Below are 144,179 nucleotides of genomic sequence, written 5' to 3'. Positions count from 1 at the left end.
CAGAAAACAATGCCTCAGATTTCAGTAATCATTCACATTGAGAAGTGATCTATATAAACTGTAAGAAATGATTTCCTCCATTTACACTACTTAAGTATTGTAATTTAAGCAGCTTATCTGATGATACACAAATATTTAAGGTTTCCAACCAATTTTGATATACTGATAATGAGACACATATATATATATATATATATATATATATATATATATATATATATATATATATATATATATATATATATATATATATATATATATATATTTCTCTCCATTTATTGTTTTCCTTTTCAGGTTAGTGTTCCAATGCAACACTATCTGTCACAATATAAATGTAAACAGAAACATATATTCAAATTAAGCATAGCACAAAATATTTTTAGTAAAAAAATTATTATATAAATTGCGATATTTGCTGAGGGCAAGAATAATTTTTCACAGTGTCAATTATGAAACTGATCTGAAGTGCCCTCTGATTTCACATTACATAACTTGCACAAGCACTATTTATGTTTCTTATTTTATTTCAAATCTGGACTTTGTTAACCTAGCCAAATTTAATTATTGTGTGCACAGATTTTTTTATTATTATTATTATTTTATTTTTACCTGAATTAAAGAGAATTAACATTAATTAAAAAAGAAAATCTACATTAACAAAATCATGAGTCTGAAAATATATATTTTACAATTACAACATGAATATATACTGGTTTGACTAATGATAATCATCAGAAACTCATAAACACTGTTCTTCTGATGCTTCATTAACGTGAACTCAGTGAAGCCTTTCATAACATCTCATAGTTGTTGTATAATACACTTTGTATGTCATTGAATAAAATACATCTTGTCGAAAGCCTGAATTTAATACAGGCAGTTGCCAGAGTGCTAAGAAAGTAGGGAAACATGTTAGTAATTTGTCCGAACAATGCAAAAGTAGACTAGAGCATGTACCAGCAAATTACACACCCACAAACCAACAAACACACCAATTAACTGAATGACACTCGTTCTTATAAAAATGCACAGCAAGTCCCACAGATATTTCTTTGTAGAAGGAAAAAAAGGTCTGTTAATGTGTTTTGGTGTCATTAGTAAAAAAAAAAAAAGTGTACTATTTAAAAAAAAAGAAAAACAATCCAGATGTGTATTTCAGCACTGTGCATGGGATTAAGGTTCTGCTGGAGAGGTTACTGTTGTCAGTCAACCCTGTGAATTCCTGTGAGAGGACAGCCCTGACTCAGCTCAGCTCTTTCTGCTCCCATGCTGCTAAAGACAGCTCTGACCTGCCAATCAAAATGAATTGCCCTCAGAGACGAGAATATCAGTGACTTTCAAAGATCACATTGTTCATGTACGGTGCAGCCTGGTTGCCATATAAGAAAAAGAGATAGAATAAAACAGGGGCCATGGTTTACTCAAAAGTTTGTGTATAAAAAAAAAACTGATAGCAAGGACAACAATCTACAAATATAATCTACTAATTCTACTAATCAGAAGAGCAACACAACACACACCTTGTCAGTTTCTTTTAATGAATCCAATATTTTGGGCATCCATACAGCAGCATGCATATAATAAATGTGCATTATATTTACACACAGGCCTGCATATATTCATACCTCATAAAACAATATTAATAATGCAAAAGCTTCAGTTAAAAATTATTATGCCTAACATATTTGTACCTATTCCCCTATAAGTATTAATAAAGTAAATGAATTGAGAAATGCCACTATATGTAATTTGTTATATTGCACAAGCAAATTAGTACCTCTTATTTGCGATCTTAGAAAATCAGAGCCAGAGACACTTAACGAACGGGGAGGGCTAGTGACATTGACTCAGAGAGGGCTGAGTCACCAAAAGTTCAAAATCGATCGCTTGAATGTGCTCTCAAAATCCTCCAGTAGCTCAGAATTATCACTTCACAGTATTTGATGTTCAGCTGCATTTTTTGTTTTTTATGAGAGTTCTAATTGTAACACAAAGCCTGTCAACTAAATCATCTTTCTCTAGGTTTTCCTTAGGAGGACTCTAAAAGAGATCTTAAACTGATTAGTTAATTTAGAATCTGTCATCTACTCTAGACTGGTATACCTGTTCCTACTGAGACTGCAAATATGTTTCAAACTTTTAATCTGCAATTATTGCCAGAGGCACTGACTCACTAAGAACCACCATGTTTATCTGACCCAGAATGGTAATTCTACAAATGGCTGGACATCATTCACACAACAGCCAGCAGCATTCAGAGATCTATACGCTGATGCGTTGAATTTACACCAGACTTTTGACTCCAGAATTGCTGAGTAACAGCATAAACAGGAAGCAGATGCACAAGGGTTCTTCATAATGCTGCCAAACACCATCAGTGCTGGATCATGGAGAGGTTAGTTTTGTAAAATGCACATTTTCTCCTCTCAGCTGCAAATTCAATTTATTATAACTGTGTTTATGTTTTTCAAACATGCAATTTCAAAATAAATAGAGGGAAATGTCAAGGCGTTTACATTCCTACAGAATTTAACAAAAGACAGCAAGCGTTTCAGCAGTGACACACATTTATTGAGTTAATAGCTGTTATTGTATCCCTACAATACCATATGACCCACACATCACCAACTGATGACAATATGGCAATTGAACAAAATTTAAGTGTCAAAGCATTTTCAAAGTTACCCGAACAACAGAACTACAGAGCAAACAGAAACTGTCAAAATAAATAAATAAAATAAAATAAAATGTACCTGCCTCCCATGCAGCCTGTATTTCCTAATTGCAACTGGCCAATATAAGCAACCAAGAAAGTCCAACAGAAAAAAAAGAATGCTTTAACAGAGCATGAACTTGACAGTATAGATGGTATTCAAATTTATGGTCTACATGCATACCTTTTTATAGAGAATGTAAACTGACCTGAATACAATCAAATATTCTTGAACTTTAAAATATAGATTGGTAGTTTCCAGTTATGGTTACTTATAGACCATGCTAGTTCTCAAGCCTATGTTTTCAGCATGCATACAACAGAAGAGAATGGGTCTAATCAGTAAACATTATTTCAGGGCCTTTCACACTTGAAATAGTTAAAGGGACAGTTCACCCAAAAATGAAAACTGTTATTAATTACCTTAATTTCATTCCAACCTCGTTAGACCTTTGTTTATCTTTGGAACACAAATTAAGATATTTTTTATGAAATCGCAGAGCTTTCTATCCCTGCATAGCAACTGACACATTCAAGGCCCAGAATGGTAGTAAAGACATTGTTAAAATAGTCCATTAGATATCAGTGATTCAACCATGTTATGAAGCTATGAAAATACTTTTTGTGTGCAAAGAAAACAAAAATAATGACTTAATTAAAAAATTGATTATCTTGCTTCACGTTTCATGCTGCTCATAATTTACCAAGGGTTAACAATTAATCCTGGGTATTCCTAATATGAAATACTAATCCGCCGACTATACTATCAAGTTTTCCTGAATGCACTTTTTGGACTATAAAGGTAAAAAGGAGTCTCTTCTTTACTCCAATTTATGCATTTTTCTATCATCATTTGATATTTTTCTGCTCAAACTTTAATGTGCTGTGTTTCTATAATTGTCCAAAGCATGTGAATGCAAGGCATTCCATTGGGTGTCTATTGCTACATGTAGGTAGCAAGCTATAACATTTATAATAACACTTGCATGTTATATTTAATTATAATAACAGTTTAATGTTTCCCACTGTACACATTTGACACCGCAATGTGGGATTAACACCCCAAAATCTGTGCTACTGTAACCAAGGGTTTCATAACCTCAGGTTAAAAGCAGGTAGGCTCTATTATGATGTACAGTGTGAAAAGCCCTTTTGTTTCAAAAGTACAGATGCTAGAAAACTTGAGTGTTAACATACCAACACTTACTATCCTTTTCTGTATAAAGTTACATAAAATTTGATGTTGCCCCATGGACAATGCAAAATCTAAAACCTTAAAATTGCTGTAAAACTATTTAAATATCTTTACAGCTTAAATACTCATAAGTAATGTCATTATAACTTTCACAATTATGTTTTTAAATCCTCCACAAATTGTTTCCGTTTACTGGCATTTTAAGCTTATGGACACTAATGGTATTCATCGTTATGCCACAGATGCTGTTGATTGAGCTGAACTTTACTGAACCCAGAATATTCCTTTACAATAGGTTTGAAAAACTTTTCAGATAGGTCTGATTTACATAAACACCTTACTGGACATTAGCTTGTTTTGTGTGAAGGTACTTTACAGTGTTGTATAAGAGAAATGGTTTATAAAGACTCAACTGCTTTAGACCGAGAATAGGAGCTGAATCTGAATCAACCCAAAGGGCACAAGAGAGATCTGCAGCAGCTCTGGCGAGACCCAGAAAAGCCATAATGGAGGACAAATTGAGCATGTAAGTAGCAGTGAGCTCTTTAGTCAACTAAGGATCAGAGCAGCCAACTCTTAAACCCTGCACTTTCAGTATCTGCTCAGAATCTGTGCTCTTTCCCACTGATAAACTATTTAGCTGCTCTGTGGTTTCAACCCGCTGTTTCTGATTGTAGCGAGAGAGTGCTGTGTTTTTACCAGGTGTTTTGAATGAACTGCAACCATTAGGTTGGACACAGGCACCTTATGATGGAGGGCAAGAGGTTGGGAACTACAACCCACTATCTATCTAACACACACTTCAACAGCAGCACAACAATACCACTATTCCAGTTGCCTAGCAACAAGTGCCTAGCAATAATAAACATACCTGGTTTGTCATTTTGACTGTTTGTGGGATCTTGCATAAGCCTCAGCATGAGTCTCATTAAGTGTAAGTCAATAGCGGTTTGAGAAGGGAAAGCTGAACAGTTTGACATCTGTGTGTTTATACCTGCTTTGAAACACTGTAGTCTGCCCTGCAGGAAACTCAGCAGGCCGGGAGAAGGCAAGACAGCTAGAGCAACACTCCATCTCTGCCTACAGATTATATGCACGCTGTGTTCGCCCAGAAAAAAACCTGCTTGGCTCCTTGTAGAGATCACCTACAAAGCCAAATCAGATCAGAAATTGTTAATAAACACACACCTAAAAAGTTAGAAAAAAAAAAGATTGCAAAAAGCTGGATGTAATCCAAAAACAGAAGAATCAGATGCAACTGCTCTTGAAACCTTTTCAACCTTCATTTGCAGCACTGTCAGGATCAAACTAGCAAGGCCAAACTTACCAGTGCTTCGAAGGTTTGGTGGAAGTGTCAAAATAAACTCACTTGAACATAGACTATTGGGAAATTTTTAAACAGCCTTTATGTCAAAAAAATAAAAAATAAAAAATAAATAAAATAACTGTGACTGCAGCTGCTGAGCAAACAAAACACTTAAAACAAAACCATTTTATTCACACATCTTACTTCATACGTAAATCCCTAAGCTTTGACCTGACAAGTGTCAAAGTGGTGTCTAAAATCACATCTGTATTTAATTACAAAGCTTTTCTTCAGAGAGATCGGTTTCTTGTTTTTTAAATATGACCTCTTTTGCTCGCTTCATTTAAAACAAACAACAAAAAAAAGAAAGAAAAAACATTCACTTAAAACAGCCAAACGCTTCGTAAGTGTGCGTCAGAAATATTCATGAGTGCAATTAAAAGTCTCCATAGGGGAAAAAAAGCACAAGTACAAATCGAGCGTATTTTTAAACCGTGCAAATCCCCTGCATAATTGCACCAATAGATGAATTTAACCATAGCCATCTGAATCCAGGGCAGACTTCTATGAAGAAGATGAGAGATGCAGGACTTGGATGCTGCACCCTCGACAACTGAGGATATTATGGGATTGGAGCCAGATTGTTACATATTGTAACAACAATATGGCATTTTGTAGGGTTGTCGTGTTAGTAAGCTCATCTGGAAGCCGGCGGCAATAATTCTGGTGCGTCTCTAAGCGTGCCCTTGCACGGTACATTGCCCCCTCATGAAAGTAATATGGTTTTGCAAACTCTCAGCAGGTTCCGTTGTAGAGGAGCTTGAGCCAAGCGCATTGTTTTGTGATGACAAAAGAAGAAGAACATGGAGCAGGGAGGGTATTTACATTCTTCATTTTCTCTCCACAGACGGCGAGATTATTGCCTGCCATTATGAGTGCGTTCCAACTGGGAGCAATTTATTTAGATTAAACTTCGCTGTTGTTTCCTTAATGCATTTCAGAAAATATTAAATTGTGTGAGGAAGGGCATGAGCACAAACAGAAGAGAGAGAGAGAAAGAGAGAGATAGAGAGAGCTGTAATAAGCAAAAAGGTGTGGAGCGACAGAGATGGAAAAGAATTATCAGCGCAAATTTATTTTATGGACTCGCAGAGAAATGAAACAATTCTGTTATGATTTTGTCAAACTGAGAGATACAGTCAGTTTAAGATGGAGGGGCCTCGTGTGCACTCCTTCCACGGCGAAAATCATAATGATCTCAATTACATGGTCATCTGTCAACACAAACAAGTTTGTTTTCTCCAGGTGTCACCGTCTCTGAAGGAAATGTCAACCACGCCAGCGTAGATTTAAAGAAAACCTTTGCATTGAAATGACAGATGCACACTGTTAGGGAACAAACAGGAAAATGATAGAGCTGGTCGGGTGCTGTTGTTTCCAGTGTGAATACTTTCACAAATGAGAGTCCATTACTTTGCTCACTTGTTGGGACATCATGGATCCAATATCTTAAAGCGCTTGACATAATGAAATTCATGAAACAGACATCATATTGTAAATTACATCAGATGTGTTATGGCTATAATGGTTCCCATATTAACTATCTGAACTCTCAGGCTGAACTCATTAGTATTCACATGTCAAGTTTACACATGCACTGAACAAAAATGTACTGACAGCATGTGAACCATACAACATCTATAGCAGTTACACAGAATCATATAGATATTATAAAGATATCTATAATAAATAAACTCTTAACCCAACCCTACATTAGCCACTTTTCAATAAAATAAATCTATATTTAGGCAGAAAATTATACTGACTTTTGTTACATTAAACTCTTGTCCATATTCATGTAGAAAATCAACTTAGTTAAGCCCATAAATTCAACATTTATTAACATTTTTACATTTGAAAGTTTTTCATATGTGTAAATGTTTACATTTTAGTTGCCATTTGTAAAACAAATAATATAACAGTGTAATTATTTTAGAACCGTTTGAATTATTTATTTATTTTTCCTAATTTTAGAACCTTTTCAAAGGTCTGATGTCTCTTCGGCTCATCAAGGCTGCATTTATTTGATCAAAAACAGTAATATTGTGGAAAACAACTTTTAAACAACTTATAAAAACAACACTATAAAATGTGATTTATTTCGGTGATGTCAATGCATCATTATTCCAGTGTCACATGATCCTTCAGAAATCATTTTAATATGCAGATTTGGTGCTCGAGAAACATTTCTTATTGTTATTAATAAGAAAACTGTGCTGCTTAGCATTTTGAAAAGGTTTTTTTTTTTTTAGGTTTCTTGGATTAATTGAATTTAAAAGTAATCATGCATTTGAACTAACTCCCTATGGACACACAAAAACTGAAAGTTACACAGCCAGTGTGTTGCTCTAAATGTTCAGAGATTGAACCTCCTGCATACACACTTAGTTAAAATCTTAGCACTGTCAAGGGGAATATTATTTTACTACATCTCAGTGCAACCTCATTAAAGCACATTGCTGAAACCACCTCATGCCTGCCGCTGCCCCTGCGCCTGCGGCTCAGCTTATGCCAGTCTGCCCCCTGTGCCCAAGGCATGCAGAGAGTAAAGGGCTCTGCGTCATACTGCATATCGACATCATTCATCTATAGCATGGAACTGAAAACCTCATAACAAAGAATTATAGAGTAGCTAGTCGCCTGTTTACAAGAATTAAAGCATTAAATCTTTGTTTCATTACTTTTAGCACACTAATCTAGATTTAAATCTGGAACTGGACAGTCATGTGAACTGAGAAATTCTCTCACTTCAGAGCCTACAGCTCTGAAGCTTCCTATATTCTGTAAACAGCAAAAGCCAAATTTGTTGGTCTAAACTTGAAAAATGACGTTTTTAAAAATATTAATACAAAAATACTATAATATAAAATAAATAAATAAATAAAAGAAGTCATAACAACTCAGGCTCTAGGCATATAATATGTGTGGGGAATTTAGTTTCCAAGGCAACAGAGCATTCCAGGAGAGCTGAAGGGAGGGGTATGAGTTTAAATATATATTTTTATGAGATTATATAAATGAAAGGTGGATGAAGAACAGGGGTGTCAGGATGATTATGTAAAAACTAGCAGGGAGGGTGGTGGGTCATGCTTTTGGAAACATTTGAATTTCCTCACTGCATTGCAATGAGCACGTTTCTGAGCTTCAGGAAGTACTCTTCTATGATTGTTATATCAGAGCTGAAATACTCTTTCAGCACTAAAAAGCACAGCAGCATTATTAAAGAATTAATTAATTTCAGGCATCAATGTGACTTGTCTATTGTTCATCGTTCAATTATTATTATTTTTTTCATAACATTTATGAATAACTAATAGCATGTTTTTCTATATAACTCGCTTCACTGGTATAAATCACATGAGAAAAAAAGCAACTGGAATAATCCATGATTAGGGTTGTATGTATCTTTGGAACAGTTAAATCACCATCTGTCAGTTATGTTTGATAAACAAATCAACAGATATGTTTTGCTTATAATCACATCTTTTGCAGTACTTCTTAACTTCTTTAAATTATTTAAAGCACTGTGTATTATTAAATATTTCTTTGCAATCAATTTTGTTTCTGTCAACCATACATAATGCTTAAACGCTGGAAATGAAATGGCACTTGCTTCACATGTACAGTTTGCTGAACATTATGTATATAGGGTGAAATAATGTTTATGTTCGCTTTGTTTCAGAAGAGTGCTAATTTACATAATATGTCTTTCATCTATTTCATGCTGTGAGAACCAAAGTTGATACCAGTATCCCAAGAAAAGAAAGAAAAAAAAACAGAAAGACACATTAACATCAGAGACAAAGCAAAAAGACTTTTGATCCTATGTTAAGTGGCAGGAACAAACACGACTGCATGACTTGATTTAAATGGCCTTCCATTCCAATAAAATGCAAATGACCCACAATTCATGATCACATCAAAACATGTCACTTTCCTTCATCCACTGTGCTATCTGCCTCTACATTTTCTAAATGCTAGTTTACTGAATCAATTGAGGTTAGCTATAGGTATAACTGCTATAGTATTGGTCTGCTCTTAATGATCTGTATTGAAGACTCCATATGGTGCTCTAGGTCTTCTCCCAGTGGTGAATCCATCTTGTTTGTCTACCTGTACTAGATATATTTTAGGGCATTTATGTTACAATGTCTATGCATGGTCATTAGTATCCATCAGAGCCTATGTTACTGTGTAAAACAGTTCTGCCAGAAAAAGAGCTAGTAAATGGACCCAGCCTGGGACTTACACAGATTCTACCAGACCGAGCTGAGAGTTTAATCTCATGAAGGCCCTGGTAGTGATGTATTAGCTGAACGTGGCAGATACTATGAGTATAGTACAAACAACAGCTCCTGTAAGGTCAAACTCAGGTTTTGAAAGCACTTTCCTGTTCTCTAGAGGTATATAATGAGATAATATCAACATTCCACATCCTGGACATGAGTTCCTCGTCTTGGCCTCTCACTGGACCATCTGCTCTACATCTCCAGGCTTGAATGTCACTTGCTTTTCATTGCTTTCATTTGAGCCAGCTGAGAATGACTGAGCTGTCGGACGAGCCAGAAGCCCCCTGCTCTCTCTCTGGACTTCCTCCTTTTCAGGCAACAGTGCTAATTAAATACACAGGGTTTGGCACAGATGCCCACTTTCCTCTCTTCATTGTGGGTTTCATAGCAGTCCTCCTGCCACTGACCTAAATATTCATCCCACTGCAAGGACTGGGTTGAAAGTATTGATTCTCATTAGTAAACATGAATGAACATAAGAAGGTATGTTGAAAGATACGCTACAACTTAAATGTAAAATGTATAAAGATGCCAATAATGTAGCTTGTAAACAATGTCATGTAACATTTCATATATCTTAGAGAGGCCATTCAATCACCATAGCACATTTGCAGACTCTTAAAAAAAAGAAGAAGGGATGTTTACACACAGTGGTAAAACATGGCCTTGTACCAACTTTTTTGAGATGTGTTGATGCCATGAAATTTAAAATCAACTTATTTTTCCCTTAAAATGATACATTTTCCCAGTTTAAACATTTTATATGTCATCTACAGTATGTTGTAATCTGAATAAAATATTGAAATGTAAAACTTCCACATCATTGAATTCTGTTTTTATTCACAATTTACACAGTGTCCCAACTTTTTTGGAATTGGGTTTGTACATTATAATACATATTAAATGTATTTCTGTCATGATAACTCTCTTGAGAGTTTAGCATGGTAATGTACATGGCAATGTTAAGGTGTTTGATCTTGGCAGAAAAGATCTGCTAGCCTGTTGCTGCTGCAGAGCAAGTTTCAAGACGTGATACTGCCAATACATCCATAAACATGCTGCTGTGAGCATGTAGGAAATACTGCTGCTGCACACATTACATATAAAATAACCCTGTCTACAAAATACATACAATTACCCTGTAGCAGATCTATTCAAGTGAATGAATGAATGAATGAATGAATGAATGAATGAATGAATGAATGAGGCATTTATATAGTGCTTTATTGTGTAATGCTGTACACCTGAAGCGCTTTACAATCATATGGGAGGGGGGTCTCTCCACAACCACCACCAGTGTGTAGCATCCACCTAGGTTATGTAATAGCAGCTACAGTACAACGGCGCCAATGCGCTCACCACACACCAGCTACAGGTGGAGAAGGGAGAGAGTATTTGAATGTTGAGCAGCAATCTCATTTGCTGCAAATGTGAAAAGAAACCAATCAGCTGCACCATGTTAAAAATGATGCGATTATATCAGATCAATTAGAGCCTATCGCTTGTGCCATCTAGAGCTTTATGACAGAACTTTTTTTATTTAACCTGTTCTTCAATATTTAATGTGTTATGGAAAGCCACTATTTAGAGTAGAAGCCACTAAAATGTTATTACAAAATTTAAATGTTTGTATACAAATTTGTTACATTTTAACCATTAATACTAATGTACAGTACCACATGAGAGGGTTCACTGTATAGTTTACATCATTAGCTAGTTTTCCCTGAGATAAATTTATATAACGCTACTGATATAAATCTAGAGGAATCAAACACCAAACGTGTGAATCGAATTGTAAGATTTGTCAAAACCCATCCCTACTCACTACACAATGACTGTGGGATTCTCATGCTTAACTTTCATCCTCATTTTCTCTTTTAACGTAGAGTCTTCTCGTTGAATCTATTCCACACAGGGCACAAAACTCAGGTGGAAATTCTGAGGCGAAAATCACATTCAATTAGAGATAGGATTCAACACAAGAACAATGGTGCGCAGTGTAAAAGTACAGTGCAGCTGACATGAGAGCTGAACTACATGGATAGAAGAATTCTAATGGATCCTCTCACCAACCCTGTTATGGCACTTTAGTGCACTCTTGACAGCATGCTCTCCATTCCTGTCTGCCTCTCTCTCTCTTTTTCTCTCTCTCTCTCTCTCTTTCTCTCTCTCTCTATTCTCTCAGGCCTGTGCAGTTTAATTGAGGTCTGTGCAATTAAATTGTGCCCTGGAAGCCATATTCAGCTTACTCGATAGATAGTGGCAGCACATCCTGAGGAAATAAGGGCTCTAACCTGTTCAGTCCCTACCCCTCCCTCTCCCCGAGGAAATTTTGATGTGTAATAAAAATGTAAGCTCTTTCAGTCTGTACCAACAACACCCCTCCACTGCCACCAGACCCTGTTGTTGTGACATCACTTCTTTATCTTAGACTTATCTGGAGATCTATAGCGGTCTCTCACATGGCTGCAGCACCTCGCTACTAGCCCGTAATTAGCAAGCAATTCCATTAAGGTAAATGAAAGGGTCTATGTGGCTTAATGGCTTCGAAATCAGTGGCTGGAATACATTTCATCCATCAAAAGCCGCCTTAAGTTTAACAAGCCAATGAACTCAACATCACCTTTGTGGTAAGCGAAAGCCCTTGGGTAAAACACACAGTCTAAAGGTCTTGGTCTATATGGGCAGAATGCAAATTACATTCTAAATTTATTGTAATTATTTACTCCCCCTCATGTCATTGTAATACTGTAAAAGAAAGAATGTTTTTTTTTTTTTTTTTTTACAAACAATGAAAGTTAATTGGGTAATTATTCAAAATATCTTCACAGAAGAAAGTCATAGGTTTGGAATGACTTGGGGATAAGGAAATAAACTTCCATTTTTCGGGTGAGCTATTCCTTTAACATGTGATACATACAGTATAGCACAAAGCAATACAGCTTATCTATCTCTCACCATAACCACTGAGATGTCAGCTTGAATCTACAGTCTTTCATGAAGAATGATGTCTGTTTTCCATTAAAGACGTGTTGACATGTTCAGTTTCATCTTTCTCCTGCTTTTGAAGTCACTCTTTTTCACCATTAAGATGATTCACTGCACTCTAAAGAAGCACACATAATATTTCAGTCTAGCTAATGTGTATGAAACACAAAACACCTGATCTGAGGAAAGAAAGGATGGTGGATTAGGTGGTCCATACAATGATGTATCTTTTAGACCATAAATGCTGCAGACACAGTTCAAAAGTTTTGGCTCATTAAGATAAAAAAAAAAAAATGTTTAATATAATATTTAATGTTGAAAACAGGAAAGAAATAAGAAAAGAAAAGCATTTCAATGAAATATTTTTTGTAACATTGAAACATCTTGATTTAGATAAAATAATAAAACAAAGGATATTAGGGCTTTATATTTTATATATATATTTTTTAAATAACTTCACTTTTCTGAGGCCTTTTTGCAACGACTTTTAACCAGCTTGTGTCAAGGTTTAGAAGAATAGAGTACAGCATCTCTGATAGTCTCTGCAAGTAATACAGATTTAAACGGTCACGCAGTAATTGTTATTCTTCCACTGTTTTCCATGGTAGTCAATGCCCTCTAGACTATAACTCAGCTCAGCTCTTGGCGCTTCATGCTTCCTTCCACATTTTTACTGCCACTTCAAATAAGAGTCAATATTACACCCACACCCTTTATGAGGTTCTGTCTGCACTGAGAAAAAATGTGCCCTATTAAGACCAAACAAGACCTGGTTGTTTAGACTTAAATCACTTCCTTTGGGCAAAACACTGGTGCCCATAGAATAGCCAGAGTTGTCCTCTGAAACAAGTTTTTTCTCTATTATAAGTTTCCTAAATCGTAATGCTACAATGTTTTTGAGGTCTCCAAGATCATTAAACCTTTTTAACAATACAGTCAAAAGATATGTGCCTAGGTTTACCCCAAGAGAACGAACCAAAGGGATTGATGAAACCTGTTCTGGTCTGAAAACAGCCCTTCACCAATGCTTAATCATCCTGACATGGACAAAGACCCACACCTGACCTCACACAACTTTCTTGCAAACTGATGAACAAACTGGTTACATGACTCCTTGCTGATAACACTTTCCAGGAAAGGTCAATTCAATTATTCCATATTTAACAGTATTGGCTGTGTGACGCGAGGTATTAAAGTCACTGAACTCGCTGTATAATCATTTTCACCTCCACACTCCCCACCACTTCAAACCTTTTATCCACATATATTTGAGATAATAATAAAAAAATTAAAAAAAAAATATATATATATATATATATATTCTGCAATGCAGAATGTTTCCTCAAAGCTGAATTTGTATGTTCCTTACAACTATTCTGTGTCACTGTGAGAAGAGACGAAAAACAGAGAGGGGTGAAATGGAACCACAATGATTTTTAAGCTGAGTACCCGAATAATAACCAAACAACTAATCCAGCTGAACTTAATGTGAATTCACTCCTCTGCATTTAGCATATCTCAAACAGAGATGGGACTCATTGTAAGAGGATTTTGAGATTAATCTAAAGGTTTACTATCTTGGGAAATTGTTTTGACTTTGAACCATCTGTTTCCATGCAATTTCCTTTTGTTCTCTGCATATAAATCTAAAGTTTAAAAAGGTGAGTAGAAGAATTTCCAACATAAAATAAGGTAGATTAAGTTAGGAACATCTTGTTAGATGTTCTTTGCTGTTCTTCTTGCTCCTTTCATTTCATCTCTTTTTTTCTACCTCACATCACATCATTGAAAGATTAGTTTTTTCGTTGTTTGTTTTTTACTTTTTTTATGTTGAAAATAATTTAGTATGACATGCTGTTAAATTAAGCAATGACTGCTACAGGGTTCTTGTTAGAGAACTCATGAGTCATGCATGTTATGTTGAACTTTCAATGGCTGCTAATCAAAGGGTTAATAGTAGGCAAGTGTAAGGTTTACAAACATTACAAATAATTAGCCTAGTCATTATAATTACTTTATGAACAATAAATCAACAGTAATGATTAATTAAATGTGAAAAATACAAAAATATTAAATAATAGTCATAAATAAATGTCATAGTTAAATGAAACCAATAAGCGAAGTCACAAAATCATTTGCCTTGTACAGATTCAACAACGCACAGGACTCAAAATTAACATATCGTCATTAGCTTTTTATACCACTGCAAAAAAACAAAGGCTGCATCCATACTCACATTACATGCAAACATCAGCATTAATGTAAACAGCAGTGAGTTATCTACTACCTTAAAATCAGAACATGGCATGTTCTTGCAAATGTGTAAAGTACAAATTAATCTTTTTAAATGTATACCATCCACATAAAAATTGTCTCTTAAATTCTAAATATTTTCAATTGACTGCCAATGTTCAAGCTATACCACAGTTTTTAACATCAGCACCTAGCTACTAGTTTTACAGAGCATATTGTGAAATGCTTCACAATTGATCCATTCTTAATGAACTCAGAACAAAGAGTTCAGACTTTTTGTTCAATGCACTTCAAATGAAACGTATATACAGTACCACTGCCTCGTCTCACTGCTTCCAACCATCTATTACCTATCGTCCTCTCTCTCTCTCTCTCTCTCTCTCACAAACACACACATACACAAACAAACACACATACACACACATTCTATATGTAAAATGAGGTAGAGTGAGGGGAAAGTAGCATTGCTAAATACAAGCCTTTGATCAAGAGGGCGAGACAGAATCCGAAATGGCACTACAGGGCAGCATGTAAGGCACAGGCAGGCGGCTCTGTACCCAGATAGGCTATGTGTTTCAAATCTATTACAATTATGTTTTGAATAATTTGTGTACAAAATTCCTATAGTGTTTTTAAAACACTGTCTATAATAGATAAAAGGGTGCAGACTTTGTAACCTAAGTGAAAAAAAAGAAAAGAAGATTTACACTTTTATGTTTAATTATTGGCCTATATATCTAAAAAAAGAAATACTCCTGGCTCTAAAACTAATGGGCCATGGCAAATCCAGCAAACTTCTAAATGTTAAGTGCAAAAACACACACACACACACAAAAAAAACTATATATATATATATATATATATATATATATATATATTAAAATTAGCTTAAAACAAAATAAAACACTCCCAGTTTCCATGTCAATAAAAAAGTTTCAAAACAAGTAGCATAGTCATAATTACCAAAGATATACAATAAGAATTAGGACAGATCAGACATTGCATGTTTAAGTTAGTGTAAAACAAAACAATTTCCTGTTGTCAGCAGGGTGCGGTAAGATTATAACTTAAAATTGGCCATAAAATATGTTCAGGCCAGGACTCGGGCAGATTGGGGCAGATTGGGCATTGTTTGCATGAGTTACAACAACTTCCTGTTTGATTGTATTTAATAGTAAGTGTTGCAAGCATATTTAAACATATTTCTAGCATATTTAGCACACAATGGCATATAGTTGCTAAAAGTGTGTCACATTATTAAACATGTCAATTCCCTTTTGCCAGTAGGGTTCCGATACTCCTTATCGATTCCTAGTTTCGATTTCAATAAGATAAAAAATCCAATATAAACCATTAAGTCAAACTTATATATGTCAAACATTTATTCTGTGTCTTTTTACAAAGCATTCTGTTGCAGCTGAATAACATGAGCAAAAATCATCTGCAGAACACTGCTTTTAAAATAAATATCACAGCAAAAACAACTAGATTAATATAATTTTTTAATATTAAAGTATTAAAGACAAGTAAACAGTTAGTAATAAAATAGGAACAAACAAATCAATAGCATAAATAAATACAACTGAACCAAATTTAAGGTACAGAAACCCAATTAAATTTATTTTATTTATTTTTAAATTAAATTAGAAAAACTTTTCTTTTCATAAATACAAAATAGATTCATTAAAGTTATTAAATATATTCATTCAAGATAAGTGAATGTTTTTCTTTTGTTCTTTGATTAACATTAATGACAGGCAGTGCGTTTATAGGCGGCTGTCTCTTTAACACCGAACGCACACAGCACTTAAAATACTATACATGTCTTTTCTTTCTCATCTGTTTACGTTCACTTAATACAAAAACGCCTGTGTTTATGATGATATACTCCACATAGTTTTCTGCATACTGGTCGATAAATATGAAAGAAGTTGGTTTTGGCCAGGAACAAGCTTTTCTACAGTAGAAATACACTGAACGAGAATTAATGTTCCAATGGTTAAGGGTGAAGCCAAATCCATAATCAAATCAGTAATTGTACAAAAATGGCAAAGGTAATGGGAGGCAGAATTTAATGCAAGACATTACCATAAATCTCAGAAGAATGTGACAGGCAAAAGGGTTACTTCATGGAGTCTAAACAGAAGGGAAGAAGTGGTCTATACCAGACTTAGACTAGGACAAACAGGACTAAACTCCACTTTGCATATAGTAGGAAATGGTAATGGTTTATGCATAGTGTGCCTAGACAGAGAAGATGTTAATCATGTACTTTTTTCTTGTGAGAAGTATAATGATAGTAGAATAATCTGGCAGGAAATGCAAGGGGAGAACTCTATTCATGAAAGTCTAGAAGAAAAGGGCATGCCAAGGGAGAGACTTAAAGCTGTATTTATTTATCTTAATAACACTGGTTTAATGAAAAGAGTATAAAGAAGCCTAGACTTTATGACATTCATGGTATTACACACTCCTGTACAGTTGGTGGTGGTATACTACAAAATAGTAATCTGCCAAGAATCAGAAGTAGAAGTAATACACGGAATGGTCCGAGAATGGACAAGAATCAGAAACCCACACACAGGAGTCTAATCAAACATGTGAGGTTTAAGACAGATTAGATATCTGAAAGTGAAAAAAAAACAAACAAAAAAAAAACAGCGTGCATAGGAAAGCAATTGTAGGCTTTCGCAACTGTCAGCTCAACATGATTTTCTATGCATCTTCTCCAGTAGCTGTGAATCTGCTCAAATGTCAATGAGACAGCTTGTCTCTTTGGAGCTCCAGGTCGAACCATGACTCATTTTTCAATGGTTAGCAAATGTAGTGAACTCTTCAGCCGGGTCTCGGTTTGGTTGTTTGGTGTGCACCAGAGTGCGATTGCTGTATTCACACCTGCCAAAAAAATCTGCACCAAAGGGGGAAAACGCACCAGAGTTTGTTTCAGTCAAACCAAACAAGACAGGTGTGAACACACCCTTTGAATACTGTGATAATCTGAACTTCAAGTAAAAATGTTGAGAACCATTACTCTAGTAGATATTTGTATATAGAACTTGCAAGAACACATAATTATTCACATAATGAATACTTCAGTCTAACACGTGAAGCCTTAATAGTTTGTCATGCAGTGAAAATATATTTTGTATAGTTTCATATATATTGTTACTGACAGCACAATGACACTCTATTGAATCACTTTGTCATGTGCTTATTCAAACTAGAAATAATCATTTGTTCTTCTTTGATTGCACATGATTGAATCAGCTCTGAATCACACAGGTGATGATGAGGTGTGTTCCGCAGACAGAGGCCGAAACTTCAAAGGCCTTTCAGAAAGCTACGGTTCCTTCACTGGGGTGTGTGATCTGACTTTGATGGTTATTCTTACGCCTGTTTGAATCACCAGCTACTGCCTCTAATGTCCCGAGAACCTAATGGTTTCTTTGGTTATCATCCATTCGGCTCCGGCTGCCATTTCCGCCCCAAAACTCAGGAACATCTCGGAGCAAAAAACAGCCCGGTTTAGTTCATATAATTATCTCCTCAAAACAAACTCGCTGTCAGTCATCCTAATGTTTATTTATACATTCATTGTTATTTGTGCCTAATTCTGTTTTATGTTTATCTGTAAGCTTTTTTCCCTGCCCTATTTTTCTAAACAGTTGCTATAGAAACATACCAGAAGGAAAGACTTATTGAAGTATTTTCTGCAATGCCAGAGTGTTCCTGTAAACCCCATCCTGGAGAACAGAAACAAGCTGGTTCTGGCAGGCAGGTTTAATAAGCTGTCCCAAGACACTCCACAACAACCCTTCACCTAAAGCCCCAGCAGTCCTGCATCACGGCATCTTCAGCACACCCCTCTCCAAAACACATGTCCTCCACTTCTGAGCAGCTCTGTGAACAGTGAGCAGTATTGTATGATAATACAGAAGGTGCATTCAGTGCTGGGATGGTGCCGTTCCCACTTGTTTTATTGAAAATGGTACACGGGCCACAAAAGAGACAGATTGCTCAGCCTGGTGGCTCCTGTTGCTGTATCATTAGCTGGCCCTAATTGGATATTAATGACTGTGCTTTTCCATTACAGCAAACAGCACACCTGACAACATTAATATTGTGGGGAGATAAGAGGAAACAGCCAAACCACCTCTGTGATTCCAAAAAGAGATGTGCTTAATGAACTAAAGGACTGAAAGGGAAAAGGACTTCCTTTCTGTCAAAAGGAGAATATCTGAACTAACAAACACACAAACATGTTTTTAAGCTTTTTTTATCAGCTTTTTTTTCTTAAAGGTCCCGTTTTTCGCGCTTTTTTGAAGCTTTGATTGTGTTTACAGTGTGCAATATAACGTGTTCATGTTTCGCGTGTAAAAAAACACAGTATTTTTCACACAATTCACATATCTGTATACCGCTGTTTTCACTGTCACAAAAACGGGCTGATGACTTCCTTGTTCTATGAAGTCCCTCCTTCAGAAAGACGTAACGAGTTCTGAGTGGGCCAGCGGTTCCTGTGTTGTGATTCGACAGCAGCTTACAGCACGCTGCCCTCCTGCAAACGCGATTGTTGGACTAGTTTTGAGAAGCAAGTGGGCAGGAGCATGTGCTGGAGATGTACTTATAATCACAGGAGCGTTTTTACTGACGAGATGCGCATGAAAATCGCATTCGTTTTTTTGCACAGCCCTAACATCTAGTTAACAAAGCTAAACAGCGTTGCCCTTTGTGTAGTAAGTTACAGAAACTGTTAAACGCACCAACTTAAATAATAAAATACACTTACCGGTTGTGGTCCATAAACAACGCCTTCTCCAGACAAAGAGGGAACTGCTCCATCTTTCAAGAATAATCTTTTTGCGAATCCTGCATTAAACTGATTGAGATTGAGGAAGTTGTCCTCAGCAAAATGTGCTGCACATAGTGTTACATGTGGATTATAATTTTCGGGAACCGAGTTAAACATAAATTGTAACCATTAATCTCCAAGTACAGCGTCCCTGGGAAGCTCAAACAAAGATGATTGGAGATGAAAATAACAGTGTTTCAATGACATGGCAAACACAAATGCAGCTCTTCCTCTTCTCCGTCGGAGCGCAACAAGACCACGCCCCCTGTTTGTGAATTTATGTGGGCAGAGGCTCTGAGCGGAGGTTAGTCAAAAAACTGTTTTAGTGACGTCATTATTGCAGGAACTGTAGTCCAAACGGGTCGTTTTTTGTAGGCGAATTCTGTTAAATAAAATATCTTGCTTGGCATTGAACTTTGAGCTTTAGAATTTTACAGATATTATTTATACTCTAACAACAACATTACACACTAACTAAAGTTTAAAACATGGGATCACGTAGAAGGGGACCTTTAATAAAATTTAAACAAACATAGAAAATATAAAATAAAATGAAAAACCTAATTCAGGCAGCTATGTGAGATGCTTTTCAAGTCCTTAACCAAAAATAGTTAAATACATTTTGAAAAATCATTAACTGTGGCATTTAGCCCCAGACTACAGTTAAACGCTTCTCCAACATGACTCACGAGACAGACATCTCATAATCGATTTATATTATGAAGCTTATTGAATTACAAACATTTATTTTAAACCTTCATTTATCTAAAACTGCTGGGGTAAAGTAAATCATAAACAACTGGTTTCATATTAATTATTAAAAAATTGGAGTTTTCTTAAAAGCACTTTGTCTTTAGAATGCTTTCTTATACTTAGTACATTATTTTCAAAACCTGCAGCCGAAATCCTGGACAATTCAAATGCCCTCACACTGACATACTCTTTGCTCAGCAAGGTATACATAATTGCCAATTAATGAAAGCCAGGTGCAAAGGGGAAAGGAGAAAAAGGAGAGATGTTAAAAGCGATTCCAGCACATTAGCCAGTCCCTCTTAGATCTGTAGTAAACAAATTTCCTTTAAATGAAAGCCAACCACTCTGAGGCCAATCATACCAAAGAATGAAGAGAATAACTTCAGTGAGGTTTAGAAAACTCACTAATTGCATTTTTAAATCAAGCTGAATGTTATTTTTTTTGCTAAAAGGTGAAACCAATAAATCGGTCTTGAGATCACAGAATAGTTAAAGCAGCATTTGGCTGCAAGAAAAATATACGCTGGCATGTTAGTCGTGAGTCAGTTTTGCCGATAAGATGGATTGCTCACATGTGCTCAGGGTGTGAAAGCGACTAGATCACTTCAGCAGCGTGATCATTCTGGAAGGTGGTCATACAGAAGGACGGTTGGTGTCAATGCTTGACAGAGGACATGGCTGCGATCCACTCCACTATTCGCAAAGTTCCCTAAGCACTTCCCTTGGGGGAATCCCCGCTGTAATTCTGAAGTGCATTCCACTTGTGAAGTGAACGAGGGATAGACCCTCAAAGATAGACCCTCAAACCCTCGATTTTGACAGAGGGAGTGAATCTGCTTCATATGCACACTTCAAGCCACTTCAAAGACCACAATGCAACACTATTGTGACGTCATCGCAGATCGCATTTATTTAATCCCCAGCCCAAAAAACCCTATAATATATATATATATTTACTGTATATATATATTCAGTTCGGTCCTTTCCAATGGATCCGTCAGAAGTGGGCACTTCTGGTCATTCAATCAATCAATCAATCAATCACCTTTATTTATATAGTGCTTTAAACAAAATACATTGCGTCAAAGCACTGAACAACATTCATTTGGAAAACAGTGTCTCAATAATGCAAAATGATAGTTAAAGGCAGTTCATCATTAAACGAGACGAAGGGAAGTTTGCTTGTGAAAGGTAAAAAAGTGAACTGGAACACAGCCCTTGTCTAAAGCTTGGTGCTGACACAATAGTCATTATGACAACAGCCAATCACATTACTTTTCTAGTGTAGCATGAATGCAATTGGCTAGCCTATGTGCTAGATTATTTGCATAAGGCAATTTGATTTGCTGACACTTGCACTGATGCTTGAAAAGTTTAAAGTTTTTCAACTTCTGCCGTGAGTAACGTCAGTCATCCAAAGTGAATGAAAAACATAAACGCGACGCCGTCAAGCTAAGTTCACACTACAGGACTTTAAACATTGGCAGATCACTGTGCTGTTCAGACTATATGACTTGATTGTCTGTCTTGAAGTCGTTGCAGTGTTCACACTACATGACACTACATAAATGATCCACAACAGGGAGTCACACACTACATGAGACTGACAACAACTCGTCACCCAATTCCCAAACCACATTTTATAACAAAAACACATGTGGGAAGTTGAACAGAAAGGACACAAAACAAGTGAAGCAGGAGTTCTTTATTTTTCAAAATGAACACTGGGAAGAAATTAGTGCTGCAAGCTGTTTGTGTGATAAAAATTCACTCCATTTCTTTTGTCGAAACTTTTCTTAAAGCCATGTTGCTGCTGTTGTTTTTCATCTGCTGACCTCAACCCATGCCTTGCTCTCTCATTGGCTGTCAAATGAAGGTATAAAACATTAATTTATCTTTTCAGAGATTTCCAGTCATGAACATTCAGAGCCCCAAACAAAGATTAAACAGATGTGTTAGGTAAGATTCACCAGATCCACTTGGATCGTTTCTTAACAGTCTCATGCCATAGGATATGCCAGCAATTATATTACAGAACTCTAATGAGTCAAGGCAATAATTTGTTATGAATCACTTTGTAAACTAAACAGATGGTTAATAGAGTGTTTTAGAGTGCATGGATCCACACTGTCATTACAGCCGTGCCAGTTCTCTCCCCATCACTATTTGTCATCCAAGGACTTATCTCATCAAAATGATTTTCGATGCACGTTCACAGCGCTTAACTGTAAGATAAGATGATTATGATAACCTTGGTCAAAGACGTTTTTACTTAAGATGAATTTGAAAGAGCTTGAGAATATTGTGTTTATTATTCATTAAAGAAATACTGTATATAATAATGCCCCGATTGTGTATCAACTGTGACAGTGAAATGTTGCTTTTACTGAAAAAATGTCATGTTTGTATCACTTCAGGACACTGTAATACACTTTGCATCCTCAGGGACTCAGCCAGTGAGGTCAAGATTCTCAGAGTGGGTCACTTATTTTCCAAAATAAATATGCCATTCATGCATTATAAATAGCTTTTATAAATCAGATAACAGTGTGAAGCACAAGGCTCCCTCCTTCTCTGAGCATTATTATTAATGTTCATCTATTAAAATGCAAATTATGACAACGAGTCTGGATATTGTTAGCTTGTATATACCAGGTGTTGTTATCATTTACAGTTTGCACTTTGCACAGTGTAGATTACCATCTTAAGGAAAACACAATACGAATCTAAGGTTTGAGATGGTAAAACATATTAATGTTTTGTTTTTTAAAAAGAGACATCTCTTAAACTCCCCGAAACTGATTAAAATGTACAGTAAAACTGTAAATTTTGAAATTACATTAAAGGTTAAAATAACAGTTATGTTTTTTAACATTTTAAAATGTTATTTCTTCTTGTAAATGCCAAGCTAAATTTCAGCATCAATACTTGAGTCGTCCGTTTCACATGATCCTACAGAAATTATTCTAATATGCTGATTTGGTGCTTAAGTGGCATTTCTTACTATTTTCAATGCAAAAAACAAAGGTTGCGCTGCCCAGTATTTTTGTAGAAACTGTGATTATATATGAAGAGTTTGGTTCCAAAATGCAATAAATACATTTTGTTTAATTTGAGTAAAAATGTGTCTTCTTTACCAAGAATGTGGCAAGATGAAAACCGCTATTTTCTTTTTCAAACTTGCACATAGCATATTTACGTTATAATAACATTACAAACATTATTATATATAAAAAACAAACTTTTTTCTCAAAATGCAATAAATCCATTGAATCAAAAATCAATGTAGTATATTGTGTATTTTCATCAGTTTCAATATGAAAAATAACTTTATGAAAGTATGTTGATCCACGTATGACAGCCTCTGAACTTGGTCAATATTAATCTTATATACAGGCACTGGACTAAAAATACATTCATCAGTCATCGCTTCCAAAATTAATTCAACTGGTCATCTTGTTAATACTATAAATTAATTACAGAAATAAAATACAATTTCTTCATGAACAAGAACATGAACAATGTCACATTAGATCACAGAAATTCCACAATTACATTTCCCTTACATTCAACTTCCAAAAGTGCATTAATCTTTGTTACATTCCTTTAGTTGAACTAGTGCTATGTGCAGTATTAACAAAAACATAAATGGAATTAATAAAAACACTAAAACTGACAAGCTATGCAATATCATATTCAAATCAAATGTGCTTCATTTAATGAACGTGATATATCTTAGATTCTCACTTATCTACAGCACTGTTTAGTAAATGCATCTGAATAATTTCCTAATAATTCCTAATAATTATTCTGAATATTAATGATTTAGATTTACTGGTAATATTAATCAAAGAACCAGCTTTAATGATGAGATGCACATGACAATCACTTGCGATTTACCGTGCAGCCCTTGTTTGTTAATCACAAAGTACAAAGTAGATGAGGAAAACTAGGATGTCAGGTCATTTTATATATATATATATATATATACATATATATATATATATATATATATATATATATATATATGTATTTATGTATAACCACTGTTATTATTGTCTAAAGTGCGTGGAATGGTGCACTGTGATTGGTTGTTAATGTTTGTGTGTTGAATGGTGTGCTGTGATTGATTGAGCAGATATATTGCATTCTGCAAACAAGGGAGACTGGGTTTGTCACGGTTTGGAAAAATAAAAAAGGAGAAAACATGACCTAATAACTTTGCGAATATAACATTTTGAATAACATTACAAATTCACTTTTCAATAACGACCAGATACAATACTGATTTTGGCGGAAACTCATTATTATTTTTTAAATATCGTTTTTTATCGCGTTTTGGAACCAAACTCATACACACACACACACACACATAAATATATACTGTATACATATACAGTATATGCGCACACACACACACACACACACACACACACACACACATACATATATATATATATATATATATATATATATTTATTTATATATAATGTCTTTATGTCTGATGGTCAAAAGACAGAAAAAATTACATAGAAAATTTAGTAATTCCTGTCACCAGTGTCAATATCACAAAAAAATAAAATAAAATACATATATACTACAACCAGAGTCAGGTGCTTCTACACACTTGTTAATCAGCTATCTTTTCCCACTAATTTTAGGAATATATTATGGGTAGGGTTAGGTTTAGGGTTAGGGATTGGGTTAAGTCTGTATTTTTGGACAATAATGTTGATCCAGAATCATCAATAGATGTTGATCCAGGAACATGTGTTACTTGGCAAAATCACAGTGACCCTACTTGTATATTAAAAGTATTAACTTCTTTAAAAAAAAAAAAATCATGACCCCAAACTTTTGAACGAAAGTGTATAACAAGACAAAACTTGAACAGTATGCTAACAAGAGTCAGTGTTGTCAGAGAAGATGGGGTGGGGAACACTCTTAAAAGAAAAGTTCAGTAAAAGGTTCTTTAAAAAACACCTATTTCTTACCTTTTTATAACCTGAAGAAAATTATTTCGCCACAAAGAACCTTTTGTGACACAGAAATGTTCTTCAGATGTTAAAGGTTCTTTACAGAACCATTTAGACAAAAGTCTATGGCATTGTGAAGCACCTTTATTTTTAAGAGTGAAGACGAAGAGTGAATTGTGAATTGTGTTTGAAGTGTTAGTTGTATACAGCGGGTATTACTCGGCCCGGCTGTCAATAGTTTGAGGAATGAGGCTTTCTCCAGCAGGAAAGCGGACAGATTCAGACACTCTCAGTGGAGCTCGAGCACTATTTATTCAACTGTGACATAAATTTTTTATGGGTACGTTTGCTGTTCGATCTTTTGCCAGAGTCTGATCTGTATGCATGGCGCTGAAAACGGCTGATGCTTTTATTGTGTTCCGTGCGTGAAGACTTTGAGACTAAGCTGAGGAGCTTTGTGGACTCCACTATACCCCATCATTTAGTACAAGGAGCCGTCCTGTGTCAACACATTCTGTCACAGTGAGGATTTGTAGCAGTTACAGCTCACGCTGGGTTCCCCACAGAGTTGTTGTTCTTTAGTCCTGATTGAATGCACCAGACAGATACGCCACTACAACCCTAGATGGGAATCTGGTCATTACAATAACCGTGCAAATTTCAATTATTAGATCTGTCGTTTCAGCTGTGTTTTATTCTTATTTAATCAAAGATTATTAACATGATTTGATCTCAAATGGGGGTGACCCTGAAAGTGAAGTTATATAGACACCAGGGTGTCCTTAATCAAGGCTCCAAACCCCAAGTTGTGTTTAGAACCACAATTGCTTTGGAAGGAAAGCATATGCTGAATAGCAACTAAGAACATGTTAACACTAGAGTGATCCAAACACAAGAGGTCGGTGAAAAATGCAAGTGTAAACAGGGTTCAAAATCAAACTAGGGTTGCACAATTTGGGACATAATGCAATAGTAATCTATTTTTGTATCATTAAAATTGTGGCAGGGAGATAAAATGAGTTTTTTGTTGTTGTTGTTGTTATTGTTGTTGTTGTTTCAGGTTTGCTGTGTGTGGATTATAGGGCTACACAGTTTGGCAATCATTCAATCAATCATATCAAATATTTTGCATTATTCAAATTAATATGATTAACATTAAAATGATGATTAGCATGTTATTATTATTATTATTACTATTAATATTACTACTACTACTGTTACATTCCTTAAATACTTAAAGGAAAACGCCACCATATTTCCATATTCCACTATGTTCTTCCCTCAACTTAGACGAGTTGATACGTACCTCAGTGTGTGCACCCAATCGCTGTAGCGCACGGCACCCCTATGTTAGCATTTAGCTTAGCACCATTCATTCCTTAGGATCCAAACAGGGATGAATTTTGAAGCTATCGAACAATTTCACGTTTCCCCTATTTAAAGAGGGTTACATGAGTAGTTACACGAGTAAGTATGGTGACACAAAACAAACAGTGGCGATTTCCTAAGCGGATAATAATGAGGACTATAATGTATGGCGGAAGAGCACTTCACAGAACTTAGACCTCAGTGCAGTAATATCATCACACCCCCTCTCCCTCTAACTTCTGTCAGTATAACCAACGTAAGAAGTGCTGCGTAGTGCTGCGAATGAATGGTGCTAAGCTAAATGCTAACATAGTGGTGCCACACACACTACAGCGATTGAGTGCACGAGAGACAGGAGAGGTACGTATCAACTTGTCTGGGTAGAACACAGTGGAATATGAAAAAACTATGGCATTTTCCTTTAAAAATGAATTTATTGTACAGGGAAATAGTAATAATAGTACTTTAACTAGTAGTTCTGGGGCATCCTGGACAATAATAAAGAACAGTCTATTGACCTATAAATCAACCATTTTGCTTAAACAAGTGTGTTTAACTTTGCAAGCTTTGGGGCTTAAAAATAACCATCTGATCTCAACATTTGAAAAAGCACAAAGATATGCAAGTGAAAGACATATGGTCACAAATGTCCACAGGACACACATTTGAGATGCTGCCAGGCGTAAACAGCAATGTGTCTCTGTTGACTACTTGTGATCGGATCACCTGAGACAGATCTTTAAACCAGGAGTAAACAGCCTAAATCTGGACTTATTCACAATTGTAAATGAAATGTTTCTGAATGTTTTGGTCAAAGACGGTAATTCAACTGAGCTAATTTTCACTCCAACAAAAGCTTGCACCCCAGGATATGCCGATGACAAATACAAATCAGAATCTTTTCTTCTTCTTTGATAACAAGCAATTACTCCCTTTCCACTATGAAGAACTCTCCTGCTGAATCGAATGTGCTCCAAAAACTCTTCAATATAGAAACTTTCTCATCCCAGATTCTCAGGAGATGTAATTATTGTTGAGCTTACTTGTAAGACTTCCAGAGCTAGAGGAAAAAAACCTCCCCAACCGACGATGCCCCATGTTTATTTTTAACTGCCCAGAGAGCACTAGAGTTCAGGCTCTTTGGACAGTGTTTAACTCACAATGACCAGCACATGTGTGGGAGTTTGAAGCTGAAGCATTCAGGCTAATTTTGATCACATAACATCTGCAGGCATCAAGAACAGATTAGATATATGTCACAGGTCGGAGCGGACCACAGATCCCTCCCTAGTTTCCACCTCGAGGAGGTCCCAAGAACACCCCAATGACCAGACGCACGAGAGAGAGTGGGTATAATTAAAACAACTTTATTTAAATTATTTAAAAGGTGTGAGGGGAAGGGAAAAGGGAATCTAAAATCCACTCTCGAGGCCAGAGAGTATAGGTCCGAGTCGCTTCTGACTCTAGGTGAATTGGTGTCCTTTCCTTCACGTGACTCAACAGGGTTTTTCTCAGTAGTGCCTTTGTGTTTCTCCTGCAGGAGAACCGTCAGTGGGCCCTTCCAGTCCCTGTATGCCCATTTGTATGCTTAAAGCTAAGAGCCAGCGTATTGCCCTTGTATGCATACTTGAATGCCCAAAGTCAAGCTCCAGTTGCCCCTGTATACCCCTCTGTACGCCTAAAGCTAAGAGCCAGCGTATTGCCCTTGTATACTTACCTGTATACCCCTCTGTACGCCTAAAGCTAAGAGCCAGCGTATTGCCCTTGTATACATACTTGTATGCCCAAAGTCAAGCACCAGTTGCCCCTGTATACCCCTCTGTACGTCTAAAGCTAAGAGCCAGCATATTGTCCTTGTATACTCATCTGTACGCCCAAAGCTAAGAGCCAGCGTATTGTCCTTGTATACTTGTATGCCCAGAGTCAAGCTCTAGTTGCCCTTGTATACTCACCTGTACGTCCAAAGTAAAGACCCAGTTGTCCTTCTGCACACTTACCTGTACGCCCCGAGTGAAATACCAGTGCATCGTCCTTGCATACTCACCTGCAAACTCCACCCGTAGGGTTTACCTGGACGAAAATCGGAGTTAAGGATTGTGTATCTTTCTTGCATACTTACCTATACACTGAAGGCCAAGACCCCAATATATTCACCTGCATACTTACCTGTGGACCTTTTAGGCATTTCCAACCGCGGACCCAGAATCTCGTGGCGAACGGCGTCAGGTACGCACCCCACCCAATTAATCAGAATTACTTACCTTCTTTGCTCTGCGTGCAGGGACTGGAAGGGCCCCACCGACGGTTCTCCTGCAGGAGAAACACAAAGGCACTACTGAGAAAAACCCTGTTGAGTCACGTGAAGGAAAGGACACCAATTCACCTACAGGCTTACCTGAGAGTCCCCGTGACAGAGTCAGAAGCGACTCGGACCTATACTCTCTGGCCTCGAGAGTGGATTTTAGATTCCCTTTTTCCTTCCCCTCACACCTTTTAAATAATTTAAATAAAGTTGTTTTAGTTATACCCACTCTCTCTCGTGCGTCTGGTCATTGGGGTGTTCCTGGGACCTCCTCGAGGTGGAAACTAGGGAGGGGCGAGACTCACAACATCTGTGGTCCGCTCCGACCTGTGACATATAGATAGATTACTTTAGATTTGCTTATCTTCTAGAAGTCGACGGAGCATGACTACAGTATTTGTACTGTAAACGCCGTTAGTCAAATGAAGTGCCTGCTGAACTTTAATATGCTTTGCAGTCCTAACTTCTGTGTAAATTCAACTTCATTAACAATTCATAGAAGATAGACATGTAATAATACCACATATTTATAATTACCAATAAATGGTTTTCTAAAAAGATTGAATTTAAAATGCAATTTGAACATGATTGACAACTTCATCTAAATATTTAATATAGGCAGGCTGTGTGGTATTTGAAGTATTGGCTTGTTTACTCTGCCATCTAAACTTGCAGCCAGATGACCACAGATGAACTTTAACTTTTTCTTTCTTTCTGTTGTGATGCAAATGAGTTTGTATTCATAATTAAAGTGATCAATATTGTTTTATGCTGTTCAGAGTTCGATTCGATCTCCCCAAGTTCCCGCCAGTCACCTATAAAATCAGCACCCTCAAACCAGACGGCTCTGTTTACCAGACTTCAATCACAGACTCTCCCTAAACACTGACAATATGATCTGAGTCTAGTGATTTAAGACTGTGTTTGGGCCTAGAGGACAAAAAAAGGTTTGTTGGCTTTTAAAACATTTAGATATTGCTTAAATACTTCTACAGAGTGTGTTGTGTATAGATGTGTTTTGAAAGTTGGAAATTCAGAAGTTGTTTTTTTTATTAGATCGGCACCTAGTAATGGTTTATGGTTTATCAGATGTCTCCAAGGGAGTTGTTATTTGGCTAAGGTGTCTTAGCTGGATGGGTAATTGATTACTGATCAAAAGTCTCTATGATACACCCAGTATAGCTGTAATTTATTCACGTTTTATGTTTATTCATTGTATCACTTCCACTAAACTTATTTCAGTGCATTGCCAAGGCAACATTTCTAGTTTTCATTGAATATTTAGTTATATTTCATTATCATATATTTTTATATTTAGTGTTTATATTTCAGCTATTTCATAGCTTTATTTCAATTAACAAGAATGGTTTAATATATTTCCATTTTAGTTAGCAATAACAACACTAACTTGGGGTCAATCTGATAACAGAAAAAAAATATATATCAGAAAGCATAATTGAGACAAGCTCAAGTTTGTACAGCATTCATATAATAATATGATCAAATGTATTGCATAAATTAACTTTATCTGAGACCCTAAATGACTCAACCTGATACTTCAATGATAAAAATATATTGAATCACATTTCAATGTCCTTGGGGATTCTCAGACCTCAAACAGAACACAAGGGCTGATAACGCTTATGGCAGGCCTATAATATTTTATTTACTGGATGGAATGACCCTTAATACAGATACTGTCAGATCAAGGCATAAATGCCAAGTTGTGTATAGAGCTTATAGAGCCAAGATATCAGATTTCTGGGAGATCTGATTCAACTTAACACGGAGTATTGAGCAAGCGATTTAGCAGTTCCCAGATCCTTGATTCTTGTAAGCTGCCCTGTAGATCTCGGGTTTGATGGGAGACTGACACATGCTCATCTGGAGGTAGAAATACACAAAGGCAGCAGAGGCAGAATGAATAAAGCAAGTTAGCGTTCATGATGTAGGGCTGAGAACGAGAGCTTCGAAATCCCCCACACAAAGTGATGTGCTCCAGAGGACACTCTCAATACGCTTCCTTGATCTTTTGGCTTATATAATATAATTAAAGACTTTAAGCAGGCTTTACAGAGACAGGCAGAGCTCGCACAGTCAGGGGAAGGAAAAGAAAAATCCCTTAAGACGGCCCATATGTGGCTGCAGACCCGTACTGCTTCCTCTGAGTCTTTCTCTCTGCGGAAATCACTTCGTTCTGGTGCTTCTGTGCCCGAACGTAGGCATGTGATGATACATACGCATGCACGCTCTCACCCACACTCACACACACTCCATAAGCTGGAAAACTGTGACAGCAGAGAGGAAATCAAAGCACAATTTAGTTTTGAAACTTGCAATAATTGACTGTGTTTTTGACATCTAACATTTCAACTTCAGTTGTTATCTCACTGATATATGTGTGTCGTACACACAATATCAAACTGTTTTTATTTAAGAGATACAGCTTTGGCATGGCATCCCTTGTGGAACAGTAGTAAATGGCTGGGACTTTTGTGTGCAGTGATTGGAAAACTTGGCAGGCAAAGACGCAGATGTGATAATCAAGTCTTACGTAACACTGACACACAGTAATGCAACCTCCGAGTCTCCATTTCCCTCAGCTTAACTCAGAGCTTACAGCACTATATTCCATCTCCACAGGCTGTCAGCCATCAAACGCTGAATCAGTATCCATAGCATTTTGAGAGTGTGGACTCACTTGTGATAACACAAGTCCTTCTCACACACACTGATTGACATGAAATTGACAATCGGAAGAGGAAAGTGCAAGCGTTCTCTAATTTTAACTGTGAATCACATGCCGTCATTTACAGGCTTTTCTGCCATGGATAATTTGGTCCCCACAGCTTTATTAAATAGGTTGGGACTGGGATCTATGCAATAAAAAGAATTAAAATTCTTGGGCATTGGTTTTTATTTTATTAGAGGGGATTTACAATGAGATGTGGTGGTGCTAGAATTTGGTAATTTAGTTTTTATTAAGTTCACTTTGGCACTTACTATAAACAGCAGATAGGAAATACTTTTAAAAGCATCCCAAAAATGTATCTGGTAAAACATCTGCATCAGTATAATTAAATAGGGTGTTTTCAAACTGCTGGGTGTTTCTAAATCATGCAATCTAAATGATCCCCCTTACCCAACCCCACCCCTAAACCTAACGTCACTATGACATCAACCAATCAGGTATCATGGTGTAAAAACACCCTGATCTGGTAACTCCCATTACTTCCCTGCAGAGACCTATACTTGAAAACACTGGCTCTGATTGGCTACCATGAAACACATGACTCTGCCTTAGCCAATCTTAATCGCTTATCTCGTTATTAACCCACCTGCTGCTCACTCGCTGTGTGACAGTGAGCCAGGGATGCATTTGGATTGCATAGTTTATTAAAAATCAATGCATAGTAACGCACCGCATTTAACGTTCAGTAACGTTAATGGCGTTGTAACGACGGGAAAAGTAATTAGTTAGATTACCCCGTTACTGAAAAAATAACGTCGTTACCTAACGCCGTTCTTTTAAACACCGTTATTCCAAACACTGATGACCACACATGACCACACTTAAGTGGCCGAGACCACAAGTGTAAATATTGCGAGTGTGATTTCACCAAATACAACATGTTCCTGGATCAACATCCTTGTTGATCCTGGAACAACATTCCAATCAACCAACCAGAATTGAGCTATAACTTTTCAGTAGATATCTGTTTTAGGCTTACAACCAGATTTAGGTGCTTCTCCCTTGTTAATCAGCTATCATTTCCCACTGATTTTTGGAATAAATTATGGATAGTGTTGGTTTAGGGGTAAGGGCTGGGTAAAATCTATATTTTTGGACAATAATGTTGATCCAGGATCATCAATATATGTTGATCCAGGAACATGTCTTACTTGGCAAAATTTCTATGCTAGACAAGTTCTATGCTAAGCACAGCTGCCTATAATTGATCATGTACTGCTGATTTATGTAGTAATGACTTAAATAAATAAAATGTCCTTTATAAAATACATAAAATAAATGAACAAAGTCTCTACTACAGACGAGATCTCCAGATCAATGCATTACTATATATATATATATATATATATATATATATATATTACATATTTGCACATTACCTAATTAATTTTTTGAGAGCTAATCCAAGTTATGATGTCCCAACACGCTTTCTCCACCCAACACTCTTCGAAACTTGTTTACACACCACAAAGTGATGGTCACACCTCGAACGAAACAGCTTTAAAGTTAAAATGTCAACATCTGTTTCCATTTTTTACTGACAAACAAGACTTAAATAATTCAGCTATGTTCCATTGTAAACTTTTAAATGCCTTGAGAGGCCAGAAAGTAGGCACCCTTTCCAAACCCTGTGAGGCTGAGGCGAGCACAAGCTACTGTATCTTGCGCCTGACACGGCTGTGTAGATTAATGTTTAGTGCAGTGAGAAAGGAAGAGGCTGGCTTTGTCCCAGTTCATGCCAGAGGGAACTGGAGATTATTTTCGTCACTGTAGTTATGCAGAAATAGGAAAGAGGCCTGTGACATGCGAGCAAGCTGAAAGCAATGTTCACAGGCTAGCTGCAGCACTGCGGGCACAAATTTGCATTGCGTACATGTAAGTGCACCTCCATGTTATTGCAAGTCTGTATGATTTTCTTTCTTCTATGGAACACAAAAGACAATATTTTGAAGAATATTTGTCCTTAAAACAAAAAAAGAGTCCAAAACAAACTGTACAGGAGAACATTTTGTGTTCCAACCAAACAGGCTGGTAAATTAATGTTGAGTGAACTTTCAGTTTATGGTGCCATCAGTTTCACTTCAACATTGTAATCTGCAGCAACCATTTCAATGTATCAGATAATTATTAAACTTACTGATATAACAATGGTTTATAAGGTAATTATTTTCTTTCATACTTACTTTGTCTTATTAACTGTAGCAACTGTCTCAGACATTCCACAGTAACTGTGCTTCATTAGTGTTGAACTTAATTTTTAAAGGTTTACTGGTATGAGGAATTCCATCAAGAGGTCTCTTTGGTAACGCCACATCCACTGCGATTGTGAACCTAAGTGCTCTTGGTGACAACCCACACCAACTACAGCACATACTACTCTCTGTGTTGTTGTAGCATCTGTGATAAAAATGAATTAAATATGAAACACTCACAGTGCATTTATCTGAAGCCTTTCCTTTTAAATTAGGAACTACTAAAATGGATTAGTCTGGTTTGGTCTTCTTAGCGCTTCCCATCAAAAGCAGGCTTTCCGTGTGAGGCCTGGGGTCTATCACTCACGGCCCACATGTATCAGTTGAGCTCAAGCTCACTTTGGTTATCAATTTAGTCATATTGTGTTCATTCAAATTATATTTGATGACGGCTCTGTATTGGCAAGAACACAAAGGTCAACTACTACTATAATTCTTTAGCTAATTACCAGCAAAGTCCTGGAATGACCGTTACCATTCCTCTCATCTCCTTCACGCTGCATGTCAATTTAGATGGTCAAGACATTTTTAAGGAAATAAAAGCAGGGCAAAAGAAATTAGGAGTATCGTGGGAGGCAACTAGGATCTGTGCGAATGATTTATGGCATTTTGCTCTTTAAGTTAAGGATGGCAGAGGCTGTTCCGTCAGCAAACAATTAAATCACAGAGGCCTTCAGTCCGGACCCTTTGCAGAAGTAATTACCAACCCACCCTGAAGCACACATCCATCTTAAGGCTTTAAAAAGCCGCTCATTCTTCATTCATGGAAATCAGCGGCTGCTTCCTTCTCAGTCACATGGTCGACGTCTAAAAATACTTCAGGGGTCATTTGCCACGCTTATTGCAATCGATAAGGATCCATTCAAACACGGACACATTTTTTGCTTCATTTTTTGGTGCTACGGAGAGATATGTTGAGGTAATAAAGGCACATATGAGATTGCATATCACTTTTAAACATGTACTTTTATTGTTTTCAAAGTGCTTGCCTGTTCATTATCATCCACAGCCTGGTTAATGTCTGACAGAAGCCACAAATCAGTTCTTATATTATTTTATTAACTGAGCAAATAGTGGTAACATGCTTAATATGGTTTAATGTTTACAATGTTATGACAATTACGTTATTCAGAAAAAATCTAAGACAAAATTGGTTAAAAAAAAATATCTACAGTACAGTATTTGCTCAATACCACAATAAAACTGAAAAATATATATATATTTTTTTTTTTTTTCATCATTAATAACATCTGAACTACAAACCATTAATGTCTGATCACATCTCATTGTAGCACACTCTAATGAAATGAAAACTCTAAGACAATTGAATATCCATCCTCTGCAATAAATACACACCTGCCACAAGGGACAAATTCAGCCATGCAAAAATTCCCCAACATCAACACCATAAATGGCACCTATGCCTCAGCTTAACTCAGAACTAACCTCAGCCTGTCCCAATCCCCTTGTGCAAGAAACAAATGCCTTAGTACTGTTCTGCTTTCGGACAGTGTGTATTGGGCTCCCTGCAGGAGTGTCTGATCTCTTGGGAATTTGTTTCTAAACACCGTTCTCTGTCCAGAGTCCCCAGGGAAGAGACTGCTAAGCCCAGCTGTGTGGAAAGAGCTGTGTTTAGCATACAGTATTGCATCACATCTCACAATACTGAACAACACCGACTTTCAGCTGATTCTTAAAATGTTATACTTGAAATATACTAAATTTGCATCTGATATTCACTTTTAAGAAAAAAAATATTAATTATTCATTATAGGATATATGAATATTGAAATGATGTATATATTGATTTAGCTGAAGAAAAAAAAAACTAATGAAACCATTTCAAAGACATTATTGTAGAAGATGAGTAAAGCTGTTAATAGAGATTTTTAAAAAGTAGTAGTAGTAGCAGCATATGGGTAGAGAAAAACATATTTCAAATGCATTCTTGATTTTTTTAATTAATATTAATATTATGCATTAAAATATGTATTAAAATAAAATATAACCTTGAAATATTCAATTACCAGACCGGATTATTAACTAGACTACATCAACAAAGAAAATCACTCACTGCTTTTGACCCTGAATCACTTTTGTATTTTTAAAGAATAATTTCAAGACTATTCAGTGTTTTAGTTATATTCTAGATTTTTCCATTTCTGTAGTACAGTATGTCTTACTACATGTTAAGTTTATTTAATTCACATTTTTATGAGTGAGACAAAAACAGCTATATAGAAAATTCTTCATACAGTGAAATAAAAAGACTTTATGTCGCCCAACCCAGCTCTGATGTTCGTGAATAACCCATGTATCCTTATATCATACTAACACTTTAAAATTGGGACTCTGAAGAAGTTCAGAGCAACTGGAGTAATCCCAGATACATAGGAGGTCGGGTTGTGGAAGCCATATTTATCTATTCAGCAAGAGGGAACACTGCCTTTAAAAGGGCCTTTAAAAGGGGAATTGCCATTTGAATTCCCAAATGCCTGCTACTCTCCTCCCTGTTAAACATCAATAACTCAGTGGCTGATGTGTCTTTTAATACGTGTTGGTGTTCTAGAAGCTGTCAGAATCTATGTGGCACTGCAGCCCTGATCAGAAACTCAGGGGTGGTGTGGTCTCCAGCAGAGATGAATATTTGATATTTCTCTTGATTAAAGGCCTAACAATTTAAATTATACATTAGACAAGTTCCCCCAGAGCATGCCCAAGACCAATGGCATGTTGCATGAATTATTTACCTGTCATTTAACTCCAAAATGCCATATCTACTTACAGGGGAGCTGACCTTTGACCTCACTGTGCTTAAGCAAAATTAAGAGGAGCCTGGTCAGGTAGAAGCACTTATGCATTGAAATAGAACAAAAAGCATATGTTGCTGGATCTAAACATTGTGTGCTGGTGTCCCCATGAGGGTGTAGTAGAACTAATGTAGCTTAACCAGCAAGATGACTTTGGTCGACTAGCTTAAAAACAGAAAAGCTATGCAGATCCCCCAGCTGGATAAGTTTGAAATTAACACAAACCAACTTAAACCTGTAAACTGTAAAAGAGAATTTACATTTGTAAGGGACTAACAGCTGAAATGACTAATGTCTGAGAATAAAAAAGGTTAACAGATGCCATTTAGTGTCAAGAAATTTAAAAAAAGCAATGTTGTCATTTGTAAGCACTTGAAATGATCTCCAGCTCATACATGCACAAACACACATTGCTCCACTTACAGGCTATTTCGGTTTCCTGCAGCAATGCTTTTCTACTTTATCCAATTTCACATCTTTGTCATAACTCCCCATAAGAAGCAGTGCCATAGAGAAAAAAGTCAGTGCCCTTACCCCTGATGGTAGGCTGTGGTTCCTGCAGCAGGTGTTTGAACAGGAGTAGGTCTGACAGGTGTTTTGTCGAGTGTTTCCATGGCTGCATTGGGCCTTAGAGCACTGTAGATGTTTGGAATCCTGATTTAGAAACACAAGGTCAGAGTCCTCCAGCTTACAAATCTAAATTGGGGGGCGTGTTTGAGTTCAAAAGCCTGCTGAAACTAGAATCGTGAAAGTACTAACATACCTAGAGGGGCATGTCCAGAAGGGAAAGAAATGTGTTGAACCTTTGAGCTCTGTGGCACTACTGACTAAAGTGCAAAGCTTGGCAATCAAGTGAGAAACATTGTTTTTCTGAACAATGCTAGACATTTGTCTTCCTTTCTGGGCATTGTGTTGTTGCGCATGCACGTTGTTACTTGTTTGATGTTTTCTTTCAGCACTTGAACGAAACCACAATTTGCAAGCTTGCAGTCAAAATTGAATGGCATAGAATAAAAGAGTGTGTTGCACAACAGTCATTGTGTTCCCATTCACAAACAAAAAACTTTTATAAATCAGATCTCTTTTAATTTTTGTAGGTTTCGTCCTCCATACAAAAATAATTACAAGGTTAAAACTCAGTCTGAAGATTCCTTCACTGAATTAATATTGTTTAATACTAATGTTTAATACTTCATAAAGTCCCTAAAGGTTTAGTTAAAAGTAAAAAAAAAAAAAAAAAACACATTAAAAGAAAAATGCCATCAATGATGCACATTAACCAAAACCCTCCAAAGGGTATTTTAGAAAATATCAATTTTTGTTGTTTCTTATTTGATAGGACATTTTCCTGCCTGTGACTGAAATTAGGCCACTCTATCATAATACTTCTGGTATAAATTAAAATATCCTCGTAGATTTTTTTTTAAACAAAACTCTTTATAACTAGGTTAATTAAATTCATTAGTTTATGTAACTCTCTATGCTAATGTGTGGCTGTATAATCTGAAAACATTAGAAATGTGTGTTCCTTTTCTCTCATATTTGAAGAACAAATTATAGATGGATTGAGTGACATATATTAGAAACATTACAATATTAGAATATAAAATATTACACATTTTTGTGTATTAGTACCAGAGCACAAGGCAAGCTGATGGACATTTTTATTGATTGTCACAGATTTTTCACACCTTTTTTTTTTTTTTTTTTTTACTTGTCTGGGAAAATTACCAGGAAAAAAATGACTGACATTTAAACAAGAACTGAAATGTAAAACAGATAAAAACTAAAGGAAGTACCATAATTAATAAGGCTTTGTTCAGTTATAATTCCTGTATCTTTCGTCTACACAGTTATTGAAATATACAGTAATTCATTCGCTTTGTTCAATTAATATGCCACACGTAGCAGTTTCAGAATAAATGATGTTCCAGTGCAAAACGTGTTGAGTGAGCTCTATGTTTTGGCCCTAAAGCAGGGGACGTCTCTGCTGATGATGCATGTTTAATCTTTTCTGCTAATTTGTAACAAATGCATTCTATGGTTTTTTTTTCTTAAACTCTCTCTCTTAAAGGGGTTCTGTCAGTAAACAGATTCATAAATTACCAGCATTATTAATATGAAGTCCATAATGTGAACTGTCAGCAGTTTTGGTAGGCCAGAGTTTGCCGGCAAGTATGGCATATTCAGACTGATTTCCAATGTATAATGTATATTCCTAATGTATAATTGTGGACCTAATCGTAGGTGAACTGCTCCACTCAATCGCACCAGAAGTTTGACCTAAGTAATACCCTTGGACAATTTAAATAATGTGTGAACTAAAACATTCTGCCTACGTCTGTGGTGTGTAGATATAGGCCTACAGAATGTGCGCCTGAATGTGTAATACTCCTCCTTTATGTCCAGTTTAGGAATGACTGATGGCTTTATGGCTGTGGTAATTACCCAGCTGGTTAGAGTAATTAATGAGGCTGTGTATATCCTGCGTCTGCACTTGGCCACCCCTGAATGCTGAACAAGATTAGCTTAAGCATATATTCATTGGAATCTATAGCATTCATTTCTAAGAACAAAAGCAAATTCACATACATGCTTTAAATTGACCTTGGAGCAGGCAGATTTTCTCAGCCCTGGGGTTTAATAGTAAATAAAGATTCTCGACCTTGACATATATCCACACCCCTGCACCCCAAGAGGATTTACGGTTTGTCACAAAAGGTATATATGCAAAAGTGGCAGTGAGCACCCTGAAACTGCTGATTTGCTGACACTTATTTCTGCAAAGCAGGATTCTCTGCTTGTTTTTACATAATCCAAGTTTTAGTTAACCCAAAAAATTTAATTCTGTCATTAATTACTCACCCTCATGTCTTTCCAAACCAGTAAGACCTTCAGAACCTTCAGAACATAAATTAAGACATTTTTTATGAAAAGACATGCATCTTGGTACTCTTGTAAACACATGTGTAGGACTAACACTGAAGGGAAGAAATTATTGATTAAAGTTGTTTTTGCAAACAAAAAGTATCCTTGTAGCGTCATAATATTATAATATACTGTTGAACCGCTGACTGCTGACTATTTTAATGATATCCTTAACTATATATTTCTGGGGCTTGAACTTGAAGGGTCAGAAAACTCTCGGATTTCATCAAAAACATCTTAATTTGTGTTTCTAAGATTAACAAAGGTCTTAGGAGTTTGGAATGACATGAGGGGAGCAATTAAAGGCAGAATTTTTTTTTTTGGGGGGGGGGTGAACTATCACATTGAATTTATTTTTACTAAATAGCAAAATAAAATGATTCAAAAAAGGTTGAGGATCCATGCATAAAGAACACTTCAATAAAACATCCTATAAAATAAGGATTTCATGTACTGTATATGAGTATATGAGAAAATGTTATTCTGGTCTGTTCTTATTGCTGTTGAGTTTAGGAGAAATTATGTGCGTTCTTCGAAAGAAGAACCACATTAATTCTGTGCATTATTCAACTTTATTGGCTATATAGTGTTTAACAGTACAGGTTGTCTAAATCATTTCCAGTGGCTATGAATTATGTTTCAAGTGCAAACAAAGAGACCTCACAAATAACCAAAATTCAAATGGGGGAGACCCATCCTCTTCTGGCTGACCTGGTGGAATAAATAGCCTATTCAAAAGATAGAGTGCTATTGTAGTTCCCTACAAAAAGGGCACTTCTTCCACAGCTCAGTCCATTTGTCTGTAGTCCATTCTGTCCACTTCTGAATAAGTGGGTAGTGCGGATAGTGATATGGAGTCACGTCACTAGATTTCCAGCACAGACAGCTCCTATTCACTTCAATCCGACGAGGTTAAGAAGGTTAAGCTTTATTTAAGACCCCAAATTAACATTCTGTCATCATTTACTCCCTTGGGTCCATCCAAACCTCTGTGAATTTCTTTCTTCAGTAGAACACAAAAAAAGATTTTTCATTCTATACAGTGAAAGCACAAATATCAGAATATGTACTATAAAATAAATGGCTTTTTGCACCATATTCAACCTCTTTAGAATCATTATGATTGCTATACTGTATAATAGGGTAGATTTTTACTGTACAGTTAGTGACTTTTAATAAAAGCATTTTTCACATGCATAAACAGCTCTGCCCGATAGAGTTAAGGCTGTATAAGTGCACCGTCCTGTGATGTTATCAGTCTTCTCATACATAAAACATCTGTAAAGAGTGATGGTCCATTTATGTGAGTGACATGAAATTATGAAACACATAACAGGGGACAGAAGGAGCGAGAGGATGTAGAGAAGGGGAGGAGGAAAAGACTGTAAAGTGTTGCTGTCTGAATGTTTAAGGGCAGAAGGGTGCCACTGGTTAAAGTCTGACACTTCAAAGCAGCAAGAGCTGCGTTTGATGTAATGCAAGCCTAAAAGCAAACAACTGTCTGTCTGCTTTTGTGCAACATGCATCTCACATGACCCTGTAGACATTTCATCTAACACGCACAAACATTTGCACACGATTGCCAGTTTCCCATGTGTTTACTTTACCATTACCACTGCAATGCTTTTTATGGTGGTGTCACATTTCCTGTTCCTTTCGGCAATTTGGATTCGCTTTAACAAGTTGGAACCTGACAAGCTTGTAATTTGTGACATTACATCTGTAGGTGATTTAATGAAATTCTTCAAATGAAAAAAAAAAAGCAACAATTTTCCATTTTTGAAATGTCATTTCTATGGAAACCCTGCAGACAGACATACACCAGAATGGCTCACTTTTCTTCATATAAACAAATAAAAGGTTAATGACCACAGCATGGGGTGACAGTAAATCTATGCACAATAAAAACGTGTCTTCCAGCCACAGTTTACATTTTGCAGCATAACATTTAGAAATATTATATCATTAATGTGCAGAGAGAGAATGTAATCGCAAGGGTTATTAAAAATTACGAGAAAGAAGATTAATGCAAATCTCCAGAGTCTAAGTCTGGTCAAGTGGATGCTCAGTCATGCTCTAAATAAAATGTGGCTGTGAGAGAGAATGGATGATCACAGTGAAACTGATTGATAACAGGGACATACATGTAGACTAGATCACTTGAAGCTGAAGTGTGTCATTTCTGTGCCACTAACATCACAGAATTACTTTGCTCTCAAGAGTGAACTTAAATTTCATTCTTCAGTTACAGGTCAAAAAACCTCTTTAAACTCAATCCCCGGTGGATAAACTCCCATCTTATACTTTGTATTGTTGAATATTTTAGCTTACTCATAAATTTGTCACATTAAGGAAGTAAATTGCTTTGGAATGTCATTTTATGTTGTCATTTTCAAACTAATTCAAACATTTTCTAAATAATCAGTCTCTCACAGTGTAAAAACAAGTAGATTTAATTGAGGCTAAATTGTGTTTTTACCTACATTGTCATTTCTTTCTATGACAGGCACTAATTAATTTCAGACATTCATACTTCAGCTTTTAAAACAGATTGTCTCCTAATCTAAGCATTTTCTTCTCCTCTTTATTTCCATCATTTTCTCTCTCCTATGATATGCACAGAGTGCTCAAAATTGATCAGGCTTCTACTCAAGCCGCTTTAAGCTAAAGATCAACAGGGTTCAGTGAGACATACACACACACACATACATGCACAACGGTGGACAGAAGATCACACATGTCCCGCAGGGAAATGCCAGCTTGATAGAGACATATGAGAATCATTAAAGACACAAAATAGAAAAAGGCCTGCTATCAGCTCATAGAATCAATCTGCTGCTAGTGGATACCACAGACAAACCTGCGGAAGAGAAACAAGGAGATATAGTCAGAAATTCCTTCTTACTGACTTACTAAAACAAGCATGAAAAAAATCCCATAAAACAATAAATCAATAAAATCCAATAAGAAGTCAATAAGAAGTAAAAGAAGAATAAATATTAGTTTTATTAATGCTGCTTCCAGTATTACAATTTTTACTGTAGTATCATTGTCAGTGATGTATGATAAAATAATTTTCTGTATCCCTAAACCATTAATATTATTTCAAGTTATTGATCATGTCCCTAAAATGGCACATTCACTGTAGACTGTATGAATCTGTAAAGAATTTAATGTTTCTGCCATTGTGAAAGTTCTCACTGTTTTATCAACATGATGTTTTTCATATCGGGTTAAACTTACAAATTTAGAGCTTTGGTTTCTTTCTCTTTTTTCCCTCTTCCTCCTGAGGTCTTGATAATCACTACAATTAGAGCGGAGTTAATTAAGGTCTTCAGCTCTGTCTCCTGTTCACGCTTAACAATATAGATGCAGTCAGCAGCGAGAGAAAGTGATAACCTTACAGCCAAACAAGAATCATTAACCTACAAGCCAAGATTTAAAAAAACAAACTGGAATCTGTTCAATCTTTTCTTGAGCATGAAAAAGACATTTAATGAGGATTAGCTATGTAAGTTCTCATTTATGTTCCTTTAAACCGTGTTGTCTATCAGCAAATGTTTACAAAATCTGTAGTTCAACAACCATTTCAGCACAGAAAAAAAGATTATATCCTCAAATAACAAAAGCAAAATACATATCTCACAGACCGAACATGTAAGGAAAAGCTAGTAAATTTATCAAACAATTACAAAGAAATGTAAAGTGACACTGAATGAAACTGAAATAGTATGAAACTTACTCCAATAATCTTTGGAAAATAACCTCTAAAATCTTTTTTACGGTATTCATTATCTTAAAGTTTACGGTAAGGAAGTATTTAAAAAAATTACGTTTTTTCAATGAGACTATGAAATGTCTATTATAGGCCAAAAAACAATGATTTCTACATGGCTAGATTTTGTATGATTAATCAGCCTGGCTTGTATCACTATCACTGCTCCGCAGTAAAGACATGGTAATATTACAGAGTGAAGATGGGTTGAACTTTCCATGCCCTCTTCTAACCCTATTTCAAACACTCGAATTGGTCTCCAAAGTCTATACACCCTGTCTGCCTCTGTCTTTGAGTACCTGCAGGAGGAGGGCGACTACAATCATAAAGTCACTCTACTGCCAATGAGGCCACAATTATGTTAATTTACTTGAATAAGCGTTATGGAATTTTTTGCTTTACAGCAATGCTAAATTTATTAGAACTGGTCAGGTCATGTCAGGTGACTGAGTACTTAGTTCAACCTGTCCTCCAACCAATACGCTCGTATAGGTCGTTTTTCCAAATCCCTGAAATACGACCCATTTTTACAATTGCGCCCCTATCTGCAAAAGGTTGTTTTCATATTAATATGGATTTGTATTCTTTTATTTGCACTCTGGTTTGTGTTTCGTGTAGCTCAGTTGGTAGATTATTGCGTTATACATTGATATGTAATCATGCTATCATGGGTTCGATCCCAAGGAATGGACATGCACGAAAATGTATATGCTCAATAAATCATAATTTAGCATGAATTCTGTGAGGGTTAGGTTTAGGGGTGGGGTTAGGTGTGGTCATTCGAACGAATAAGCAACCTAGTAAAATATGTAGGAAATACTATGAGATCAGTGTAAAAAGCCCGCGCATTTCATTTAAATAAACGTGCGTTTTGATTGGTAATGACATGATACGTCATTTCATGACGACAGATGCAACGCGGTTCTGTCATTATTTTTACGTCCGCCAGAGGGCGCTTAACTTTAAAACGTAATTATAGGTCATAATAAGGTGCTTGCACAAACTACCTATATGGTCGTTTTTTGTTGGAAGACAGGCTCTACGGCTCTTATATACTTATAAATCACCCTCTCATTTTAGCCCCCCCCCCCCCACTCTCTCTCTCTCTCTCTCTCTCTCTCTCTCTTTAAAAAGAAGGTCAGGCAGAAAGTATAAACAACTCCCACAATGAACTGCCAAACACACAATTAACACCAAATAATGCACATATGCATCTATTTTAGAAACTAATATCTTCTCAAAATCCCTCTAAATGTGAAAATGATTTGTGAACAATCAATAGAAACATCTAAACTCAGTTCCAAAGTTGTGCTTTACAGACCTTGATGTGCCTTTCACCTGTTACTATGACAACATTGTGTAAAATTCACAAACACCCTAAGAGGTTAAATGCACTATAAAAAGCAAAAATACTGTTTTCTATTGTGTAAGTCGCCAAATGGACTTCAAACCATGAGGTCACGAGTTAGTAAGCAGCGAGTTTGTGAATGCATAAAGAATCATATTCATGTAATTTCTTACCCATAATAAGACATTGTAAGGAATAAAATCTTACATTTAATTAGCTTACACACAGCTCTTCTTTTATTAATAACCCTGAAAATCCACGGCGAGCAGAAAGTGTGAATGCAGCATATTTTTTCTATACAAAACAAACTCATTTGCATGATGGTCCACTAATTAGATCATCCATATAAGCTCTGAATAAAAGGTTAAAGCAGTATAATACAAGTCATTCTTGAGAATTAAGTAATGAAAAAAGAGCTTTATGAAGAGCTGCTTCTCCATTCACTTTGACACAGGAGTTCCTTTAAATCACTGAATGCGGCACACAGAAAAGTAGCTGTTAACTTTAATACTTGTAGAGAATTAAAACTGGTCTACCAAGACAAAGTGTTGTATGTCAGTTATTGTTGAGTATATTACTGTATGAATAAAGTATATTGTGTGTACTTTTATAAAACTACATGGACTGTGTATGTATTTTAAATAGTATTTAATTGTTTACCATTAACCAACGCAAGATCTGTTTCTGTACGCAGGAAAACAAAACACGAAGATGAACAGTCATTTACTCATCCTCATACCATTTCATACCCATAGTTTTCTTTTGTTTTGTTTTTCAGTTAAACACAAAAACAGACATTTTAAGAATGTACTGTTATTTTTTTCCCTATGCAATTACAGTGAATGGGAACTGGAATGTTAAAGTGTTTTTTTTTTGTTTGTTTTTTTAAAGGGGGGGTGAAATGCTCGTTTTCACTCAATATCCTGTTAATCTTGAGTACCTATAGAGTAGTACTGCATCCTTCATAACTCCAAAAAGTCTTTAGTTTTATTATATTCATAAGAGAAAGATAGTCTGTACCGATTTTTCCCGGAAAAACACGACCTGCTGGAGGCGTGACGTGTGGGCGGAGCTAAAGAATCACGAGCGGTTTACTCACCGCCTGCGGTTCCAAAACACGATCGTGACCCTTTTTCGTTGGGATTGCATCATCCTTAAGAAATAAACGATACGCAAAAACTGTCGTCAAACTGGGCCTTGTTTGTAAAACAAGCATCTTCGAAATGCAGGGAACAAACAAAAACACTTGCACAACTCCGTTGATGCTCTTTAAAAATAAACTCCGTCCACTGGTCCCTTAATGCTGTTTTTTTTTTTTTTTGGTAATCTGTGCAGGGTTGTCTTGCCCTGGCAACCAAAAACACACTTTTGTGACTTTTCGCGACGCTCTCGCTCTGATCAGTGAATGAATGTCTGTGCTCAGCCTCTCAGTGCTCTGCTATAAGGGAGCGCGCGCTCTTCCGGCAGACGTGCCCTTAGGACCCATATAAGGAAATTCCGCTCCATCTAACGTCACACAGAGCCATACTCGAAAAAAACTTTCCGAAACTTGTGACAAACCGGAAGGAGTATTTTGGGAACAAAAATACTCCTTCAAACGTACAACTTAATTTTTGAAACTTTGTCCATGTTTAGCATGGGAATCCAACTCTTTAACAGTGTAAAAAAACTCAGTATGCATGAAATAGCATTTCACCCCCCCCCCCCCCCCCCCTTTAAGAAGTATCATAAAAGTAGGTATAAAAGCAGGCAGAGTATTACAAAGGTATTATTAAATAAAAAGTTTGTTTGAGAAACAAGCAAAAATATCAGAAGACAGAAAGTCAAATGGGTTTGAAATGACTGAGTAAACAATGACAGGATCTTCATTTTTGGGAGAACTATCTCTTTAAAATGAGGACAAGCCAAATGTGGAGTTCATTATTTCAACCCAAAGAGGCAGGCAACACTCGCACACAGTTTTTAATGATTCAGTCAATCAGAGGGATGTTTGTCAGCACTTTGCATCCACCCACAGAGTTTGCACTCAAGTCTTACAAAACAGAATGAAATTGTTGCTTGATGAGGTCAGTCCTCAAAAACTGTCAGAATAGCAGTTGTTTATCACATTCCTTTCTCCGTGTATGTGAGCGGGAGAAAGAAAGAATGAGAAATAACTATAGCCTCAAGGTCAGAATGTAATTATATAAGCTCTGACAGACAGAAGCTATGTGGTCTCCATTTTCACAATATAAACTATGAGCAGAAAGGCATTGAGAGCTGATAAACAGAGAAAAGCAGAGGTCTGTGTTTACTCTTACTGGATGCAAACAAATGCTGTCTGGTTCTTCCAGCTTTTAGGACTAAATGAGAGGACATACTGAAACATACTGTTGTAATGCATGGACTTAAGGCTGTTTCACAGTGCACACACAAACACCGCATTAGCAAAACAACAGGGCACAAGAATTGACCCTGACAGGATTTATGCTGCATAATGAAAATACATTGAGCATTTATATGAATAATGTCCATTTATTCAATTGTTTTAGAGGGTAACTGTGTACTGTGTACAAACTATATAATATCTAATTAAACTATCTATCTATCTATCTATCTTTTAAGGATGCCTATACGTGGAAAAAAATGTGTTAAACACCAAAACTCTGCTTCAACCAAAGTTTATACTATGCTACTGAATCCCATTAATATTAGTATCAAAATAAATACATTCTGGTTTCATGTATAGTGTGAATCAAGCCTAATACTGTCATGTTATTAATGTTAATGCGTGTGTTTTTAAAGCATGCATATGAGTTTCCACATCTGGGACAAATTAGAGAGAATGTCATACATCAACAGTTCTCATTCTCATCAGCACCATGGACAGCACCGTCACCCCACAACACTGCACAAAGCCTGCTGCTCACTTCAGGACCATGGACAGCTCTGCTGCTCGGATCTAAGATTGGTACCATTGCCATTTCACCATTCATCCTGATTTCAGTACCCTGGAGAGCTCTTACATTGCTTATTGTGTAACTCAAGCAATGGTTTTTATTTTGTGTTTTCATGCACACTGAAGACATCTTAATGCACCTTAGATTAAAGCTTTTAGAAGTTTAAAAACATTATAAACCACAAATATCGTAGAAGACAGTGGCTTAAAGTTAGTTTTACAACCTGAAGATTTCATTTTAGTAACTTGATTAAACATGGGTACAGACTGAAAATGGGATTACAGATATGAATACTAATGCAATTGAGAGCCTTTAAATCTAGCACTAATGGTCAGTCTGGAACTGCAGGCACTCCTTGTTGAATTAAACCACAGGAGAGACATTGAGAAGGAAATTAAAGTCACACTTTAAAATGGTGATACTCAAAACTACCGTACCGCAACACTTTTCTTTCAGATCCTTCTTCCAGGGAATTGAGGCTTGTTATACTTATAGGGGTATTTTTTCATTTCGGTCAATCTGTATTGATTACATTTAGGTGTAAAGCAACATTTGAATAATAATCTGGCGGAGAGAAAACTGGTATTACACGCTTGAGAACACTGAGCTGTGATGGGAATGATGATTATTAGTTTGTAGCTCTTTCTAAGGCAATCATCGCTATTATTATTGCTCATACTTAGGGTTAAGGGATTTGAAAGTCACACCTGCATGCACATGAATGATACCTCAAATCATGCGGCTTATTGAGGAGAGGTGTGCTATTATTCTCTAAGCAACCAGACTAAAGATGTTCACCTTCTGGATGTAAAAACAATATTCACAATAAATAAGAGACTTGATTCATATATAAAAATGAAATGCATCCTAGAGATTTGGAGGTGAACATCCCAGCAACCACAGAGAAATACCCTGGCAACCACCCTGAACAGTATCAGTTTACAGCGTTAAATACATCTATTTAAAGTCACAATATAAAGGAATTAGTAACAAATCTTTGCTTCCATATTTGACATATTATACATATGAGTGAAACAGAATTGGTTTTTGTTTGTGTTTTTTTTTTTTTTTTTATGTAGGGGCAGAGTCTTGGTTCTGTATCTCGATTGTTTACTGGATGGAGACAGATCTTAATGCAAACTTGCAAAAATCAGGGTTTAAGTAAACTAAATAATTGAAGAAGTTGGGCTTTTTCCACAGCCAAAAGTCATTCACTGGAAGATTGAGTTATCATTTTAATAAAAAAAAAAATTCAAAGGCCAAAACTATGTAAAAATGATGAATTGTACATGGATTAACTGATTAACTTAGATCAACATTTCATGCTTTCACATGCATTAAAAATTATTTTAGCATTACATCACTTGCTCAAGAATGGACTCTGTGTAGTGTATGGGTGTAGAGCTGTAGTCAAGTCCGGCTTTGTCGAGTCCAAGTCAAGTCCAAGTCCAGGACTAGTCGAGACCGAGTCAAGACCGAGTCCAAAGAGGTTCGAGTCCAAGTCAAGTCCAAGTCCAAAAGTTTCGAGTCCAAGTCCAAGACCGAGTCCAAATGAAAGAAAAAAGGGTCCTCTTCAAGACCACATACTTAACTACTGATAATGTTTGTGATGCGAGAGAAAGCATATCTCCTATTCTAAGAAAATCATTTTACATTATTATTTGTAATGATCAAAAAGCATGTGCAAAGTAACAACTCTGTAGGACAGGGGTCTCCAAACTACATCCTGGATGGCCAATGTCCTGAAAAGTTTAGCTCCAACTGGCCTTAAAACACCTGGAAGATTAGTGTGTCTAGTAAGAGCTTGATTAGGTTCAAGTGTGTATAATTAGGGTTAAAGCTAACAGGGGCGTTAAACAAGATCCTGGGCCCTATGCATAGGCAGTCCTGATGGGCCCCCATGCCCCCCACCCATGAAAATATCCAGGTAAAAAATATATATTTCAGATTCATACTTTTCAAGGGCCCTCTCTTCCTTTGGGGCCTTGCTAATGAGTACTGGTTTTACCCCCAGTCCGACCCTGGGAGCTAAACTTGGATAAAAGAACAAAGTTTGGAACTGTAAGGTCAAATAATTTTTATGTACTTTATTTTTTGTTGACATTATATCTGTGGTCAAAAATGTATATGACTATGCCTAATTGGCACAGTGCACAGACACACGCAAAGCTCGGGATATGACAAATGCGCGCAGCAAGGCTAGAATGGATACGTTTGGCTCTACTGGGCATGCGCACATAAATACAGTGAAATTTTTGTCATACTGTACTAGTGCTTGCATAGACTACTCGGCGCTGTTGGAAACAATCGACTACTCCAGCATGCATTAACCATAATGAATACAAAGTGTTTGCAAGTGCGACGTGAATTTTAGAATTACAATATTGCGTGGAGCTGTTACTATATGACCTTATCTATGTTGCATGTAAAAATAAAATATGTAATGTAATAATTAGGGTTGTGCCTGAAGCCGAATATGGCACGGATAATGGCTTAAAAAACGAATAACGCTCAAGGAATAATTCTGCCTGAATACTTGGCTAAAGCTGACACAGTCTGGTGTTTGCTAGATGTAACCCAGGTCTCATGTAGTTAGAAAATAAAGCTAGAGTGGTTAATACAATGAGACTGGGCCTGGGCTCGTTGTAGGAAAATACAACTTGTTTTATATGTTACTTAATAAATGTATATTTGTAATACTCTTGGCTATTCTTATAAAGACCACCACAACTGTATTTTGATTGCAAAAAATATTAACAAGTATTTATTTACAACATTAAATAAAAGATAAATGTATCTTAGAATAAAATAAAATAAATCACATAGGCATCAAAAGAGATAGAAAAAAAACTAAAACAAAAAAGAAAAAACTTAACTTTCTCAAAAGGAAAAAAACCCTTTCTGTGGTTATATTTAAATTAAACAATTATTCATTCCCTCTGAAAAAAATGTCCAACCCCGTTGCAGGCCTGTTCGATGACACTTTGTGTGCGGTGAGGCCTAAAAACTGGAATGGCCGCTTCACTCAGAAACTGAGCATAAACAAAAAAGCACGTGCATGTGAATGTTAGTACTCACGAATCCAGGTTAAGTTAGTACAGCAAAGGCAACGGTAATGGCGATGGTAATGGTAATGGCGATGGTGATGGTAATGGTAATGGCGATGGTAATGGCAAAGGAGAGAAGCACAGCACAGACGATCACGGCAGGGCACACAGAAACAGCAGAGCAGAAACAGCAGGGCCTTCGGTTGGAAAACCAGTCTCTCGCTCACCAACGTCCGTCTCCTTAGGGCATATTATTTGAATTGAGCCACATTATCAAACACTATTTCTTATTGAATTAGCGTAAGCTTTGCTCTAGCTTTAGAGACATCACAATACTCAAACTACTACTAAAACATATGAGCACAGTGACACAGAATGCTACCGCTAATTAGCATGTCACTAATTACATTATACATCCAGTCCCTTAACTATAACAGTTCGATATAGCACAAAATTACAGGCATACACAATCATATTCACCTCTTGCAGGTCACACCAAAGTTTTTTGTTGTTAAGGACCACGAGTAGTCGACCTTCATAAAAACATTAATGCTTCCCACACCACGATGCCTCCTTCATTAGCGCTCTCATTATAGCGTCTGTTCTCCGTTTTCCATACGTGCTCACTACTCCTCACACAAACCTGTGCCACTAGTCCCGCCCCTTACACAATGATGTTACTCTGATTGGCTCAAGTACTAACACAACCAAAAGCAAAACAGGAATTAAATGATTGACATGTGACAGGTAACAGATTAGGTTACACAGATAAACACAGCTTCTTCTTCTCTACTTTTCTCTCAAATGAAACAAAACTTTTTATAATGAATTTAACTTTAACTGTAAATAGTCTTATATATTAAACTCTACATATTATATTTATACTTTTAACCAGCACACCTTTTACCCAATTTTAACTATTTATGAACTCCATTTATAAACTTTTCTTTGTGTGTGTATAGGTTACACTGTTAATGATCTTTTATACTCTAATTTATAGAAATTTTGTACAGGGCTACATAGATAACAGGTGAGCCAGGGCATCAGCGCCAGAAGTGAATGAATGTAAACTTTATGAATGAAAAGAGCGCAAATCAAACACCGCATTGTTGTCGCCTCTCTGTTTATCTCTCAGAAATCAGAGCGTTGCAAGAGGAATTTTACCTATAATAATACATCATAGCTACACGTTATATTATTTGTATATATTTAAAAGGCATATATTGAAAGCTTAGGCTACCATGATACGAATGAATGGAATAAGCACAGCGCGCTCTCCAATCAAACAGACGCGTTGCACGTCTCAGTCTCTCAAAAACCAAATCAGTTCTCTCTCAAGAGTAGGCTAATAATCAGCTTCGATACGGATACATTGTCTACTTGTCCTACATGTTTGCATCTTTACCTTTTGCTGGTTTGCGCGGCACACACACATTTGTTTAGTGAAGTTCATTAACATTAAGACTTGCTCAAAGTGTTCTGCGTAATGAGAATGTGTGCATTGAATGGATTCAGTCGTGTTCAAATGATCACTAAACGTTTGTCATGACATCTCTCTGCTTGCGTGATAAATATTATTTTAGAAATTAATAATTATTTCAGTTTAACACGACATACTTGTTCAGTGATAACTACGAAAAAATATATAAAAAGTCATAACAGTCTTATCAAGTAACTGTACGATGTTGTATCCGAATGCAGATAGGAAAAATTCTGTGATTGTTACAGATACAAATACTGGCTGTTACATGAAAATGTAAATATGTAATGTCATATATAAAGTTTTTAAAATTTACATATGTAATTGTTGCATAACGCTATACATTAATACGCGTTTATTGATAAAAAAAGGCTATCTAGGTGTAGACGTGAATAAAACACAATCTGACAGGTAGAAAATTAAATTGGAAACATCTAAACTTTTCAGGTCGCAGTAAGTGCACCACTGGTTATGCACATCCTTTCCCGGAACAATACTGAAAGCTAAGGCAAGATGGAGAAACAGATGATCATAGTTGTACAAGGATAGCCATTTTTTAAATGAATCTATTAGCAGAGCTACTGAAAGGGATGTTTAGTGCTGGAATTCCATTTATTCTTTGCTGAAACTTCTGCGTCATCATGGAGAGCGGGTCATGGTTGCCCAGCAACAGCAGACGCCACTGGAGCGCAAGCGCAGGCTACTGAGTGCTTTGGAAATAAGGAGAGCGGCGCGCCACACGTTTTCAGTCGCGACATCATTCAAATGTGGTTTTGTTTTGAAGGAGAAATTTTTATTTTATTTTTTTGCTGGACTCGGTCGAGACCAACTAGAAGACTTGGCGAGTCCAATGGCCAAGTCCGAGACAAGTCCGAGTGCAAATGCAACGAGTCCGAGACAAGTCCGAGACGACAGAAAAATGTCTCAAGACCGGACTCGAGTACTACAGCCCTATATGGGTGTTTTCAGAATGAGATTTCAAACAGCAGGTAAAAAAAAAAAAAATAAGCTGACATCCTGTGAGGTGAAAAGTTGTGTATTTGTAAGAAACAAATCCAACATTAAGGCATTTTAACTTTAAACTATTGTTTCTGGCCAAAATAAGTCCATAATCCATACAGTGCTTTCTGAAGTTAAACCATCTATCCCATGTTGTCTTCTCACATCAAATTTCACTGAAATATTTGTTTAGAACAGTTTGGAGTGGTTTTGCTTATAAAACATGCTTGAATTGCACTCAGGTGAAGTGACTTTACTAAAATATATATAAGACTATTTTAGCTGGAAACAACAGTTTAAAGTTGGATTAATGATGGATTTGCTTATTACAAACTAATTTTCAACTCACAATACATTAACTGACGGACTGAAGTCATTTAGATTATTTGTGGATGTAGATTATGTTTTTTATTGGTTGTTTGACAGTTCATTCTGATGGCACCCATTAACTGCAGAGGATCCGTTGGTGAGCAAGTGATGTAATAAATTTCTCCAGATCTGTTCTGATGAAGAAACAAACTCCTCTACATGTCAGTAGATTCTCAAAAACAACAAAACATCATTCTGAAAGTTGAAAGGAAACTTTCTGAAGTCTAGCATCAACATTAAGACTGAGCTCTTTGTCACACGTTTGTATGTCTTGCTTACTTGCACCTATGAGATTCATGGGTGAAGGTCTATAGAGGTGGTGTCAGTGGATATCACAGGCAGCATTAAGGAGCTGTCTGTTCTCACCACTTAGAGAAGCAGAGGCAGGTATCATCCACCCAGGAGTCATGAAACCCACACTCAAGCACCCCACTGTCTTCCCCTGCCAGATTCACCAGCTGCCTGCCAAGCCAAACACAGGAGAAATATGAACCTGTCAAACTATCGGAAGCCCTGCGTACGTCTGCTCCCGAAGCATCTTGTCAGATAGGATAAGAGGAGAGAGAGGAATGAAACAAAGAGAAAAGACAAAAGAGACACAGAGGGAGATAACTAAACATTAAAGTTTGTAAAGAGACAGTTCATACCAAATATTCTCTTATTTATTCACCCTCATGTTAAAAGAAGCTTTTTAAAAATGTTCTTTTTCTATATACAATACTACATGTGCACCAGTCAAGCTCCAATAAAAGTAACTATGCAGGTTGGGAATGACACGAGGACAAGTAAACGAGGACAGAATTGAAATTTTTGGTCACATCTACATGTGATACTTATTCCCAAAGAGAAAAACTTTGTGTTTCAGCCTTGGGTGTGGCTCTCTATGGATTCTGTCATTATAGACAGAGGAATGATAATGATTAACGTCAAGAATGAATAGCAAGAAAGATATCGATGAAGTAATCAGCAGCATACAACGGGGAGAACAGCAGTTGAGCACAGTGAAAATGACAGGTTGATTGTCTTTTCTGTCCACATCTCACCATAAAAGGGAAAATGAAAATTCTTTGATCATTTACTCACCCTCATATTTTTCCAAATCGACTTTCTTTCTAAAGGAGCTATTGTTGAGCTACTTTTTCCATAGAGTGAAAGTGGTTAAGATTCTCTTTCATCGTGTTGGGTGTTCTACCCAAGAAAGAAAGCCATATGGTTTGGAACGACATGAGAGTGAGTAAATGATGACAGAAATTTCATTTTGGGGCATATTATCCCTTAAATATGATGAAAAGCACTGAGCAGATTTACATTTCCATACGTATTGCAGCTAATCCCTCAAAAGAGATGTTTCATAACCCAGTTAAACGGTGTGCTCTGCAAGAAAAGAACTGTAAAACATTTGGGAAACAAACCAGCATGCTTATGTCTAGAAGGAGAGACACAGTTAATGTTGGATTAATGTACTTTTCTGCTTTTGTTTATTTCAACATTGCAAGTTCACATCGGCTTTCCTTCATTTGAGAAATTAAAGTGAAAATTGCATTCAGTTTGTCACATCACATTCAATCTAATGCTACACATAAATAAATCGGACTCATTTTGATTTATTGTTCTGCTCTAAGCTGTTATACTTTTTCATTGTCCTTTTTTAATATTTCAAAACGGTTCTCTTGTTTTCTGCAAGGCCGTGTTTTCTCTTGTAAATTTTGTCTCGCACCCAACCGCTAACATACTCTCTCCCTTCATTTCTGTCAGTTTTGAGGTTGTATAATAAGAGCCCCTCTCATTTGGATCCCAAACTGCACCATTAAAACGTCCCATTGTATTTTCAAACTCTTCAGATGAGATGTTAGAAAGCTCTGTCAGACTTTGAAGTCTGTCACAAGCTCTGAATGTGTGAAGGCTCCGCTGCACCTGTTTCCACAACTACCAGTGTAATTTGCAGTTTCTACTTAGTGCGGAATTTGTTAAACTCAGACTCAGACTCAGACTTTTAATTGATTAAATACCTCCAACAGCGAATTTCAGAAACACACGTGATGAAAAATGCCCTTTGTGGAGCCTATGTTGTTCATTTTGATGAGCTTGAGCCAGGGAAGATACAGCTCTCCTGGGGTTTTTTTCATCAGGTGGTCTGGACTGGATTTTTTTAGAACAGTTCTGTTAGTATTTTAGACTGTCATGACTGAAGAAATACATAATGATATTGTCCAAACTGATGATTACTTTTTTCATGCTTTGGCCAATAACTGTTGAAGCTAATAATAAAAATGTACACTATTTTGCTGAAATACAGTTAAATAAAAAAACTAAAAAGAAAATCAATTTTAGAAATCATTTTATCACAATGTAATCTCATGAAAAACAGATATTTATTTTGAAATTTTTGAAATATTACAATGAACAGCGTTATTACATAACATTTTAAAGATGAACTTTATATGAATATATGTAATAAAATTAATACAAGAAAAATACAAACTATTGTGCTTTATATGTATTACAAATGTATTATTTGTTTCATTAATGTACTATACATGCTAAAAAACATTTTGAAGTTTTTTTTTTTATTATTTATGCTATTTAATTAATAGTAAAATTCCATCAAATTGAATTGTATAATCCTTACATGTTTTATTTAATAATTGATTAAGAATTGTTCAATTATTCATTAAAAATACGTAAGGATTATTCAATTCAATTTGATGGAATTTTACTATTAATTAAATTAATTAACAAATAAATAAAAAAGGCTTTTTTTGAGTGTACTAGCATTATAGAAATAACATTATTATTATATTAATACATATTTTTTTTTTAAAAATACATGATATATTAACTTTAACTTACAAACACGTCTATAATATATTGTACATTTTTGATTAGAATCAGTCAGGTTGATCTGCTAATTGCCTGACAGCAGGGATCCATTCTGAGATTGCGATTGACCTCACCTTTCATTCTGATAAACATTATCTACATAATTATTGGTAATTATGCAGATGGATTACTTTGTGGTTGAGTGTGCTAACTGGTCTTCTATCAGTTTGTGCTTTTCATTTCCTGTTTAATAGGATTATACGCTCATGAGAAAGCTGATCCCAGATCAGTTTTCTTCAGCTGAGACTCAGGACACTGTGGGGCCCGGAGCACTTGTACCCTCAGAATACCTGCTACTCTTTAGCAGGCCTGGGACTGCAGCTTAAACGAGAATCTTAGGCTTAGTTTTATCAGCGCCATCCAGATCGGTAGCAATACAAAGCACAGATCACATACACACACCGCACTGCATGCCTGTATGTGTGTGTGTTGCCTGATTCATATCAGCCGTTGCAACAAAGTCACGTTGTAGTTCCTCTCCAGCGGAGGTTCTGTTAGGTGGCATTTGTCCTAATTAAAACAGTACGCATCTGCCACAGCGAGGCCAGACCTGAATAAATAAACTGACACGCAAGCTGCGCCAATGACATCTATGACTTCCTGTCACAAAATAACGCTCCCTGCCTGCAGTCATATGATTTTAATCAGAGCCGAGATGGTGAATTAATGCGCTCAGGATCCGGTTTCCTCTCCTCAGCTCTAAGCTCAGCCTCTTCACACACTGGATTATAAAGCTTTATTTGATTTAGTGTGGTCACATCCTCAGGCTGTGATGTCAAAAGCGCACATTTTTATGACAAAGTCTCACTGTGGTGTGTGTGTGGGCTCCATATTCAAAACGGAACAGAATGTGAATGTGGGAAATATTTCAGCGTACAACCAAAGCCACATGCTCTATCTATCAAACACACATTTGAAGAACAATATAACTTGAGCCTAATAAACTGCTAATTTTATTTTATTTTTTATTTACTTTTTTTCAACAGCATTTGAAAGCCATTCAGTTTACTTTATTTGTCTCTTAGTGTCAGCTTTGCTATGTAGAACTACATAGAGCCCCTCAATTAACTTGTTTTTGTAATAATTGCAAGCACACAGTAAACTACAAAGAGCGGAATCTCTGCCAAAAGTCGAAAAACTTTCTACTATTGATCAGTGTAGTCCATTAGTGGAGTCAAATATTACTCATTTAGGATTAAAAGCAACATTTGTCTTTGTGATGTACAACATCAAACTCAGTTAAATAGCTATAAGCCAAAGGCTTTCAAAGGCATTTTGGACATTTGCAACATCTGGAGATCCCATTCTGCAATATTCTGAATTATGTTTGTAATTATATTATATCATAAAAGTCATTAAGACGAATAACATAAATAAATAAATAATATATTTATTGCAATACATGTACTTTTTAACCACAAAAGATGAATTTAACCAACTTTGAATGCTGCACTGACTAAATTAATTTAAAAAATGAAAAGATTTTATAATTAATTAAAATAAATTCTTTTTTATAGTTAATTATACATTTATGGACCAGGGTGGAAGAACACTTGATTTCATAGAATGATGCTGAATGTTACATTTCTCTGAATTGCAATTTAGCATGTTCTACTTATCTTAATTGTCTGTAATTTTCAATGCCAGTTAAATTTTCTATGGCATGTGACAAAATTTATTTAAAATCTCTCTTATGAATTGAAAGGAAGGTTTTTTTTCTTTTTTTCCTTTTTCCAGTTGTGAATTTTGCCCAAACCTGGTCATAATTTTTTTATTATTATAATTATTATTATTATTATATATATTTTTTTTTTTGCTGTTTTAGAAGGGTAATCATTAAATGTTGGTATGCAATACAATTTTGCAATAAGCTATGAGAGGCAAGCAGTACAATTAATTTAGTTGCACTGTTTTAAAAACCAAAAACCTCCACAGTTATAATAAAATCACAGTACTGCACAGCCTCTAAAACTTATCGGGTTTAAAAAATGTCAAGAACTACATAAACATTTCAGCAAAGTTAAATAAATAAACAAAAATAATAAATAGGAGTTACTGCTCATTAAGTGTTTATACAGTAGTTGCCAAGCAACATTCTGTACCAATATAATGACTCATCCAGTCAGATTTAAGAGCCTGAAATATACTTCATAACAATTACTTGGGAGTCAGATATGGCTGTATTATTTGTATAGTTTGGTCTAGTTGGGTAAAAACATGCCTGCCTCTGACAGCTGAATTTAAAAAGGAGCGTCAGCACTTCCTCTCTGCACAAGATTTCCTGCAACCTGAGTGAATTAGGATTATGAGATTTTTCTTCTTGCCTTCTAATGTTAGAATCGTGTCATTTATGTCATCCATTTCTAAAAGGTGTTTGTAAATTGCACGTCATGCTTGCGTCAGCATTAAGCGAGTCTTAAGTGAAAACCTGTGGGAGAGTAAGTGATCTTTATGCAGAGCTGTGACTCAGAGCTCCAGAGCAGGTGTACATCCATATGCTTCTTTAATTACACTAATCTAAACGATGATTAAAAAACACCACCGCTTAAACATATGACAGCCACGGGTCCCCTCCACTGCCTTCAGACACACACACACACACATGCTGGTGAGTCTTGTGTTAAAGAGGGGAAAGTGAAAAGCCATGTATTAGGGCGTCCTGGGAAAGAGCATGAAGGGTCGGACAAATCTGACTGTTCTGGAATTATTTCCTTGTAGAACAGTGTCAGAGCAGTGCTGAGAAATATCTGTCAGATTTCATTATGCTCACAGAGCAACTTGGAAATCCAAAGGGGATGGTAAAACTTGCCCTGTCTTTGCTCTACAACAATATGCTGCAGCCTTTTATCAGTGATTACGCAATTACTGTCAGGACACCAAAACGTGAAGAAAGAGAAGTGCTGGAAAAAGCTTGTTTCTGTCTCTCAGAGGAGAAAACGTGGCATAGCATGATAACATGTGTGCAGAGGTTTGTGACTCAGTCTCTGTTGTCCACCATTTTACAAAGTGCCATTCTTTGTTCCTGAAAGAACAGAGTCCTTTGGTCCTCAGAAGGAACAGACATCTGATCCACAAAAGAACTGTGTATAGATAGATAGATAGATAGACAGACAGACAGACAGAGGTAGCCACAATTATTAGAACACTAGTATTTTAAAAAAAGTGGTTTTAATCAGTTATTTCTATCTTTTACTGTAGTGTGTTTACATCAACCATTTTCAACCATTTTTTTTATGTTCTAATAACTTGGCCACCACTGTATATAAATATATAAACTATATTTAAAATATTTAATTAAATTAATTATATTCTTTAATGTGATAAATTCTAATGATTAACATTTAATATTAATATTAATTAATAATTCATTTAGAAGTATCTCAAAAGACAGAGAGGGAGTGAATAATATCTGTCATCATTCACATGGTAACACTGTCCCGAAGATTCTGGCTGTTTACAGCAAAGCAACATTTTACCATCTATGTTTGGAGAGATAATTACACCTGAGGCCCACAGCACTCCAAACCATGACTCATTACTCAAAAAACATACACTTAAAAAGAAAGCTATATATCTATTCTGAAGAAAATGTGCGCCGCGCTTGCCTCTGTTCTGCGTGGAAGCATTTTCTAACGGGTCTGAGTGGCTCTGCAAGCACTTCTCATGTACTTCTCATGTACTTCTAATGTACTTATTGGTGTTTTTCTAATTAGCGTGTGTGTTTACAAGAACATATAGGCATTATTATGTGGTTAAAATTAACAGTGATAGGGTAACTGTCTAACAAAATGCATCTTTTCAGCTGTCTGGTAATAATTGTCACTTGTCAGATTGAATGTACATAAATACATGCTAACCGTCGCTAGAAAGATTGGATAATTTTACTGACTTGCTCTTTCAGTCTCGTTCAGAAAAATGTCATTTTGTTCCTTTGAATAGATTTGATATGTTATATTTTCAATAGCCAGATTCCCTGTGCACATTCACAGTGTTCTTATCTCGCGTCTTGAGCACAGCATGGGGATTAAAGGCACTGCATTAGAATGGTTTAGATCCTATTTCTCAGAGAGAGTGTTTAAAGTTGGGGGCTCTACCTCACCCGCAGCACCAATGACATGCGGAGTACCGCAGGGCTCTATTTTGGGACCGATTCTCTTCTCCCTTTACTTGCTTCCTTTAGGATCCATCTTAAAGAAGCATAACATTAGTTTCTATCTGTACGCAGATGATTTACAAATCTACCTGCCTCTAAAAAGTGGTGAGGACTCGATAAATAGGCTGTTAGATTGTTTTTATGACATTAAAGCATGGATGGCTTTAAACTTCCTACATTTTAATGAAAGTAAAACTGAAATTATGATTTTTAGACCTAGCAGTTATACTAGCACCTCTGAATTGGACCTTGGACCTCTGACGCCCTACGTCAAGTCTATGGTAATGAACCTTGGTGTTAAGATGGATAGTGATCTTAAACTAGAGAAACAGATAAATTATTTTGTTGAAGCCAGTTTATTTCAACTTAGTCTACTTACCAAATTGAAACCATTTTTATCTTTTAAAAATTTGGGAGGGTAATACATGCTTTTATCACCACTCGCCTGGATTATTGTCATGCTTTTTATATAGGAGTTAACCAGGCCTCTCTCTCTCTAGATTGCAAATGGTTCAGAATGCTGCCGCCCGACTCCTTACAGGAACTTGTAAATGAAAGCATATTATGCCTGTTCTTGCCTCTCTTCACTGGCTACGACTTAAAAATAGGGGAGATCGAGCATTTTCAATCGTGGCCCCTAGGTTGTGGAATGATCTGCCTATGCATGTCAGAGTAGCTCCTAGCCTTGACATTTTTAAATCACGACTCAAAACTCACTTTTATTCATTGGCTTTTAAACCAGTCTGAGAGTTTATATTCTGCATTTTAATCTTCTAGTTTGTAACTTGTTTAACTTGTGTTTTGTACTCATGTCATGTGTTTATAATTTGTCTGAAATTATGTCAGTGTCCAGCACTTTGGCTAACCTCGGTTGTTTTAAATTTGCTTTACAAATAAAATTGTATTGTATTGTATTGTATTATATTGTATGCAATCTAATGCAACCAAAGAAAAATCATGAGAAAGTTCACTTCTTGTGTTTTTCCTTCATTAGTCACGTGATGGACGCATTAAACAAATCGTTCATGAATGACCCATCACTAATTAAAACACAGAGCTTTGACTTCAGCTTGGCCGCTGTTGTGTATGAATGCTGTTTTCTTCAAAAGTGTTTGTGTGCATCAGGGTCAGGAGAAACATGCAGTGCATCTGTATAATAATCACACATACAGCAAACATGAAAGAGTGGAGCTGTAATTATGCTGGAATAATTCACAGCCAGACAGTTTGCACCCACAATCGCCAGTGCTCACACTAACACCCACTCGCCCACTTCATTTTCCCCATCCGTGCATCCAGTACACAGCATTCATAATGAGACGCAGCAAATCTCTGCGGTCCAGCTCTCAACAGACCCTGATTTAATCAGAGAGAGAAACACAGAGAAATTACTTCCTTAAAAAGTGTCAAATTATATTGAGTAATCAATTCAAATTCATTGTGTTCTACTGGTTCACTTAGCAAATAGACAATAACTCACTCATCCATGTATACCTTTCTTTTTCAATCATATACATTCATTTTCTCTTTCCAGAGATGAAAAGACTGCAAAATGTGTTTAAGTTTATGAGTGCTTTCATTTAGATTGGCTTTTCATAAAACATTTGCTCTTCCATAACAGGATTCATTTAAAGGCTAAGAGGATGAATATAGTATTGCTTTTGTTCCAAATCCTTCCATTTATAGCCTTTTTTTTTGTTTCTGCCCTGAAAAAAAAAAATGGATAGCACACACACACATTTATGGAAGACAATTTATGCCTATGAATAAAAAATAAAAAGGCAATGGTATTTTATCCCACAATCTAGATTTTTCTCACAATTCTGAGAAGAAAATAAATATTGTGACTCATAAACTCTGAAATACAAGACATAAAATTCCCAATTGTGGTGGATGCAAGATGCAATTTTTTTCCCCAATTCTGAGTTTACTTCATGTAATTCTGCATTTATATAATACAATTCTGATATTTTTTTTCTGAATTTTGAATTTACATCATGCTATATTGCATTTTTTATTTGTCTAACAATTAATTTTTTTTCTTAGTTTATATCTTACAATTCTGACTTTTCTTGCAAGTTATAAACTATATTCATAAACGTCTATACTCAGAATTGCAAGAATCCTAACTTTATTTTCAAAAAGTTCAAATTTCTATTTTCAGAGTGGTCTCAGATTTTTGTACAGTACATTGCGTTTTTATTGGAATCCTACAACGTCACGGACCAAAAATGCTATGTTCACATAAACTAAGCTACAGGAAACTATAAAGAGATGCAGAGTTACAGAATATGTATGAGTGATAATTAAATGCTAGCTCAACTGCAATGCCACTAAGGGATCTGAGCCTTCAACCTTAGCTATACAGAATTTATTTTTCTTTTTTATTTCATTTCCCCTGTCCTTTCCTTCTGAACTCCTGCCTGTCAGAATCAATGAATAGGCTCGGTAACACACTAGCCGAGTATTATTAGCATAAAAGGGCATTTTGTCTTGAGTGGATCAATTGTTTCTAGAAACAAAGACTCTGTAATTAAAACCCAACTAGCGTTTTCTTTGGTAGTTTGTAGGAAATTAACATTGGAATGCTGGAGGCTGGGGAATGCAGGGGGAAAAAACCCCTGAAGGGGGTTTGAGGTTATTATATCTAACTGAACATAGATGGAAACATCATGCAGAGATTTCATTTAATGATCAGCTAAAGATCAAACACGCTTTCACTGCGCACCAGAATCTGATCTAGAGTGCTGCTCACTGCTGATGTGGCCGAGAGAGATAGAACAAAATGAACAAATGCATTTCTGAGTGGGTCATGAACCTCATGGAGGTAGATGTGAGGATCCTTTCACTCATATTTGTGGACCGTGAACCTTCGAATGGAGATCTAAACCATGTCAATTTGACCTTACTAATGAGTAAATATTTTTAACACCCTTTTTTAACCCTAGCAAACATTTTTATTCTAGTGTATTCTGCAACACTCCACGTGATTCACACAACTAGAACATATTTCAGTATAAACATCTTTAAAGCTATGTCAATGGCTGCCATTTTCTAATATGAAAACAATAAGCTTCATGTTCGATCAATAATCTTTGAATTTCATTTTCATACACAACGGTAAAAAAAATTTTTTTTAAAAGTATATAGTATGTGAAAAAGCTTTCATGACCTGCAATTTTGGTTTTGATTCACTTTGATGTTACAGTAGATTCAGTCTTTGCTCCTAACATTTCAGACAATTCAGAAAAACCTGAATTAAGGAAAATAAAAGTAGTATTTTTTTAGATGTTTGGTACATCAAACAATCACCAGCTTTTATTTAAGGTTACACACGCAATTAAAAGCTGTACATTTCTTTGTGGCACTTTGCTAAGTAAAAACCATAGATTTGCTTTCTTAATCCAAGCGCACTCTCTCTTAACAAAATTGTGCCTGAAAATAAATTAGAATTACAATTTGCTCCTGGGCAGTCAGAGATACTGTATGTCTAGTGCATATGTCTATTGTTAAAGGAGACAGCACTGTCAGCTGTAGATATATACAAACAATCCCACTCATTATCGTGTGCTCACTGAATGCTCTTTTGTTCAAGCTACTATGTTAGACTATGCCTCAGGCCCATTGCTTGAAGTAATGGAATACCAGCGCTGCTCTAATTAGGCTTGAGCCTGATTATTACAGAGACCTAATTAAAGATATTTCTTATGCCTCTTAAGAAGCTCACTATGTTTAAGATTCAGTATAAACCTTTGGCTAACACCTGAAGCTGATTACCCAGAAAGCTTCAGTACAGAAATTTAAAACTGGATATTCTGAGAAGTTTCAAACTAAGGTGTCAGAATAAAATAATATTTTAGGTTCGGTGGAAGTTAAAACCAATCAACGGCATTTGTGGCATTAATTTTCACTTATTTTCTTTAAAAAAAAAAAAGAAAAGCTGTGAGGCACTTCAACTGGAAGTGAACGAGGGCAATTCATAAATAATACACAGCATAATACTCCATTAACATATGTGTTAATATTAATGTTTAAAAACATTTTCTGTGTAAAGTTATATCCAATTTTACAACCCTGACAGTAAATGTGTAATTAAACAGCTTAACAGCTCAAATAATAGACAAGTTCAGTCACATTTTATTTTAAGGACCAATTTGCACAATAAAATTACAACTTTGGCCTCAAACTCTTAATGTGGTGCTTATTCATAGTTAGGGTAGTTATTAAGTTAAGGTATGCGGTATAATTAAGGGATCAAAATATGCTAATGCAGAATAAGGCATTAATATTTGCTTTTTAAGTAGCTACTAAAAAACTGTCAATATGCTAGTAATATGCATGCTAATGAGTGGCTAGTTAATAGCAAGAACTGGTCCCTAAAGTGTTACCACAAGTTCTAACAGAAGAATTAGTATTTCTGACTGCAAAGATTATATATACACTGTAAAAAAATAAATAAATAATAATAAGAATAATAATAAAATCTCTCAAAATTACAGTAAAAAAAAAAAAAAAAAAAAAAAATTCTGGTTGCCAGATTTAAACGTGAAAAATATGGTAACAACATTTTCAGTTTTACCTTAAATTTAGAGTTAAATATCATAATTTAATTAACTGATGTCATGTTAATATACCAACCTATTGAAGTACTGAAATCTGTTTTGTACATTTGAAATACACTGATAACCAACCAAATGCAGGTGGTGACGAGAAAGTCACGTGACGGACCAAAGTCCATCACAAGCAACTTTTAAATAGTAAGATACATACAAGCACTAAACATGATCATGGTGAGACTCATTAAAACATGCAAAGAAACGTCAGTTTACGTTTTTTTTCCTGTAAATTTTACAGTAGATTACCGTTAACCATTTAACATGTTTTACTGTAGCATTTTCATTTTTTTTACTGTTAATGTCCTATAGATGCTATTTCATCGCAGAGCAAACAAAAGATAATTGCAACTTCATATCTCTCAACTTTTTCATACTTGCAACTCCACATTGTGAGCTTTAACGTAACAATTATGCGAAACAAAAAGTACAGCTGTGACTTTATGTTGTGACTTCAGATCTCATTTTCTTTAGATTTCTTATTTTAAACTTCTATCTGACAAATGTTTATTTTCACTCTAAGGCTGAAACAGGCTTCAATATGGTCTGAAGTGCCAAGACAACACTGAAACATTTAATGAATACAAGAAACATGCAAAACAAAGGTTTGGTAATGTCATCATTGAAATGCAAATGAAAGTCTCACTACAGTCAAGGAGTGGTAACTACTCACTGTAATTAGTGCTATGAGCTGTAATTAGGACTATATGGTGGACTTGTCTCCATCTGAGCCCAGACTTATTTGATTATAGGTGAATTAGAGTACATTTCCAAAAGCCACAGTGGTGTTGTCTGTTTATGATGTTGTGACTTTCTTATTTGCAAAATGCTGTTTGTATCATGCACTTACTTGCAATTATCATGTAATTACCTGAGTGCTTCTCAAAAAGAGCAAACAAACAAAATGCATACAGATCATCTGAGGAGTGGTGACAGACATCAGTATCTTTACAATAGGGATTCTGATCCATTTTTGCCTTTGTGCCAGAGTCTCTGTGATAGAAATGACAGGCTGTTGTCAGTGGACACTGCTGGGAAAGAATACAGAGATTGAGACATTCTATTTAGCATCGTTTTTCTTTTGTACACATTATCTACAATATAACTGTGTGAAGCTTTAGGCAGAAAATCACCAAGGCCAAAAACTTTTTTGAAGACATGAATGGGCAAATCGGATTTGTACTTAACTTGAATATTTTCAAGGTATTTCATTTGGTGTTGATCCTTTTAAATTATTCATATACTTAGTTCTAAGGCCTTGAAAACACAAGAAAGCCTGGCTTAGATGATATGATGTAACATTCCATTAAAAAGTGTCAAAACCTTAAATACACTTCCTACAGCTGAATTTAAAGTACCGCTGGCAGAAAAAAAAAACATTTCCTGAAAGTATAGACTTGCTGTGACCTGGACGGATCCCTGCTGTGACCTGTGGGTCATCTTCAGGAAATGTGTGTGTGAGAAGACATTCTGACCCGTCTCTGTATCAAAGCGATGCTCTTTTTACCTCCGGCAAGTTCAACAGACCATCCAGAATTTATTTTGTAGGTCCTTTCCTCATCTCTCAAGCCCTCTAAATGGATAAGCCAAGGCCAATATACTGAAAATATAATCAACACGAAAATAAATGGAGCACAAACATTTATAGCACTTTTTTTAAAGGTGTTGTGGATTTCAAAAAATCATTTAATGAGTGCTCTTCTGGACAAGCCTTTTCTCAAGGTTAACTATTACTCCACATTTTACTGATGCGTTGAGAAAATGGGGTTTTGAGAAAATTCACCTCCTTGCACCACCTGAAAAAAATCAATTGCCTTTTTGTCATATTTCCAATATTTTCAAGGTAAATTACCTTGATGGGTGGTTATTCAGTTTCGATAAACAGAGCAAATTACACATTTAAGTTTTGCAGGTGAATGAAAATCTAATTTGTGTTGTTACCATTCACAGCAGGAAAATGCATTTGATCAAATGTTAAACTGAGAAATATAATATCAACAAAGTATAACAGTCTTAAGTTATTTTGTAAAAAACAAGCACAAATTCATAAAAAAAACATATGCAGTGTCAGTGGGGATAGCCTTGTGTGCAGCATGCTGACATACAGTACTGCTCTAGAGGAGTCTGTATCCCGCCCCCTTTATCTCTCTCCCACTTAGCTGCCTGTCATATCATAATAAAGGTGAAAACAATATTAAAAAAAGGAAAAATAAACATATGCAATACACAAAAGAAGCTATTTAAAAATATTTGAAAAAGATTGTCTCTTTTTTGGAAAGGAATCTTTATTTTCATACTTGCAATTTAAGAGATTAAAGTTAAGAGATTACAATGTAAATCACTATAAAACTACTCTAACTTTCCCCCCCAATATTTTATACTTTAAATGTAAATTTATAATAAGCTAAGAATTACAATTCACTTGTCAACAGGTGTTTGATGTGATGTGGGCATGCATGGTATTAAAGGGACAGTTCACCCAAAAATGCAAATGCTGTCATCAAACCCGTAAGACCTTTGTTCATCTTTGGATCACAAACTGAGATATTTTTGATGGAATCTTAGAACTTTCAGACCCTATAGGCAGCAACACAACTGAAATGTTCCCGGGTCCAGAAATGTAGCGAGGACATCAGTAAAATAGTCAGCTTGGTCTCATAAAAATGTGTATCTCTTTGCACTTTTTGTGCAACACCGTTTTTACGTACCTTACTGCACGTTTCACTGCAGTTTTAAAAAGAAATTTTTGCATTTGCAGGACGTGAGGCCCCAAGCAGTCGCTGGCCCCGGACAATGATCCCTTCAGCCCGAGCCACAATATATCCTTGAATGTACTGAACTTGAATCAAAATAAAACAGATCTAAGCTACAAAGGCTCTCCTTAGCTCGGAGACGGCTGAAACCTCAGAGAGCCCAAATGAAAAAGAGAGTGAGGGACAGCATGTGTCATAGACAAGACAGGGGCTGTTATTTGGACACACACACACACACACACCCACCCACCATCGGATCTGTGGTTTCCAGGCATTGTGTTTTATTGCTTTGCCCTCTTCCACGCTCTCTCTTCTGTCATGGTAAAGGCTGCCCTCTACAGACCGGTAAGAATCACGAGAAAGAGAAACAAGGTGATGACGACGTCAACGAAGACGGGGGGAAATTGATGCGTGTTACAAACACGCTCCATATGTTCACCCAGATCTGCTCATTAAGACACCACTGCGTTAACTGCTGCTGAGATAATCTATTCTCTACGAGAGCGAGAGAGAGAGAGAGAGAGAGTTTAATCCTACGCTCTACCAGAGAGCAGCTCGCTTTAACCTCCGTCTCAACACCTCTCCATCAACCTCGCTCCCTCCCTCCGCTCAAGTCTTCTCGAACTTTCAAATCTTCTCTCATTCTCGCCCCCCAAAAATACACTATTTCACACCAGCGCTCAGATTTACGTACACACGCGCACAGCGAGCGATCCGTTAAGCCCTCGTGACGCACCTCGGAGGAAGATGATACATTTTCATTGGGTCTTTGATAGTGTTTCCTACTGCTTCTGCTCGCACGCAAGCGGCAGCAACGCTCTCTGAGAAGCACATAACAACATCAAGGCGATGTCTTTGCTGAGACTGTTTTTCTGAGTGTGCGAGTCGGAGGAAAAAATGCATGTATGCTGGGGGAAAGAACCCTCTACAAACAGTGTGTCAACAGGCTGTGGACAGCGAAGGCCTCTGAACAACATACGAGAGGGAAATCCCACAATGCACTTCAACAGTATTGATATTAGCTGTGAAGTGTTTGAGTGGGAGTGCTAAGGTAAGTGCACACACAGTCTTTAGGAAGCATTCAAGGGCCTCGGGAGTGTTCGCTGTTTGATGTTTGTTCTGCCACTGTGGGTTCCAGGAGAAATGTAAGAGCGAGATACCGGGATATAAACATGGCACATACATACAGACAACTTCGTCACTAATAGGCCTGAGAAAAAGTGAAGACTTATCGCACTTCTACACACATAACATCAGTGGGGTCTAAAAGTTTGAAAATTCTAGTGAAACTTTCTGTCTAGCATTTTTCTAATTTCATACATTTTTCATTACAAATTAGATTATCAGCATAGCCATTTGAGTGAAAAAGTTGAATGAATTGGAAAGCAGAAATGAAAAATTATCCCTGTTATTTGGTTCATCCCCCATTTGTTTTAATGCTAGCAGCACTCAAGCTGCCTGAATTCCTGAACTTTTCTTGCAACCACCTCTATTATACCCCAATACAAAAAATGTAAAATTCAACCTAATTTCCCAAATTATAATAAGTATAATTTCTTTAAATTTATAAGACATATACACCACTACTGGTCAAAAGTTTGGGGTGGGTAGGATTTGTTTTAATGAAGTCTCTTAGGTCCACCACGGCTGTGTTGATCTAAAAAAATACACTAAAATCTGCAATGTTGTGAAATATTATTACAATTTAAAATGGCTGTTTTTAATTAAAAATGGTAGGGATGCACCGATTGACTGGCCATAAATCGGAACCGGACGGTTTTTGCTTAAAATACGCGATCGGCAATCGGCCGGTTTTTGGTCTTCTTTAGGCCGATTTTTCCGGAAGTGCGGCCGCGTGCACAGACTACATTGTAACCGTTCGCTATGTCATTTGTGTGGAAGTATTTCGAAATCTGTGCGCAGGACACGGGCAGCCGATCAGTACTGGAAATGTAGAGCTACATGTCTGAGGCACAGATAGCAGCAGGAAGCGATCAGCCGCCGGTTTACTGGTGCACAAATAAGAGTCCCTTTTCTGCGCGCACTAAAGCTGCGCGAGCTTACTGTTACCGGTCCGAGCCCTGAACAGTGAACACGAGTAGACCGTGAAGAGATGTTCAGATCAACTTATCACGTGTTGGATGAGAAACGAAACGGACTAAACTGTGACGAAACTTTTTTTTTTTTTTTTTTTTTGTAAAGTGGAACTTTAGCCAGAATTAAACGACAGTTGATTATTTTTATTTTACCTTAAAGGGGGGGTGAAATGCTCGTTTTCACTCAATATCCTGTTAATCTTGAGTACCTATAGAGTAGTACTGCATCCTTCATAACTCCAAAAAGTCTTTAGTTTTATTATATTCATAAGAGAAAGATAGTCTGTACCGATTTTTCCCGGAAAAACACGACCGGCTGGAGGCGTGACGTGTGGGCGGAGCTAAAGAATCACGAGCGCCAGTAGGCTTTTGCTTTGAAAGCGTTTGGAAGCTGTGACATTACCGTGAGGAAAAAAAACCATCATCCAAAACAAACCATGGCTAACAGTCAGATTCAGCCGTTTATTTATGATCCAGAATCAGATCCCGAGGCTGAAACTGAACGAGAGCAGCAGCAGCAACGACTCGCTCCGAGCGGGGCTCGAACCCGGGTCTCCGGCATGGGAGGGGACGCACAAACAAGGAGGCAGAGATATTTTAAGCAGTTTTACTCACTGCCTGCGGTTCCAACACACGATCGTGACCCTTTTTCGTTGGGATTTCATCATCCTTAAGAAATAAACGATACGCAAATCCGTCGTCAAACTGGGCCTTGTTTGTAAAACAAGCATCTTCGAAATGCAGGGAACAAACAAAAACACTTGCACTACTCTGTTGATGCTCTGTAAAAATAAACTCCATCCACTGGTCCCTTAATGCTGTTTTTTTTTTTTTTTGGTAATCTGTGCAGGGTTGTCTTGCCCTGGCAACCAAAAACACACTTCTTTTGTGACATTTCGCGACACTCTCGCTCTGATCAGTGTGCTCAGCCTCTCAGTCATAGACATCATATAAGTAGACGCCCTATTGGCCGCTGGGCGACGAGATTTGCGGCCGCCATCTTGAACCGGTCGTACTCCTAGTTTCGTTGCATAGCAGCAGTTAAGATGCCAGAGCACTGTGCAGCATTTTCCTGTTCTAATCGGCGTACCATCGCAAGTACGGCTCGGGATTACTTTTCACAAGTAAGATTTAACATTACTATAATTACTACTATTGTTATTTGTGTTTGCGCACGTGATTTCAGGAAGTAATGTATATTAACCCTCTGATGGTCTTCGTTTCCTGTCCACACTCGTGTTTTTTGACAATAACATTTAATTTTGTAACAAGATAATATATATATATATATTTACAAATGTAATTTTACTCTGTTTGTTAATGTTTTTACTCAACATTTGTGCAGTTTTTGGAGGATTTATGATATCTTCTAAATTTCTATAAATAAATATTTATTTAAATAGGCTTTTTACAAAAAATAATTATGTAAAATTCACTTTATAAAAGACACAGATTTCTAACTTTCATTCATGGGGATCACATCGGTAATTTTAAATGATTTAATGTAACATTTATACCCATTATTTGGAAAATGAAGTTTTAAAATAAAAAAAAAATCACTTCAACCACTAGATGGCTATAGAGCTCTCCTATATGCTATTTGCTATTTGACTACCTGAAAGATATCTTTTCACAAGTTGGATTCAGTTGGATTCATATCTAAATATTATAAAATCACAATTATAACAAAAATAAAATATTTTATTACTGCAAAAATCCCAGTTTTTCAATGTTACATTACAATGCATTAGAGGCAGTAAGCATGGTAAACTGCATGACTTCTGTAGACGGGGTTGGAGCAGGTTTGTATGTGTGTGTGTGTGTGTGCGTGCTAAATTGTTTTGTCTCATCCTGTCATCTCACTCTCTCTCCCTCTTTGGTGGTTCTGCATTTTGCATGATTTTTTTGAAATAATTATAAGAGAGCAGTTGTTTTATAACCTCACAAGTGTGTGTGTGTGTGTGAGTGAGATGGAGAGAGAGGGAGGGAGGGAGAAGTGTGTGTGTGAGATGGAGAGAGAGAGGGAGGGAGAAGTGTGTGTGTGTGTGTGTGTGTGTGTGTGTGTGTGTGTGTGTGTGTGAGAGAGAGAGAGAGAGAACCAGAGAGAGTGTATATGTCACAAATTATAATAAATTGTTTCTTCAACTTATTAAAATATCTTATTTTACTGCGACTATCTGTTTCTGCTTCTTTATCATATTTATAGTGTGTGATTTATAAATATCCTACCTCACATATTTAGATTTTGGGCGTCTGGTCACTTATATATTATATCAGAATATAAAATGTCACTGACTATTATGAATATTAAAATACGCTGAATCATGTGTCCTGTATCATAGCTGCATGAATGACCTTTGCAGCAAAAAAACCCCGCGTCAAAATCAGTTTGGTATTCAGTGAGATATGATTAATTTAATGCGCTAACAGCTCATTGCACCTGGCAAACAAGTTACACTGAGTGGAGCTGGCGACCGGTCCAAGATGGCGGCTCCACGGCTCGTTCGTGGCAATAGGCAGTAGCGTTCGATGGGGCGTCTACCTATATATATGTCTATGCTCTCAGTGCTCTGCTATAAGGGAGCGCGTGCTCTTCGGGCAGACGTGCCCTTAGGACCCATATAAGGAAATTCCGCTCCATCTAACGTCACACAGAGCCATACTCGAAAAAAACTTTCCGAAACTTGTGACAAACCGGAAGGAGTATTTTGGAAACAAAAATACTCCTTCAAACGTACAACTTAATTTTTGAAACTTTGTCCATTTTTAGCATGGGAATCCAACTCTTTTAACAGTGTAAAAAAACTCAGTATGCATGAAATAGCATTTCACCCCCCCTCTTTAAAATTACATCGACTTAATTTGATTTAAAAATCACCTGCTGTAGCACACTGAGAAAAAGTGTTTCATTCATCCAATTAAAAAAATTGACGGTAATGATTCACATCTATATTTTTTTACTTGAGAGAATAGTTATTTATTTTTCATTGGCTCAAGTGAAAAAAATATAGATGTGAATCATTACCCTAATTTTTTTTTTTATTGGATGAATGAAAACACTTTGCATCTTTGTTTTATTCACACCAACATTATTTGATTTTAACATTTTGGAAAAATCTATTTATATAGCATACTTTTATTTAGTCTGTAAATAAAGACACTGGTAAAGACCTTTTTTTATTTAAAACCAAATTTAAAAACTAAAATACTGAATGCTGATCAAGAAACATCTTATTGAATGTGTGTTGATTGTGTTGTTTGGATTGTAGAACTATGCAGTTATTGCCTTTAATTTCACATGGTTACAGTTAATCTTTAAATTTAAGGCCAGTTCTCTGTAGTTTGAACCCAATTCAAAAACAAAATGCTGATGTCTGTAATGTAGCTGTTAATTTCAGATGGTTGCAGTTATTGTTTTCAATAGCCAAAAGCCAGTTTGGCCTATTAAATACCAAATAAACATCTTGTTTATGCACACTTTCCTTTTTTCTTGTTTGTTGCTTAAAGATAAAAAAAAAAAAAATAAAATAAAAAAAATCGGAAATCAGTATAGGAATCGGCCATGAAAAATCATGATCGGTGCATCCCTAAAAAATGGTATTCATTCCTGTGATGTAAAAGCTTAATTTTTGGCAGTTATTTACTTCAGTCTTCAGTGTCACACAATCCCTCAGAAATAATTCTAATATCATATAACATTTCTTTAAAAAAAAAAGAAAAAAAAGAAAAAAAAAATCCTTTGCTGACCATAAAGCTCAAAGCAGCATTTATTTGAAATATAAATCTTTTGTTACATACAGGTCCACCTCAATAAATTAAAATGTTGTGGAAAAGTTCATTTATTTCAGTAATTCAACTCAAATTGTGAAACTTGTGTAATAAATAAATTAAATGCACACAGATTGAAGTAGTTTAAGTCTTTGGTTCTTTTAATTTTGATGATTTTGGCTCACATTTAACAAAAAACCACCAATACACAATCTCAACAAATTAGAATATGGTGACATGCCAATCATCTAATCAACTCAAAACACCTGCAAAGGTTTCCTGAGCCTTCAAAATGGTCCTCTCAGTTTGGTTCACTAGGCTACACAATCATGGGGAAGACTGCTGATCTGACAGTTGTCCAGAAGACAATCATTGACACCCTTCACAATGAGGGTAAGCCAAAAACATTAATTGCCGAAGAAGCTGGCTGTTCAGAGAGTGCTGTATCCAAGCATGTTAACAGAAAGTTGAGTGGAAGGAAAAAGTGTGGAAGAAAAAGATGCACAACCAACTGAGAGAACCACAACCTTATGAGGATTGTCAAGCAAAATCGATTCAGTGGTATGGACAGAGGCTGGGGTCAAGGCATCAAGAGCCACCACACACAGACGTGTCAAGGAATTTGCTGAACCACAGACTACGTCAGAGGCGTCTTACCTGGGCTAAGGAAAGAAAAGAACTGGGCTGTTGCCCAGTGGTCCAAAGTCCTCTTTTTAGATGTGAGCAAGTTTTGTATTTCATTTGGAAACCAAGGTCCTGGAGTCTAGAGGAAGGGTGGAGAAGCTCATAGCCCAAATTGCTTGAAGTCCAGTGTTAAAGGGTTAGTTCACCCAAATATTAAAATTATGTCATTAATGACTCACCCTCATGCCATTCCAAACCCGTAAGACCTCTGTTCATCTTCAGAGAACAGTTTAAGATATTTTAGATTTAGTCCGAGAGATTTCTGTCCCTCCATTGAAAATGTATGCTGTTATACTGGTATACTGTCCATGTCCAGAAAGGTAATAAAAACATCTTCAAAGTAGTCCATGTGAGATCAGAGGATCAGTTAGAATTTGTTGAAGCATAGAAAATACATTTTGGTCCAAAATAAATAAATAAAAAATTACGACTTTATTCAGCATGGTCTTCTCTTCCTGGTCTGTTGTGAGTGCGACTGCTGTGACAGTTGACGTACGACCAGCTGACGTGTTTTCTGGCGCGCCAAATAACAAAAATCAATAGCGTCATACGTCAGCAGCGCCACTGAACGTTTCCACAGTCTGTGATGATTTGGGGTGCAATGTCATCTGCTGGTGTTGGTCCATTGTGTTTTTTGAAAACCAAAGTTACTGCATCAGTTTACATAAAAATTTCGGAGCACTTCATGCTTCCTTCTGCTAAGCAGTTTTTTGAAGATGCTGATTTCATTTTCCAGCAGGATTTGGCACCTGCCCATGCTGCCAAAAGCACCAAAAGTTGGTTAAATGACCATGGTGTCGGTGTGCTTGACTGGCCAGCAAACTTACCAGACCTGAACCCCATTGAGAATCTATGGGCTATTGTCAAGAGGAAAATGAGAAACAAGAGAGTTGAATTACTGAAATAAATGAACTTTTGCACTACATTCTAATTTATTCAGATGCACCTGTACAGTAAATGTCTTTACCTTTTATCATTTTAATACATCATTGCTAAATAAAAGTAATAATTGCTTATTAAAAGAAAGAAAGAACGAAAAAAGGATATCTTATTAAATTACAGCTTACACTAAAATTTGCTAATTGGAATGTATTTTTCTTTTTGTAAATTTTAGTTTGATTATTGAAATATTTCTGAATAATTTTACCTTCTTTTTTTTTTGACACCATTCACATTTAAATCAGATTTTACATTTCTAGATTTTCAATGCGGACTTTCACTTTCACAATCCAAAGTATATTCTGTCTTTTATGCTCCTTTCTTGTTTTCTTCCATCTCTGGACTGGTAAGTTGGCAGGTTATCTGGTTGTTGTCAGACTCCGACAGCTGTAGCTCTAACAGGAGCCAGGAGATTAGTCCACAGATGTTAATGGAAGCCCTTCAGAGCTACTGCAAACACATACTGTTCATGCAAACACAAAGAACAGCATGTCGTTACTGACACAACAAATCATATAAATCAGAGAATTGTTTTTATTGATACTAGTACAAAAAATAATGAAGGATGACTATTTTCTTCCCCAAATGTATCACTCTATTGTCAGTGAGCGCGAACGTAACACTCCGAACACTTAACAAAATAAAATGACTGGTCATACAAACACGTCTCACTGTTTGAAGATGGCTGAAGTCCTGGGCAAGTGGCCATCCACTCTCCGCTGCTAATGACACATCACAGCAGGGATTCAGCATAATAATAAACACACACATCAAGAGTGCCGATGTGAGCATCAGAAGCTCTTCTCAGTTTCAGCCTGCAGCACCACAGGATAGCTTTACTCCGGCGCACGTGAGAGACACTTTACTCCATGTATTCAATGAGCTGGATGGAGTTAACCTTACTTACACTCTGCATTTATATATAGAGTATGTTTGGTCTGTACTTCAATGCATATCTTATTTGGATCAACTTATCACACAGTGTAAGCAAAAATGCATGTGCATGATGCGAGTAAATCCACATCGATCTGCTGGTTGAAGGTCTGTTTGTGGGCAAAAGCAGCAGCTGTAATGCAGGCTGATAGTGTTGTGTTATCGGTACTGAACCCTAACACAGTAAGTGTCCTCGTTCTTATCCTGTTTGTCATTGATAAAGATGAGAATCTCTTCCATGCCAGGGTTCTGACTTGGAGCAAAGCGCAGCCCGATGGTGTACAGCTCCCCTCCCCCAATCTAAAACACACACACACACACACACACAAATGAATAGGTATGTGTTTGCACACAAGTACAGGAATGTCAAAAAGAATCTGGTTAAATGTTGTATTTGTTTATAACTGGTTCTGAATGAAAACTGGTTTACTATTTCCAAATGTAGGAAACTAGACAAAGTTTAGAAATAAATAAACAAACAAACCTTTTTCAGCCATAACCATAAAAAAAGTATATAAATCCTATACAGTTGTGATTTTTTTTTTCTTCCATTACTAAAATACAGTACGATCAATTCTCATTTTATTTTCTCTTTACAAAATCATTGTTTGTAAAAAAAATCTGATATTATTTTAACAGGAAATGTTCACCTGAATTTCAAACTTCTGTCATGATTTACTCAACCTCATGATGCTCTAAACCTTTATCACTCTCTTTCTTTCATGAAACACTAAAAGACAACTGTACTACCCCTAAAAAAAATACACCACATCTCCTGATGTCACATGATTAAATTCCTATTCCTGAGCTCTGTTTTGTCTTTATACATTATCTCTAATGCTTGACTAAGACATATGGAACACTGCTGAGGATTTAGTTCATAATCTCCTCAAAAGCACGCACGTATCGATTCTTCCGTTGTCTTTTGGCTCTGCTCCTATTTTACAATGACACAGTTGTTATTTCTCAAAGAGGGAAAAAAGCAACATCTCTAGCTGCATTTCTCAAAAATATAGACACCATAAATCCAGCGTGAGAGAAGATAATTGAAGCCGTGTTGACTAGCAAGAAACTGGAACAGGCCATTTCCTTTCTGTATGAGCTTCATTGCTTTTATTTGACGCTGAGGTATCATTAATCCATTGGGTTCAATACTGTCACTTGCATATTTTACATTGTTTCGCTATTTATTGCCCAGATATGGGATGTGAAACTCACTAAACCATACAGCGATCGATGAGGGCACTGAATGATGAAATTAACATTTTACCCCGTTTTGTTTTACACCATTTCTGTGCAAAATGATGATCAGGAAAAATGACTTTGTGACCCCTAAAGCCACAGTTATATATCCGAGACACTCTGTCCCTGTGGCTAACTAATGTTTTCTGTCTCCATCTGGAGTAATAGCCAACGGTTGTGTATCGATTACCTAATCAATTAACAGCTTTTAATTGAAGTCTAACGTAGAGCTGTAAGACCTACACGCATCATTCCGAGCCCTTCGAGGTGAGAGATATTGATGTCCCCAGTCCGACTGTGAGAATGTCTCTCTTTTCGTCCCATTTTTTGGGCCGCAGCTTTATGGTTTCCTCAGGGGACCGGCATTACAAGAGGAGCCAGGGCACAAATTGAGTTCTCCAATATACTGAGAACTTCACATAGTGAGACGTGTCTAAGAATGACAGTTTAGATGGACACAAATTGATTCCTAGACAGAGGCATGTCAAGATCCTTCTCCTCTGGGCTCTAGACACCTTTTCGTTGAATGGGGCTTTAAAAATATGGTTCTTCTTCAACGTTAAACAGCAAGGCCTCCTGACAGAGTCTGAGATCTGTTGATAGAGCAAGAATTAGCTTTGGGTCCTCTCACCTGAAATTGCTCCTCTTTAAACTGAAGCAGGTCTGGGCGATCCGTGCGCAGATTGAATACTCTGGAGGACGAGTAGGGGTTTGTGAAACTGATTTTCTTATTGCTGCCCTTCCCTCCATCTACAGGAACGCTGATTTCAAACGCCTGGGGAGATTACAGCACAAGCCCAGAGACGTATTGTAAAATAACTGAAGTAAAAATGTCAGGTTTAAATCACTGGCACTGACTTCATGCACCACATCCTCTGTCACAGAGCTGAAATTTAAAGACCCATTCAATTCTTGCCATTGCTCTACAAAAAATTTACATAATCGGAGAAAAACGATCATGGTGGACTATGCATCACATCACACTTATGGGAAAAAAGTGTCAGTTTTGTTGCTGTCTAATCGTTACTAAAAGTAAAGCCATTTTATTGGACAGTTTATATTGGCACCCACTGGATAGTTGCTAGAAGAGAGCACTTCACAAGAGGAAGATAAATGACATAATCAAGTAGTTATGTACAGTGCTCAGAGACATATAAATGCATAGTATAAAAAAATAAATGCCAATTATAACTGTACTTTTTTCACAAATTTTGGGTTGATGTTGTTGCCATATATCACGTCACATATTTTCACTGCATTTATGAATTTGGTTGACATTTTTATCCAAAGCAACTTTCACTGCATTCAGGATACTATATCCATTTTATCATTTCATGTTTTCCCATGACCTTGGCATTGCTAGTGCTATGCTCCATTGTATGAACTACAGAAATATACATACATTTAAATTGTAAAACTTAAAAACAAATATTAATTTGTTGTAATAATAATTTCTCAATAATATTAATGATCATTTACACATTGTATTATGTACCAATCAAAAGTCTGGAGACATTAAAATGTTGTATTTTTAAATGTTTTTAACATTCACAAAAGAAAACAGTAAAAGAGTAATATTGTGAAATATTACTAAATTTTAAAACAACCATTTTCTATCTGCATATATTTGAATATGGAATATGTAAAGGCAAAGCTGATTTTTCATCAGCCTCTACTTCAGTCTCAAGTGTCATTCTCCTTCAGAAATCATTCTAATATACTGGTTTGATGCTTAAGAAACATTTCTTATTCATTTTTAAAACAACTGTGCTGCTTAATATGTTCGTGGAAACGTCAAACTCAATGCTATTTTATAGGATTCTTTGATTATATAGAATGTTTAAAGAAGCTATATTTATTGCATATATTTGAGATAATTTTTTTTGTACTTGTTTTAATCGATTTAATGTACTTACTGAATAAAAGCATTCAAGTAAATAAAAAATCTTACTGACCCTAAACAGTATTCAAGTCACCATTATTTAAATAGTGCTTATTACAATGCAGATTGTGTCAAAGCAGCTATCCAGTATTAGGGAAATAGTGTGACGCAATAGTGTGCCGTTCTCCTCTGGCCAGACGAAGCCAGCAGTTTAATTCTAGGTTGCAGCAAAGTCAGATTGTGCAGAGGACTCATCTGGTTCCTGTGGTCTTGTACCGATGACCGTATAGGTGATGAGATCTTGTAAATAAGTATCGAAAGGCTTATGTATTATAGTGACAAATCAGTTTCTCTATAAGAAAATGAATGTGATTTGAACCCTACTGCACTCTCCTGATGCAGTTTGCTTACTCACCTTGGAGATTACAGGCTGTCGACATGTGATGCACAGCAGCCAGGAGGCAACCAGCTGCCGAGTGTCCACGTCGACCACATTGAGGTAAAAGAAACGGCTTCCAGGGCGCAGAGCCCTAAGACCCACACAGACATCCTGAACTCCATGAGCAGGAAGAGCAAAAACTTCACCTGGATCCACCTGGAACAAACAAATCTCATGATCACAGAGCTTCTGGCATCAAGGACAGAAAACAGAAAACCCACCCAGAAAAAAAGCAACTTCAGGGAAACCCTCCTCTGCAGAACTTCAGAAAACACGAGGCTGCACCTGAAGCTCATAATGTATATCTACTTTGCCTCATCATCTTTCTTGGCACCTGCTGTACAACATTAGCACACGGCCAATTAAACCAACAGTAAGGTCTCTACCAGCACACAGCACACTGTTGACATGGGAGCTGCTGTATTTGCTCTGCTTGCATATTTCGGATAACAGGAAATACCCATTTTGAGATTTATGCTGGTTGTATAATCCACGTTTTTTCTTTTTCTGTATAAATATGTATTAAAGCACCTCTTTCTTTGCTGTGGTGTGCTGAACCCTGGAAGCTAATGATACTGCTGCAGCCAAAAGGGTTTTATTATTTTCATCCCCTCATTGTACTTGCCTCGCTCACATAACTTTAACTGCATCTGACTCCACTGTTCTTTACTCATTTTTTCGAAATGCAGAAACTACATATTTTCATACTCGACTATATGCCTTACAGTCCCTTGGTTTGGTAATTGACAGATAATCAGCAAATATTTAGGCTAAAGAGGCTGAACAAATAGGCATGCTAAAAACCTTCTCAGAGTAATTGCATCTCTAAATCCATCTCCTGTAAAATCACTGATGGATGGGGAAAATAAATATACATTAATTTCTGCTATTAATATTGACTTTTTAACATAAAAAAGCATATATGTATACAGTATGTGTGTGAGTGTTTATATATATATATATATATATATATATATATATATATATATATATATATATATATAATTTATATATAATTAGTTCACTTTTGTTGTGTTTATTAAAAAAAAAAATAATGTTCTGTAATTGTTAAAAAAATGCTAAACAGCACTATGATGACTTGTAGTTTACCATTATTAAAAGCTAAAACGTCTAAAAACTGAATGTTGCATGATTATGATTATTATTTAATATAACTGATCAAATATAATATTCAGTTCCCTTTCAGTCAGTCACTCTCGACGTCTCCATTCCCCCCTTCAGGGAACGTGGGTTACCATACATAACTGAGACGATACTGGCTTAGATGGTAAAAATTAAAGAATTATTTAAAATTTTTAATGACTTAAGCTTTACTAATATACATACATTTGGGGATTTAATATGCATATATATTTATAATTTTTTTATGTATTTATTAGTTAACAATTAGTTATGTCTAAAGTGGGACTTTACATTAAAAAAAAAAAAATGTTAAGTGTGATTAATTGTTATTCAGTCACAGAAAAATATGCAATTAACTAGTGAAACTTCGAAATCATATTCAAAGCCCTTAAATAAAACACAATTAGAAATAAAATATACATAACCTAGTCTTCTTACTTACCATCTCATTATTTTTCATCATTCTCCCATTACAGAAAAAAAGGCCACATAATCCCCCATCAGAGCTCACTACCCCCGATCAGTGTGTTTTACTTTGACCCCGCAATTCGTACCTGAAGCTCGAGGGGATGCGACGTGTAGCACTTGACCCTGCGAATGGCTTGTGTGCCGTGCAGAACCAGGGAATGCCAGCTCAGAGTGCCACACACACAGCTCAGGTCCATCCTTTGCAGGTAATGCACGTATACCTGCCAGATCTGCGCAGGGGAGGCCAGCCAAGGGTCACTGCCATAGAGAGATTGACACAGACACACAAAAGACACTTTATCACTTTTCTCCTCAAATACACTGACACAATAGCAGGACAGGCCTGACAGGCCCCACTTCCCCTGAGAGAGAGGCATGCATAACTCGAATCTTCAAAAGAGAGATGTTCAGAAAGACCCAAATGTCACCGTTTTTAAATTCATCCATTCACCCTTTCTTTAAGAGCATCTCGCGTGCTAGCGGGCACCCGTGTCCCCGAAGGAGCTTTGCAGATGTTGATGTCACTCTGGCTGCCGGCGTTTCTACAGTTGGACTGTATTAAAAATGAAGGACTTTGTGCGTGAGCTATTGACCCTGCCTCAGGGGCTCAAGCTCAAGGGACAAAATTTGAGGAACGTTTGTACCGTCCTTGGTTGTCGAGTTGTCCTCAACAGCAGCTGTTGTTGCGGATTTAAAAAAAAGGCTACAGCTGATTGATCTCATGGTTATTATAATTGTTTAAAAATTCAGTTTTGATGGGTTACTCTGTGCCTGACGAGCTTGTCTGTTGTCCAGTCATTTAAAACCATTAAGTCTATTATGAGCTCACTAATTAGAGTGGATACCAATGCATTTGTTCCACTGACAAACTACATTTTCATTTTTGTAAGGTTAAAAGAGAAAAATAATAAAGCACACTAAATTTTAACACTGAGGTTTTTAAAAAAGTTTTAAATCAATGATAAAGTTAATTTTGTAAAAATTAAATAAATAATTAAAAAAAGACCAAGAAATTATATATATTTTTTAAAGTATTTATAAAATCAGTAATAAATAATTGATTTGGTGATTGGCTCATTTGGCTCATTATGCAGCTCATTATGCAGGCCTTTGTCTTCTCAAGTGTAAATCACAATGATATTCATGATAGTTGACGCCTACTCGCATATGACTTTTACCAACCTAAAGTGTCTAAGAAAATTTAAATCAATATATTGTTTTCTGTGGGTGAGTAAACAAGATGATTTTCACATCATTTAGAAAAAAAAATTCTAGGCTACAAGGTCCAGTTCTCAAAAATCCCGGGAACCAATGTTCTTTATGTGTTTTATGGCCTTTTACAAGTGTTTTAACATTTTTAGTTTTTCACTAACCACGCATAATTTTTTTTTTCTCAAAAGCACAATCATGTACATACATGCATTTCACATATTATTATAGCCCAGTTTGTTCTGATTACAGTTAGATTAGACTTTAGCCATTTAGATATTTATAAGAAACTGAAAAAAGCACAAATGTCAGGGCATGACAAAACTTCTCCAAGCCCCAAAATTACCCTTAGACTCCAGAGGGTTAATAATAAAAATAAAAAAATATGAAAAAATTTGTCTGTTATCACAAAATAACCAGACAAACAGAGCAGACAATGGCATGACTTTGGCGCTTGATCTGTTTGATGACTAGTAGCAGATGGGTGGAATTTTCAGGAAATATTAGAACATATTATATTATCGTAATGATTGTTATAATAGATTACATATTAAAACATGGTTTCCCAAACTAAGGTCTGTGAAACCCCTAAAGGTTTTTAACCCCTAAAATTAAACCACTTACTTAAATATATAAAATATGAAAAATACCTGCATGAACAAACAAAAAGAGAACTCATGATAATGCATATGTGTTTTAATCAATTATGAAAATGGGGGTAAGTCAAGTGCAATATTATAGGTTGAATGGGTTTAGTTGAACGAACAAAGTTTTAGAATCTGTGAATTTAAGTATTATATAATTACATGATATTATCTAAATTATAATATATGGCATTCAGGATAATAGTAGAGTATAAGCATAAAGCATGTGAGCTGTCTGCCTTTAATTAATATGTGTTGCTGTACGTTTGCAGTCACTCTCACTGGTTCCAGTTCCAGAGAGAGATGTGTGATGCATAGGTTCTAAAATTGTGTTTTTATTCATGTTCACTGATTATGAACTCAAGAGATGTCACAGATTTTGATGAATAAATGAATATTACGATCTGATGCAATCAGACAGTAAATGAGACATCCTGATTAAGCAAATGTCATTAATCACACATGAAGGGATTAATCAGGGACCAGGCTTTCTCACACACACAGACACACACAGGAAAACACAGAGGTTCACACGCACACACCTCATCATACATCTGGAGGAGTGAAAATTAACAGGTTCTCACTTTCCAAAAAGAAAAAAGTGCACTTTTCCACATGTACTCATAAGTGAGAAGGTGAAAAGAGGGTGTACATACGTGAAAATTGTGATGAAGAATTTCCTAATCTGTGGACTTGGGCTACCAGGTACTTTCAGGTAAACATCCTGTGGTTCTCCTGGAGTCTAAAGTTTCAAAATCCAAGGAAATTAATTATAAAATAATAATGTTTCATCAGTAATTAAAATACAAATATAATACAAACAATTTAAAAACAAATACTGTATGAAAAAAAAGAAAAGAAAAATACATTAAAATGAATTATAAATCTTTAATGTTTTATGAAAACTTAATATAGAAATTATTGTATAAAACATAATTTTTTTTTTTTTTTTAAATAGAAAAAGACTTTTCTGGGCCTTGACAGTGTTATTTACTTGGCAGTCAATGGGACAGTCACAAGCCTCCCGGTTTTCATCTAAAATATCTTAAATTGTGTTCCAAAGACGAACAAAGCTTTTATGGGTTTTGAACGACATTGGGGTAAGTGATTACTGACTACATTTTCATTTTGGGATGGTGTAACCCTTTAAAGGGATCATCGGATGCCAAATTCAAGTTGTTTGAACATAAACGTGTGTTAAAAGTGTGTGTATACATCTATCCTATAATGATAAAAATCAACCCAGTGTTTTTTTTTTAATCGCTATTTTAAAATCCTTTTTCTCAAATCAGTCTGTTTTGAGATTCCTGTCAGAATGACGTAGTTCTGCACAGGCTCCTCCCACGATAGTTGACTGACACTAGCACCTTGCCTTCGACCCGCATTGAGTGAGCTGTCATTAGTTCGCCATTGTGGCGACTCCGGTGCAGAGGAAGATAAGAAAGTCTCAGATTAAGCGAATGAGGTGTTTAGTTGTTGGATGTAATAATGAACATAGCTGTTGTTATTTACTCCCAACACCCAACCCACAAATCTTTGCAAATCGCCTTTTGTAGTAACAGAGCTCATTAGCATTTAAAGTGACGTGATATACATGACATACATCCGAGTTTGGTGACCCATACTCAGAATCTTATTAAAGCAACATGGACTAGAACAGCGTGCTGATTTTGACAGGGTGTTTTTTTTACACTACCATTGCGAAATTTTAACCAAAGTATGTAAAAAATTTTCATTAAGACCTTAAAAAAATCATATCAACTTTTTGGAAAATTGCCATCCGATGACCCCTTTAAGAGTGGATTCTGATTGGCTCACCAGGTTGGTGGTGTGGCAGATGACATTGTGGTCGCTGCAGCGCACATGGAGGGTGGCAGAACCATCTGTGAGCAAGTACAAAAGGAGACAGAGCACAAATGGGGTCTTTAGTTCAGAACTAATAGCAGACACTGAAGCATGTTTGTGTGAGTGGGTTTATGTATGTGTGTCCGCGGCGGCTGGGATGTTTGTAATGAGCAGCACCTGCTGTGTCGTCCCAGGCTGCAGGCAGGCGAATGGCCTTCTTTAGAAAGGTTAGTTCAGGCTGGTAGAATCGGAAGGTCTGGTCCACCACATGTGGCATGGGTTCAACATCCACCTGGCAGATCGCCAGAGGCTTTCTGTCTTCCCCGCGGAACAGCACCTGGAAGACAAGCAGATTGCTTCCAGTCTACACAAATTTTGAAAGGCCTTCCTGCTAAACAACAGGAGAACTAAACTGATAGAGAAAATAAAAGGAATGTTCGGGTTCACAACAAGACAACAGATATCGACCACACCAGCAACATGCTGTCGATTACCACAGACAGTCATTTTGTTTTGTCCCACTGTTTGTAAAAACATAATTGTGTGTAGATCAGTGATATTTTAGCATCTTTGAGATTAAATATTATAGTTTTAATTGACATTTTGAATTAAATTTTATTTTTATATGTTCGGTTTTCATGTTAATTTTAGCTAAAGTTATTGTCATTTTTATTTGTTTCTGTTGTTTTAAAACATGCCTATATAGTTTTATTATTTGTATTTTTCAGTTTTAGTTATTTTAGTACTTTAAGTTCAACTAAATGAAAATGAGAAATGTTTCCTTGGAAACTAGCAGAAATAAAATAAGTTTAAGTTTTTTTTATTTTATTTTCAAGTAGCATTTATCTTATTTCAAGTAACAACCATGCTTGGTCCCACTTTATATTAGGAGGCCTTAACTACTATGTACTTACATAAAAAAAGAAGTACAATGTACTTATTGTGTTCATATTGTATTGTAAAACACTTTTGCTGCTATTGAGGTGGGATAGGGGTAAGGTTAGGGAGACTGTTGGAGGTATGGGTAAGTTTAAGGGTGGGTTAAGGTGTAAAGTATGGGTCAACAGTGTAATTATAAATGTAATTACAGAAATTAAATACAGATGTAATTACATGTAGTTTTTTTTAAATATAAGTACAATGTAAAAACATGTATGTACACAATAAGTACATTGTACTAAATAATTAATTAAAATGTAAGTACATAGTAGTTAAGGCCACTTAATATAAAGTGGGTCCATTTGTCTTGTTGGATATACTTTCAATACTTGATTTTTTATTTAAAAGAGAAGAACAAAATTTAATTGCAACTTGCAACATCATTTCTTTGTAGTTCAGCACCAAACCAGTAAAAGCCCACCCTTGAACCAGTATAATGGTCGAAGCTGCTCTTTTCAGCACAGGTGGTCAAGGTCTGCCTCTAAATGACAAGCCTATCTGAAATCATTCCGCAGTGAATGAACAGCACTGACAGTATGAAGTACCATGAGTCATCTGCAGTCTGAGTGCACAACCTCTCTCACGTGAGATCCTGTCGAGCTGGCTGTCGGATTCACAGCCCAAGACAACACACTGACACTCCTCTGGAGGTGATGTCAGTTTGTGCACAGCAATGCTTGACCCCAACTGAACTAAATATGATATGGGAGTCCTGTGTGTGTGTGTGTGTGTGTGTGTGTGTGTGTGTGTGTGTGTTTGTGTGAGCAGTACTACAAGGCATCAGTCTCTCTTGGCTACATATGGCAGGAAACAACCCAAATGCACGATGAACCACAATGCCATAGAAGAGCACATCAACCCACATACAGTACAGTACACAGCTTAACCATCTGAGTAAGATAGGATGGTCACCACCATTCACTGGGTAAAATATGCATACAAAGAAAAGTAGAGGTTATAAATAAGATTAAAAACGTTTTTTCATATTTTATAAATATAATATAATATAATATGTGACCCTGGACCACAAAACCAGTCATAAGTCGTTGGGGTATATTTTAAGCAATAGCCAAAAAAAACACTGTATTGGTCAAAATTACAGATTTTTCTTTTATGCCAAAAATCATTAGGTTATTAAGTAAAGATCATGTTCCATGAAGATATTTTGTAAATGTCCTACTGTAAATATATCAAAACTTAATTTCTGATTAGTAATATGCATGGCTAAGAACTTCATTTGGACAACTTTAAAGGTGATTTTCTCAGTATTTAGACTTTCTTGCACAGTCGGATTCCAGATATTCAAATAGTTGTATCTCGGCAAAATATTGTCTGATCCTAACAAACCATACATTGATCTAAAGCTTATTTATTCAGCTTTCAGATGATGTATAAATCTCATATTGACACGTAAGACTGGTTTTGTGGTCCAGGGTCACATATTGTATTATATAATAATGTATACACAGTGTACTTTAATTTTCCCCCTACAGAAATAGAATAACCTGTTCATTACCTTGTCTGTGTTATTGCATTTATCAACATATTTAATAAACAATATGAAATATTTAATAAAATATTTAATGTAAGGGACTGCAGAAGTGTAGACCTTTGAGAATGCTGGGCAATTTCTGTGTAAATTTGCCCACGAAAGTCTGCAGAATCTGCGTGGACCTGTTTATGAAACATTAATGAGAGGCAACAGGACAGTTGATCAATGTTGCTCATTAACAGACTTCATTTATTTAAAAGGCTGAAATTAATCAATTTGAATATTAATGGCAGGCTGAAATGAAATGTATTTGGTCAAATCTCAAACACACAATTAAAAGGTCAAAACAGAAGGGATCCATCAGTGCAAGGGCTGTGATCAAGAGCTCTTTTTCTTATTTAATACATATTCACCTTAACAATACATACAGAAATACAAAAGAATGAAACCTTTGTTTGGTTCTTGTAAGTGTGCATCAGTTACATTCAGTTTTACTGTTGAGGACCAAGTCATGTTTTCAGTCTGGATTGTTCGAACCACGGGAAGAGTGCCGGACCACTTCTCTGACTGCACAACTACTAATCAGGGTGTATAGAAAGAGACCGAGCTCCTGTGTGTGCTCAGCAGTACAGTGAGTGCTAAGCACTTACCTTGATGGATTTGGCATTAATTGTATTGGACAGATGTTTCTGAGCCATCTGTGGACTTCTTGAAGTCTTTAAGCCTTTCATATCCTGCAGTACGACAGAGGAGTCATCATGAACAGTGCAGCATTCGGTGAGAGAACAATCACATTGAAATAATGTCATTAAGGGATGGAAAAACATTGTTTGGACAGGTCTGTTCAGACTGTCTGGATGAGGCTGTTTTTAATCCATTTCATTATTGCTGATGCTTTGAGTCATTCTAAACTCCACTCCCTCACTTGTGGGTGCCGCTGTAATACTACAGACTATAAACAAACCCAAATCCAATTAAACCGGAAACATGTGAACTAATCCAAGTCTCATCAGTGCAAAAGGGAAATGAGGAAACAAATGCAGTTTCTCAGTGATGACACATCATTCATGGTTGAATTACAAAACAACACAACACGTAAAAATAATGAAATAGTTCACATTTTCTCCAGATGATATTGTTTTCCAGTATCAGCAGTTCAGTGGACAGTTCAGTTGAGATTTACTTCAGTTGAGAGTCTACATAGTGGGCCTGTCTAGACTTTTTACACCAATGTGGTGAAAATATAAATAAATATAAAAGAAATATAATGAATTATATAAAAAAAAAAAAAAAATCAAAGAAAACAATACAAAATTAAATTAAAATATTTATTATTGGTTGTATTATTGTAGTAAAAAGTACATTTAAAGACAAATAAAATAAAATATTTATTATTTAGTATTAGCACTAAATCTTTGAGGTGAAAATTTACCTTTTTGTTGTTTTTAAAAGCAAAACAAAAAATATATATAAACAACAAATTAATTTGATCAAATGATCAAAATCTTTTGAACTTTCTCTTCATCAAACAAAACAAAACAACTGGTAGTGAAAAGTACAATTAACCTGTTAAATGTCACCCCGTCCCGTATACGGGACGCCTACGTTGACTATACTATATTACAATCAAATTTAATCTAATCTTGACAAACTATATATCGTTGGAAAGGTCTAAGACTCCCAAATATATATAATACCAATATTTTTTGTTAAAAATTATGTAGGAAAAGTAATAGATCAATTTATGACAAGAGTGCACCCTCAGAAATCTACATTACAAAAGGAGTTTTGACCTTTGTTTAAAAAAAAGACTTCCTCGTTGCCTTTTTCTCTATCACATTTTAGAAATCATCAGAAGTTATATATCACTTGAAAACATAAAATCTCAAAATTCATCCTTTAAAACCCATTTTAAAATCAGACATTGCATTACCATGGAAATGGTACATCAAAATCATGTTAAAAAATGTTTTCAGTCATGAATTATAAAAATTTAGGTTTGTATCATGCACATTCAAGTCTATCTTCAAAAACGTGAGTGACAGTTATCAGGTTAAAAACAAAACAAAAAAAACTCAAAACAGTACAGCATTTATTATTAGTGTTATTAGCAATAAAACTTTGGGGCTGAAAAGTATTTTGAAAACACAAGAACAAAAAACGGTTGAACGCTGAGTATAAGTCTGAGAGAGTTCCCCCTAGATTTACCTGAAGAGGGAAGGTGTGACCACAGATAAAGGTCTGGTACTTGAAGGGGACATGGACGCTTTCTTTGGGCCGCAGGTAAACCTGTGGAGTCTGTGTACTCTCCTTTACATGAAACATCTCCTCCTCTAGAGGAGTCAGAGTCTTCGTCAACTCCTTGAAATATCTCCACTCTTCAGTTTTCACCATTACACTGAGGGATAAAAAGAGAAAAAGATGAAAAACAGCAAAAAGAGAGAGAGAAGAAGAAAAGAAAGGAACAGCTTGAGGACTTTCTTTGCCTTGCCAGCAGTATTTTATTGGCAATGAAAAAGAGTATTTGAGTATGCATGATACAGTCAAACATAAGCCCTCACAGAACTGAAACTCCTGGGAGGGTACGGTTTAAAGATAACACACACTGGGTGTGAAATATTACTTTCTGTTTCATAGAGACAAATTTCATGCACAAATATATGAAGGAAAAGGGCATTTGAAACATCAAAGGCAGCACCTCTGGGCCCGAGAAGGGATCATTCTCCATAAATGAAGAAAAAAAAAAAATAATAATTTAGAGGTGTAAAAACTCTTTTGTACTATGTACAGTACAGTAGATGTGAAAGCAAGCCTCGGAAAATTCAATCACATTCTCTCTTTAATAACAGAGAGCCAGGCAGGTGGCACAAAAGTATACTTACGTGAACAAAAGCAAAGCACATTTCCCTTTCTTTCATATAGAAGCATATATGCAAGGAGATCTTTTAAAATGCAGAAAAGAGGACTATAATGACAGAAAAGTAAACTGAAATGTTATAAAGCCTAAATGGGGAATATGACCTGGCATAATATCTCTTCACAGTACTTCCAGCAATAAAACAAGGTAGACATAAACAAACAGGGCTTGTGGTGAGGGTGACTATAAATTGCTACATGTTTAGTTTATATTACTTAAATATTTTCTCTCATGGTAAATGGAAAATCCGAAGTGGAGTACTGAATGAATCAAGCTTAAATCACGTTCTTAAAAAAAAAGAAAAAAAAGAAAAAAGATTGAAATTAATAAACAGTACACTGCTTTTTAAATGTTTGGGGTTGGTAAGATAAATATGATTTTTTGAAAGATCTCTTTTGCTTACCAAGGCTGCATTTATTTGATCAAACATTCAGTAAAAATGGTTATATGTGAAATATATTAACAATTTCTATTTTAATATATTTTGACATGTAATTTATTCCTGTGATGGCAAAACTGAATTTTTATATTTTTGTGAAAACAGTGATATTTTTTTTAAAGGAATTCTTAATGAATAGAAAGTTTAAAAAGCATTTTCATAACAATATCAACATTTTTACTGTCACTTTTGATCAATTGAATGCGTCCTTGATTAAGAAAAATATTTGTTCAAAAAACGTTACCCCAAACATTTGAATGTGTAGTGTATAAAATCAAAATAGAGAGAGAAATCTTAAAGAGAGAGAGAGAGAGAAAGAGAGAGATAATACAATTCAGCTGAAGTATAACTAAAAAACTGCTTCAGAGGACTGAAAACAAATTATGAGCTGCGGGACCTGACCTGCGTGGATAAAATGAATTAGGCAGAAAGAATGGTGCAGCTCTGCTGAAATCTGGCGTATCTTCTAACCTGCCACTCCATTGGTTCAGCTTATCCATATATAATATGTGAGTACAGGTGAGAAACAATCTCTTCAGTGAAAGTGAAAGAGAGAGGTGATTTTATAAGGTTGGCTTTGTGGCATACATCAGCAATACAAACACGGGCCTGACATATCCTTTGCACTGGAAGAGAAAAGCATCAATTCAACACAAATGTACGAATGCAAAGTCCAGACCTCAGGTATTTGTTTCCCTGGCACAGCTCTGTGCATACAAGAGTGCTTTGGACTGACTCACAGGGTTCACGCACAGACAAACACACCGCTCCTGGGCTAGCAGTTACCTCCATGACACATCACAAAGTGCTGCGGTTTTATGCCACAACATAATGCAAGTTGGGAAGACGTTTGCCATGCAAACATACTTCATGGAGAGAGGCGCTTGAGAATATTTATCTTGTCCTAAATCACAGCATGTGTGTGTGTGGAGTTTAGGCTACTAATGTCTTTCCTAATTAAACGCTGAAAGATGCAGGGGTGTTAATGCTGTAATTTATTCCACCTTGTCCTCCTAACTTCTCTTTCTCTCACTTTCTTAGCTTGTGCTCATCACGATGGAGAGTGTGGACTCAGTCTATGGCCTGCAGAAAACTCATATTTTGTGTGGTATAAATCTTGAATTAAAAGCTTTACGCGGGAAACCTGGTCGGGGAAAGATATTTTACATCACGCTGCAATTAAAATCAGCTTGAATGGGGGGAATTGATTATTTATTCAGTGTTATTTTCCTACCCCCTGGGAAGCTCTTGGCCCCAGTAATGCCCCGCTGAGGAAAACTCATTCATTCAGATGTTCATTTCAGACAAGGCTGTTCACACGTGAACGAAACATTGATCTACGCAGAATTTCTTTCAGGCCTGTAATGCCAGAGGCAAAGGCTTTATTTGATCTTTGAATGGAGACAGTGCCTGCTGTGCATGATTAAAGTATAGGCATACTACTGTATGTACATATTAACATTAAGTTGGTCTTTTTAGGGCATTTGCATACTGTACTGAGAATGAATCAAATTACATTTCTTATAGTGAACACACAAACTACTTCAAGACAAAAACTCACTATAACACACTTTCATGAGATTGCTTATAATAGAGTAATCACTATTAGTGGTTGTTCTGATAGAAATAACTAACTGTATTAACTGTATAATTACTGCATTAACATATTACACACGTTTCACTTCCTTTATAACATTTCACTAATAAACAGACAAAAAGCTAAACTTTTTTTAAGTTACTAATTATTTCAGAATGCTCAGAGAATAAGTAACTTTCCCATAATTACAAAAAATGAAAAACTGGAATGATCACAAAACAAAATGAGACAAAACATAACACACACACACACACACACACAAAAAAAAATGAAACGAAGCTTAAACTAAAAAGTTTTTTGGTTTTGTGATCATTCAGTTCATCCATTATTTATTTGCGAAATTAAAGTTTCTGCCCAGTGTTGTTTTTTGGACACATTTGACTTACATTGTGTGGGCAAAATTATTCTTCAAAATACTTTCTTTTATGTTCCAAATAAGAAAGAAAGAGCATACAGATTTGGAAAGACGTCAGAGTATTGTTTCAACCCTTCCACAGCTCTAAAAAAGCCAGTCAATGTTCTTACAGCACCATCATTTATCTACCTGTAAGAAAATTGTTATTAATCAAAATATGACATTATGTGGCTCACACTGCCTTTAAGCTTTCGAGAAAAGAGATGTCAATGTATCTAGGTGGTATATAAATGTTCATATTTGATCAGTTTGACAACCACTGATGTATTGCATTCAAAGACATAATATATCTCACCAGAGCTCTGGGTCATCACATTCAATAGAGACGGTCTGAGGAACATTGAATGGATTCTTGAGCACAAATTCGAAGAACTCTGCCGTTCCTAGCGAGGCGTAGAGAGTGTGTTTGGTAGTGATGGCCTGAGAGAGCATGTTGGTGATCTCCTGTGCTTTACAGCGCTCACGATAGGCCTCAATCACACGCAGGTCACGGGAATGTTGCACACGCTCTGCCCGATGCCTCTGAAAGAAAGGAGCCGAAGAAATTCACATGTTGAAACTGCACCGGAAAGACCTAGAAACTAATAAAACTGATGTGCCTGAAGCATGGCAAGACCGTGCCAGGCTGTTGAGCGAAAGAAAAAGTGAATTTAGGTTCGATTTCATCATTCCCACAGAGTGGGAGGAACTGGCGAATAATGCTGCTCAGTTTCAGCTGTTTCCTCTTTGGAGATAAAATAAAGCTCATGCTTTGAAAGGAACACAATAGATCAACCAAAAATAAATTTTTCATCATTTTTACTGTATTTTGAAACCAACATGACTTACCTTCTTTCATAAAAGTTGAATTTCCGAAGAATAGAGTAGGAGCACTTTTCCAAATAATGAAAGTTAATGAGAACTGGAGCTCTCAAGCTTCGACATTAGATAAATAAAGTATCACATAAGTGTCCCATATGACCCATATGCTATATTTCAGGTCATCTGATGATGGCTTTGTGAGAGGAACACATGAAAATGTCTCATTATTATCTTTAGTTCTTCTTTGCATGTTCAAGAGATTTCCAATTTGTAAACAAATGACTCTTTTCAATTAGATCTTTTCAACGAATCAAGTGATCCAAATCTTAGTTCATGAAAAAAAGAAAGTCACATTGGTTTGAAATGACATTTTTGACCAATCCTTCACTATCGACATTGGAGCGAATGTCAGGATCACATGCTGCACAGTGGAAGTGAATGTCAATCAGCTCCTGCTGAGACAGACAGCTTTTCGATCCCGCTCAATTTAAAACCGTCCTTCGTTCTTACCGTGATGTTTGAGCTGTCCTGAAAAGGGGGCGTGGCTTTCTGCTCCTCGAGTTGACGGACAGCTGCCATTCTGTCAATCTTCCTCTGGCGCACTTCCTTTGCTTCGGCCTGCTGATGCAGTGTGGCTCCGCCTACTTCCCTCATGGTGCTTTGTAGCAGTCTGGCCAGCTCACTGTCAATTTCTGGCAATCGGCGGGCTCGTCTGGCATTGTTTGCTGCAACACACACATATACACGCACATAAACAACATCTTTCGCTCCTACGAGACACACATGCTCTCTTTCCTCACTTCCTCGGGGGCCACTTTTCAACCTCCATTTGGCCTAAAATCCATCTTGGTCTTTTCCAGTTATCCCTCCCACCCAATGAGACCTGCTTTCAGATATACCTGCTCTGAGATTCACGCTTGAATGCGATTCAACATCACAACTAACATAATCCTGTGATTTAAAGCCAATGAAGACAGAACGACAAGGGATCAAAAGACGCAGGATCAAAAAGAGCCTGCCAGTGTTTTTTCCTAAACCTAAATTCCCACTGTAGCCCATCCTACAGAGAGAGAGAGAGAGAGAGAGGGAGGAAGACCTACATTGCATTGGAGACAACAAGGCCTCTCTGTGATGAATAAGAGCATGTTGAAGCACTCTCCTTATCTCTGCCTTATCAAGCTGACATATACCCGCCCCCCCCCCCCCCTCATTAATATACATGTTATATGTGTCTGTGTGTCATTTATAATTTTTATATAACTATGTATTATATTTATATGGCCTGTGAGGTCATCAACAAAAAACTAGTCTAATTATTAATCCATACTAACAATGCTTGATTATACAGTTTATCCAGTCAGAAAAGATCTATTTTGGGGTCACGACCCACCAGTGTAGAACCACTGCTCTACCTACCTAATTGAACACAAATGCTTCTAGCTATGCAAGTTTGATTTCACACATCGCTGCGTTTTAAAATGTGTCAAAATGCAATTCATAATGTAATGCAAATACATATTGCATTCTCAGCATTGCTGCAAGGGATGCTATAACGGGCATCTTATAATGTCAAATATATTATTATAATTTTTACTACTGTCATTGCAGAGAAAGAGTTTAGAAATATCTTGTGAAGCAGGATAGTTAAAATTAGTAAAAACATTCAGCATAAATGGCAGGATATTTATAGGACTATATTTAAATTTTCAATTTCAAGCTTTTATTGTCATTGCATTGGAATGCAATGAGATTTCAGAGACTACACATAGAGGTGCTACAAAATGATAACCAAATAGACCACAATAACAAAGTCTGTAAAAAAAATGTGAATGATGCAGGTAAGACAATAAAGTGCAGTTGTAAGTACTGAAATGATTGCACAGACCACAAGGATTTCACATAAATAAATGGTGCAAAGCATGCCTTAGTTCAGGAACTGAATAGCTCTTGGATAAAAACTATTTGAAAATCTGGCCGTTCGTGTTTTGATTGACCTATATCGCCTTCCCGAAAGTAGCAGGTAAAACAGATGATGTAAGAGGAGTAAGAGGAGTCCTTAACAATGTTTTTTGCTCTGAATAGGGACCGAGGTATCAGGTATATCGGGTAGCCTTCTGCTACAGTACTGCAGGATCGCTTATTAAATACAGTCTTGTTCAAAATAATAGCAGTACAATGTGACTAACCAGAATAATCAAGGTTTTTCGTATATTTTTTTATTGCTACGTGGCAAACAAGTTACCAGTAGGTTCAGTAGATTCTCAGAAAACAAATGAGACCCAGCATTCATGATATGCACACTCTTAAGGCTGTGCAATTGGGCAATTAGTTGAATTAGTTGAAAGGGGTGTGTTCAAAAAAATAGCAGTGTGGCATTCAATCACTGAGGTCATCAATTTTGTGAAGAAACAGGTGTGAATCAGGTGGCCCCTATTTAAGGATGAAGCCAACACTTGTTGAACATGCATTTGAAAGCTGAGGAAAATGGGTCGTTCAAGACATTGTTCAGAAGAACAGCGTACTTTGATTAAAAAGTTGATTAGAGAGGGGAAAACCTATAAAGAGGTGCAAAAAATGATAGGCTGTTCAGCTAAAATGATCTCCAATGCCTTAAAATGGAGAGCAAAACCAGAGAGACGTGGAAGAAAACGGAAGACAACCATCAAAATGGATAGAAGAATAACCAGAATGGCAAAGGCTCAGCCAATGATCACCTCCAGGATGATCAAAGACAGTCTGGAGTTACCTGTAAGTACTGTGACAGTTAGAAGACGTCTGTGTGAAGCTAATCTATTTTCAAGAATCCCCCGCAAAGTCCCTCTGTTAAAAAAAAGGCATGTGCAGAAGAGGTTACAATTTGCCAAAGAACACATCAACTGGCCTAAAGAGAAATGGAGGAACATTTTGTGGACTGATGAGAGTAAAATTGTTCTTTTTGGGTCCAAGGGCCACAGGCAGTTTGTGAGACGACCCCCAAACTCTGAATTCAAGCCACAGTACACAGTGAAGACAGTGAAGCATGGAGGTGCAAGCATCATGATATGGGCATGTTTCTCCTACTATGGTGTTGGGCCTATTTATCGCATACCAGGGATCATGGATCAGTTTGCATATGTTAAAATACTTGAAGAGGTCATGTTGCCCTATGCTGAAGAGGACATGCCCTTGAAATGGTTGTTTCAACAAGACAATGACCCAAAACACACTAGTAAACGGGCAAAGTCTTGGTTCCAAACCAACAAAATTAATGTTATGGAGTGGCCAGCCCAATCTCCAGACCTTAATCCAATTGAGAACTTGTGGGGTAATATCAAAAATGCTGTTTCTGAAGCAAAACCAAGAAATGTGAATGAATTGTGGAATGTTGTTAAAGAATCATGGAGTGGAATAACAGCTGAGAGGTGCCACAAGTTGGTTGACTCCATGCCACACAGATGTCAAGCAGTTTTAAAAAACTGTGGTCATACAACTAAATATTAGTTTAGTGATTCACAGGATTGCTAAATCCCAGTGTTTGTACAAAATAGTTTTGAGTTTGTACAGTCAAAGGTAGACACTGCTATTTTTTTGAACACACCCCTTTCAACTAATTGCCCAATTGCACAGCCTTAAGAGCGTGCATATCATGAATGCTGGGTCTTGTTTGTTTTCTGACAATCTACTGAACCTACTGGTAACTTGTTTGCCACGTAGCAATAAAAAATATACTAAAAACCTTGATTATTCTGGTTAGTCACATTGTACTGCTATTATTTTGAACAAGACTGTATGTAAAACAGCATCACCCATATGCAATTCATTGGCCATTCTCATGAGGCTTAAAAGATTAAATGTCTAGATTTATGTCTTACACAACAAGGTAATGAAAAGACTAATATTGTCTTCTTGGAAGAAGACATTAGCATGCTACGTTTCCATACAGTATGTCATAATACTGTGATACACTCTGTCATTAGAATGAAGCGATAATAAGAGAGTGAGAAGAAAGATAAATAAAAACAGCCACTACAACTAGATAAGGGAATTCTCCGCCAAATCCTCTTCTGGAATTATCAGCAAATCCCACATGATGTACTTTTATAAATTCTCCAGAGCTGTAGAACTGCAGAGCTGCTAGGTTCTGCGGATATGAAGTCAAGCTTTTCTTTAGAGGGATGATGTGATATACCGTTAAGCTGGAGGACCGTTAAAGCGGGGACACCTCCTCCTGCAAAACCCTGAGGGGCATCGCTGGGCTGGACCACATGGGAGAGCGATGGAGGAAGATCCAAAGAACTCTGGGAATTTTTCACACTGCCACCTGTTGGAAAGAAGAGTAAAAGAAAGCTCAGCCCAAATCAGTCCAGTTTGGTTAAATTAAGCTTAGAAATGTATGTCAATTTAAACAGAGCTTTCCAGAAGATAGCTGTGTTACTACCATTTTCTTTGTTCTATGTATTTAATTATACAAATTAAATACATAGTAAATATGCGTGTTATTTTCACTGGCTGTGTAAATCTACAGTAAATATATTGTAAAAATATTGTATTGTGTGTATGTAAATATACCCAAGATATACAACAGATACATAGACTCTTTTGTTTTGTGCATTGGCTCCATAAGTCTAATCACTGCTAGTATGAGAAATATAGGTGAAGCAAAGGTATCCCTCAAAGACAGACTTAAGAATGACAGCTGAAGTGTTCGATTTACCATTAGAGATATATTTGTTACCACATAGACTGTCTCTGCTGTTATTCGGTTGAACTGATGATGACCATCACAATGCCACAAAGAAAGATGCATTGATTGGTGCCTTGCAATGACAAACATTCTGTGCTCAAAAAGGACAGGGAGGAATCTTAAACAGGGAGAAATGGAAGAAGAGGTGGATAGGTAAAAAAAAGTAAATTACAAAAACAATACTTAAGCAAAAAAAGAAAAATACTGAAATGTTGGTGTAGGTGAATTCTCCTTTGCTAATGACCCTTATCTTACTGGTTCTCTATCTCTCAACTGGGATTGCTGTGCATTGAGACGCAGTAAATTATCTAAACTGCAGTGTAAGTGGTTTCACAACAAACATCAACCGCCCTAAACATTCAACAGCTTTACCTGTGATTACAGACAGGTGAGAGCTGTAATTACAAGTCTGAGACACAGGTCAGGCACAAAAGTGATTGAAGGTGGGAGTGTGTGTTTCAGGGCACTGCCAATGATTGACTGAAAATCCACTGAAAATAGTGATAGAGGGGTACACAAGTCAGGTGTCTAGAACTTAAACACACACTTCTTTTGTCAATTGGAAAAACAAATAAACAAAGACAAATGTTTCCAGTATTTAAATGAAGAGCATTTCATTTAAAGATCATTATTATGTTTTGAAATGGCGAATGAGAACAATGCATTTGATCTCAGACTGGTGGTTATTTGTCATGAAAAAGGCATACGTGATTTAACATTGTGTACATAATTAAGAGCGTTAACTGTAGATATATACCAATAACAATCAATATATATATATAAAAAACCTATACACATATATATTGTTTGATATAAAGTATTTCATACTCACTGCTGCTACTACTACTGTATATTAGATGATGAGGCTGTTTATTTATTTTTAAGTTGAATGGGATGCCAGCAGCAATTGAACTGTTATTTAACTTGGAAAGTTGGTTAAAAAAAAAAACCATATACATGCATAATGAAGGTGCTCCAGGCAGCACAATGAGATATTTAGCTTTAATAACAGAATATTCAAGTAAGGTCAAAGTGGGGGGGGGGGGGACTAAATCAGAGATATTCAACCCAGCACAGGATTAGATTTCTCAGTGGAGGCTCAAGAAATGTGCTCCAAAGTTTTACATTAATACTAACCTTTATGACTTTTACACGATTTAAATATTCGCTAATTAATTAAACATAAATACACCATGCAAAGAAGCTACACCTTATGACCTGAGTACCCTCTCTGTACACTGCACATACGTAATATTGTCAGAGATTTAACAGTGACAAACACATGTGAAACTTTGGATTTACCATGGACTTCTGCATAGAGTAGTCAATTGATGTGATCGATACACAATAACGAGCAAACAAACAGTCTACTCTAATAATGATACATATTAATGCCTTTACTGAACACTCAGTGTAAACTTTCAAAGTGCAAGAAGGAAAAAGGGTGAATCCCTAGACTAATGACTTCTCTAAAAGCTAATTGGAGTCAGAAGTCAGTTAACCTGGAACCCAAACAATGAGACGAGATAGAAATCAGCTCGTATAAAAAAAATAAGAAAATAAATAAAAAACACACTCTCACAAAGTTTGCTACTGAAGCATTGCCAGGTATGAACCATGTCCTTAGGCAAATGATATCTCAGAATGCCTAATATTAAGCATACAGTGCGAAAGGGTTATAAAATATATCTCTAAAAGCTGTAAAGTTCATCAGTCCACGGTAAGAGAAACTATCTACAAATGGTAAAGTTTCAGCAACATTGCTACTCTCCATAAGAGTGGGTGTCCTACAAAGAAGAGTGCAAAAGGACATTTCAAGAAACCAAGAGTGTCAGTTAAAGGCTTTTATGGCATCTTTTGAATATGCATGCATCCCTGTTGACATGTCTATGATATATAAAAATGATTCGAAATAAAAAGGATTCATTGTTTGTATGTTATTTGTTTAAGCAGACTATTCGTATAATGTTGTTTAAATTAAGATTAGAAGAAGGTTTATGATCAGATATGCATAGCAATTTCACACAAATCCCTCACATTCAGTTTCACATTCAAAATACGGCATTAAATCACATCAGCCATATCTGAACAAATGAGGGGTTTGCTGGATTGTTCTGAGAGCAAACAGCATAAATATTAAAGAAAGATGATTTCAAAGAACGCACATCTTAAGATTTATAGTCTAACCCTTTATAAGAGCTAAAGTTTGTTCTTAAACTAACAGTAAATTTCTCGAGTTCATAGCTCCCTAAAACTTTTCAAAGACTTCCACAAAACCCTCTCATGCCTATACATACACAACCCAAAACAATCTTGTACAATATTGTGAACCAAAGTGAGCCCTCAAGCCTTACAAACCCACAGAAGACTCTAGAACAAGTAAAACTTCAGCAAGTTTAATCCTGAAGACATCGGAAATATGATTCAGTTCTTTCTCAGTGTCCCCGATAACTTTACACCTGCCGGTTGGGTGTTTCATTATCTTTAGATGCCTCCATTAGACCCCTATTTACCCAGCAGAATGCCTTTCTATAGCTTTGGAAATCATTCACATATGGAGCTCTTTTATCTGTAGTGGAGCACATGATAGGATTTCCATTAGGAAGCACTTTCTCTTATCTTCTAAATGTTGCTTTGTTTTAAAGGAGATAGACAGAAGTCTACACTGGCCCCTGTTGCAAATATATACCATTGTTTTTTGTATTTTTAGCTTGAAAGCAGAGATAGGGGACTCGCTTGGAAATAATTGTCGAGGAAATGCGATTTTCTTTCCCTCTCTCCCGTTCCCCATCTCTCTTCTTCTCTACTGAAATCTTCGCCACGCTTATCAAACGTTTGCAGATGAGCAGCGTGGGGGCCAGAGGCAGGCGAATTATAAAATCCTAATCTTTCCTCCCCTCCAACTGGCCCCGCGTCTCTCTCTCTGTTCAGTATAAAGGCATAAAGAATCCGGAGGTGATAGAGCCTGTTGCTACTGTGAGAAGCTTTTGACAGATGCACCGAAACACTCGGAATTCAGAGATGATATTTAACCTGTTCCATTAGTGGCAAATTAAGTTATCCATTTCTTTTATGTGGATTCGCTGTTTGTTTAATTATTCGCTTGTCTCTTCGTATCAAGCTGAAGTTAATTAAAGAGGATTTCATTAAGAGCTTTTCCCATCATGTTTTCACATACGAAAAGATGCCAATCATCCCGAGTCCAATTACACGGGAGCTTCATTAATTCCCAATGACGTGACACTTGCTATCGGAGCAGAAAATGTCGAAACAGAGCAGGGTCGAGAACTAAGACATCAATTCTGTGTGCATTACCCAGAGCGGTAGACTCACGCCGTCCCACGTTATCAAAACTTGACAATGTATTCAATGGACCAATCAATCCATTTGCATGTACATAATGAAAGCCCCAATCCCCCACTCTTCTGACTGATAATTGTCTTTGCTTTGACCAAGCCAATCCTCTGAGGCGCTTTTGAAGGATAAACATCTCAGTAAGCCTTAGAGAACGACTAAACCTCGATCTCTTGTTAACGGCGACCACTCATTAGGAAACAAATAAATGGACAACGCATTAATCTCAGACTGAGATACGGTGTTGAGCAGCTTTTGAGCGGGTTGTGGATGAGTTAATTGATTCCGACCGCTGAGAGTGAGAGACAGAGGAAAGCCGATGGGTATCTGACTGTTTGGCTAATTTCTCAAGAAACACTTGCATTTTCACCGGGCCTCTAAGACGGAGCTTAAGCAGATAAACATAAAGACAAACTGTGAATAGCTTTGACTCAGCTTGGATTTCCGGAGAGGAAAACAGCTCAGATGTTTAAGGTCACTAATGACGGATGCTTCTTAGTGACGTCTCAAAGATTGGAAAGTTAAAGACCAAATGTATCATTTAAGTATGTCTATATATCCATCCATCCAACAGTCTATAGCTTTTAAATGTTTTTTTTTGTTTTGTTTTTTTCCTGAAAGCTTTGTGTCAAGCCTACATTCAACATTTCCTAGGTACAAAATTACTCCTTTTACTTATGCTTTTTATTATTCCAAACCAAAGGCCAAATTTCTAGTTCTAGTTTGCTTCCTCACTTCAAATTTAAGAACTGAACTCTAATTTAAATGGGATTTTTAATTCAATGCTGAATGTTGCACATCCCTGACAGATACAGAATTTTCTGATAATGCCACAAAACTATGTTTAAACTTTTCCGAGAAATAATGTTACAAACTGCTTTTTTAAGTATTTTACCTTAAAAATTGCATTTTTAATTCATGGTGCTTAATCAATCCTTACCAACGTTGCCAAGCCGCAGATGCAGAATTCCTTTTACGGTAGTGTAGACGTTGATGGCTGGAGTGGCGCTGTGCTTGTTGTCATGCCTGCTGGCAAAGCTGGCATCCTGCAGGTACTCAGTAGTGATCACTTCCAGCTCATGGTTCACCTGGACGGCTGCACGGCCTTGACGGAGCATATGCTGCAAAAGCAAACGTCACATACTATTAAAGGGTTAGTTTACTCAAAAATGAAAATTTGTCTTTGTTTTACTCACCCTCAAGACATCCAAGGTGTATATGATTTCCTTATTTCAGATGAATCCTATCAGAGTTTTATTAAAAAAGGTCCTGGATCTTTCAACCTTTATAACCTTTATAATGGCATGGTGTTTTTGTTTCACAGTCCAAAAGTAGTCAAATAAAGCACACACATCCATATAAAAACATGGATCACACAGCTCTTTGGGGTGAATAAAGGTCTCCTGTAGCGAATCGATGTTTTGTAAAAAAAAAAAAAAAAGATGGTCGTGAATTAGAAGCACAAAACAAGGATTTTTTAAGAAAAATTACGGAGGATTTCAATATAATCCAAGAGGAGACCGTTTTACCTTTGCTAGATTAAGGAAAATTTGCTTCCTTTGCTCCTGTAAACAAGAATTAGTTTTCGGGAGACTCACACACGTATGCGCTGCGATATCTATTTTTCTTACAAAAATGCATCGATTCACTACAGGAGGCCTTTATTCACCCCTGGAGATGTGTGATGCACATTTTAATATGGATGTGCATGCTTTATTTGACTACTTTTGGACTGTTGAACAAAAATGTACAAAGCTTGAAAGAGCCAGGACAATTTTTTATATAACTATGATTGGAAACGTCTGAAAGAAGAAAGCCATATACACCTAGGATGTTTTGGGTAAACTAACCCTTTAAAGCTGTCAATTTAAGGTTTAAATTTAGAGTGATCAATTATAAAAAATTGTGCTAAAAACAAAGGCGATTCGTCATGGCCCCTGAATCAATTCTACTGATCTTACCACGTAGAACATAAAGATAAACAAAAATAATGAGCAACTAAGACATATGTTCCAGGCTACTGACAAATGCCACCGCATGATGACCTTGTGGTAGTGTTTGAATCCTAAACGGATCCTTTGTTAATTCTGAAAAGGTCAAAATCCATGCTAAAGATGAACAGTCCAATTATGTTGATGTGATTGTATCTATTTCTGGTCTTGTTTTGTTTTAACCTTTATTCAGCAGCTGACATCAATGAGAGCTCTAGCCATGAGACCTGCGGCGGCGAGATCTAACAGACACAGGTGTCCTGAAGTATGCCATGCATATTTCATTATTTCGACATGACACTCCCATCTGAGCACACTAAATAATGAATACCACAGAAAGGTTTCGATGTGCAGGGTGACTGTCAGCCTGAGTTAAAAAGCTGTGTGAGTTCTGTTGGGCTATTAATGAGGGCAGTATTTGTACCCGTGTCAAAATTCTGTGTAAGGCTTGTGGGGTTACTACCAACTTGGCAGGTTGAGGACTTGCAAGGCTGTTGCCAAGGAATGTGAGGTGAGTTGTAATGTTGTTTTGTCATTGTTTATGTGAGGTGAGTTGGGTTATTGTAATATTACTGCTGAGTCTATGAGTGTGTTTACATGCATGACCTTAGAGAATAAGCTGACAACATGTAAGGTCATGTAAATTCCTTTATTGGCTTTCTGTCAGCTAATTTAGTTGGCAAATGTCTTTGGAACAAATTCCTTTGTTTACATTTTAAATCATGGTTTTCTTGCAAGCAAATTTAGGTAATTTTACCTTCAGCTCCACAGCAGCTGAGCCAATAAGCATTAAGGATTCACTGTCCCAGACATCAATCTGCAGGGAGTGGAGTGCCAGGTATCGCAGGAACCAGCCTCGTTCGCCTGGCTTGAGGAACTGCGGGTCAACTCTGTACTGCAGCTGCAGACCAGGACAGCCTAAGTATGAGAAAAACAAAAGTACAAAAGGAAATAACAAACATGAATTCTGAGAGGAGATAGAAAAAGGTTTGAGATTAGGGATGTGTTTAGTGGCTATATGGAATGAGAGGGAAGTAAATCTCCCATCTTTAACGCAAATCTCAGGTGGGTGAGATAACGCAACGTCCAATTCTCTGAAGCAAGCAATCAAGGGCTTTTATGTAAAAACCAAACACTCTGAGCTCAGTTGAGCCACCAAGCGAAATGTGTGGGGAAATTTACATAAACATTTCTGAGATGTCCTGTCAGTCATGAATATCAAAATGTTTTCTATGCGTTCCCACATGTTTCTCCGTTTCTAAAGTGATGACAGTAATCAGTGTTGAAAATGCTTGGGTAACACTGCATTTACATTTATGATTTTATGCAAAGCTGGAGAAGGTCCTGGACCAATACTTCATGTACAGGCCTAAGCAGTGATTTAAAGTAGATCTGAGCAGTGATTTAAAGTCAGAAAAACAAGTGTAAAGAAGTGTAAGGCAGCATTATTGATGTGCTCCATGGGATTTATAGCAGAAGCTGGTAGGCCAAAAAAGAAGGAACGTGTAAAAAGAGTAAAGAAGTGCAAGGCAGCATGTTTGATGTATGGCGGAGATGTTGACAGACTTGCAAAAAGGGAAGTGCAGTAGTCAAACCGTGCAATGTCCTTAGTCTGGATGAGGAATAGCGGCCAAGGAAAAGCATTTTTTTTTTCTACTGAACAGACCCTTCGGCCACCTTAGCAGAAAATTAAGTTTGGAGGTTATTTTGAGAGTATATATATTTAGAAATCACTGTAGCATTCCGATTTGGTACAGCTGTTTAATGAATTGTTGAAGAACAGCATGTATTTGAAATCTTTTGTAATATAAATTTTTTTTATTTACGCCACAGTGTGTACACATACAATCTTAGTTGTGAATGATCTAAGTGTAAAAAGAAAGTGGTTAAGGTCCAGTCATCAATCCCTGTGGAACCCCAGTGGAGTAAAGCATGTAAGCCTTTCCAGTTGACTTGGTACCCGCTGTCATCCAGGTAGGATATAAACTAGAAAAGCACTGACCTAGAAATGAGCATTTCTACCACCTTAGAGATCAATAGTTTGTTGTTTGTAGCATCAAATGCTGCCAAAAGATCCAGAACAAACAGTATGGAGTTAAGCAAAGACACTCTGATGATGTGAGGTTATGGAAGCAACAGTGACTGGATTTGAAGCCTGATTGATGGGGCCAAGCGGGTTGAGCAGTCAAAATTGAATATAAATGAATGCATTTTCATTCGTTACAAAACAGGCAAATGCAACACTAATGCTTAATGAAGTCAAAATGTTAAACTGACTGTTGCTTTTACATTGTACTACTTCAGGCATAGAGCCAAAAATATTATTTCTTTATTGGAAGGAAGTGCAATGCTCAGCCGAGAATCTGGGATGAGAAGATGTTATGCAACAACCAGTAATTGCACAATAACAGCATCATATCCCACAGGATACAGATGTTCCCTCCACAGACATCAAAAGGCCTTCTGCACAACATCACCATTCAGCCTTTAATCTTTATGGCACTGTATGGCTCATTGCCTTGTATAGTCAGGCCAGAGGTGGGTTTAAGGGCTGAGCTCAGTGCACTGAGGCATAATGCTTTAACGCCTTATAGCAGGGGTCTTCAATAGGGGGTCTGTTACCCCTATGGTGCCAGAAAATTATCATTTGATTTCAAACTCTTTTTTTGTGAAGGAAATTTTTTTTTTTTAATAAAATGTAGTTACAAAAGTTCAATCATAAAGAAGCTACTGTAAATGTTTCATTGTTTCTCAAACATGCAGTATACACTGTACATAACTGCTAATTCTTTTTTATTTGCCATGTAAGCACATATAAATACATTAATGTGGTTCCATATGTATCAGGGTTGCACCATTTAGAATTAAACTGAATACCTTTTAAAATTGTATTCAATTCATGAATTTATAATTTGAATTGAGTATGCAATAGTATACAGAACGTAGAATATATAGTCAGACAGACAGGATAGACACATGGATAGACAGACAAATTATAGACAGACAGACAGTATAGACAGATCAATATATAGACAGATAAACAAAGAGACATACAGCACAGACAGATACAGACTGACCAACAGACAGACCAATAGATAAACTGACAAATAGACAGACAGACAGAATTGCACAACCCTGGTATACGTGATATTCTTCTGTACTTATTTTCACCAAGTGGTCCTTAACCTGAAAAAGGTTGAAATCTCCTGTCTTATAGGGCTGACTGTGAGGACAGGGCTTGCATGCTGATGCTAAATGTATTTTTTATGTATGATATTACATCTCTTCTGAAATAAAAAGGCTGAAAGCAGGCTGTTAGAGCTGATCCTCTTTTACCCTTGCATCTCTCCGTCAAGCTCTCATGCTCTATCAATCTCCCATTATCGGTCTCATTTCTTCTGTTCTCCACCACTCTATCTATCTTACACTTTGATACCTTTGTTCTATCTCTATCATCTATCCCTTCACTCTTCTAAGCTGGTCGCTGTAGGCAAATAAGAAGCTGCCTACTCATCATGAGACAGACACATTCTCATGTCATGTATGTTGCACCTCATCAGATGTTTTATCTAGCCAATCAGTAAAAGCCATTTCAACGCAACAACTGGTGAAATCGCTGCACAGTTTTGGTTTTCTCTCAAAGTGGGAGCCTTTTCAGTCAAAGTATTGCTTGCAACACATAAAAATCAAGGCAATGAGCTTCAGAGAGCAAAAAGCCCCTCTCTGGCGGTAGGAAAAGTGTACCTAAAGTGCTCTTAGCTCAACATTTTAAGGTGCTTTGAAATATCGGCCTCTGCCAATCTGTGAGAAACTATTGATAAAAATAACTCACATCAGGGGCAGGTAATAAGTATTTTTGGCAGCCGTATGAACCAACTGAGCCAAAACTGTTCTCTCAGCACTACCAAGTTCATCACAAAGTCACGCCGCTCCTATACTTCTCCTCAGCAGGCTGCTGTGTATGAAGACTCCTTCTTAAAAGCAATTACTGGACTTCAGCCAAGAGCCGTAAAACTCTAATTGGTCATTTTTTTTTAGCTTTATTCACTAAAATGCTGCATATGTTGCTGTTAAAAATGGCTATAAAGTTTTAAACAGACATTGATCGAATTCATTAGAACGGAAAAAAGGGATATTGGTGATTTTGAGGAGTGCTATAAATATGCGTTTGCTTTCAAGAATGCTTCTGAAACAAGATAACTGATTAGTCAAATAAACATGTTTAAGAGTGCTGAAGAGAATCGTAAAGCATTCGCACCAGGATGGTAATCATACCAGAGCTGAATGTGCCGTCCTTGTTGATAACAGAGAGAACACAGGGGTAATCAGAGCCGGATTTCAGCTTGCTGTTCCTCTCCGGGTCAAGCAGCTTCAGACGCTCGGTGGTGACAGGGGGAAATCGGTAAAGCTGGAAGGTGAAATGGACAGTTCTGGGCCAGTCTGAAATTACACCAGCTTGTGGGACCCTAGGGAGAGATAGAAAACTTATTGGCATTGGGGAATTTGGCATTATTGAAAAGCAATGGTGACACAGAGTGCGTTGAGACACTTCTGGATCAGTGACAGCACTGCATATGATCTGGAAGAGATATTAGGAATCATTTGTTGGCGGTCTGTTATGAAGAATCAATCTGAGTGACTTCACAATGATGAGCAAGTCTCAGTGACTCGATGATAAAGAGCCAGTTTGAGTGACTCCTTCATAAAGAAGCAGTATCAGTGATGCAATGATGGAAAGTCAGTTCAAAACGCTCTATGATGAAGAATCTGTCACACTATGACAAACTCCTTTCAACTAGATCAATACAACTCATTTTAAAGTTTTTTTTATATATATATATATACAGTTAAAGGTCATATCACGAGGAGGCAAAATGTCCTTGATCTTTTTCAGATAGTTTATTGAAATATGAAAGCATACTGTAACTTTCAAAACTAAGAATTCCTTCATATTTATTAAAACTCACTGCAAAAAAAGGGCCTTTCCATACTTCTGATATTATGAATGTATTCAAACCTTAAAAAAAAAATAACACGTGGGAAATAAAATAATGAAATGAAGAAATGAAATAACACTATCATGAATATAGTTAATGGTGTATAACTGCCCGACTGAAACCGCTCACCTAATCAAAAACTATAAAAAAAAGTATCCTTTTAGCCAGAGCTTGAAATAATTATACTTCAGGGTTTTTTTGAAGTAAGAAAGAGCAGGTAAATCATAAAACAAATCTATTTAATCATGTGGAACTTTAGCATTACCTCAAAGCAAAATCAATAACTTTCTTGCAAATTCATTGCACTGTGGCTCCTTCACAGAACAGAAAAATCAATAAAAATAAAATAAAATAATACAATTATTTGTAATTTGGTGAAGCAGGACTTTTGGAGAGAAGTTACTTCCTTAAAAACATGATTTTTTAAATCAATTTAATTATCCAGTAATGGTCCACTGCATTTTATGTAAGCAATAATCATCCATCACTGAACCGCTCCACACCTGAAGAAACAACTTCACTCAACACCAGGAGCTCAGCCTCAGGGAGCCATGGGTTCAGTCATTCAAACCTGAAGGTTTTAAAACCAACAAGCTGGCTTTAGAACCCCAGGCTGCCATTACATGGACAAGAGGATAAACAAAAGATATAAATAATTAAATGAAAGGATATAAATGAATTAATCAAAGTCCTAGGTGACATTTGAAAGCTGACAGGGCAGTGCGAAGAGTTCGTCTCCATCTTCAGCAGAATGAATTAAAATGGAGGGATAGATTAGGGAGGGATGATTGCTTTCTTTTCTCTTTGTGAGGAAGATTAGCAATCAATCACTCAGAGTTAGATAAGGATAGAAACTATTTAGAGTGCGGACAATTGGCAGGCCCACTGAGCGCCATCACATCACAATTCCAGAGTTTAAGTGCTATTCACTCAAAATGTCAGTTCTGACCTCAGAGCCAATCAAATGAGCTGAAGTCCACAATTAAAAGAATAGGCCTTACAGCTACGCAAGGATTTCACATCAATATTCACCGGATAAACAAAGGAATAGATAACTCAGCATGGTGAGTTGAAAAACTGAAATTTCTGAGAGTGAATGCAGAATATACACACATGCACAATAATGGTGTACTTTTAAAAGGATATTAATTTAGCAGATAAATCACACAGTTTTATTTCCTTCACAAAACATAAATGCATGCAGGTATTTCAGAAGGCCAGCAGGTCAATGTCATGTCCGGTGACTCACCAGCCTTTACAGTGAGTTTTCAGAAAAAATTAAGTTTAACCAATCTATTTAAAAATCCATTAGCTTATCAAAGTGTTTGCCCTCCTTCACTTACACATAATAGCAGATAATAAATCAATCTAAATGCGGAGGTATTTTAGGTCAGGTACAATCTGTCACCTTTGACCCAGTTCATTTGCTGTCAACCCTGGATGTTTAAATAATATTGGGTAAATTGGTAGATTTACTACAGTCGTGTTTTAGTACTTCATGTTTTTAGTACTAGAAATACTTAATATTATTATTAGTTACTGTTGAAATCAACATTACATTAACAGAACCTAAATTATATCCATTACTATCAGGGCTGTTAATAATATCTCTTTGATATTTATTTAAATTACATTAAATCATACATGATATTCGAATAGACTATAAAATGTAATTAAATTCAGTAAACCAGGGACTTTTTTTGACAGCAGTATGTTTGCAAGTTCATGGTTCTCTGCTGTTGGTTAACAGTCACATGACATACAGGTAAACAGATAAAACACTGCATGTTTTGTAAGTGTTTTGACAAATTGACACATTTTTGTTATAGACTAAATCTCACAATTAAAATTGTATTTAAATTAAACGTGCAGCCCTATTTATTAATTAAAAAAATTTATGATTTAAATAATTATTAGCTTTTGATAAGCTCACAAAACCACTGCAGTTACTTTTGCAAACACCCAGTTATGCATAAAAGAATACATTATATATATATATATATATATATATATATATATATATATATATATATATATATATAAATAAAGAGAGAGACAGAGAGAGAGAGAGTAAGAGGTGGAAAGTAACAAATTACATTTACTCGCGTTACTGTAATTGAGTAGCTTTTTTTGTGTACTTCTACTTTTTAAATCTGTAATTTTACTTTTACCTAAGTATATTTTGTTTGAAGTATTGAACTTCGCTAGATTTTAAAACACATTAATTACGGAGTAAAATAAATAAATAAATAAATAAAAATCGCTCCCTGGAAACTACTGCATTAAATGATGGGCAGGAGGGCAAACTGGCGCTAAAATCACAAGAAAGATGCAGACAGACAAAACAGGCATTAGTGGTGCACATACCCTTGAAAACGAAACCCTGTAATATTCTGAAGTTGAACTCAAAGGAAATAAAGTGAACCCTTGGCCATATTTATGCTCTATGCAGTGTAAGCTGTGCTTGCCTGGGGAGACCAAACTAGCAGCTTATAAAATCTCGACAAGACATCAACCCTTCACAAGCATGTAGAGGTAAGCTAAATAATTGCATCGTTGCACTGGTTGTTAAAATGAAGCTTTGACATTTTAGCAAAAAGTTTTGCACAAATTAGCCAAAAAGACAGTGGTGCTGAGTGTGCAATATATATCGTCTGCGATAATATCACAATTGTTGTTTTAATACAGTTCAGTTCAGTAAACAAGTTAATTAAGAGACTTGCATTTTAGATACAATTTTGCCTGTTTTTGCTCTATTTCTACAACAAAAAATAATTCCAAACAAAGCACAGTTTTGTGTCTCTGAGCAACATTTGTCTCTGACAGTCTTTCATTCCTGAATTAATCAACTGTTTAAATGATTTGGTTCAATCGCAATGATTCACTTATTAACAGTGACTTGCTGACACATTTTAATTTCACATTTAAAGTATCCTTTGATTTTTATTTTTATAATTAATTTCTTATCATTTCAAATGAGTATTCAACATGTTAGGTCTTGTATATCAAAACATTATTCATGCATTTGTAACTACAGGTTTAATTTCCTGCATTAAACAGGGTGTAAATACATCTAAATGCCACTTCCAATGAAGCTTCTGCGTTTCCTCTGCATTGAAAAGATTAATTTTGCTGATACTGATTTGCCTGGTAACAGCCCAAATGTCTTATTATTCTAAATAACTGATTCCTTTAATTAAAAACAACTAGTTTGAGATTAATAGGCCTATCCCAGGGGCTTTCAAACTCAGTTCCTGGAGGGCCGTCGCCCTGCAGAGTTTAGTTCTAACCCTGCTCCAGAACACATACTGTATCATGTAGTTTTCAAATAAGCCTAAATGATTAGACAGTGCCCCCCAGGGACTGAGTTTGACACCCTTATATTTATATTTATATATACACAGACATACAGTACATACAAACATACAGACAGACATTCTATTTTGGGGAATTACTCATATTTCATTGTATGTGTTAAATGGATCCTAAAGTTGAAAGAGACCAATTCCCTCACCTTCTCTCCCCGTTTGAGAAATACAATGACTTGACAGAGACAGTGAGAGAGATACAAGAGAAAGAGAGGGAAAAGGAGAGTGTGCTTTACATCTATCAATGCCTGATCTGAAAACAGAGAGGTGCCTGAGTCTGTCACAAGCACACTTGACAAGCGCCGTTTCTTATATAGACAAGTTAGCATCAATACTTGAGTGATATATGAACATTTGTTGACTGGAGGCCGAAATAAGCTAGCCAGGGATGCTTGGCCCCGAACCAACACTTGAAGAGCTGCATTACTACTGAAATAAAGGACCTGACATCTCCTGTTTAATAGCTAGTGTTTCAGCACTGCTTGTAAAGGCTGTAGACTAGAACATACTGCTCTATAACAGACCCGCCTGCGAATCCTTTTAAGCAGATTAAGGCATTTTGTAATTAACTATTAAAAATACTCATATATTATATTACTTCTTAATATTATTATACAATTTCAATGCAATTTTTGGCCCTTTCCCAATGCTTTAAATATATTTTTTCCTGGAATATACAAATAACCAACTGAAATAAATGATTAAATTTAGTAGAGTACTTAAATAAACAGCATTATTCCAGATGGATGATATTACAAAAAAATTAGATAACATTCACATTAAATTCCAATGTCTGTCCTTGTCCAGACATGTCTACAATTTAAATAGATGGCATGCAAGGAAGTAAACTGTGCCCATATGTAGATATGAAAAAAAGCTATTACTGTGGACATATACGTATAAGGTCATACAGAAAAGAACACAATAGAACAAAAACATAAGACTGAAACCATAAAATGCAACCAGCGTTGCTATGGCCTGACATTCAGAAATACCTGGTAAAAGCAAGGAACTGAAGGATGAGAGTGTTGGCCTGCAGAGGATCTGCTTCTTCTCTCTGGGGGTTAAAGTTCACAGGCTCGGAAGCATCCAGAACCTCAGCAACCTGGTTCTGAGTGTCCAGGATCTGTGGAAAACCAGAGGAGAAAAGCTGGGCCAAAGATCTCCGGGAGGTCGATCTGGAGGAGCTGAGAAAGACAAATCACATTTGCACAGTGAAAAAAAAAAAAAAAGGAAATCTGGCTGTCATACAATTTTCTGACATATCTAATGAAATGTTACCCTAACATAATGCAGCTTTTTCCTATTACCTAGGCATTTTCTTACTGAACATCTGCCATACTGAGCCTTATTCAGTTCTGCGTGCTTCACGGATCTTTAGTTAAAATACTATACCAGAAGCGCATGATCTGCCAAGTGCTGTCGAGACAACACAGGACACAGATCAGTAAACAGATTTCACATGTAAGTACCCTGTTTAGCCACAGCACGAACTGTGTCAAATGTTAGAGCTCCAATGAAATCATCGCACATGAGATGTCGTTCATGGTTTTATGAGGCTTACATCAAAGCACCACTTTCTTATGATTTTCTATGACTTTCTATTCCTATGACTTTCTTATATCATCAGAAAAGACTTCTTTCCTGGAGGAATTGCATTGTTGTAGATAAAACGATATTGTCGCACTTGAAATATGTTCTGTTAGACATAGAAAGAATATCAGACCAAGAGAAAGCAAAACAGGGCAAATACATTTAGTAAATGTGGGCAATGTAACAGCTGTTGTGCAGAATTGTATGGCATAAGATATAAAATAGTGGATGTTTTCATATATATTTGGTGTAGTTTATTTAATAATGCAGAACTACAATCTTCCTGCTGTCGGAACAGATCTGAGAACATAATATAGCCACAGATTTTCACTGCTAGAGCTGAAATCAGAGGTATGTCAATAAGGGAAATGTGAATATGGAAAGTCAATATGATGTCAAACTTGACTGTTTGAACTACATAAACTTTCACATATGTAAAACATTTCATACTCCCTATACAATCCCTATATAAGCAATGTGATTCCTCAGTAAAATATGTGAACTTGAACTGAAGCTATACAAAGCCCTTTTCCAGCAATAAGAAAAGCAAAAATATATGTGAGGAAAACGACAGCAGGACTTTAATGTGTTCTTCCAGTGACTCACAACTAATTAGGAGACACAGTAATTAGGCCTGCACTTTAATCACCACTGACAAAGAGGAATACAATATTACCTATGGATCATGGTAATTTTCTGCTGAGTTACACATTAATAAGCCTTGCTTATTACTTTCACACTCGCCTGCCCAATAATTTTTTTACGAAGATCTACACAGAAAAAAAGAGAGAAGTGAGAGAGACATAAACAAAGCTAAAAGGCAGAAAAAGACTAAAAAAAAAAAAAAAAAACAACGTTCTGGCAATCATTTCTTTAACTTAATTTGTTTGCATTACTAATGTATAATCTATAAATGAATTAAGAATATTGAATTAATTACATGATATGCTGATTAATACAAATCACAGTTAATTAGCACTATATATATTTCACGAGAAAAGCCCCCAAATTAAGATAATTCAAAACATTATTGTGGCACTAAATAACAGAATAAACAATGCTCTACCGCTTGAGCTACAGGAACACATGTATGTAATTTTCAAATATGTATTTTGTTTTTCAATTTTAATTTATTTACCTATTTAATTCATTAATTAATCATTTATTATTGAACATTATCCTATAACTGGCCCATATGTGGACTGTTTGGGGAGGTTATAGGATAATGCTCAATATTATAATTGAGTTTTATGGGCATGATTAAATTATATATATATATATATATATATATATATATATATATATATATATATATATATATATATATATATATATATATACAAGACTCAAGAGATGTATTATATAAATGTTTTATCATAATGTCTCAGGAAATCAAAAGGACTTCTGTCTGAGTGCTTCATAAAATACAAGCATAAATAATCTAACCAAATGAAGGGCCCTCATATAGAAAAAAATATCATTTGAATTCACCTCTAGTCTAAATGTAAGAACTTAATTCATTCCAGCTGGTTTAGTATTCAGGCTTCAACTTTAATTTCATAGGTCTCAATCAGATATGACATCTGGCCCAAATTAGAGTTCTCATTTTAAATAAAGTTTCATGCTACATAAGTTGGTTCCTTGTACTGTGTGAATCTGCAGTTCCAGATGTCAATTATGTTGGCCTGTCAACTGTCTTTGGTCAGAATCAGATGACGCACTCACATCGAACAGCTCCTGAATGACAACTCTGCACTCCGACAAGACTTTAAATGGCCATCTCAACTCAACTCAACGGCTTCAGCAAAACTGTCGCCACTTTTAAAGGACAGTACAAGTCCACATATAAAAACGGACAGGGCCCTGAAATACTTCAGCTAAAATAAACATGACATAAACAAATGTGCTGGTCTCTTGAAAGTGGAGCAATGGCAACAGAGAGGGATACTGAGAGAGAAACTAGCATTATCAAATTTGTGCATGATGGGGATACAGAATAAATGCTCCCTATCTATCCATCCATCCATCCATCTATCTATCTATCCTGCATCCATCAGCTTGTCTGTATACACAAAGTCTATAAAAGGGATGTAAATTTTCAATCATTCCCATAATTGATTGTCATTTAAGAAAGCACTCCGTAGTTTGGGATCATCATTTTATATCCTGTAACAAAGACCTCTTAGTGCGCCTTTTTAAATGGTTTCATGGTGCTTGTTATTGTATTTTAAAACAATCGCAACATTTGCAATTGACCATGCTTTTGGATTTATGCTGTTCAAGCTCATAAATTAAAATCATTCACACCATTAAAAGCCATTCAAAGCCATTCAGAGCTTATATTCTGTTTTGCTGGTTGGTCACAAAATTCCACTTATTTAATATTTATTGTTTCTTCTTCCAAATCCTCACTGTCTCAGACTTTATATTCTTGTTTTACGATTTTAATCCATGTGTACGCATTGCATTTTAGGGTGTACTCACACAAGTTACGGTTGCCTTGAACTGATCCCGAACGCGATTACCCCCCCTTCCCACTTCCCCGCTGGCCTGCACTCACACTTGCACTAAACTTTCTGGGCCAGAGCATGCTTAAGTCATGTATAATATAAAGGAAGAAAACCACTTTCGGTAATATTTTGCCAAATAATTAATAATAATTCATTTATAATTTATGCCGTGCATTGATTTTCACTTGTTATGTATCAGAAAATGTTATCTGCTCTAATCAATCAATCAATCAATCAATCTATCTATCTATCTATCTATCTATCTATCTATCTATCTATCTATCTATCTATCAATCTATCTATCTATCTATCTATCTATCTATCTATCTATCTATCTATCTATCTATGGCTGGTTTGGTGCCAGGAACATAAGTAGAAGACTTCTTAGAAAATAGAAACTACTACAAAAGTGAAGAATATGGCCACTGAATAAGTGAATTATTTGTAAGTGTGTCTGTATGGTTCTCACCCAGCAGTGTGTGTTCCGAGGGTGATGACAGGGGCGTGCACTGGAGTGAAGGTCAGCTCCTGCATCTCATCCTCTTCCTCATTTCTGTTTCCCTCTCTCTCCTGCACACTCAGCTCCAGATGAGCTATGCTGCCGGCAACTGGACGCTCCTGATTCAATTTAAATCAACACACATAGGCAGAAAGAGAGGAAAACAGACAAATTCAAGAATCATTTTGGACTGAAGTTCAGCAGCAGATCCTGCAATACAAAAAAGCCAGAGGCTCCGATGAAGTTCTGGCTCATAAATCTTCAGTGTATGATTATCTCTCTCTGTGAGGACTGCAAAATACTGAGAATATTTAATCAGCAAATCTAAAAAGAACCTCCTAAAATGTGCAAAAAATATCCATGTTTGAGGGTAATAACAGATGTTTAGGAAGCAGATGAGATTGTTAAGACAACAGAGAGGTCAACAGATCAGAATCAGTAAGGAAAGTTCATTATTACTTTCACAAAAAAATAACATACCACTGCCAACAGACACTGCACAACCAAATGCTCTACAAGTTCTTTATGAAACGCCTGAAGACACGACTCTTCCAAGGACTTGATCAAAAAGCAACTGCAGCATTTTCTATACTCATTACCTAGCTTCAGACAGCACACCCACAGGCCACTGACCGTCAGGTTTATATTGCTAAAAAATTGGAAAGTATTTTCTCAATCAGGCGAGCTTGAATCTGACTGGCTGGCTTTACACAGTTTCTAGGAATCAAGGTGCTCTTTTCTTTTTTTGCCTGGAAACCAAACTAGTTTCTTTTGAAGACACACTCTTTTCTTTAAGTTTTGAAGCTTAGTGAGATCAAACAGTTTAGTCTGAGACAACTAACTTACCACAAATAGAATTGTATATTTGTTGCTTTTAACTTTTAAATAGTTTTTTCTTGACCTAGAACAAAATTGTTGTGCTATTATTTGGAATTATTTGCATTTTTCCTCAGTGGTCTAATAATGTGGTATATTAGAAATATCTTATTAGATAAACCTACTCTTAAAAGAACAAAACAAACAGACAAATAAAACAAAATACTTCAAGCCAAGTAAGGCTACATCCGTACAAAAACCTTTTTTAAAAGGATTGAATGAATGTATGAATTAATAAAGCAAGTTTCACTAACAGTACTACTGTTAAAAAACTTTGATAAAATAAATGCAGCATTGATGAGCATAACAGACTTAGAGTACTGTACTATATATTATATTTATCTATTAGCTTGTACTTTTCTGGCAAACTTTAGCTCTTTGTATCACACTGTTACTGCCCACTTTTAATGAATTGCTTGGGTGGTAGTAATCCTCATTATATGTATGTACATGTGGCATGCTGGTATATGCATTCAAAATCACATTCAATCATGCACACTATACACACATACAAATGCTATGCAGTATACTTAAAAATGCAATTGTAACACTTCAGCCAAATTGCAAGTGAATTCCAACATTCTGCATTTGTGTTTTAAAAATGGTACAGCTCAAGATGTTCGCAAAGCTTTGTCCATACTGACTGATCTTTTTAAGTTAGCTGAAACCAAATCCAAATAGAATTTGAAATTCTAACTTTAAAATAGGAATGGGAGATTAATACACAGAGAAAACAAATGCACAGGGAATAATTTAACACCATTCCAGAATCACCCAGAAATGACATGCAGGAAGTTGAGCATAGCAGAGATATTCTCCTTAATCTCAGCAGAACAGCCCATGTATGGCACAAACAGCCTTAAACAACTGTGGAGGCGGTAACAAAGCAAGTTGTATGTTTATTTACAGACATCATACAGTACATCATATAGTCAAATGCACCGCATGACTAAAGGCAACAGCATAAACATATATGCTCCCACACACGATTAACATAAAACCTTTGGATAGCTTTGTGAAAATGTATGACATGTTCCCACTCTATACAGACTGTATCTACACTGTATTTACATTAAAACAACAAAAGCCCATTACCATTATAAACCGTTCCAGCTCAGTTTTCTCAGCATGGCTTGCTGATGTTGCTGTGGAAAAACTGTAATAATGCACTGATGGTTTTATAGTATAATACACAATGTTTTTTACACAACAAGGGACATTACACTAATTAAAGGTAAATTTGTTTCTTCAAATTCAGTATGGCATAATTGTTCATCAACAAATTCACTGCAGTGAACGGGTGCCGTCAGAATTTAGAGTTCAAACATCACAATAATCCACAAGGAATCCACATGACTCCAGTAAGAGCTTTGTTTGTAATAAACAAATCCACCATTAAGACATTTTTAACGTCAAACTATTGCTTTCAGCTAAGAGTCCTGTATTCATAATATTGCTTTCTCCAGTGAGAAAAGACATCGTGTCTGAATCAGAAGAGAAATATGCACAGGCCATGCACCAATTGCTAGAGAAAACAGTTCAATATAGCTTTAAACAAACATGTCAATGGATTTTAATGTGATAGGGTAACAGAGGACAGACTTTTTCAATAGAGAAAGTGCTATTATGGATTCTGGACAGAAGAGACAGTTTTAAGTTAAAATGCCTTAATTATACATTCGTTTATTACAAACACACAGCTTTTCACTTCACTAGACATTAACTGATAGACTGGAGTCACATGGATTACTTGTGGATCATTCTGATGTTTTATCTGCAGTTTGGACTCTTATTCTGACATTTCTCCAAATCAGTTCTGATGAAGAAACAAATGTATCTAGATCTTGGATGGCCATGGGCCAGGGGTAAATGCATTTTCAGCAAATGTTAATTTTTGGGTGAACTATTATTTTAACTTAAATAATAGAATATTATCTGAACAAATTTTCTTTTCTTAGCTACTCTGGGAACTTTTTTCTTTCTATACTGTGATCCTCCTCCATAAAGCCCTCGCTCCATTGTTTACCTACAAAAGCAGTATCATGTAGATGCCAACTCTTGCGTACCGTCAGGAAAACGTAAAGCCTGACAGTGGAAAAAGCCTTGCGGTACATAAAATGTTGATGATCATGTGAATCATGAATCATTAAAATGTACTTCAGAGCTCAAGTGAACAAATCTGCTGGACCACTGATGGATATATTGTGAGTGTGGAGCTGCAGTCACCTTAAATCTCATTTGCATGATTTTCCAATTTAGTGGCATAGACTCACTGAACCAGATCAAGTTTTAAAGTTCTCTCCAGTTTTTGCGGTAAGGAAAAACCCAAACTGGCACTTACAGTAGATCTTATGCAAGCATGAAACATTATAATAGTGCAGCTAATTTTGTCAAAACGATGGGACAGTTAATGGTGTTCTTAGTTCTGCAGTTTGATACAAAGTTTAAAGTCTGCAAAATGGTATTGAACAATTGTAGTTCACGTCAATACATGTTAAAAACTCATTTTAGTGTGAAATTCCTTAATGCTGCTCTCAACAGGTTAGGTGTGGGTTTTGTGGTGTACAGGTGTCTTTATAATCAGGGAATCCAAGTGCTGTGTTTTTTTTCTATGCTATATTATGTTTTGAGTGTAGGCGTTTTATTCCTTTGCATGAATGTATCTCTGTGCTTTGTTTTAAAAGAGCATATATACATTTGTGTGTTCCTGTTGAGTATGTTTGTGTGTGCGTATGTGGGTGGAAAACTTACGACATGTGACAGCTGGTGGGCCGATGCCATCGGGGAGGGAGAAAGCAGAGAGGGGAGCTGTTGTTGCCATGGAGACCCCACCGTGTGGCTCATGGTTGGGTAGCGTGAAGTCGCAACCAGCTGAGAGAGAGACAGCTGAACAACAGAACCAGAGAAAGGATAAAAAAGAAAGAAGAAAAATTAATACATATTTATCCTACAAAACAACGGGCAGAAGCATCTGACGGTGTGGCAATCCCCCGCAGCTGGCATCTACATAAAGCCAACATCCAGCCAACACAACAGCAGGATGAAATTAGAAACCTGTTTAGGTATAAATGTGACAGATCCAGCTTTGGGTGCTGCTACGCACATATTTTCATACGAGACCTAATTTCTCTTTCTTTACTTTGAGCCTTTCGCTGTTCCTGTTTGCCTCATGCTCATAATTTGAGTCTCTATTGTTGACAAAAGTAGCATTATACATCAACACCAATACACTTTCTGAACTTCTGACGCAGTCATCGATTTCTGCCTCTTTCAGAGTCTGATATTACTCATCTCAGCTGCTGAGTTTTTGTCTTTGGACAAAAATGCCCTTTAAATTTCCAGCATTATATATATATATATATATATATAATTTATTTTATTATTTTGTAAATGGTATCAAAAATGTAAAAAAAAAGTTGTCAATAATAATAATGTTGTCATTGTTGCTGTTATAAGATTAAACAATACATCAAAATAATCATAAATTTACTTTCAAATCATTTAAACCATTATTATTTTAGCATTTATTATTACAAACGATTCTCATTACAAATTTGGGAGATTATAAGTTATAAGGGATCTAAACTCAGACAAAGGTCATAAATTTGCATCCCTGTATTACAGCAAGCAATAACATATCATACCATAATCATAAAAAGCACTCTGAAACTTATCTAAATGAAGACATTAAGGCTGTGGTGATGTAACTGCGCTGCTTTTAATCAGATTTAGTCGAAAATTACAGTTTGAAAGACTCCCTCCAGTGCTAATGGTCAGAGATTTGTACAGACTTTAGCATGCATCAGTTGCTGATGTAAAGCACCTCTCTGACCTTAAGAAAGGCTGATGGATTCACAGGCTGTGTGATGTGATCTGTGTAGCACAGGACTGGAAGACTGTGATGGGGTCAGTGATGTTAAACTCATGACTCAACTGCCTCCTAAATCACTGGCAGCCAGTAGACCCTAAAAGCATTTCTCTACTGACCCCAATACAGCATGAATTTATGACTCACTGACCCCAATAATGCTTAAACGCATGACTACAATGAGCCCCGAAACTCACACTGCCCAGAACTGTCTGATCAACTGACCGCATATCAGAGATTTAGACCACGGCTTTCCAACCGAGGGTTTGTGAACCACTTGAAACTTTGTTTTATATATATATTAGTGGTGGGCCGTTATCGGAGTTAACGTGCTGCGTTAACGTGAGACTCTTATCGGGCGATAAAAAAAAATATTGCCGTTAATCTATTCTCAAAGTTGGGTTGAGATCTGGGTCTATACTAAGCAAGCTATGATGACCTTTACCTTGATATTTTATAAAACCGACTGGCTGAGGCCAGCCTAAAAAGATGCTCAGGACAGTTGACGGGCCACTGCTGCGCATTGTCACGAAATATTATCTATTTCACATGTTTTTAAGCCTTACCGCTTGTCGATTTAAACATTAAAGCATCCAAACACAAGCAGAAAAACTGAACAGAGTAGCTGGTTACTCGCGCACGAGAGAGACCGAGAGCCGCGTATCACGGACAGCGACACTGAACCGAGCTCTCTTCCTCAAAGTTCTCCTTGAAGTCCCTCCTGCACCTGAATGAACAAATACAAATCGCAGTTTGAACAAACAAAAAGATGTGAAAGAGCCCAATTCAGTACGCGCGGTGTTCTGGAGTTCAGGGCTCACGCAGAGAAAGGTGTCTCAAAACACTTGAACATCGAATTTTCTTATTTTTGCTCTTGTGCCGACAAATACATACAAAATATGTCAAAATATCCACCTTGGAAATTATGCTGGAAAAAACTTTCAGTTATTTCTTAAGTGAAAGTAAACATTTGAGGAAAAAAATGGGATGTGTATTATATTGGATGCGTTCATCGTCTCTTAAAGTGACCGCGCCTAATTTAGCTACTGGCTGCTGTAATGTTAATCCAAGAAAATGAAAATGAAAATCACTCACTGCTCTTGACTGAATAACTTTGTAGTTTTAACAGTCAAACCAAAAATTATTCAGACACCAGAGATATTTTTTTATATATATATATATATATATATATATATATATATATATATATATATATATATATATATATATATATAGCAAAACTGTAACAATGTGAGAAATGTTGAAAGTGTCTGAATAAATGTAGGTTTGATTGTATATTTAATTTTTACATTGAAGACTATCCAGTGCTATTTTACATTTAATTATTTGGTTTTTGTACCTTGACACCTACAAACTTGAAAAAAACTTAAACATTGTGTAAATAGCACAAATAAATAAAAATAAGCGAACATACAAATTAAACAATTTCAAACAGGGTCCACTGGTACAATCTTCACCGGGGCCCCGCTGACCCCAGCTAGAGCCCTGCTCACACCTGTTTCACACATACTCTGTCTGCAGTGCATATGCAGTCCGAGTGCGTTACGTATGAGGTACAGCACGGACTCGATGTGCTTTCACAAAGGACGTGTTTGCAGTCCGCTACTCGGTACGTAAACGATCGCTGCACTGCTGCAGACGCAAAATGCTCCTGGAACGCAACTGGAATCCGTTAACATGGGTGCGTAAAAAAAATATGCAACGCATACACACTGCGGACGGAGTATGTGTGAAACAGGCGTAAGGTTGTTTGCACCTTGTGCAATGTGGAATTAGTTTACAGCTTTTTCAAGCACTTTGTGATGCATTTTGAAAACAGGAGATGAGCCCCTTTTCTAATGCACCACCTAGCTTGATAAACCCCTTCTCAAAGACTTACTGTTTGTCAATTTTATTTGGGTTACACACATATTCTGAATGCCGTGGGCAGAATTCGAATGAGCCATTTTAATCTAGATTCATCTAGATTAATTTCAAGATCACAGTGAGATTAATCTAGATTAAAAAAAATTAATCTATGTCCACCTCTAATATATATATATATATATATATATATATATATATATATATATATATATATATATATATATATATATATATATATATATATATAAAACAAATATACTATTAGCTGGGAATCCCTGATTTACATTGTGCTGATATCAGTATTGTGCTGCCCTGATGAATGCCAACAATATTTGTGATCCTCGTCAGACAGCAGACACAAAAACAAATGACTCTCACTACAATGAGTTATTACACCTATCACTATGAAAAGAGAAGCAAGAAAACCGAGGGAGAGGAAAGTAAGACAGATCCACATGACGGCAAAATTACTGACAGACACAGTGCCAACAAAAAAGGCACAAGGTTGGAATAGAAATCATGCAAGTCGATATTCACAAAGCCAGCTCTTGTTTGACATACACTCACTTTCATGCATACTAAAAAACATACAATCAATAACGGAGGCATAGCGGTGGCAGAAAGAGAGAGAGACAAAGGCTCTTTTTTTTTTAAAGCATTAACTATAAATAGAAGGGGAGTGCATGCATCCAAAGCATTTTGACTCACAAACTCTGAAATAAAGTGCATGGGATGTGAAGATGGCTGGCGGCATTATTCAGAACCTGTGCATTAAAGCACCTTAAGTCAGAAATGCAACAAGGTACTGTACACCTCATCATATACAAATGTGCTAGCTGAACATTTTACTGGTTCCACTATTTTTTACATTTATATCCCCATAGGGATTTCAGAACATTTCTAATACAGAGTGATTCATACAGGACGGACGGATGGACGGACAGACAGATAGATAGATTATAAGTCTATAAGTCTGCTTATAATTAAAACAGCACTGTTCACCAACCGGGATTTCCATTACATATTTTAATTGTGTTTGTCGCAATGCTATTTCCTCGTCCATGAAGGATACATGTGACACTGCCATAGAATTTTTACAGTACATACAGTATGATGCCTTACAATGACCTGTTAAATTGACACCTGCAGAAGAAAGCTTACCGGATTATGGAACAGTTGTGATATATTCACTTACAATCAAACACACACATTAAATGTGTGTGAAACATTTATGAAACCCACCCTGTGGTTGATATTAGACAACAAGGCATACTTCGCAAGATGTAGAATGATTAAACCAGTCTGTGCATGCCACTCTGATTTCATGTGTGAGTGAAAGAGAGAGAGAATTTGAGAACGAGACAGAGCATCCCATCAATCAAAAGCAAAGAGATGCGCCATTGCCTTGACAGGCTTTTCAGACCAAGTGAGGGACTCAGGCTTTATAGAACAAACACAGGGAGCAGGGTCGCTAAAAAAAACAAAAAACAAACACTTGAATCAACCTTTCCAAATTGGCACCCCTCTAAATTAGTGCCACAATCGATGTGGACCAGGATCCATGCTTCCACGCTGTGGAGCCTTGGAAGCGTCAATGGATATTTTAAAGGGTCCTTAAGGTATGACAGCATCTGCTTTGTTTTCTTTTGTTTTGCTGAAGTGTTAAATCAGGCTTCACCGAAGGGAGAGAAAGTCTGAGCAATTTGGATTCAACACATTTGTGTTTGTGAGCCAACAAAATCGTTTTTTACTGACAGGGGAACTTGCAATACGCCATCTAAAAATGGAGGTAGTTTATCCAGCCATTAAAGCGCAAATAAAGACCTAACTCCATGTGTACAATGTGTTTGTCTATCGGATAACTTGTTTTATCTCAATTTTAACTTAATATTCAGTCAGTCCCATTAAGTGGAGATTTTTAGATCTCAGCTTAAAACACTTTTTTTGCACACACATGGAATTTGAATTGGGGCAATCTTGGCAAGTGGAGATATTTGTTTTGAATTTAATTACACTTTGCATAATGCAGGTTATTTTAGAGTTTAAAACATTTGTTAGCGTGTATCTGTGAATTTCACAAATCAAATCAGAACCTATACATTAAAATCAGGTGTGTTCAGTCCTGCTCAGTTTAACTCCAATCCTTTTAGCAGGCTGAAACCGAAATCTGGAGGACTTAGGCCCTCCAGGAGCAGGACTGAACATCCCTGCTTTAATGAACAGACCAGAAATGTTGATCTGATAGTTGGCTTGGTGTATCTGTACACCTCATGGATCAGCAGCTGAACAGAGGTTGTGAGCCTCTTGAGTCGCTGTGGGAACTGGGAAGCGAAACTGAATGCAGTGTGCTATCTGAAGAATAGTGGTACATTCTCCATCCTTGCCTTCAATACCTTTTCCTTCAGTTTGCAAACCCTCCATAAGACTTCTCAAGCTTTCATGGTGCAATGCTGCCGTAACTCACAGAAACCGGCGCCCGTGTGCTCGGGTCAGCAGATCTGCTCTGATTCTGTCCAGCGCAGATACTCAGACATGTTACAGCATCAAAGAGAGGACACAGCAGAGTTTGTTCTAAAACCGCTGCCATTCTAGTGACAAAGAAACAAACTGCTCCCTGGGAGAGAGCAAGAATTTTAGCGTGTGATGATTTCGAGTGACTTACCGCTGGGCCGCGTGGAGACTGCTGCGTCGAAGCCATCGGCTCCAAGATGCGTTCGTCTAAAATTCAAATAAATAAAATATAAATTAGAGCACTTTAAACACTAATTTCCTCCTCAATTGTTTACATCTGCAAAAACTGAAGTATTTCGAAAGTGTTTCTAATTGTGTTAAATCATGTCATAGGTTGAGATGGGATGCTAAATAATACCAATGACAATAACTATGGATTTTTACACGTTTCATGGTTAAAAATCAAAATTTAAAACCATGCAAATGACACACTTTTTTACAATCCACATTTACACAGCATTACGCCACCGAAATGTGGACTCTGAGGAATGCTAAGGATCAGGGTGGCATTTGTTACAGGTCCTTAGGCTATCTGGCCGACACTCATTTGCATTCATGGTGTAAAGACAGCCTGAATGACCCACCGCATGAATCACATTTGTCACATAAGCCTGGCAGCAGTAGAAAAGGCTTTGGCTGAGCGAGAGATGAGGTTAGAGTCACAGTGAACAGAACATCATTCCCTCGATCAGATAATGAGGTCAGCTCTATACGCCACTAAGAATGACCTCACACACAGACCTGGCCCCGTATTTATCAAGCTTCTCAAAGTGCTATTTTAGTCGCAATTGATGAGAATTCATTAAATTTACTCCTACTTCCAAACTTACGTACAAAACCAAGTTATCAAATTTCTTAAGGCTAAGAGTCTCTTACTCTCCCATTTTTTAAAGACAGTTCGAGAGGACTCTCAATCGGTTAGGAGTTGCCAGAAGGGGCTTGTGGAAATCAGGAAATCTATTCAGTGATTGGTCCATGCGAATTTAGATATCCAAAATCCCATTTGTGGAACAGCAAAGTTTCGTGATTTAACTCTAAAGCCCGATTCGGATGGTAATTGTTTCTCATATGAACATCTGTAGAAATAAATTTACATACCAACTCAGTGATAAAACTCATGGATTAGGATGGCGATTTATTCACAGTGTAGGAGCGAGTTCTGTGATCCTACAACCTGGGAACACGCTGCTCACGTAGCAGTCACATAATTGTCTGCTGTAAAAAAATTAATTTTATTTACCAATTTATTCTTACTATTGGGTAGAATGCATTTTAAAATACTTATTATTATGTAAAATGTATTCTTAGTATTCCAAACATATTTTATAATATATACATTTTATAATATCCTATTTGTTATTTTATAATTTATATCTCCTGTTTAAAAATAGGAAAACAGATGCGCTATAGTTGTATATAATTATTCGCGATATGTATACACTGGCCATTTTATTAGGTACACCGGATCAATTGCTTGGTAACACAAATTGCTAATCAGCTAATCACATGGCAGAAACTCAAAGCATTAAGGCATCTAGATGTGGTGAAGATGACTTGCTGAAGTTCAAACTGAGCATCAGAATGGGAAAGAAAGGGGATTTAAGTGACTTTGAACGTGGAATAGTTGTTGGTGCCAGACGGGGTGGTCTGAGTATTTCAAAAACTGCTGATATTACTGTGATTTGCACGCACAACCATCTCTAGAGTTTGCAGAGAATGGTCCGAGATAGAGAAAATATCCAGTGAGTGGCAAGTTGTGTGGACGAAAATGCCTTGTTGATGTCGGAGGTCAGAGGAGAATGGGCAGACTGGTAGAAAGGCAACAGTAATTCAAATAATCACTTGTTACAACCAAGGTATGCAGAATACCATCTCTGAACGCACAACACATCGAACCCTGAAGCAGATGGGCTACAGCATTAGAAGACCACACCGGGTGCCGCTCCTGTCAGCTAAGAACAGGAAAACGGAGGCTACAATTTGCACAGACTCACCAAAATTGGACAATAGAAGATCAGAAAAACGTTGCCTGGTCTGATGAATCTCAATTTCTGCTGCAACGTTCAGATGGTAGGATCAGAATTTGGAGTAAAGAACATGAAAGCATGGATCCATTCTGCCATGTCTCAACGGTTTAGGCTGGGGGTGGTGGTGTAATGGTATGGGGGATATTTTCTTGGCACACTTTGGGCCCCTTAGTACCACTTAAGCACTGTTTAAACGCCACAGCCTACATGAGTATTGGTGCTGACCATGTCTATCTCTTTATGACTACAGTGTACCCATCTTCTGATGGCTACTTCCAGCAGGATAATGCACCATGTCACAAAGCTCAAATCATCTCAGACTGGTCTCTTGAACATAACAATGAGTTAACTTTACTCAAATGGCCTCCACAGTTGCCAGATCTCAATCCAATAAAGCAGCTTTGGGATGTGGTGGAACGGAAGATTCATATCATGTATGTGCAGCTGACAAATCTGCAACAACTGCGTGATGCTATCATGTCAACATGGACCAAAATCTTTGAGGAATGTTTCCGACACCTTGTTGAATCTATGCCACGAATAATAAGTCAGTTCTGAAGGCAAAGGGGGGTCTGTTTAATAATACACATTTTAAAATTGTATTGCTGCTGCTGCCATAATAAAGACCCATTTCGAATGTTTATGTGCTTTTCTTCTCTTTCACCTCCCAGACGTGTTCGGGAGTGCTCAAAAAGGATTTAAACACTGAATTATGAATCAATTTCTTCTCGTAAACTCAGAGATGTGGATTCGAATGGCAATTAAATTACCACATAACCTTGGTGTTTGTCAAAAAAAACAGTACGTGATTCGGCCGGGAATTTATATGGGGGTGGTGAGAGAAAAATGATGATCCTGAATCCAGATGGCATTAAAATCACCAACTACCCCCTGTAAATTTGTGAAAATAACTTATGTCCCCCTGAGAAACAATTACCATCCAAATAGGGCTTAAGACTGACTGACTGACTTGTTTTATACCTGTTTTATACCCAGAATTAACATCAACCTTTAAAAGGTATCGAAAGAATTGTGCAATCTGATCATTTGATAAAAGTGTCTGCTAAATGACTAAATGTAAATATAAGTATAACTGTAGATTTAATTTAAAATTCATATGACCACTTCATGTAGTTTTACTGTATGTTACCAGAGCCAGGTAGTAACGGATTATATGTAATCTGGATTACATAATCAGATTCAAAAATTAAGTATTTGTTATTTGATTAAAGCTGCAGTTTAAATTAAAAATGATCCAAAATCAATATTTGAGCAAGTACATAACCAGCCAGTGTTCAAGACTATCGCCTTTCTTTAGCCCGATTCACAAGGGTTAGATTATGATAATGTTTTCTAATTTGAGAGATCCGGGTAGGTTTTCAGGGGAAATTATAGCATGCCGCTGCATCATTACATCACGTCTATAAACATAAAAAAGTTGTCCCAGCTACTAGGCTATCGCATGTGAGGATCCCGCAGGTGGCGGATCGTTTATAGCATTTTCTCACAGCAACTAGAATAATTAAATGTATCATTATGATGGCGGATTGTAATCTAGAAAGGATTTTGTGTTTCTGAAACACATGTGAATGAAATGTAATTATATTCCAGTTTTAAATGTGCTTCTGATTACATATAGCCTGGGATTACAAAAGATTTGTATTTTAAAGACAACCAGTTCGAAGGGGGAGCATAAATGGCTTTTTGGGTAAAAATAATCTCTTAATTTGAATTTCAATCCGAGTGGATTTACAATTAGAGATTAGATTGTACAGAAATTGAAATCTACTCGCTTATACACACTATATTCACATAGTCACGTAATGCTGATGTTGTTAACATTAACAATTTGAGAATAAAGTATAGCAATAATAATAATTTAATAAATGAATAAACAATTAAATCACCATTTGTAGCGCAATTTTTTATTAGGTTTATTTTTTTTTCTCAGTTGGTCAGTATGGCATACTTGTTACTTTCTTGTTCAGCTGACAATATCCAGTGAAAATTCTTATTTGGGTCACATATTCCAAAACGTAGGCTAGAATCTGTGATTGCAGAGTACAGTAAATATCCAAACTGGTGCGGTGACTGGCTGCCACACATACTCCTCAGATCTGGAGCCGTGCAAGGAAGATAATTCCGCAAAAAGCTACAAATGCAGGTTTTTAAACAGAAATGGCAACAAGGAGGCAAAATTTACGGACTGCAGCTTTAAATTATATTTTTAAATACTCGTAAGACCAGTTATAAGTACACAAAGACCAGTTATAAGTCAGGTGGCATCTGACCATTTATTAAGTTACAAAAATCATTTCAGGTTTAAAAAGTTTTTCAATATTGCATCAACTGCTGATGAACACATTCATATTTATTTGAACGATCACTCTGCAGGTTAATCATGTATTTCTGTGTCTTTAGAAGGATTTTGTTTTTCAAACACATTAAAATGCACAAATGTATGAATTCACAATTCAATTTATCATCTAATCCTCTTTCAGCTGATATATTTACTTAAAGTAACCCTGAGATTTTAAAATACATAAATACATTTGACAATAACGTTAAATGACATTTGAGTAAACAAATAAAATATTTAATTTTTTAAGTAAGGGTTTTATGTTGATGTCATAATGACTTATTTTATTTAACATTTCATGGTTTATTTAATAATTAACTCTTTTATTAAACTCAAAGAACAGGTCCTTCATAAACCACAGTTTAGGAAATCTTGATGTAAAATAATGTTTAATGCACTTCATGTTATTAATAACAATGAATGAAATGCATGTTCTTTAATCTTTGTATTTTTATATCAATATGGTACAAGATTATCAACCAATGTGATAAACAAGATAGGTCAAAAATAATCTAAAAGTAGTCTGATTATGTATCCTAAAATGTGAAATTTAATGGACTACGTCATAACTACAATTTTTGTAATGTAATTATCAATCAGTAATGGATAATAATATGTAAGTAATTGTGTATCACGTATAACTTCATTGGCCTGTCTACATTTTCTATACATATGTTTACTGTCAATATCATTACTGATCAATTTAATACATCATTGCTGTTCACAAAAGACACACATTACTTCCAGATGTAATTGCTAATCATCTCTTCTGACCACCTGTGATCGAATCACCCGAGACGGATGTTAACAGTGGGTATAAACCGGGCCAAAGTATGAGGAAACTGAATGACAGATTCTCATTTGTAACGAACGCTGTGCATTTGTGCTCCTTTATCTGATCTAAACCTCATCAAATACAATTACCAGATGCTTGGTTGAGAAGGCCATAAGCTGCCTTATGTTAAACCAGACACTTTTTATGACTCACTCTTGTTTTCGGAAACTGATTTTTATAAGATAAGCGCCTGACAAGTGTGAAATCCTGTGAGAGTCTGAAATTGGGCGCTTGGGATTTGACACCAATAGAAGTGATGTAACTCAACAGAATTTGCTAAACCATCTGTGCTTATGGGACATGGGCGAACAAATAAGTGTACATTGATAAATTCTTTAAAATTAAGAGTAAAGCCAAAACCAAAAAAAGCCCATATCTGCTTCAATATAGGAGCTACAAGGGGTAGCTCTCTAATGTTCTGGCTTTGTATTGAATGTCAGACCCTTGATGTGTCCATCCATTAAGTGTAAAACACCTGGTTAACGGGTCTGAGGGGGTTTGCGCTTCAGGCTATTGTGACTTCCCAAAAGCCTGACTGAGTAAATGTTCTGGATGGATTTTTATTTAAGGAGAACATCCTCTCAGCCACCCCGGTGTGCTTTGTCAGCTGGATTTTCACCTCCCTGTCTGGAACAACAGATATCAAACCTGCCTGGTGATTTTTCTGAGTTTGTGAAGGGAACATTAACGATTAACCTGTCTGATAATCAGATGGATGTGACAAGAGACTCTAATTAACCTGCTTGACCCAGAGAATGCATTTCTTTTTAAGCGCAAAAAAACACATTAAAAAGCTGCTTCTATGAAATGAAAAGAAAAAAAACTGATATAGTGCAATATAGTGCACATGGTGTGTGAATTCTTTATGCTCACCAAGGCAACATTTATTAAATAATAATAATAATAATAATAATAATAATAATAATAAACTATACGGTAATTTAGCAAAAAATATATATTTCTTTTTAAATAATTTATAATAACCAAATAATTTTCCACATATTTTAAAATGTAATTGATTCTATTGATGGCAAAGTTGAATTTTCACAAGCCATTACTGCAGTCTTCAGTGTCACATGATCCTTCAGAAATAATTCTCATATGCTGATTATGTGCTTAAGAAACATTTCTTACTATCACTTTTGAAAATGGTTCTGCTGATGAATAATTTAGTAGAAACGGTGATAATTTTGTTTCAGGATTTTTTGATGATTAAAAAGTTTCAAAGAACAGAATTTGCTTGAAATAAAAATATAATGTAGTTTTATAAATGTCTAGCTTTATCAGGGTCACTTTTGATCCGTTGAAGGCACCCTTTCTGAAAAGTATAACTTTGTTTAAAAAAAAAAAATCTAGTAAGGTATCTATTGAAAAATAACATGTAAATATCGCCAAGACACTAGTATGGATACTTAAACAAGCTATAAAATGCCTAAATATTCCGAAATGAAACGAGACACTAAAATAACATCCTCTCTACATGATTGCTGGAACTGTCAAAGAGGACATCCAGAGATGTGTCTGCATGTTGTGGTGTTTCCTTGCTGAGTGAAGGTGACCACACTGTTGGGTGACAACATTTCTCTCAGTAATACCTCCGTCTGATGCTCAATCTGTTTCTGCTACATGTGTGAACTCATCACCCCTTCCAACACACTTTCTCGCTCTGTTTCTCACTCACCTTCTGACTGTCTTACACCCTCCCTCTCATTTACACTTCCTCTACTTTCTTCGCGCCCTCTTATTCCCTCATGTCTAACTTTCAGTCACACCTTTTTAATCAAATTTTGGGAGGTTTTTGGAGAAACTCCAAAATGCAGTATATTTCTTCCCATTAATCCTGATATGACAGAACAATGGAGAGAAAGACAAGTGATGACCAATTACCTCACATCTTGCTCTCTTTCTGACAACTCATTACACTCAGAAAGCCAAAATCACATCAAACGATGCATTAGAAAACATCTAATAGACACATATATACAGTTTGATTGGCAGCTACTTCGAAAGTATTTAGTCTCATAAAACGAGATCTCTGGAGACAGAACCAATCAACTCTTGATTGACTTTCTGCATAATTCGGACGGACAGGTTGCCACATCGGCGCTGATTCACACGGGCTAATCGAACTGCTGACATGTGCACTACGAAAACCGCTCGCATGAATATGCATGGATGTTCTCACAACTACACATTCATTATGAATCATCCATTGGTAAATACTGTCCACGACTGGCTAAAGGGCAAAAATCACAGGCGATCTACTTGCGTTTGATCAGTACTCAACAGTAGTAGATAGAACAACCAACATCAAAGAGAGAAATGAACACATTCTGATCATCACTGCCTGTGCTTTGCACTCTTCTCTTGCTCTCAGGCATCAAAACAATGCACATTTTTGCTGTGAAGAGATGGGAGAAGTTTACAAGGTTGTTCACGAAATATTAGAAGATTTGTTTTTAAGCATTTAAATCCAAGCCTATTCATTTTATATTTAAATTCTTAAGACAACTATGAATAAGCCCCCTGAATAGTGTCAAAACATTACATCCTGACCAACCAACTGTGACTCAACCAATGGCACTAGCTGTAGGTTATCTGTCAATATTAATAACTAAATCTCAGAGTCACAAGTAGAGATATAAAAATGGTAAGGTGTTTGAAGATTCATGCATGCTGGGAGTCCATGTCTTAGAAAAGAGTGCGAGAGAGAGAGAAATTATAGACTTGGCCGAGTGCCTGGCCCTCAGGCCAGAAGCTTCATCCCTCTTTGCCCAAGAAGGTACAGCTCAAGTGAGGAGGAGTTAAAAGAAGCAAGAGTGAAAGAAGAAGACAGCAAGCATATGCTACTGTCGTCTTTCATTCTGCCCCGTACTAGATGACTTGGCAAAACCTGGGATATTCAAATTGACCAGATCACATTTCACCCACACAGCACTACAGAAGTCATGCTTTTGGGTCAGACCCCCAACCTCCAAACAACTCACCCACCAGCAGCTGATCTCTATCCGAAACTGTGACATGCGAGATATGCAAAAACTCCCTTTTAATTGGAAGGCAGAGATTGTGACGGAAAAGTCATTAGTACTCATTAATTTTGTAATTATTTCCCCCCAACATATTAAGGGTGATGCATTTGGGCATGACAATTCTTTCTCGAACTATTGAGTGTCAGATCCAAAAATGTCAAATAAATTATTCACACAACATAGAAACAGGACATAATACTTTCACAGGCAAATACAAAAAGACTGAATAAGATTTATTCAAATATGCTTAAATATATTTATATTATATATAAAAATATATACAGATATGTTCAAATATATTTGGACACAGGCACATTTTTTTATTCTTTTAACTAATCAAAACATATTCAAGTTACCGTTATATAAAAGGATCTCTCCAATCCATGCAAGTGAAACAGACAATTTTTTGACTTCAAAAAATAAAAATAAAAAAATAAATCCCATCAGAGAGATAGCAGGAACATTAGGAGTGGCAAAATCAACAGCATGGTATGAGAAAAAAAGAACGCACTTGTCAGCTCAGCAACATAAAAAGACCTGGACGTCCACAGAGGACAACAGTGGTGGATGATCGGAGGATCCTCTCCATGGTCTATAAAAACCCTTTCTTAACATCCAGCTAAATAAAGAAAACTCTCCAGCTAATACAGAGGGTTCACCACAAGGTGCAACCAAGGCCAGATTAGACTTTTCCAGAAGTGATCTGGCTTTTTAGTTGTTTTTTGGCAAAGCATTCTTTGGACTGCTGAAATTGAGATATTGAGAAATTGAAAAAAAATATGGAGAAGGCTTGGAAACGATGATGATCCAAAGCATATGACAGCATCTGTGAAACAGGGTGGAGCAGTGTGATGGCAAAGCATCACAAATTAAGAAACCCAATCTCTGGTGATGTCCGTGAGTTCTAGACTCTCTACAAAGGATTCTCAACAAAATATAAAAAATGAAAACTGTATTAATATATTTATTTTATTAATATAAATATATTTAATTACATTTGAGCCCCTGAAAATGAGAGGACTGTGTATAAAAATGGTTGTAATTCCTAAGCATTTTATGTTATATTTTTGTTCAGCCCCTTAAATTAAAGCTAATTAAAGCTGAATTAAAGCCTGCACTTAAATTTTATTTGAACTGTTTATTTTTAATTATGTTCTGGTGGCATAAAGAGCAAAAATTATGAAAATTGTGTCAGTGTCCAAATATATATATATGGACCTAACTGTATATATTTCAAATAAGTCTATTAATGCTAACAGTTTGGGCCGGTGCAAACAATCTTTTGGTTTTAAAATAGTACAGTCAGGATTTACTACGATGAAAATGGACAGTTATTTTTGCGTCTGATCTTACTGAATATACATTTGTAGGAGCTTCCCTTTCAGATGCAAAATGAATGGGAGGGGAGATTTCAAATGAATCACGCAACAAGATTTATTAACGTTTGCGCTTGTGAAATTAGTGGTAATTATGCATTGTCAGTAAATCACTCACAGAAATTTCCACGCACATCTTTCATTCTAATTATCAATTAAAAAAAATAACTATTTCCTTTTTTAATATATTTTTGAATGTAATTGATTCTTGGGATGGCTTTTTCAGCAGTCATTACTCACATGATCTTATTATTACTACTGTTGAAAATACATATTTTTGTAGAAACCATGATAAACAAAAAATATATATTTTGTGAATAGAATGTAAAAATCTGTTATTTTTTATAGAAACTTTTTCTAACTTTATAAAAAATACATTTACTGTCACTTTTTCAGCAGTTGCTCCCAAATTGTGGAATGATTTACCACTGCATAAAACACATTTTTATTCCCTGGCTTTTGACTAACCATAAGAGCTGTTGTGGTCTTCTTTGTCGCTGTTACTGTTGATGCTATTTTATTTATGTTGTGTGTTTTTGTGTTAGATTTTTATCTCTAAAAAGTGTAAAGCACTTTGGTAACCTTGCTGTTTGTTTAAATTGTGCTATATAAATAAAGTGGATTGGATTGGATTGGATTGGATTGATCAATTTAATGCATCCATGTTGAATGGAAGTAATACTTTCTAGCTGACGAAGAATCTAACAAACCTTTGGGAGATCTTCCTATTGTTAACCTCCTGTCTTAGAGGTTAACTGCTCCGGGTCTGTGTTCACTGCTGTGTGTGTGTGTGCACTTTGGATGGGTTAAATGCAGAGCACGAATTCTGAGTACTGACATACTTGGCTGTATGTCATTTCACTTCACTTCACTTTTCACTTTCACTTTTTAATAAAGACAGCAAACAAATAGTTTTGTACATCATGAGACGCACAGGTATGGTACTCCAAAGGACAGTTTGACAACAACTCAACCAACAAAACTGAACAAAACAGAACTTCAGATGCCTATTTACACACTGGAACTACAAATTTAAGAATCTGTTTAAAATCTGTCCTCACATAACATCAAATGAATAAACTAAAGGGAATTACAATGTATTTCGTATCTGAGATAAAGATGATGATATCAGATTAATAATTCTGTTAAGCAAAGTTCATCTCCCAGGTGCTTTGTCTCTAAGCACAACATACAGATCTCTAGTCAGACATTGATGACTCAATAAAGAATCCTGCTGAAGAGACAGCACAGTCTCCTGGTCTTTGCTTCTGAGTTCCTATACAATAGTCAATAAAAAGATTAAGCATATTCTTGTAAAACCTATTTTTCAATGACTAATGCAAGACAATTGGCTGGATATGTAGCAGCACCGAAGAAAGACCTTCTACTGAGAGTGGTGTTTAATTTCTGTGTCGAATTTTTGATTAAATCTCTGGATGGAGCATCACAGCCTTGTAAATCTGCACAAGGTGCAAATGAAAGGTCTCACATCCAAGCAGAAAAACAACAATAAACCCTGACTCACCTTGGGGTGCTGAAAGTAACTTCTTAGGTGGCGATGTTTCCCGGTGGCTCACATTCAATGCCGTGCTGCAAGAAGCTCCTTCCACACTAGATGAAAACTTGAACTTGATGACACATTTCCCCGAATTAGTCTGTGAGAAAATTGCAAAACTTTCTTTCAAGGGAGTGTATTCATGCATGTTTACCAGATGTTGAGTACTTTGTGTTATTTCTCTCAAATGCTCAACCTAGTCTTGTCTACTTCCCACGTTTCGATTTCTTTTTCAACCCTAATTAAAGTCAAAGTGTGTCATTTTTCGATATTTAAATACTTTCTTCTGTACCAGTTCTAAATAAGTCATCTGGAGATTGATTTTCCCAAACGGTTTCACAAAATTGCTCCCTATCATAGAAAAACTGGCTTAACCAATGTAGTATGTTTGGGGACAGGATTACGTTTATCTGACCAATAGCAGATGAACAGAAATCACACACTTGACCTTCAAATAACCCCTATGCTACTATATGACATAAACGAAACCTTTCAGCTCAACGTAATTGGTCTTTACACTTCCACACAAACCCAAACAAGCAGGTGTTGTGACCTCCAGAGTGTGAAATCCCCACACATTCAATCCAAACTTATTCATCACCACTGATGAAGCATTTAGTGTAACTACGGCCTGGGAAAGTTGCCATGGTGAAAGAGCCACGGGAACTGCAGCCCACAATTTCCTAATCATGTTAATCGACTTTAATATGACATCAGTGCAATAGAAGAGACGGATAGCAGGCTAATGAAAGAGTAATGATGGTTCTAGCAGTTAGAGGACAACTTGGACACTTTGTTGAGCTGTTCCTGTTAAAATGGCCTTCGACTAGGAAATGTTCGAGACCTTGTAAAAAGAGGATGTCTGGTTTATTGTCAGCTAATGAAGAACATCATGTAATAATGTCATTCAGGACTGATTAGACCAATAACGTGACTGTCAAAATGAGCCACACATTAAAATCTAGTTGTAGGGGGCTAGTACATCTCTGTTTTCTGCAACTTTTTGACATAAAGTGCCTTTATCTAATTAGTATAATTAATAGGCAATGTACAATAACAAAAGAGTTTTAAATGCCCAGGTAAGATTGAGAATAAAAACAAAAAGGATGTGCAAACTTTACAACAAACATTTTGTCATCATTTACTCACCCTTCTATCATTCCAAGCCTGTATAAGTTTCTTTGTTATGTTGAACATAAAAAGATATTTTGAAGAGCCAAACATTTTGACTTCCATACAACCCTCTACGGACACCTTGGTAATTGAATCACCATTGGCTAGTACATTTTTTAGTTTACTCGCCAGACTGATATATATATACTGTATATGTTTTTAAAACGGCACAGCTTTTTAAATACCTGAAAGTACATACTTAACATCAGTCAGTCAAGCGTTATAATATGATATATGGATGATCAAGTAATTATACTTTAGTAATTATACTTTAGTAATTATAAACTTTAGTAATTATAATTCATAATTATGTATGAATGCACCAAAATTTTAACAGAATTTAGGACTGATGGTTGGTGCTTTGTTTGGCAGTGTTTCTGTAAAAAAAAAGAAAAAGAAAAAAAAAGGACCTCTGTTATTTTGAACATACAAAAAAGAACATTGTTTACATATAACATCAACTCTGCATGATATGTAAGACTCGCTCTCTCTTTCTCACTTCGGCATGTAAGAGAAAGTAATGCGAGTCATGCGCATTCACACTAGAGTTTAAGGTACACCAAATACACAAACACAGGTATGATGTGCATCCATTGAGATGAACTGAAAAAACAGCACAGATCGCTTGATGGAGAGTGAAACTCTGAAGTGCTCAGTCAGAGAGTGTTCGGCAAATTAATATATCTGTGCTAAACTTATACTTAGCCTCAAACTCACACACTGGCGAGTAAAATCAGAAAATTGATTAGCCATTGGCTAATATTATACATCATTTAGTCGCCATAGTGAAGATTTAGTTGCATATGCGAGTGATTTACTCGCAATGTAGAGGGTTGTCCATAGTAGGAAAAGAAATACTCTGGAAGTCAGTAGGGACCAAATCAGCATTCTTCAAAATATCTTCTTTTGTGTTCATTATAAGAAATAAACTTATACATGCTTGGAATGAGATGAGGGTAAGTAAATGATGACAAAAAAGACATATTTTTGGGTGAATTATCCCTTTAAGATGTCTGATTCAATGATTGCAACTTTGTATTCTTTTTCATAATAGCTAAATCTGTTGGACCCTCCCCCCTTTATTTTCTACAATGTTTTTCCTTTATTAACAGCTTTGCAGTGCACATTTTGTCACACCTTTACAGGGTTTGACTTCCCATTTAGCTCATAACTGACACAAAACAATCTGCGTGACGCTGAAGAAATACTGCAAGAGGACGTTTGGCATGCAGATGCCAATGACTTCAACAGATCTACAATAAACACATATATGCACTACTCCACAAAAGTTTGGAGCCACTTTATTCAGCAATGATTCATTGAACTGATCAAAAGAAACATTCAAATTCATAATAATCACAAAAAAATATATATTTTAAATAATTACAGTTTTTGAAATTTCTATCTATCAAAGAATTCTGAAAAAAGTATCACAGATTCCACAAAAATATTAAGCAGCGTAACTGTTTCCAACACTAATAATAATACTTTTAAAATGTTTCTTGACTATTAAAAATACAAGTAAATACCTGGCTTTACCAGTAAAGGGATTATTTACCTTTAAAATACATTAAAATAGAAAAAAAAAGCTGACTGACCCCAAACTTGATATACTAAAACAAATGTTTATTCTACAATAAATATGCAAAATAAACAACTAAAAATGTTTTGTGAAAAAAAAAAAAGAGACTGCTGACCTATTGTAAGACTTTCATGAGTTTCCACACATGTGGTCCCTATGAGTGATAAAAAAATCCAACTGCTCTTATTTTGTCTTCTTTCTTAAATCAGTGCCATAAATGCCACAACAGAATCAGATTTCTTTTCGCACTATGCTCTTAACATATAATTACATAATTAGTCTGCCACCATTAATTTAATTGCAACCTTCTGATTAGAGGCATTGCATAAGGACTCTAAAACTGCCTGCATGGGAGTGGCACATCGTGTGATTTTACTATTATTCCAGTGTGTGTTTGTATGTGTTCAATCATTACCTGCTGTGTGCTTGCAGAATAGACCATGACACCCCAAGGGTTGGGGAGAGCACCGCCCTGCAAGTGGAGGCACACGTTCTCTCCAGGGCCCTCAGGATCCGAAAACAGACTCCAAGCACACCAACGCACACACTGCATAAACGCTGCTCTGGGCACAGCTGTGGATGTCATCTAGCAAAATAGAGAGAGAAAGAAACATTTCACTCTCTGTTTGTCCCCAGATAGCATCGTCTGATGTTTCAAGTCATCAGAACGGGCTGTCGCTCTTTGAATATGACTTACTTGGTTAGATGGATAAAGTCAAAGTTTCTTAGAAGAAACCAAGATTTAGGTATTCGTTTTTGGACTATCTGCACTATTACCAACTTACCCCAAAATGAAAATTCTATCATTAAATACTCACCCACTTGTCGATCTCAAATTAGGATGTTTTTGATGAAATCCGAGAGCTCTCTGACCATCCATCAACAAAACTGACACATTCAAAGCCCAGAAAGGTAGTAAGGATATTGTTAAAATAGTCCATTTGACATCAGTGGTTCAACTGTAATGTTATGAATCTACAAGAACTTTTTGAGTTAACCAAAATAATGAATCAAAAGGTTTGTTAACACTTTAGAATAGGTAACACCTATTAGTTGATTATCAGCATGCATATTACTAAATTATTAGCCATGTATTAGTGCTAATTAAGAATATAGTAATGCCTTATTCTACTTGACCTTATTCTACATCCCTAATCTTACCCAATACCTAAACCTAACAACTAACTTACTAACTATTAATAAGCAGCAAATTAAGAATTTATTGAGAAAAAATTTTGTAGTCAATATTTAACAAGTGTTAACTATTCTGAAGTATTACCAAAGTTGTTGTTTTTTTTCACACACAAAAAGTATTGTCGTAGCTTACTGCCTTACTACTGTATGTTTCTGGGCCTTGAATGTGTCGCATTACTGTCTGTGTAGGGTCAGAAAGCTTTTATTGTTATTGATATCATCAAAAATATCTTAATTTGTGTTCTGAAAATGAACAAAGTGTTTACGGGTTTGGAACAACATAAAATTTATTTTGATTGAACAATCCCTCTCAGTATAAAACACAGAAAATTTAAATTTAATCATACAAATATATATATAAAAAAGATAAAATATATACACATTTTAAATAAATAAAAAATTATTTATTTATATATATTAAATAAATGATATATAGAGTGAGTGATTTCATATTTGAACACTGTGCTGCCAGAAACACTTTCCAAAATGTAACATCAGTAGCTATAATCACACATAGAAGAAATACATGAACCTTTTATCTCACAACAAGTAAAAACATATACATAAACTAAACAGAGTAAAATAAAATCAAGATGACCGATAAAATGAGAAGGAGAGAGAAAAAAGATGGAGAACTGAGCCTCCTCTCGGCTTAGCGATGATCCCTTGGGATCTGGCATTAAAGCCAATCAATAAATGAGCTGGTCAGGCTCAGCTCACCTTAATTAATCATGATAGAAAAAGAGCAAGGGAGCGAAGGAATTATTCAGGCCCACTTTCTCTCGCTCCCACCTTCCTCTGAGGTTTGATGCATCTGCCCAGTGATATATAGGTTGTATGGTAAATACCCTCCAGTTCAGCAAAGAGCGTTAATACAAGAGCTTTATCTCTCTCACAGAGATGTATTTCACACTTCACACGGTGAGAGAGAGACGATGAGTGAAAGAGAGAGAGGGAGAGATTTACAATCACCTTCAGTGATAAGGACAACAGTCCCTCAGTCTCTCAGACCTATCAGCCTCGAGTACAAATGTCACAAATGAACTCAATTATGATCTTTCAAAAGAAACCTGGTTCTCAGAGAAAGTACTGTCATCTCCTTTCACAGCCAAAGACAAACCTAAAATACAATGAAGAAAATACACAAATTTAAAATGTAATTGACTGAAATTTTTTATTGATATATAATAAAGTAGTAAACTACTTTGAATAAACTCTCAGATGTCCTTACTTCCACTGAAGCTGAAAATGCTCTTTGGCTCATTCTGAAATCATGCTAAAGACCATGATCATCATCAAGCCTTATGGAGCTGATGCAGCTCAAGTGCCGCCATTAAACCAAAATGAACTCATATGCACTCTTCAATTACTGACACCTGGAGAGGTACATAGCACATTCTGGGATATTAACTGGTAACCATATTCCTAAATAAAGCACCAGCTCCAAGAGACACTTTCTTTCTAATAGCATTCTATTTCATAAAGGTGCAGACTCGGCATATAGCCAATTTTCCACTAAGGAGACGTTTCCTACAAATCCTTAGATAATCCTTAGAACAGTTCAGATATTTAAACTGAAGTTCCCCAGCTTTTGTTCAACCTAACATGGGCTGAAGATGGAAATAATCGCTGCTACATAATTTACCCTGAATCCTTCTCGTCAGCTCCCAAGCTCCCCTCTCACTGGAGTCAACACAATTTCATTCTGGAGCATTTCCCGCTCTGCAAGAGCTTTTGAAGAGATTGATGCGGATTTCTCTCTGGAGATGACTATGATTAGAATGATGTCTTTTATATAACACATTAATTGCTATCTTTCCTGCCTATTCACTGAGAAAACAAGAAAACGGCATTGATATACAGCCGCAACATCAAGGTTCAGAGAAGCCTGGATTAATTAAATATTTTGAAATGGAAAGTAGCTACCGACTAGGAGTGGGTGATAAAACATGTGTAACAGTATGTTGGATCTGGGCACCTCTTAAAGTGACAGCAGTCTTATATTCCTGCACTCTGTCATTCATGTTGATCAAATGACAAAAGAGAGAAAAATCTCTCACTGCTCTTAACTAAATCAATTTTGTAAACTTATAATAAGAAATCCATATATAATTTATACAGTGAAGAATATGCAGTGTTTTTATACATTGGATTACTTTATACGATGTAGCATTTCTTATTTATTTGTTCTATTCTAGTTTTTGTCCCATTGCTTGTAATTATTTCTTCTTTTTTTCCCCCAGACCTGTTGTTTTTTGCATTTCCACGCAGTCTAAAGTACTGTCTGGTGACATAGGTCTGCGCGAGTGGGAAAGGTCCGTTTATGACATTTTGACTGTGCCAAATGTCAAAAAAAAGACTTGGTAAATTATTCAAAGTAATATCTACAATATTTTTCTAAAAAAACTGACTTTTTTTTCATACTGCCTTTTAAAACTACAATATAAAGCTCAGAGCAAAAAAAAATAAAAAAAAAATAAAAAAAAAAATATAATATATATATATATATCTATAGATATAATTATATATATATATAATATATATATATATGAATTTGGCTTGAATGACTGTAAATGGTAGATTGAAAATGTAGTTAAATGTCACGTGAAGCAAAATATCAAGATGTTTTCAAACTATTTGCATATTAACTTGTCTGAAGCAAGCAAGATGGATTATAAAGAAACAATTACAATAATCAAACTATTATCAGATATAAACTGAAGCTGTGGACTTTAAAAGCATGTGATGAACTCCCAGAACTCCAGTTGTAAATTGAATCAGAGGTATTGCGTATGATTTCAACACTGCTCAGAACAAACCCTATGGA

At 36.3% G+C, this 144,179-nt stretch overlaps 1 protein-coding gene across 1 annotated transcript; it reads right to left on the bottom strand.

Moving 5' to 3' along the window:
• Positions 1 to 76,189: 76,189 nt before the first annotated feature.
• LOC113107208 (nephronophthisis 4) lies at positions 76,190 to 140,740 on the bottom strand. The gene is made up of 21 exons (XM_026269553.1): positions 140,574 to 140,740; positions 137,374 to 137,503; positions 126,374 to 126,429; positions 120,708 to 120,842; positions 117,051 to 117,199; positions 113,474 to 113,665; positions 108,389 to 108,579; positions 104,871 to 105,031; positions 103,063 to 103,243; positions 98,214 to 98,345; positions 94,556 to 94,770; positions 93,540 to 93,766; positions 90,085 to 90,274; positions 88,527 to 88,610; positions 85,623 to 85,782; positions 85,419 to 85,483; positions 84,257 to 84,342; positions 81,834 to 82,005; positions 80,113 to 80,292; positions 78,447 to 78,590; positions 76,190 to 76,873 (listed from the first exon to the last, which is right to left on the bottom strand). The coding sequence occupies exons 1-21, from the start codon at positions 140,709 to 140,711 to the stop codon at positions 76,733 to 76,735; spliced, it is 3,129 nt and encodes a 1,042-aa protein (XP_026125338.1). The 5' UTR covers positions 140,712 to 140,740; the 3' UTR covers positions 76,190 to 76,732.
• Positions 140,741 to 144,179: the final 3,439 nt, after the last annotated feature.

Source organism: Carassius auratus, chromosome 8 (assembly GCF_003368295.1).
Source record: "Carassius auratus strain Wakin chromosome 8, ASM336829v1, whole genome shotgun sequence".
NCBI lineage: Eukaryota > Metazoa > Chordata > Actinopteri > Cypriniformes > Cyprinidae > Carassius > Carassius auratus.
This window is presented reverse-complemented; position numbering and strand designations above follow the sequence as displayed.

Coding starts and splice junctions, on each gene's coding strand:
- LOC113107208 (XM_026269553.1), bottom strand. CDS start 140,711: ATGCAGTGTGTGCGTTGGTGTGCTTGGAGTCTGTTTTCGGATCCTGAG. Junction 108,580..113,473: donor CAGTTCCTTGCTTTTACCAG/GTATTTCTGAAT, acceptor ATCTCTCCCTAG/GGTCCCACAAGCTGGTGTAA. Junction 85,783..88,526: donor TTAATGCCAAATCCATCAAG/GTAAGTGCTTAG, acceptor CTTGTCTTCCAG/GTGCTGTTCCGCGGGGAAGA.